General features: G+C 40.5%; 2 protein-coding genes across 2 annotated transcripts; both read right to left on the bottom strand.

The window, feature by feature from the left end:
• Positions 1-5,768: 5,768 nt before the first annotated feature.
• On the bottom strand, positions 5,769-50,760 carry LOC119859715 (putative ferric-chelate reductase 1). The gene is given in 22 exon segments (XM_043491307.1): positions 5,769-7,065; positions 12,685-12,710; positions 12,809-12,946; positions 16,481-16,541; positions 18,719-18,745; positions 18,748-18,822; positions 20,207-20,293; positions 23,533-23,645; positions 27,420-27,533; positions 30,243-30,384; positions 31,914-32,015; positions 34,536-34,721; positions 39,752-39,836; positions 40,281-40,352; positions 40,354-40,370; positions 41,789-41,887; positions 41,889-41,926; positions 42,886-43,052; positions 43,054-43,083; positions 49,845-49,924; positions 49,926-49,968; positions 50,729-50,760. Coding segments are annotated over 22 exon segments (1,824 nt in total). The 3' UTR covers positions 5,769-6,975.
• A 4,650-nt stretch (positions 50,761-55,410) lies between these two features.
• Positions 55,411-115,858, bottom strand: AGL (amylo-alpha-1, 6-glucosidase, 4-alpha-glucanotransferase). The gene is given in 35 exon segments (XM_038412187.2): positions 55,411-59,207; positions 61,942-62,075; positions 62,172-62,259; positions 62,885-62,982; positions 63,495-63,706; positions 69,241-69,353; positions 74,289-74,424; positions 74,744-74,855; positions 75,425-75,650; positions 77,560-77,662; positions 79,926-80,101; positions 81,325-81,458; positions 84,745-84,881; positions 86,338-86,468; positions 87,298-87,444; positions 87,602-87,714; positions 87,812-87,876; positions 87,879-87,935; positions 90,421-90,571; positions 90,653-90,808; positions 91,105-91,206; positions 91,747-91,910; positions 92,508-92,631; positions 95,430-95,617; positions 98,142-98,281; positions 99,826-99,923; positions 100,023-100,125; positions 100,356-100,476; positions 102,218-102,329; positions 102,567-102,748; positions 107,149-107,352; positions 107,841-108,007; positions 111,181-111,391; positions 115,179-115,328; positions 115,727-115,858. Coding segments are annotated over 34 exon segments (4,605 nt in total). The 5' UTR covers positions 115,261-115,328; positions 115,727-115,858; the 3' UTR covers positions 55,411-59,089.
• Between the last annotated feature and the right edge of the window lie 19,595 nt (positions 115,859-135,453).

The following is a 135,453-nucleotide window of genomic DNA, read 5'->3' on the forward strand; positions in this document are numbered from 1 at the left end:
GAAGACCCCACCCAACCACACCTACTGCACATTCTCACCATAGAGGCACAGTTCAAAAGGGAATGGCTCAGTCCAGCCAGGGTGTGTAGAGCAAGTGAGCAGTCTTATGCTGGTAGCTCCTGCAGAGAGGCCGCAGGAGCGCCAGGCCATCTGGAGCAGATCCTACTGCAGAGCAACCAAAGGTTCCCAGCCAATGGGAGCTTCGGAGCTGGTGCGTGGGGTGGGAGCAGAGTGCAGAGCCCCTTTGCATAGGAGCCGGAGAGGATACATGCGGCTTCTTCTGGGAGCCTCTTGGAGCCTGCCTTAGCCCTGCTAACCAGACTTTTAATGGCCCGGTCAGCCATTGACCAATGACCAGAGCCGCCAGGTCCCTTTTCATCTAGGCATTCCAGTCACAAACCGGACATCTGGCAGTCCTATGCCCAAGACACTTATCGTTCCTACAAGAAATCCACCAGAAAATGTTGGAGAGACTTGTGTGTGGGATGCACATGTACACATGTTATATAAACATGAACAGTTCTTCATAGTTGCTATGAGGGCTATGAGATTCTGGAACAAACTACCTCCCTTGTTCTGAAATAGGCCAAATTTGGGCATACTCCAAAAGACACCCAACTGATAGGGTTTTTGGAGAGAGCTGAGGGTGTGCTCCCCACCAGGATGAATGGGCAGAAGGGAATTTCTGTAGGTGTCTGGCTGGCAGGGTTCCTGTTGGCATTATTATTTGAACAACACTAGGATTAATTGCATCATATAATTAATGAATGTGTTTGGGTGCCTTGAGTCTTAGATAGGTGTCTTTTTATCATTTAAAATCTAAATAAATACAATATGACTTTTGTCTTCTCAGATTGTAAGCTCTTTGGGCAAAGGCCTTATCTACCTGCGTTTTTGTACAATGTCTAACACAACAGGACTCCAATCCTGCGTGGGGCTTTTGGGCACTATTCGAATACATTAATAATAATGCAGAGAAAGGGGAAAGTACTGCAGAAGATTCAGGAGGGTGGTGCCCTGTTTCAAGCAGTACTACAGCAACGCACACTAGGGAACTTTTATTGCTAACCTCCTTAGCATGCAGCAATTATCACCAAACCAGTAGTTTTGATCTGCTGCATTCCACAGGTAAAAATCTCTCTCCTTCCTCCACTGTTTAGCCAGAGGAGAGGGAGGAGGAGATGGCTGGGTGCTGTTACTGTCCTCAGCACAGGACTGAACAGTCAGCCCAGCTGCAGATTCCTATTGGAAAAGTGAAGACAGAGGCAGCCAGATGTTGCTAACCTTTGAGTGGGGGAGTGAAAAGCTCTCCATAGGGGAGGGAAGAGAAAGCAGCAGGGCGAGATCTGAAAACTAGGTTACAGCATCCTCATGCTGTAGGAGTTGTACATACAGCCCTCACACGATGTTTGTAAGAGCTATACATAATGAGATAATAAAGACAGAAACTGGCACAAGTTAATTGCGTCCCATGACACACTTGACATCCTGTGTTCTAGAGTGAACTCCAGCATTCTCAGAAGAATTGCTCAAGCGACAATTTCCTTCCATTTTATAATTAATATTTGTAGATTAGTCCATTAATCCATCAAGGCTGGATGCTACACACCCCAATGATAATTATTTGTTGCTTCCCTCCCCATAAGAAAATGTTGTTTTTCTAAAGCTATGTAATGGTACCTCCATACATTGATATAGGTGTGACAGATATTGCAATCCTGTGCAATACCTTTGGGGATTGTATTGCATTTACTTTATGAATGGTTTATATATCATTGTGGGCCAGGGTTTGTATACAGTTCCAATGGGGAGGGTTACCACAGCTCCTCTAGGAATCAAAAACAGTGGGGGATGATTAAGGTGAATCGCTTAGGTTGTAATCCTCTCTAGAGAGGTATCGTCCCTGGGAAAGCTTGCATAAACTGTTTTTAAATTGAGTCTTCCAGAGACCCACAGAAAAAGAAAAGGATTTTGATATAAAAAAGCCGGAGTTAAATTGACTCAGGACCTTCTTTCTGATCCAGCAAATGGACAGGACCGTCTGTAGAAGGGGGACCACAACTCTTGTGGAAGGGTTGCAAAGACTTTGATCTACTCGGGCCCCATAAGACTGATGGTCCACTCTTGCTATGTTGAGTTGAAATGCATCCGATGAAGTGAGCTGTAGCTCACGAAAGCTTATGCGCTAATAAATTTGTTAGTCTCTAAGGTGCCACAAGTACTTCTTTTCTTTATGTTGAGTGTGTGTTTAAATCTGTTTATTGTTTTTCTTATGTTTTCTGTGTAATGCTTTTACCTTAAGAATAAATGTGCTTGCTTAGTAACTCCTGACTGCTGGCAATACACTGGTCATAGCCCTTAGAGATAGAAAGCAATGCACAGGCACTAGCTGTTAGGCAGACTGGCTTTCTGTGGACATCACAGTGTAAGGTCCCTGCCCAGAGACAGGTGATGGCTGGATGACAGGCATTTGTGGAATGGACTATGGAAGAGGGGGGGATACACATGCAGTTATCCTGAGTAAGCATCTTAGAAATGCTAATAATACAAATAAAATAATCACTATCTCATTTTCAAGGATAGAAGGTGGAACTTTACAAAGGGTCTGTTATTTAGGGTAGTGATCGATAAGTGATGCCCAGACACAGGATATTTCCTCTTATTTGAAACAAAACAAAACAACAGTATGAACACACATTCTGTTCACCCTGCACAAAGATGGCAAATAGCAGCAAATCTGCACACCAGCTGTTCTACTTACTAATCCAGCCAAAAACCCTATATCCCAGCCCTTCAGCAGAAGCTTCACAATTTGATTCTGGGTCTGGGTCCTGCTTCCAACATTTTTGATCCTGTGTCTTACTTGTCTTGTCTCAGTCACCACCAAATACACACACGCTAGGGAAACCATCTGGCCTAGCACTTAATTTTCACATAGGGCCATGGATGCGTTGTGTGAGTTGGTTTGCCCAGTTCTCCTGGGTCAGTGCTGGTTCACCTAGGTCCTCTTGCTGACAAAGAAGGACCCATGTCAGTCTTGAAGGCACTGCCTGCACTAACCTTTTCCTCCTGAATTTCCTACTGTTGCTATGACTAGTGGACTTGAACTAGTGTAAATAAGGAACTGCCATTATATCACCATATCATCTAATGCAGGGGTGAGCGAATGTTTTGGCCTGAGGGCCACATCAGGGTTGCAAAACTGTATGGAGGGCCAGGTAGGGAAGACTGTGCCTCCCCAAACAGCCTGCCCCCTGCCCCCTATCCGCCCCCTCCCACTTCCCGCCCCCTGACTACCCCCTCAGACCCCGACCCGTGCAACCCCCCCTGCTCCTTGTCCCTGACTGCCCCATCCCGGGACCCTCCGCCCCTAACCACCCCAGGACCCCATCCATCCAACTTTCCGATCCCTGTCCCTGACTGCCCCGACCCTTAGCCACACTCCTGCCCCCTGACAGGCCCCCCAAGACTCCCACACCTGTCCAACTGCCCCTGCTCCCTGTCCCTTGACTGCCCCCCGAACCCATGCCCCATCCAACCGTCCCCTGCTCCCTGTCCCGACTGTCCCCTGGGACCTCTTGCCCCTTATCTACCCCCCCAACTCCTTGCCCCTTTACCATGCCGCTCAGAGTGGCAGGACTGGCTTATCGGAAAGCCTGGGAAGTGGGTGGGCAGAAGCCATGCTACCCGCATGGCGGCACAACTACAGGGGAGGGGAGACAGCAGGGGAAGGGCCAGGATCTAGCCTCCCTGGCCGGGAGCTCAAGGGCTGGGCAGGATGGTCCTGTGGGCCAGATGTGGCCCGTGGGCTGTAGTTTGCCAACCTCTGATCTAATGCCATTCAAAGCAGGTCTAGATAACATGTTTGTAACAGGGCAATCATTAAGGGAGCCCAAATGGTGGTAGCAAAAGGGGGGATTGGTTTGGCAAGAAATGTAGCATAGTCAAAGCCGTACAACATAAAGGCCTTTGTACATATTTTTGCCAATAGATTTGGCTATTAATACAAGTAACAAGCACTCCACCCAGTACCCTGAATGAGCCTCTTGATGACTGCTGTGGCCAGGTCATCTTGATTCTGAGGTAAGCTTGTGAAACCCTTTTATGGAGAACTTCATACCAACTATTCATCTAATACACCAAGTCAATGGCTCAAACTCAGGTGTGAGCTGCACTATGAAAGAAAGATTGTTTGTGGACACCTCCCCTCCCATTCATGACTATATAATGTAACCACAGCAATAGCTTATACTGAAAAACAGTATTAGGAAAATAACAAATGAATCTTTTATTTAGAGTTAGCAGCTGGAAACAAGTTGTAGAGCTAATGCCAAAGTGACCAGCTCTCAACCACCAAGTATGCTGTTGACCCTCCATGGTTCACAGACCAGGGATTTGGGAACCATTGCAATAACTCCAGAAAATACATTTCATTACCACATTGGCTATAACAATATAATTAGTAGTGTTTGCACAGCCTACATCTAAGTATGTGTCGACACTTTTATTATATTTCCCTTTATTTTCAAAGGATCAAACAATGGTGACATACACAGTCTGGACCATGAGTAGGTGTGACTCAGCATGGGTTATTGCAACCATTCATTCAAATAAAGTACCACAACTGGATGGGAAAAAAACAGTAACGGCAACTATAACGGTAGCCATAAGTCTGAGATGAGAGGCATGACCAATACATCTATACCGTGTAAATGTAGGCCAGATTACTGGATATGTAGAAAAATCATGATCTGTACTTTTCCCAAAACAGTAACAGAGTTCTCAAAGGAAAAAAACTGAATATAATTCTGTGTTTCATGTAAGAAAGAAGTGGGTGAGAATGTGCACATCACATAATTTAGCATTCCTGAGAACTCAGGTTTGGGATCAACTGCGTTCAATTCAGCTTTGGGTTAGTGGAAAGAGGCCTAAAATCCAAGTAGTAAGATGCCTGTCACCTTCATAATTCTATTCCTTTCCCGTGATTGTAGGCATAAAGCAACATCATTTGGGATTATTTAAAAATTCATGTATCCTTGGCATGGAAATTAGAAGTAGGATGTTTTTGTTTTTAAAGAACTACACGTTATAAACTTGTTCTTTTAGCTATTTGGATAACACCACAAACCTACTGTTTGGCTAAAAAAGTAATACCGTGGTAGAGACACAAGATGAGAGAGGTAATTTCTTTTATTGGACCAACTTCTGTTGGTGAGAGACAAGCTTTCGATCTTACACAGAGCTCTTCTTCAGGTACTTACCCAGAGCTCTGTGTAAACTCAAAAGCTTGTCTCTTTCATCAACAGAAGTTGGTCCAATAAAGGATAATATCTCACCCACCTTGTGTCTCTAATATCCTGGGACCAACATGGCTTCAACAACACTGCATAAAACAGTTGTATGCAGCGATATGGCTTTATTATCTCAGCAGTGACAAAAGGGATAATATATTATTGCATAAAAGCTGCAGTCCTATAAATCCCATAAAGCCATTTTTCATCCAAAGGTCTATTGCACCATAATCAATGGGTTCTTCTAAGTTTAGGGTACATTGTGCCATTCTTTTGATAACTGTTTTTAATATCTTAAGTGTTATAAATATATTTCAAAAAAAATTCAAAAGTATCCATCATGGGCTAAATCCCACTGAAGTTCAGAGGGACCATTCATAGGAGACAGGTGAGCAGAATTTGAGCCCTACATACATCCTATCCAGTAGATGACTACATAATATGGCTGTACACAACTGAAGGTTATGGACTAGTTAGCCTGTTTTGGAGACCTGCTTTATTATTTGTCATATGTACATTGCATTATAAACACTACAATAAAATATAATTGATAAAAAAAGAAGCTTATATAGAGAACACCATGGGTTCTGGGACCTTTAAGATTTTCAAAACATAGCTGAATTTTAAAGTTTTATTGTGTTCCTGTTTTCAGACTAAAAAAGAAAGTTATCAGCATTTAAAAACAGGGAATTATATTAGAAATACCCATTAGATCTGAACAAGCATGAACATGGCCAGGCACTGACTGTAGGTCGGATCCTGCACCATGTAGGTCAGATGGAGTTTTTTGGTTGACATCAGTGGGAACAGAAGCCTACAGTAGTCTGGGAATATGTCTGCACAGGAGCTGAAAGGTATAAATTCCAGGTCAAGAAGACATAGCTAAACTAACTCTGATTAAGCTAGCATGCTCAAAAAAGAAGTATGGCCACTGTGGCAGGAGAGTGGCATGGGCTAGCTGCCCTGAGTACGATCCTGTCGAAGATCATATGTAGTACTCTGTGTGGCTAGCTTGTCCTGCTGCTTGTGCTGCCATGATGATGCTTCTGTTTTTTTGAGTACTAGCTCAATCAGAGACAGCATAGGTATATTTTCTTGAGCTGCAATTACATCTTCCAGCTCCTGTGTAGACATACTCTGTGGCCCTGACCTTGCACTGAGAACCTTGCAGATGGACCCCTGAACCTGCACTGAGCCTCACTGAAATCCTGAAGTCAACAGGACTCCCAGTGAGCACAGAGATTTGCCTGTGCAGTTCTCAGTCTAAATTAGTCATATGAAAATCAGGTCCTCAACTTTCTTTTCTCTACGCAAACCAATACTCCTTTGTTAAAGATGGAAACATCAACAAAGTTTAGAAAGCAGTATAATATGAAACAACTGAACACCTAGCATTTATATGTTGCCTTTTTACCTTTCATATGTCAGAAATAATTATCTGCATCATACTACACCGTGTAGAACATCTCCAATAAGTAGCTGATGGAATCTCACTTATAAAAATTATTCTCAATTATTGTGTAGAAAATGATAATGTGTCAATTAAAAAACCCAAAATATTTATAAAATAAAATTAAAAACTTGCAAAAACATCTATTCAGTGTTCATTGTTTCTTTGTATTTATTCTAGAAGCATCTCAAGATAGGAATAATCTTCATTCCTCCAAGATAAATTCCGTCCATTTTAGGATTTTCCAATTCCAACAAGCAGTGCTATTAAAAATGCCTGGTTTCCACATGTATATATTAAAAATAGAACCATTTCATTTTTTATCTAGAAAGGATAAACACATTAAAAAAGAGCTATTAAAAGAAAATATAAAATTAAATTCTATTTGTACATCAGTTTTAGTAACAGCCCAAGTACATACTAAGCAGCTGTATCAGTTTTCTATCTGTTGATAATTAAATAGAATTGATATAAGTGCAATACACATTTGGCAACACTAGAAGGAATTTAGAGAAGGAGTCACTCTGAAGAAGACTGGAAAAAGAGAAAAGAGCAGAAGCCGTGTGTCTAAATGAAAATGCTTGAGGGTTTTAAATACAGGTAATGAGATTGTAATTATCCAAATTAGAATTTGACCAGGGTACTGGAGTTAGGAACTCTACACTTGCAAAAAGTTTCAGGGGATGTTTTGGGATCACATCAGTTTGCCTCTCATCTGAAAGAGAGAACATCCAGTAACAGTGTCCCCATCTCTCATCACTGTCACTTATTCAGTGCCACTTCACTGCCACCAATTGAAAACTCAACCCAAAGAGAAAGTTAAGAGGCGAACTGACCACAGTCTAGAAGTACCTACATGGAGAAGATTTCCAATAGTAGAGTGCTCTTTAGTCTAGCAGACAAAATATAACAAGATCCAGTGTTTGAAATGTAAAGCTAGACACATTAAGACTGAAAATAAGGTGTAAATTTGTAACAGTGATTGTACTTAACCAATGGAACAATTTACCAAGTGACGTGAAGGATTCTACATCACTTGAAGTCTTTAAGGGTATGTCTACACTATGAAATTAGGTCGAATTTATAGAAGTCGGTTTTGTAGAAAGCGTTTTTATACAGTCAAGTGTGTGTCCCCCCACACAAATGCTCTAAGTGCATATAGTCGGCAGACTGTGTCCACAGTACCGAGGCAACAGTCGACTTCCGGAGCTTTGCACTGTGGGTAGCTATCCCACAGTTCCCGCAGTCTCCACTGCCCATTTGAATTCTGGGTAGAAATCCCAGTGCCTGATGGGGCTAAAACATTGTCACGGGTGGTTCTGGGTACATATCGTCAGGCCCCCGTTCCCTCCCTCCGTAAAAGCAAGGGCAGACAATCGTTTTGCACCTTTTTTCTTGAGTTACCTGTGCAGATGCCATACCACAGCAAGCATGGAGCCCGCTCAGTTAACTGTCACCGTATGTCTCCTGGGTGCTGGCGGACATGGTACTGCATTGCTATACAGCAGCAGTTTATTGCAGTGCAGTATGATTGGTAGCCGTCGTCGACGTAGTCCTGGGCGCTCTTTTAACCGGGCGCCTGAGCAAACATGGGAATGACTCAGCCAGGTCATTTCCCTGGTTTTGTCTCATGGCGATTGAGTCCTACCGGCAGTGCACTGTCTTTTAATCTGCAGCCAGCAGAAGACGATGGCCAGTAGTCATACTGCACCGTCTTCTGCCGAGCACCCAGGAGGTGACGATGGCTAGCGGTCATACTGCACAGTCTGCTGCCAGCATGATGTATAAAGATAGATGAAGTGGCTCAAAACAAGAAATAGACCAGATTTGTTTTGTATTCATTTTCTCCTCCCTCCCTCTGTGAAATCGATGGCCTGCTAAACCCAGTTTTGAGTTCTATCCTTGAAGTTTTGAGTTCTAGCCTTGAGGCGGCCATTCAGTTTCTCACAAAGCCACCCCCTTTGTTGATTTTAATTCCCTGTAAGCCAACCCTATAAGCCATGTCGTCAGTCGCCCCTCCCTCCGTCAGGGCAACAGCAGACAATCGTTCCACGCCTTTTTTCTGTGCAGACGCCATACCATGGCAAACATGGAGCCTAGTCAGATCACTTTGGCAATTAGGAGCACATTAAACACCACACGCATTATCCAGCAGTATATGCAGCACCAGAACCTGGCAAAGCGAAACCGGGCGAGTAGGCGACATCAGCGCGGTGACGAGAGCGATGAGGAAATGGACACAGACTTCTCTCAAAGCATGGGCCCTGCCAATGTGGGCATCATGGTGCTAATGGGGCAGGCTCATGCAGTGGAACGCTGATTCTGGGCCCGGGAAACAAGCACAGACTGGTGGGACCGCATAGTGTTGCGGGTCTGGGACGATTCCCAGGGGCTGCGAAACTTTCGCATGAGTAAGGGCACTTTCATGGAACTTTGTGACTTGCTTTCCCCTGCCCTGAGGTGCAAAAATACTAAGATGAGAGCAGTCCTCACAGCTGAGAAGCAAGTGGCAATAGCCCTGTGGAAGCTTGCAACGCCAGACAACTACTGGTCAGTCGGGAATCAATTTGGAGTGGGCAAATCTACTGTGGGGGCTGCTGTGATGCAAGTAGCCAATGAAATCAAAGATCTGCTGATATCAAGGGTAGTGACCCTGGGAAACGTGCAGGTCATAGTGGATGGCTTTGCTGCAATGGGATTCCCTAACTATGGTGGGGCCATAGACGGAACCCATATCCCTATCTTGGCACTGGAGCACCAAGCCAGCGAGTACATAAACCGCAAGGGGTACTTTTCAATAGTGCTGCAAGCATTGGTGGATCACAAGGGACATTTCACCAACATCAATGTGGGATGGCCAGGAAAGGTACATGACACTCGCATCTTCAGGAACTCTGGTCTGTTTCAAAACCTGAAGGAAGGGACTTTCTTCCCAGACCAGAAAATAACTGTTGGGGATGTTGAAATGCCTATAGTTATCCTTGGGGACCCAGCCTACCCCTTAATGCCATGGCTCATGAAGCCATACATAGGCAGCCTGGAGAGTAGTCAGGAGCTGTTCAACTACAGGCTGAGCAAGTGCAGAATGGTAGTAGAATGTGCATTTGGACGTTTAAAAGCACGCTGGTGCAGTTTACTGACTCGGTTAGACCTCAGCGAAACCAATATTCCCACTGTTATTACTGCTTGCTGTGCGCTCCACAATATCTGTGAGAGTAAGGGGGAGATGTTTATGGTGGGGTGCGAGGTTGAGGCAAATCGCCTGAAGGCTGATTACACACAGCCAGACACCAGGGCGGTTAGAAGAGCACAGGAGGGTGCGGTGCGCATCAGAGAAGCTTTGAAAACCAGTTTCATGACTGGCCAGGCTACGGTGTGAAAGTTCTGTTTGTTTCCCCTTGATGAAATCCCCCGCCCCTTGGTTCACTCTACTTCCCTGTAAGCTAACCACCCTCTCCACCTCCCTTCGATCACGGCTTGCAGAGGCAATAAAGTCATTGTTGCTTCACATTCATGCATTCTTTATTAATTCATCACACAAATAGGGGGATAATTACCAAGGTAGCCCAGGAGGGGTGGTGGAGGAGGGAAGGAGAAGGCCACACAGCACTTTAAAAGTTTAAAACTTATTGAATGCCAGCCTCCTGTTACTTGGGCAATCCTCTGGGGTGGAGTGGCTGGGTGGCCGAAGGCCCCCCCACCGCGTTCTTGGGCGTCTGGGTGAGGAGGCTATGGAACTTGGGGAGGAGGGTGGTTGGTTACACAGGGGCTGTAGTGGGGTGTGTGCTCCTGCTGCCTTTCCTGCAGCTCAACCATACGCTGGAGCATATTTGTTTGATCCTCCAGCAGCCTCAGCATTGCATCCTGCCTCCTTTCATCACACTGCTGCCACCTTTCAGCTTCAGCCCTCTCTTCAGCCTGCCACTTACTCTCTTCAGCCCGCCACCTCTCCTCCCGGTCATTTTGTGCTTTCCTGCACTCTGACATTGTCTGCCTCCATGCATTCGTCTGTGCTCTGTCAGTGTGGGAGGACTGCATGAGCTCAGAGAACATTTCATCGCGAGTGCGTTTTTTCACCTTCTAATCTTTGCTAGCCTCTGGGAAGGAGAAGATCCTGTGATCCTTGAAACACATGCAGCTGGTGGAGAAAAAAAAAGGGACAGTGGTATTTAAAAAGATATTTTATAGAACAATGGGTACACTCTCTTTCACGGTAAACCTTGCTGTTAACATTACATACATAGCACATGTGCTTTCGTTACAAGGTCGCATTTTGCCTCCCCCCACCGCGTGGCTAACAGCGGGGAACATTTTTGTTCAGCCATAGGCAAACAGACCAGCAGGAACGGGCACCTCTGAATGTCCCCTTAAGAAATGCACCCTATTTCAACCAGGTGACCATGAATGATATCACTCTCCTGAGGATAACAGAGAGAGATAAAGAATGGATATTGTTTGAACGTCAGCAAACACACTGCTATGTTTTGTTCTACAATGATTCCCGAGTACATGCTACTGGCCTGGAGTGGTAAAGTGTCCTACCAGGGTGGATGGAATAAGGCTGCCCTCCCCAGAAACATTTTGCAAAGGCTTTGGGAGTATATCCAGGAGAGCCACGAATGCCAGGGCAAATTAATCATTAAACATGCTGGCTTTTAAACCTTTTATGGTATTTTAAAAGGTACACTCACCAGAGGTCCCTTCTCCACCTGGTGGGTCCGGGAGGCAGCCTTGGGAGGGTTCAGGGGGTACTGGCTCCAGGTCCAGGGTGAGAAACAGTTCTTGGCTGTTGGGAAAACCGGTTTCTCCACTTGTTTGCTGTGAGCTATCTTCCTCGTCCCCAAAACCTGCTTCCGTGTTGCCTCCATCTCCATTGACGGAGTCAAACAACACAGCTGGGGTAGTGGTGGCTGAGCCCCCTAAAATGGCATGCAGCTCATCATAGAAGCGGCATGTTTGGGGCTCTGACCCGGAGTGGCTGTTCGCCTCTCTGGTTTTCTGGTAGGCTTGCCTCAGCTCCTTAAGTTTCACGCGGCACTGCTTCGGGTTCCTGTTATGGCCTCTGTGCTTCATGCCCTTGGAGATTTTCACAAATGTTTTGGCATTTCGAAAACTGGAACGTAGTTCTGATAGCATGGATTCCTCTCCCCATACAGCAATCAGATCCCGTACCTCCCGTTCAGTCCATGCTGGAGCTCTTTTGCGATTCTGGGACTCCATCATGGTCACCTCTGCTGATGAGCTCTGCATAGTCACCTCTGCTGATGAGCTCTGCATGGTCAGCTGCAGCTTACCACACTGGCCAAACAGGAAATTGAAATTCAAAAGTTCGCGGGCCTTTTCCTGTCTACCTGGTCAGTGCATCTGAGTTGAGGGTGCTGTCCAGAGCGGTCACAATGGAGCACTCTGGGATAGCTCCCAGAGGCCAATACCATCTAATTGCGTCCACAGTACCTCAAATTCGACCCAGCAAAACCCATTTCAGTGCTAATCCCCTTGTCGGGGGTGGAGTAAGGAAATCCATTTTAAGAGCCCTTTAAGTCGAAAAAAAGAGCTTCGTCATGTGGACGGGTGCAGGGTTACATTAATTTAACGCTGCTAAATTTGACCTCAACGCCTAGTGTAGGTCAGGGCTAGATCAAAATTTAAGGTCTTTTGAAAATATGCACTAAGAGCCTGACGTAGGAGGCTAAACTAGATGATCGTAATTCAGGCCTTAAAAAAAAAAAAATAAAATAAAAATCTATGAATGCATGTTCCTGCAGCACCTTGGGTTTTGTGTGGTGGTTTCCCATTTGAGTATTGACTCAGCTTTACTCCAGTTAACTCAAGAGATCTGACAAAATCACATCCCAAAGTGATGCAAAACGTATTTTCAGCGGTATGAAAACTAAAACATTTTACATCTTATTAATGTTTTAAAATATGTGATATCAACATTACCTTCCTATGTGGATCTTCATATTTCGCTGAAAAATATAACCAAGAAAATTATGAGTCTTCATTTTACTTCTTGCCTTTGCTAAAAGAAAAACATTTCTTCATATGAACTGTGGCTGACCTTTACCTTGCTTTTTCAACCAAGCATTTGCATCAAGCATTATGTACACTAATGCCGCCCATCCCACAAATCCTCCCATAGTTTTGACCATCAATCGGCTGGGAGAGGGGTCAAGCATCTGCAGTCCGAGAAATACGACAGCAACTAAAGAACAACAACACAAAGCAACACACACTTGATATAAAACCATTGATCATTCTGAATTTCATTCACAATTTCAATAGACATTTTCATTTTTTAAAGTGTGATTGTTTGATCTGTAAATACTATTCAGAAGCTCGGAAAGCAGCGTTAATAATGATGATGTAACCCACTAGTAGGTGTGTTTTACAGATCCTCTGTGCCCAATCTACAGAGGATATGAATCAGGTACAGCTCAAGCTGTAGAAACTCCTTCCCCTGCCCCTGCCCCTGCCCCCGATTTAATTCCCTGTGTGACCGCCAAGATGATATGCCATGAAAGCAGATAGTTAGCTCCTGACCTCAGTGCTTTGATCCTATGGAGATTGGTGAGGGCTTGGTAAATGAATGCCACAAGTGGGGTCTCAGTGGCAGGGCACTGCACTTGGAAGAAAGAGAGAAGAGCTGATGGGAGTCTCTTCTTTATTCAGGAAAGCACTTAAGCGCTTGCTAAAGACCATCCCTATTCAGGATTTGTACTTAACTTTAAATGCTTGATTGGAACTTAAACATGTGCTTAAGCGCTTTCCTGAATCAGGGCCGGACAACAAAGGGGTTGGGGATTCTGTTCTCTTCCTCACCACCCTTCTTCCTTAGTAGGGCAAAAGTAGCAGCACCAGCAGTGGAAGCAGCGGTACCTGGAATCCCCACCAGGGGACATCAGCAGTAGAGAGGACTCCTCTCTTAGACTGCGTCTGCTGGGCCAACTTGGCACTTTTGGCTTGACAGTTTGGATATGGTGCCAGCAGCATTGCTGATATCAGCAGAAAATAAATGCTGAATGGCTTGGGAATCAGAACCAGAGCGATGAGGAGAAGAACAAAAATGGAAACTGACCAAAAATAAATGCTGTCTCAGCAAGCCTGCACTCACCACCCTAGTCCATGTGTTTGGATGCCTAAAGCACTTGAAGTCATGCTCAAGCCCCCTAAGTGCTCTGGGTGCAGCAAGTAGAGCCAAGGCATGGGGAGAAGGATGGGTGTTTATTCAGCATTTCAGAAATGCCCAAAGGCCCCCCTGCAACACACAGATAATAATGACTCTTCTATTTCCAAAAAGAAAAGGAGTACTTGTGGCACCTTAGAGACTAACAAATTTATTAGAGCATAAGCTTTCGTGAGCTACAGCTCACTTCATCGGATGCATTTGGTGGAAAAAACAGAGGAGAGATTTATATACACACACAGAGAACATGAAACAATGGGTTTATCATACACACTGTAAGGAGAGTGATCTCTTAAGATAAGCCATCACCAGCAGCAGGGGGGGAAAGGAGGAAAACCTTTCATGGTGACAAGCAAGGTAAGCTATTTCCAGCAGTTAACAAGAATATCTGAGGAACAGTGGGGGGTGGGGTGGGGGGGAGAAATCTGTCCACATATCTATTCAGGGGACACCATCATAGGGCCTAATCACATCAGCCACACTATCAGAGGCTTGTTCACCTGTGCATCTACCAATGTGATATATGCCATCATGTGCCAGCAATGCCCCTCTGCCATGTACATTGGTCAAACTGGACAGTCTCTACGTAAAAGAATGAATGGACACAAATCAGACGTCAAGAATTATAACATTCAAAAACCAGTTGGAGAACACTTCAATCTCTCTGGTCACTCGATTACAGACCTAAGAGTGGCTATCCTTCAACAAAAAAGCTTCAAAAACAGACTCCAATGAGAGACTGCTGAATTGGAATTAATTTGCAAACTGGATACAATTAACTTAGGCTTGAATAGAGACTGGGAATGGATGAGTCATTACACAAAGTAAAACTATTTCCCCATGTTATTTCTCCCCCCCACCCCAGCCCCCACTGTTCCTCAGATATTCTTGTTAACTGCTGGAAATAGCCTACCTTGCTTGTCACCATGAAAGGTTTTCCTCCTTTCCCCCCCCCGCTGCTGGTGATGGCTTATCTTAAGTGATCACTCTCCTTAGTGTGTATGATAAACCCATTGTTTCATGTTCTCTATGTGTGTATATCAATCTCCCCTCTGTATTTTCCACCAAATGCATCCAATGAAGTGAGCTGTAGCTCACGAAAGCTTATGCTCTAATAAATTTGTTAATCTCTAAGGTGCCACAAGTACTCCTTTTCTTTTTGCGAATACAGACTAACACGGCTGCTACTCTGAAACCTTCTATTTCCAGTTCATGGCACTCCCTACCATTCCTGACTCCCAGTAATGGCCTTGTGAGGATGACGTGTACTGGTTATTGTTACAAAAGTAACCCTTCCATATTTAAAAGTATCCATGTGCTCCAGTTTCATATCAATGCAATATTTGGTAAAACACGAATTCAATTAATGTTCTAAAAACATTCAAGGTGTTATAGTTTTTTTTACTTTTGCTGTATTTTTTGTGCTTAAAAATTCATGACAAGTTGAATCAGTGCATTGTTACCTGTATTTTCAAAATATAATTAAGGCAAATAAAATAGAAAATATTAAGAATTAATTTAGAACCCACATTAAATTATAAGTCATAATTATCATCATTATCATCATCATATTTTTCACTATTATTGCACTTTACATCAGAAGACCTTTCAATGCCAATTAAGTTTAAATACTTGTGAAGTAAGGGCTTGATACAGCACCCATTGTCTTTCAATTGACCTCAGTGGACTCTGAATCAGGCTCCTTGTAATATTTTAAGCAATTTGCAATGGGGCAACTGAGAACAGAGAAATTAAGACACTTGCACAAGGTAACACAGCAAATTGGTGGGAGAGCTGGGAATACAATGCAGGAATCCCAACAAATGGACATTTCCCCCCCCCCCTCCTGTGGAAAATGTAAATGTAAATGACAAAAATTGTTTTCGTTGAAATTTTCCTCTAATAGTTTTGACCCACTGGTGAAAAACTGAAAACTGGCTGAAAACCACAATAGTTTAATTTGGAAATGCATACCTCATTGAAGTTGTAGTTTAAGTTCTTCATGTCCCCATTCTCCTCTCCAGACAGGATTCTTTGGTCAGACTGCATCTCCTATGATGCACCAAAATCTCTCGTCTTGATGTATCAGTGAAGTGCCATGTCTCTTGTGTACCATGGGAGACGTAGTCAAGTTTGGGAGCTTGGCTGAAAGAGGAAAATAGGGATATCAGGTAACTGAACTACAACTCCGATGAGAACTGTGGTAGCATTTCTCAATTGAGTTATTTCATATTTTAGGCAAAACTAACAACTGAAAACTTTCAAAGTTTTTAAATGAAAAATTTTCAGTAGAAAGCAGATACTTTTCACAAAAAAGTAGTTTAATCAAAAAACAATTTTTTGTCAAACACAGTTTTGATTAAATTTTTTCAGTCAGTCCTTATCCCAACTCCCAGATCTGCCTCCTCTGAAAAATTGATCAATAAGATTAATAATATTAAAAATGGAATTGTAAACTCAGTTTAATAGTTCTAGTCTGAATATATGGGCATGCCAAATGGGACTCTGTAGTAGTTATAAGCACATTATTTAAAAATTAAAACAACAACTCACCAGCCAGGACCTTTATGATGAAAGCATTTAGAGCATGAAACCAGTTAAAAATAAATCTCCTGTTGGTACAATAGAAATGATGTGTTAAATATTGTTCTTTTATGTGACAGCAGCGTGATGTACTAAAATTTTACTTCACAATGAAAAACACAGACAATGAATAATATACCAGACAAGAGTTTTGAAAAACTGAAGAGATAATAAATCCCTCAGGGAAATACTGTAGGTCCTTAAGGGTGTTAGATATCTTTAGATCATTTTTCAACTGAACCCCAGGAAAGAAATGGCAGATGGGTCACATAGGAGGAATTTCCCTGTAGAGAACTGCAAAAGGCACTTCTCTTTTTTTTTTTTAAAAATTGTTTTTGCAGTCTGTTACTGAATGCTTGTTATGCTGTTCACAAGAAGTAGCCTTTTCAAGATCCTCTCACCTCCCACTTTTTGCAGTTTCCTCCTGCTGCCCTCCTCATCCTCCAAGACACACTCATGCTCTTTCTCTTTACCTCCCAAAGATTGCGCACTTGCCTTTTATAATTGGATTCCAAATTAGAATTCTTATCTGCTCGGTATTGGTAGAGAATGTCCAGGGTCTGATAAATCCATCACAAATTACTTGTTGTGACCCTTAAACTTCCCAGGACTCATTGTTCTCTCAAGTGGATGAAAAAAAATTAACACTCCCCAAATTTCAAGGATTTCTGACTCATCTGTATAGAAACATGTATTAGCAGGTGTGGACTGAAAGAGACCTAATGCAATGAAGTGAGATGTCAATTTTTTGTAAGTGAAAGTACAAGACGTGATGAATCTGAGCTATCATTCCAACTTGTGGTTTGAAGTGAATGAGCCAATCAACACACTTGTCAAAATCTTTTATGAACAACAAATAAGTTGTTTCAGATCCTAAAACTGAGAAGGCTCACAGAGCTCTTTGGTCTAAATGAAAACTAATATGACCTTGTATCCAAAGGTAGGTACACTGATGACTACTTCAGCTACCACCCATTAGCATTGCTTAAAACAGTGACTTCAAAATCTTGGGTAAGCTGCTTTCCTAACATCTAGAAGCAATCATCAGTCATGCAATAGCTTGTTAATTCTGCTGGGTTGGATTTGTCAGAAGGTGGCCATGGGCAAATCACGTGCACCACTTGTTCTAGGGAGAGGCCACTGTAGTAGCAATCTGAGTTTAGGGGTTAGGTTGCCATAGCTCTTACCTGGTCAGTAGAAGGGTAAGGGAGAGTCAGACCCACCTTAATCTCCTGCTCATATTGAGACGCTGGCCACATTGGAAGGGGTTGGGAACAGGGAGGGGCTTCTGATTTGATCAGCAAGCTGGCATGGAGGAGCAAAAAGGTACACAGAATGGGACAAGCCGCACTCACCAGACAGTGTGGCGGAGAGGAAGATCATCCTCAAATAGGGGGAAGTATCTTATTGCCACCACACAGACCATGGGTGGAGCAGAGGAGGATTTTTTTTAATTCGACTGATTTCCTTTCCCTTCTTTTTAATATAGAAAGAAGGCTGGTAAAACTTAGTTGTTTCTGCTGCTTGGCTTTTAGGGTTATTTTGTTTGTTTACCATGTGCTAAGTCTAGCTTGCCCCCCTTGTTTGCTGGAGGACCTCCAGCTGCATACAAAAAAGGTTGGGTTGTTACATCTTTAACACAGTCTCTTTTTCTCCAGAATAGTGAATTAGTCGTTGAGTTCTATAGGTCTTCACAAAATCAAACAATAAGAGTTTTGAACAGTCTCAGTGAAAATCCCTTCCCCTTCCCTCATTGACTCTTGTGATAGCAGCATTCCACTAGTTCTCCATTCAGTCTTCCAGCATAGACTGGATCTGAATTTCTAATAGCAAAAAAGTAGCAGAAAACACCCACAAAACCCCAAGCATACAAAACCCTTATGTAGGTCACCTTTAAAAGTGAGTGGAAGCCATAGTGACTACACGCCATAGTGACTACACTTATTTCTATTTTGTTGCAAAGAAGCCCTGTGTAAATCCCAGAAATAAGCAGGTGGATTCAAAGGACTGTCTCGTCATGCTGTGGCACACTTCTTTGCTTCAACTAACTTCCAGCAAATCATCCCCTCATGATTTGGCTTTAAAAATCCTACACACAATATGTGCTCCAACATGATAGACCTACAGAACAACCACCTTGTAAGTCTTTTTTATAAATGACCCAGGTTTAAAAGTCCATTCTGTTGAATCACTTAGATGTACATATCTTTTACTTTGAGGAGAAGGCCAAAAAAAAAAAAAAAAGCTATCACTGGTTGAAAGAAAGAAAGAATCATGACAATGCAGCTGATGACAGCATGGGCTTCTGCATCCTGTGGAAGAGAACAGCACATAGCATTGATGTCTGGGATTTGGTTTCTTCATCGCTGCTTTTAAAGATGTTTCTTGACAGTTTAGGGCTGAATCATGCTCTCCATTATACCAGAACGAAGTCAAAGAAGTCACTCCACTGAAGTCAAAGAAGTCACTCCACTGAAGTCAAAGAAGTCACTCCAGATTTATTCTGGTCCAACTGGAAGTAGAATCTGGCCCTTAAATTTTACTATAAATCCATCAAAGGGCAAGCATATAGTACTGAATCTTTAAATTTATTTTTCCTTGCAGAAATCTATAATTTTAGCTCCACATTATGTAAAGTATTGAAAAAAAATTCCACTCTCCCCCACAAAGATGGGGAAACAAAGTAGACTGATAATGTATGTAAGAACAATAATATTCAGAATAACAATCAGAACGTCTTATCCTAACCCTTTCCCTTCAAACTTTAGGTAATACTGATTATGCTGAGCAGCATTTTTTGTTAAAGGAAAACTGTGTTTTGATAGAAAAAGTAAAAATAGGGTCATGTGTTACAGTATATTACATGGCGAGATAAAAAAAAACATTACAGACAGGAAGTTAGGTAAGTAGCTATATGGCCCTGATCCTGTAAAGTGATCTGCATGTGCACACCCTTACTCCCACAGCAGTCCCATTGCCATCAGTCGCACTCTGCTCAGAAGTAAGGAGTGACGTAATCCCTTTGCAGGATCAGGACCTGTAATTGCAACATGAATTACACAACTTGGATTCCAGATCTGAAGCTTCTCAAGGTTGTGAGAAGTTCTGATTCAGGGTAATTACGTAGCTAGCCCCATCATAGATGTGACATTTGGACACAAACTTTCTGAGAGTTTCAGGGATTCAGACGGTTTGGCTCTAGGCCTCTGATTCAGGCTGATCTCTGACAAGAATAAGGTAAGCAGCTTTCCATAATAGGGAAAGATGGCACGTATATAGCTGAGATGTGAAACGAACAAAGAGAGATGAGAGGTGAAATATTGAAGACAGAACAGGTAGAGAAATTACTTCATCAGCTACTCAGTACATCATTATGGCAAGAAATAAATAAAGGGGATCATAGAATCATAAGGTTAGAAGGTACTACAAGGGTCATCTGTCTAACCTCCTGCCAAAATGCAGGATATGTTGTGTCTAGAATATGAATGAAATGACAAGAGAGATTATATTGCATATGAACAATTTTCTTAAACTAGCAAAAGGACATAATCTAATAGCAGTGGGTTATACACTGGAAGGTCTTTAGTGAAACACTCCGTTCTGTATGTGCATTTGAAGGCACCAAAATGAGAAGGAAATGTTTTCTATAATGTGTTAACCAAGAAAGTTGGTGGGGAGAAACTGGGTAAAACTTACACTAGTCCATCCCATTGCTGCTACAAAGGCCAGAATGAAAGCAGTTATTGTTTCTGCAACCGTTATCAGCATCAGAGACAAATGAATCTAAGTAAAAACAGATTACAGGTTATTAAACTCATCCACAGTATATATTAATGTGTTTGTTGTTTTGTTGCAATAGTACAAGTTGAAGTATACAACTGAAGTTAGTATACAAATGAAAAAGTGCAAAGTTTGTTAGATATTGGAAATTTGTAAGCTCTTAATATGTATGGTTAGAGACAAAGTTGGTTAAGGTTCACTTAAAGTGGTGAAAAATATTATTCTATTTTTGCCTTTGATTATTCATTGATTCATGCAGCTTCACATATTATGTGGGTCTTATCTGAACATAGAATCTCTTTCATTTTTTAATGGCACCACTAGAAGACAGCATATTGGTTAGTGTTTGACAAGTAGCTACTTTATAAACAGTTTGCAAAATGTCTATCTGCAGATCAATGAATTAACTCTTTATTATCAATATTTGAATTTCTAGAAAACTCTACCATACAGCAGGTCACATGATTAAGTAGCAGAAATGGAATTCTTGCGTTCACCCGCCTATCCCAAAATAGCTGCAACTAAAATACTTCTTATCAAACCAAGGGCTTACATTTAGTTAATTAATAATTTCAGAAATCTATATAAAGCAACAGGAGAGAATTTTGCCTCTGAGGAGGAAGTAAAGATACCAAAAATGGTCAGCCCACTTTCCATTACAAGCAAAGGGGAAAGGAGAAAATAAAATGCTATGCCGTGCAGTATGTTACATTCAAAACTAAGGTCAACATTTTCCCATCAATGGGAGTTGTGGAAGATCAATTCTGAACCTCTGAAAATTGGGTCAGTAATTACACGGTAGATCCATAGCTGGTGTAAATTGTCGCAGCTCGTTTGATTTCAGTGGAGCTCTGATAATTTTCACCAGCTGAAGAACTGCCCCAAGATGTCTAACTTTAGGTACCAAGGGCCTCACGGATTGTACACTCTCATGCTGAAGTCACTGGGACCATCTGGGTTGGAGCTTTCCTGGGTTAGTAAGGGTTGTACCATCTAGCCCCTAATTAGAACATTTTGCTTTAAGTGAGCTCTGTGAAACTGAAAACTGTAGTGTGAGAAACCAAACAGCTTAGTCCACCTAGTGAGAAGATGCTCCCCAGCTGCCGGGAAACAGGGAGGAATGGGGTACAGTTCAGCTGCTATGGTACTCTTTGTAAATTTTATATATTCTCCATCTCCATCTGCTGATAGCACTATGTAACAAGAACGTCCTTGGTTAGCATATCAGCTTCTGAGGCAATTCAGTCTACTCAGCAAAAAACATAGCTAATGATGCTTCTATACAATGTTCAAATTATCATCCTCATCTTCCTGTTCACACCATGTCATACATATATACGCCAAGCAATGCACTGGGCACCTTTATGGTTTCAAGATGTGTATGATTTTCTAATCAGAGAAATACTTTTTGACTGATATGTCAATTGCATGAAAATAAGCATATTTCTGTCCACACCATTTTCCAAAAAAGGGAAAAATTTGCCTCCAATACACAGTAGTATCACATAGAATGGGAGTGTCAAATTCATTATACAAAGAAGGCTGAATTATGTTTAACTGTGCTCCACAGCAAGAGCCTACAAATTTAGGGTGATATGATTCACGGCAGATCTCCCACTGATGACAACTGACCACTTGGGTATGCAATCACTAAATTTCTATGACAATCATAGTAACTACATGTGCAAATTAGGCATGAGATGGCATGACTAAATTTGAAAAATATGGTCTTAAGTGCCATTGTTAAGCTTCAGAATCAACATAAGTTAAATAAATAGGGCAGTTCATACCTGTCTTAGCTGCCATTTCAGGCTGACTAGAACAGTACTACATTGTTCTGCATTGGGAAGGCTATCTTCTCAACCACATGGACTTGGGCTGGGAGTTCCATAGACTCCTTTGAAAAATCCCAGGTTATGAACTTATTTTTTTAATGAAAGCTTCCATTCTCAAGAATCTGAATCTACCATGAACATCAGATAAATACAGTCAATGGTCAAGCGTCTGACCAACACCCCTGGTATTAAGAGATCCTCCAGGTTAACAGCTTCTTGTGAATCATGTCAAGTAAGTGCATCAATCTGAACACTCCAGACAGCACAGTCATTGTGTACTAATTTTACTGCACCAAGGAGGATACTTTCAATGAGACTTCCCATAGAACTGCATGACAATCTTTTGATAGCAATACCCTCCATTGAACAGTTGTGAATAGCCATAACTTAGACACATGAAATACAAAAGAACTTGTAACAATTCAGCTAATAGCTGTGGTCAAGCCACCAAATTAAGGCAATAAATTCAGAGCTTGTTCTTAACTTCCATGTTTGTGATGAGGCATTACAAGTCATGTGGTGTCTAAGATGACCCTTTTAAATTTCTTTAGCAATAGTGTGGAAATTCAAACAAAGTTTTCGTTAACAATGATTATTTTACAACTTCTTAGATCCAAGTTTGACACCACTGCAGGAAGGGGAGGCAAAGGTGCTTCTAAGCTACCCCGTTATACCTTCTCTGACCCTGAGAGCATATGGGTGCAGAAATGGTTCCCCAGCAAAAAAAATTAGAGCAGCCAGAGAGCTGCTAGAGTGCACTGTCATCCAGCTCTATCCCCTCACACTATTGACGACATGCCTTTTCCTTATCCTGGAATAAACCCTACAAAAAGAGGAGAGGTGTAAACTGGCATTCTTTACATCATGCAAGAACTTCCCTGTGTTGGCCTTTTATTTCCTAAAGCATATTGATCTCATTTTTTCCTTCTTGTTGTTAACCAAAATAATGTCATGCATATGATTGTGATGTTCTGTAGTATTCAACATTGTTTAAATATTCTCTTCAAACATTAGAGCTGGTCAAACTATTCATAATGAATAATATTTGCTACACATTTAGTCTCTTTGTAGGGTAGTGAATCATTCTACTTTGTTTTGAGTGCTACAAACCCTGATTTTTGTTAATATAGTCATTTTTCATAACCATTTACTGGATATAAAAGTTCCAAATGTTTTTTCTAATAAATGGGATGACCTATGCATTTTGTGAGTGTGTGTGTACACATACTTCCCTTTGATCAGTTATTGTTTAGAAACAGTTTCTCCATTTTCACTGCAAAATCATAGAAGAAATAGAGAAAACAATCTTAGAGTTTTTCTTTTCACTTGTTTGCCCATTGTATCATTTCATTTTGCCAGTGATGCTGTTATAGTCATTGATAGTTTTTGTTCCATTTATTTACATACCTGAAACCAAACATCGTTGCCAAGAAGACTTTTTCTGATGGCATTCTTCAAATACCTAACAAATATCATTCCTATACTTCCTGTGGTCATCCAGGCTATCAGCATCAGGGCCCCTTATGAAAAACCAAGACAATGAATAGATGATATGTTCAAATTCTGAACAGTAATTCTAATCCACTCCTAATTAAAAACAATCAAAATCACCTTCAGGGAGTACTAAGCAAGCAGAAAACAAAGGCAAGTGTATTTGGGTTAGCACAATAATGCTGCACTTCAAGCCTGATCCTACGAGGTGCTGAGCACTCTGGCCACAATCCAGCAAAACACTCAAGAACGTGCTTAACTAGAAGCATGTAGATAATTCCATTGACTTCAATGAGACTGCCCAAGCGTTTAAAAGTATTTTGTTGGATAGAGGCCAGACTACTCAGGTCTTTTCAGGATAGAATCCTTTAGGGATCATTCTTTTAGTGTAATTAAGCTAGTGTGCTAACATTCTCTCTCTCTCTCCCTCTCTTTCTTTCAAATTAAATAATAAACACTTGTTTTTAATTGCTAAGAGGGAAGTCCCACATTTCTGTTTCTTCAAGCAATAACATAACAGTACTATTAAGGCTGTTAGAGAGAGGTGTGTAACAGAACAAACTTTATGTTAAATGTTAATAATATTCCTTTAACACTGAAACTCATACTAGGGATTGCTACACAAACAATTAGACTGCAGAAAGCTGTGGCTTGACTCTAGCCCTCACTAACCTGCTACAGTGTAACTTTGTGTACCCTGGGGATGCATGTTAAAAATTCATTAGAGCACTTTGATCTAGTATTCTTTGAAACAGGACTAAATCACAGCACATAGGCAGACTGTTAGTTCACATCAACAGCGTGCACACAAACAGTTACACTGCAGCAGGCTAGTGCAGCCAGTGTCTCACCCCAGCTTGGAGTGGATGAAATGTTTGCATAGACAAGCCCTAGGTCAGATGCAGACAAAAATGAGGCTTTACAAATTGTCAAAAACTCTAGTTCCTTCAGGCTGCATTTGTAGCCAAATGGCTTATTTTGAAAAGGTGGAAACATAGTTCATCTCTAGAAGTCAGAAACTGATATAAAACTTATCAGAAATTGCAGCCCTTGAAAAACTCATACAAATAATGGCAAGAACTCAAAAAGTTGCAGGATTGATGCACTTTCTTTTAGTTACAAACATCGCTATGCAATTGTATTTTATATACAAGTCGTTACTCCTGGGGGAATTCTGTGCCACTGTGCAATGCAGAATTTTGCAGAAATTAACGTGCATGCAGAATTTCCTTTCCCCCACAGAAATGGGCTGCAGTGCTGCTGGCTGCCACTAGGGGCCACTGGACCCAGCTGAGCCCAGCTCACACATAGAAGACACTGCTGGGGGGGAAGGAGAGCAAGCTAGAGCAGTGGTTCCCAAACTTTAACAACCTATGAACCCCTTTCACGAAAATGTCAATTCTCGTGAACCCCCTAGTAAAAATGAATATTTCCCGGGATTTTCTCCTTTACCTGAGTATAAATTATAAAAGCAATGATCTTGGAAATATGACATGTTTATGACACACTATTTATTATTAATGATTTATCATTATAGTATTTTTATTACATTATGAAAATGGCAACACTCTTCCAAGATCTCAAGTTCGTAGTTTGTATCACTTTGAATAAGCCTGTTATAAGAAAAAGCTTCTATGTTTCATCAAGGAGTATCAGGTGTGAAACAGCACGAAGGTATTTAAGAAGCCAACTCAAAGAGTTCCTCCTACACAAGCATTCAGGTCTTGAGCAGTCCAGGCAAACAATGCACATTACAAAAAGCTTAAACTTGTTCTTCATAATAATTTTAAAAACAAAACTAGCTGCCTATTTAATTTTAAAAACAGCAAAAAATATCCACCTCCCTTTCAATTTCTTATGAGGAGTTTTGTGTGTCTGTTAAAGACATACTTGTTGACAGGTATTTTGAAATAAATTACCAAGATAAATATTATGTAGCATTAGTTTGACAAATAAAATTTGCAGAATTTTTAATTTTTTTGGCACAGAATGTCCCCAGGAGTAACAAGTGTAGTTGATAAATGAGTCACCTACTGAGTCATTATACATTTCTTCTATCTCTCTCTCTCCCTGAGCCCTGAATTCTGGTCTGAACAATGGGAGGATCGATCTAAGTTACGCAACTTCAGCTATGTGAATAATGTAGCTGAAGTCGACGTACTTAGATTGACTTACCATGGTGTCTTCATCGCAGTGAGTTGACTACTGCCGCTCCCCCATCGACTCCGCCTGCGCCTCTTCCGGTGGTGGAGTACAGGAGTTGACGGGAGAGCGCTTGGGGTCGATTTATTGCGTCTAGACTAGATGTGATAAATCAACCCCTGCTGGATCGATCGCTGCCAGCCAATCCGATGGATAGCGTAGACATACCCTGAGTCTCTGTAGGGGGATCTCTCTCCTCTCCCTGGTACTCTCTTCTTTTCTAAGCCTCTCTCTTTATAGCCATCTTCTTTCCTACACTAGACACACACACAGCAGTGATTTTTACCTGACAATGTCACAAAACGTGTGTCTTTGTTACTCTGTAAAAATGAAGAAAGATTTAACAACAAAAATCTAGGTGATTAATATGACCAGGTAAATTATCATGCAAGAACCATATAATTTTCCTGAGTTTTAACCCAGCTGTATAGTTAATGTCTAGAACTGTGCCATTCCTAGGAAACAGTTAGGTATCCTTTGTTGTAAATCTGTTATTGTCATATTTTGTAATATATTGAAGATATTCAGTACAGAGAAATCCCAGTTGTCAAGATCAAAGCTCTCTGTGGAGCATAAACCAGAGAAAGCAAATGTTCAAATATATGGATTTTAGATTTTCCAAAATCTATTTCTATTCTGTATCTTTTAGTTGAAGATTAATCTTTTTTAGCCTTAATGATTGCACTTGATCTTCCTTGAAACATACTGGGAGTGTATTATATACACCCTTTAAAAATTACTATGCTCTATATTACAAAATACTTCTCCTGGAAGTAAAACTATCATGTTATTTTTGAAAGCTCACACAAGAAAGATCAGATTATGAATGAGATTTGGAAAATTAAAGGTAATCTGTTGTGGGGTGGAAAATCAATTTTCAAATTTTCTAGATCACTGTAAAATAACTCATAACTGATACAGAGAATTATCAAATGTATAATATGAATTTTCATCTAAGTTTCCTGCTCAAATTTATTTTGTTATTATTTAGCCTTTTTTATTGTGTCAGCTGCAGAAGATAATTACTTCACATAATATAGAAACAGACCTTCAATAAAGCCATGTTAATTTACACCTGCTGAGGATCTGGTTCACTACGTGTGTGTGCGTGCAGTGTATATACACCCCCCCCCAAACATGTGGAAATAAATACCCAGGTGATAAATTAGAGAATCATATGCTCAATTGCAGAACAATAGAATAAATAAATGCATTGTGCACCTTTGGCTTCCTCTCCTACTCTTCCCCCCAACTCAGTAATCCATCTACTCTAGGACTTATTCTAGCAGTCCAATCCACTGAGCAACTTTAAAAAATGGCAGCTGGTTGATGTCCTCCTTCTCCCAAATGTGCAATTCTCCCCTCTCCATCCCTCTAAGATGGGTAAAATTCAGTCCAGCACCAGTGACCGATTTTCTACACATAAAAAAAAAATACTTTAAAGTCCAATATGATTTGAATCTGCAGGACTAGAAATAGGAGCCTTATTTCATAGGAAAGGATGTGAGTGTGAGCATATCTATAAAAACATACACTTTCCCCCTTACAAGGAAGGGATGGACAGTTGATTCATCCAGTTACTTTCTTTAAAATATTCTTACCGTGAACCTTAATAATAGAAGGTGTAGAACTGGTGCCACCTACTGCTTCATAGCTTGAAATGTTCACTTTCTGAGGAGTGATAAAAGGTGTCCTAAGATGCTTCCGTATCTGTCCTGCAAACATTAAGCAACTGCTATTCAAGCTACTGGGGCTCTTTAAAACAAATGAAGAAATAAAAAGATTATTCACGGGCCAAGAGCAAGCAGTAAGTATTGAATTTGCCACGATACATACTGGCACATCCTAGGAACCAAGAATGTGTGTCACAACAGCAGCTTAATATTTTTATTTTGGCATGTCTCCTCCAACAGATCCCTCAAGATGAGGCTTTTTTGTTTCAGGTTTAGATTCTCTTTTGAATGTTTGTCCACAGAATGCGGGGAGAGCCAGAAATCAGTTCCATGTCTATGGGTTCACCTCAGATTTGCTACTTCCAAATAATAAATATTATTCATACACTTATCATCATCTCTGGCATTTGCAGAACAGGTAGCCCATGCTATCAGAATTGTTAACCATTTTATCATTTGTTCTTTGCATATAGAATGCCTAGACCAACATTTACAAACTTGGATGCTTAAAGTTAGGCTTCTAAATCCATATTTATGGAATTAAACAAATAGCTTAATTTTCAGAGGTGCTAAACCCCTGAAAATACCATTGTAGACTAGGGCACTGGCCACACTGCAGGATCAGACCCTAACTTCATATTCAAACTAAAGTACTTTGGACTGGATTTAATGTTGATTGAGGGTGGCCAAATAAATGTCTGTAGTGATCTTTTGGAGTCACAGTTTCTTCCGCAAATGCAATGTCATTTGTTATAATTTGTCACTGTTTCTTGGGGTTTAACTACAAAATTACTTTTTATTTTAATAAAAAAATTAGAGATTTAATAGAACTACAGGAAGGCAAAAGGATCCATGTTGGCTGATGCACTTGCAGAGTTGGAATCTTAGGGCGTGTCTAAATGGTGGGGTAATGTGCACTACAGGGGGGTGATTACTGAAGCACACTAATTTGTTGGGTATTAATTTGTCCATGTAGTCCCTGCTGTTGTGCACTAAATGTTCCCTAGGGCACTTTGATGTAGTAGTGTTTCAAACTGTACTATGTTAAAGTGCATTAGGAAACTTTTAGTGCACACCAGCAGGGTCTACACAGACAAGTGAGTGTGCAACACGTTAGTATGCTTTAGAAATCACATCCCCTGAAGTGCACATCACTGCATCAAACAGATAAGTGCACAGTGGCAAAGCTTACACAGACTGCAACAAACCTTTCCCCAATCCTCAGCACAAATATTTTAATAGGCTGCATTAATCATGAGGGGAACAGAATGAGCCAAATCCTGAACCATGCCAGTATTTAGCACAGCTCAGGAAGGTGGGCACAAAAGGTGCCTTAAAGCCTCCTTTACACCCCCTATTTCTGTCCTGTCCTAGTGCCATTATACCCTCAACATGGCAGCCTCTGAGCCCTTTTTAAGCTACACCTACCTGTGCATGGTCTAAATACGTTCTAATAGCTGGGATAATAGAAGTGTAGGGCTCCTTTCCCCAGCCATGACCCCTACATGCCAAGGGGTAAAGAGGAAGGAAGCATAGAGTCACTATGGGAGCTCTAACCCACCCATGGATTTTCCTGTACCCAAGAGGATTGCTGAGTGGAGCCACCTAAGCCAGCCTTCCAATTGCTTTGCATTGCCTGAGTGCCACAAAGTCGCTGGAGTGTAGGAAAGGGTTGGGCCAATATTTCTTTATATTTTTGTACATATTTTAACCCAGTATGTACACTCCTGGAATGGGACTCAAGAGTCCTGGGTTCTATTCCTAGCTGTGCCACTGATTTCCTGTGTGACCTTGGAAAAGGAACGAGGAGTACTTGTGGCACCTTAGAGACTAACAAATTTATTTGAGCATAAGCTTTTGTGGGCTAAAACCCACTTCATCGGATGCATGCAATGGGATGCATGCAAGTACTCCTCGTTCTTTTTGCTGATACAGACTAACACGCCTATTACTCTGAAACCTGTGTGACCTTGGGTAAGCTACCAATTCTACTTCCTCTCCTATCCTTTGTCTTGTTTATTTAGACCATAGGTAGGCAACCTATGGCACGTGTGCCAAAGGCGGCACATGAGCTGATTTTCAGTGGTACTCATACTACCCGGGTCCTGGCCACCAGTCCGGGAGGCTCTGCATTTTAATTTAATTTTAAATGAAGCTTCTTAAACATTTTAAAAACCTTATTTACTTTACATACAACAATAGTTTAGTTATATATTATAGACATATAGAAAGAGACCTTCTAAAAATGTTAAAATGTATTACTGGCAGGCAAAACTTTAAATTAGAGTGAATAAATGAAGACTCAGCACTTCTGAAAGATTGCGGACTCCTGATTTAGAAGAAGACCACTTCTGAAAGATTGCTGACCCCTCATTTAGACCATAAGCTCTTTGATGCAGAGACCGTCTGTACAATGCCTATTGCCATGGGGCCCTGATCTTGGAGGGAGCCTCTTTGTGCTGCTCTTTTACAAGCAATAATAAAAAAAACCCAAATACTCTGAGAATATATTTCTTTCCAATAGCGTAAGCTTCACATGTATCAAGCTACTGCCATCACGTCAGCATGTTATCTTCTCAGACCATAAAAGATCTGTTATCCTGCTCACATTTCAAACCTCTCATTCTCCGTACCTCCTCTCCTCCACAAAATATATATGTGTAAGTGTGTATGCATATGTATGTACATGTGTGCACACCTCCGCAATTGTTACTCTTCCATTTGGACCTTGCATGATAAGGTAACACTCACCAGCTGATGATGGTCCCTGGGCCAGAAATATGAAGTACAAATTGCTGGCAGCTTTTGACTGAGTCGATATGGGATTTCTTGTAATGAAAGAGCAGTTGATGATTCCATTGTTAAAGGAAGTCATTATGCTCTGAACATCACCCTAAAACCAGAATATCTGTAATTATCATTACATAGAATATTCATCATACAGCAATAAACAAATGATAGAATTTGTAAATTGTTCAGCAGAAATAGCATTACAAAATTATTATGGGCTATTAGTAAAGAGTCATTTATGGATTTGCACCACGTTACAACTTTAAGTAAACAGTGATTCAGCAATGCCAGGTTTTTAGTTTTTCTTTACTAGTACTTAATAAGGGCCTGATTCTGAAAACATGCATCTGAGAAATTTTAGTCAAGGGAAAAATCCCATTCTCTTCATTGGAAATACCCATGTGAATATGGAATTCCTCATGTGAGCAAGTATTCACATGCATAAATGTGTGCAGGATTAGACTCAAAACTATATGATCATTTAGTTAAAATCTGTCATTTCTTTAACTTGACACAAATAAAATATGTATATTGCTCTTCCCCAGTGTGTTAACTATGACATCAGAGCTTAGGGCAATGGTGGGCAACCTGTGGTCCGCACGTGGACCATCGGGTAATCCACTGTGGGCAGCAAGACACTTTGTTGACATTGACCGTCCGCAGGCACGGCCACCTGCAGCTCCCAGTGGCCGTGGTTCACCAGTCCCGGCCAACGGGAGCTGTGGGAAGTGACGTGGGCTGCAGGGACATGCTGGCTACTGCTTCCTGCAGCTCCCAGTGGCTGGGTCTGGCAAACCATGGCCACTGGGAGCTGTGGGCGGCCATGCCTGCGGACAGTCAATATAAACAAACTGTCTCGTGGCCTGCTAGCGGATTACCCTGATGGGCCACATGCGGCCTGCCCACCACTGGCTTAGGGTCTCATTCCCCTGGACACTCATATCAATGTAAATTAGGAGTAACTAGAATGAGATCAGTGGGGTCAACTAGAGTATAGGTAATAGTAGATATTCATAACTGATATACAAAAGAAGGAAAACTCTGATGTAGCATATTCCAGAAAATCTATTGATTATTCCTTTGCTAATAATTTTTTTTCTGGTATAAGTACTTAAAAAATAAAACCAACATTTATATACCTGTCTTAATTTTTTTTAAACTGTATTTTTTCCCATACTGCTGCAGGAGGCATAAACAACATGATTCTTTTTACGAGGCTTACATTTTTGAGTGGTTAAATGTTTAGCAGCATATTACTTGATTTAAGTTTTACTGCATAAATCAATGGCTGAAAAAAATCCACTTTTTTCCCTTCTCCTGTCTATCTTGGTCTCTGTCTAGCTATTAGTCTTTGCTAATACCAAATCAGAGCAGAGCCAGAAGAAAAGCTAATGTGAATGAAAATATAGATGGTCCAAATCAATTTTAAGGGATAAACTCTATTCAGAGCAAAGTTATACTGCTAGCTTTCAATACTATAGTTCACAGTTTGGTGATTTTATCATCCTGTCTGAAATTCAGCACTGATACTGTAGCTCAGCAACAACTCTGGAATAAAAAGCATGCAACAGTAAAAAATCTGAAACAGCGTTATTCTACACATACATACAACATAATCTGGAATTAAATTACCAGAGGCAAAACGTTGGGAATAGTTCGTCCAGTTGAAAAGGCACGTTGAACTTCTATTTGTCCTGTTGCATTCTTGCCACAGATATAATTGTCGTCATTCCCCTGGAAAAGCAGAGTTTTGCCCATGTCAGTGGTGACTGAGTAAAGCTGCATGCAGATCTTACACAGGGAAATCTCACACAAACTTTGATGGGAGTTTCAGGTGCACCAAGACTACAGAACTGAGCACCATAATAATAATAAAATCAAAACCCTACTGATATTTGAGGGTATCTCTACATTAGAGACAATTGGCATAATGTCCAGTAGCTTTACACCTTAAATATAATCTTCTATTCAGTTTCTTGCAAAGGAGCAATAGTTGGAGCATGCGTATAACATGGGCCACTCTCGTCACACAAGCCTTTTTTCCACTCTGGCTCTAAAGAAGCCACTGCAACAATGATCTCCTTTTACAAATAACTTTTCATCCCAATCTAAGGCACCTGTGCTTTAAAAGTTCTCTGTAACTAAAGTCAGTCAGTGTACCTGGAGGATCTACGGCATCAGCTTTTCATTTGGGGGAAAAATGCCTAAAAGATGTTTTTAGATTTTTTTTCTACCACTTTTCACATGTCTGTATTAAAAATGCAATGCATTGATCAAGGCCAGATTTTAAACCGTGAGAGCATAAAGTTAGGTTCCTAAATCCATATGTTGCTACTTATATAAATGACCAAGCACCCAATGAATTCAATGGGAGACAGCTCAGAACTTCTGAAAATTTGTCTATTCAGAACATGATTTAGCAAAACACTTAAGCATGTTAACTTATGCTCTTTGCTAAATTGGAGTCTTATTTAGGAGCAAAACTTTAGATTCCTATTTTTGAAAATCTTGTCCTGCAGCGGTTTGAGTTGCACATGTCCATAACACTATACTTTAACAAAAAAAAAAAGAGAAAAAAAAGATTATTGGGATGTATTACTTAAAGGATGTTGTGCCATATCAGCACACAACAAGCACCGTGGCAATCAAGTTCCCTAATAGTCAGATACCAGTTACGTATAAAGGCCAAATTCTGTATTGACTCAGACTGAAACCCCATTCAAATTGACTTCAGAGTGTAAGTGCTGAATTGGGTGACAGAAATATAACTATGGAGCTGAAAAAATATCAAGAAAAACAAAATCTCATAAACAATGCCAATTAACTGGTATTTGTCTCTGTGGTGCACAGAACTGTAATATTATAACAGTGTTTGTTATTCAGATAATGTGCTACGGTTCTTCATGATTTCTTAGAATTTTGAAATAGATAATTTCCTAACTCAAAAAAAAGCGATGCATCCAACATGGGGGAATTCTATATTAGACCTTACAATGACACAAAGAGGAACTGATCACAGAATTAAAAATGAATGGTAGCATTGGTACAAGTGATTATAAGTTGATTACATTAATAATATGCAAAAAGAATAAAGTAGAGACCAATAATATGAATACTTGGTACTTTAAAAAGGCCAATTTCACAAAGTTGAAAGCAATTATTTGCCAAATCAGCTAGGAGGAAGAATGTTAACAGAAAAAGGTAAATGATAATTGGAAATTATCTTGTTTAGAGGTGAAGTGAAGGCAGCTATAAGATCTATAACAAATGGAAGAAAGGGGAATTTGATAGTAATGAATATAAATCAGAAGCAAGGAATTATATAACACTGAAAAGGGAAAAAGGGACACAGAGAAATATGTAGCCAGTAGAATGAAGGATAATAAGGTGTTTCGTAAGTGAATTAGGAACAAAAAGAATCCTAACAATGATATTTGCCATTGCTAGATGGAAATGGTAGAGTTATCATTAATAATGCAGAAAAGGCAAAAGTGTTCAATAAACATTTCTGTTGTGTATTTGGGGAAAGAATAGATCATGTAGTTATATTAGATGATGATGATAACAATAACTCTTTCCATTCCATTGGTATCTAAGGAGGATGCTAAACAGCAGCTACTAAAGTTAAACATTTTAAAATCAGCATGCCCAGATAACTCACACCCAAGAGTTTTAAAAGAGTTGGACGAGAACCTTGCTGGACCATTAATGTTGATTTTCAGTAAGTCTTGGTTCACTGGGAAGTTCCAGAAGACTGGAAGAAATCTGCTGTTGTGCCAATATTTAAAACGGTAAATAGTATAACCCCAGTAATTATAGGTCTATCAGTCTGACACAATCCAATGGCTGGAATTTGAAGCTAGACAAATTGAGACTGGAAATAAAGTGTAAATTTTAGGTTAACTAACCACTGGAACAATTTATCAAGTGTCATGGTGGATCCTTCATCATTCTTTTAAATCAAGATGTGATGTTTTTCTAAATGATATGCTCTAGGAATTAATTTAAGGAAGTTCTATAGCCTGTGTTATACAGGAGGTCAGAAGAGATGATCAGATAGGTCCATTCTGTCCTTTGAATCTGTGAATAATCAACACTCTTACTAGGTTTGCTAAAAATAATGGAACTGTCCTGCTCTACAGGTCTCCCTGTCTCTCTACTGTAATCACTGAATAATTTGTTGTCAAATTTCCGCAGTTTGCAAAACAGAACTTTGTTCTTGTTCCAATAATGTATTCAGTGATAGTATCTTATCATTTGTGTATCATCAGAAAACCCAATGGCTATATAGCCATCAGAAAAGCCGCTCATTTCAAATTTAAAAGCATCACCACCTAGTGACTCAGAAGACATGAAATAACAGTTTGGATCATCCAGATTACACCCAGTGGGACTGCTGAAACAGAACTTCTGTGTGCCACAGTCTTCACATCCAGAGGTCTGTAATTTACAACAGCATGAAAAACTATTAAATTGTAAGTTAAATTTATCAATATTAATTAGGCAATATTATCTAAATAAAGCTACGTCTCCTATTTACCAAAACAAAAACCTCACTTTCAACTCTTCACCTGTTAGAAGAAATAAAATAGGTGGATCTATATGTAGAACTGTTGCCACCTTAAAGAACATTAAATACCACCATATCTCCCTATGCTTAGAATAGGGAGTAACTATGTATCTCAGATATTTTGTTGTTGTAACTCTGGGGAGATGCTGGCTTTTGGATGGCCAGCAACTCTGCAGCTGTTTGGAACATTTTCCCCGTTTTTATCCTCTTCTTCTTCTTCCTTGCCACTTCTTTATTGAGGGTTGGTGTGACCATGTCTATGGGACAAGTTTTCTACGTTGGCTGTTCAAGCCTGACACGCTTGGTTTGAAACTGGAGTTTCCCTGCTCCTAGATGAGCTGCCTACCGAACTCCACTTGCCCCAGCAAGACTTGTTTTCAGGCAGTCTTTATTTGCCTTGATGTCTTCATCATAGGGCCTCTGTGGCATTTTATAGAGGTAGCCATGGCACCAGCTACCCCACCACACCCTGTTCAGAGATGCTGCCAGTTGGTCTGCCACTGCTTATTGGATATTTGCAGCTGCCCTGGATCTACAGGATGTTCCCTTAACTGCTACCTGGGGACATGCCTGATGGGAGATGATTGCTCCTTCACAGGTTCCTACATTCTATCCGTAACCCAACAGCACCTCCAGGCCCAATGCCTGCAGGATGGAAGGGGTTCCTGAAATAGAAGGCAGAGCCTACAGATTGGCTGCTAAGCCAAGCTCCATCCTGTGGAACCCATCTATTCCTGTCCTATTAGAAGGGGATGGTTCTAGTCCTTCTTTAAAAGAGGAAGGCTAATGGATCCAGGAGGGATGGTTCTCCCCTCCCTTAACTTTTATTTCTTATTTTAAAAAGTATAAACATAAAAAGTTGTTAAATGTTAATGTGAATATTCACGTTAGTTCTATTTGTCTGTTCTTTGGGGCCTACAGTATTGCCAAACCCAAATATCCAAAAATCATGAATCAGGCTCACCAAAAGTCATGAGATTGGCTTTAAAATCATGAGATTACATAAACAATGAGATTCTGAGTTCTTTATTTTCCTTCTGCTTTTTGAGTCTTTAGGGTGCACTGGGATCACATTTCTCCAGAGCCAAGAACTAGAAGCTTACTTTTTCCAATGAAGGCTGAAATCATTAGAACTGGGGATTTAAAGAAAACAATTATCATGAGACTCATGACAAAATCATGAGAGTTGGCAACACTGGGCCTAGAACACCTTCTCCAACATAATTGCCCTACATTACCAGAGCATAAAAATGGCTCTTAGCCACACACATTACAGCTCTGTGTGGCTTCCATGCATAAACACTGCTGCCACATGGCTCATTTAGCCCCCTGCAGGGGCCTCCTTCCTGCTCCCTAACACTGTGTGATGCTGCTGCTGACTCCTGACTGTATATAGTATTCACTTGCATTGCGTGTGTGATATTACTGACACCCACAACTGCTACACTTTGCTTAGAATCTTTTCCTCCTGCTTTGGAGCGTGGGGGTGGGTGTTCCCAATCCCTAATCACCACTCCTTCATTATGCTCCTAAAAACAACTTAATGAAACAATTCTGAAGCCAACCTCTCATTTTAAACACATTTTTGTTTTATTTAGGAAATTGATTTCTAAAACAACAAATGGGAAATTTCAACCATAAATTCTACTATTGATCATGGCCTCATTCAGGTGATCCAAAATCCTCCAAGTACACTTCACCCACCTACTCTGGGGTTTCTACACTGAAACCAGTGCCAGAGCAGATGTGAGAGAAATTAAAAAGGGCTGACTTGTTCACTCACTGACTAATTAACAAATCTAATCTAGTGGGACCCAACCCATGTGTGGTTTTCACATTCACTTTGTTTTTTAAATAATGTAAAGTGGAGGAAAAGGAGTTTGCGCTCACACACCACCCCAGCCCCCCAAAAAGATATTTTTTAAATTTCCTAACTATATAACAAAGGAAGACGATCAGAGAGGTACAGCAGGCATAGGTGCAGGAAGTAAGGGTGCGTGGGGGGGTGCTGAAGCACCTCCAGGTTTTGCGCCCAGTGTCCTAGCTACTGGCCCTGCACCCCTGCCCCTCAGGGTCCCACTTGCCAGCTCCGCTGCTGCTCGGGGGCTCCGCCGCAGACCCTGGGGTCCCTCTTGGCCACAGGTCCTGCACCCAGGGACTCTGCTGCTGGACCCAGGGTCCCGGCCGCTGGCCCCATGCCTGGGGTCCCGGCTGCAGTCCCGGGGTCCCGGCCGCTGGCCCCATGCCTAGAGCTCCGCACCCTGCCCCCAGCTGTGGCCCCAGCCTCCACCACCTTATCTCTGTCCGCATCTCTGCTCCCGGCCCCAGCACTAGGGGGCGGTAAGGGGCACAGACTGGGGTAAGAGGGGTGCAGCTCAGCACCCCTACTCCAAAAACTGTTCCAGCACCACTGACAGCAGGTGCTCTGCAAGCACACTTCCCCAAGGCTCTTGATACAATCAGTCTCTCATTCCTATATATGTACAGCTGGCAGGCTGGTCCCTTTCTCTTTCTGTGTGAGGGTGCAGTATATAAAATAAATAACATTCCACATGATGGTGCCGGGACTGGTGTCTGACTCTGTTGTTATGTGCCCATTCTGCAAGTCCCAAAATGGACACTGAGGTAAGTCCCTCCACTTGCATCATTTCACAAGGGCAGGGTTTGGGTCTGGATAGCAATAAGAGGGTAGGCTATCAGCAGTGTCCTCCTCCTCTCCTGCTGTGGCCTCAGGGTCTTCCCATCAGGGTGTGCTTCTGGGGCAGCCAGTTTCTATTCACTTGGATGAATGATAGCCTCTCCTCATTCCCCGTGGAGAGACGTGTACCTGTCAGAAACTGTACTGCCCGGTGCACTAAAGAGGCGCTCCAAATGCCAGCGTGATGGTGGATAAGAGAGGTGGGCAACAGCCAGCTGATGCAATTCTGGTCTCACATCCCTCTTCACTGCTGGCAGTGAAGAGTGTCTGAGCCTCCTGGTGGGGATGATGCTGTGGCCCATGTTTTAGAGAGCCACAAGCAATGACTTCAGCCACCGTGCTTCCCAGGTGATTTTTAAAGTAGGGTATGGCTGCTTCAGCCTCCCTTTTATCTGAGATGGAGGAAGCCATGGTGCTTTCAATCAGGGGTTGAGACATGTTGCCATCAAATAGTGCTTCTTCTCCCTGATGGGTTGGAGATGGCAATTACCCAGAAGAGAAGACAGCACAACTCCCGTCTCTCTGTTGATGGAAGAGGTTCTCCATGAGTCAGTTTTCTCTCCAGCAGGCACAGCTAGGAAATTTCTTGGCTCATTCCCACATCACTCCATCTGACCAGCTTTATAGCCTCACCAAAATGCCATTGGATGTTGATTAGCTTCTAGAGCAGTCAGTGGAAGGGTGACAAGTGGAAGCTGATGTCTGTCTGTGCTTGTGTAGGCTCATGGATGTACAACACTTGCACAGCTTCTCAGTGCTTAAAGGTCAGGTAGGTCACCAGGGGCCAAAAATAAATAAGTAAATACAAATTGAGCCAGGCCACTTGAAGCACTGTCTTACCAAAACAGCTGCTCCCAGATTGTGATGACTCCCCACCTTTAGCACAGCTTTTCTCTCTGCCCATACAGACATTCCAGCAGGTAAAAGATGAAATTCCATCTGGTCACCACCACCTACTTCATCTGGTGGCCTGGCAGAAAGAGTGAGTCTGCGGCTGTGTAAGGCTGTGGCACACTGCTCAGAATCGGCTGATGTGGCTGCAGATCTTCCCGGTTGTTGAGAGCAATACCTGGACTGGGCATCCCCTTTCAGAAATTCCCTTACAAACCAGCCTGAGGCAGACAGCAAGGCACGAAACATGCTGGAAACCACAATCATGCACTGCCTTTGTGATATTTAATTCACTGTTTGCTGCCACAACTTCAGCAAAGAGAGCAAAGGGTCTTAGCCACGCCTCTGAGAGACCACACAGGTTCTCCATGTCCCTGCAAGGGTGGGGCTGTCCAAACTCATGCCCCTACAATGAGGTATGCTGCTGACTGAGGGCATACCTGTTGCCTGTGTTGCTGGTCCACATATCAATGGTGAGATGCAAAGCCCTACCTTCAAAATTACCCAGGACATGCAGCACTAAAAAGAAAGCAATGGAGACAAATAACTTGAAGCTTTAAAATTCCAAGAGTGTGACTATATGCTCACACTAGGTCCTATATGTTTGATTGCCTTCTGAGGATTAGAGAGAGAGTAGAGACAGAAGAGTCTTTAGCAGGGCCCACTAATCTAGTTCCATATTGAATGGATGGAACTGGTAGAAATGGATTGGAGGTTCCACACATCAGATCTGAGTATTAAGGCAGCAGTTTAAAGAACAGACCATCTAGGGTACTTTCCCTATACTTTCATCTGTGCCACTCCTAGGCAGGTGTACTGGGACAGCAACAGAAATCTGAAGGAATGCCATGAGGGTAGACAGGAGGGTTTCTGTACATGAAAAGCTAATTGCATCGGTTTAAGACAGGTCTGGTTCAGGCAGAGGCTATACAATCTTTCCCCGTGTAGTTCTATCAAATCACCTCAATCCTGGCGTACATCTTTTCTATTCCCCTTCTTTGCTATTTTAAGACCAACTATTGCAGATTTTGCCCAAGAGGCAACAGCTATAATAGCTATATTTACAATTAAGTGAAATCACCATCACTATCATAAAGGTATTTAAAATGGACTAAAAGAAAATTAAACATCTAAGTTTAAATTTAGTTCATTTGATTAGAAAACATAATAATCTTAGGAGTTTAGCTCTAATAAACCTCTCACCAAAAGTTTCCTGGAAAAATTGCCCCAGATTCATTCATTTGACTCACTATTATGTATATTTGTGAAACAATATATTCACAATCATACCAAAATGAAACAACTTACAACTGAGTCAACGGGGCAGCTAGAAGACACAAGAGTTTGACTTCTGACATCAGCCCAGAAAACATTCAAATTCTGAACAACAGTTGTTCTGGAAACAAAACAAACACCACACACATCGTTTTGAAGCATTATTTTGGGAAATGTTCTGATAAGGCACCAGTAACATTTCTAGATATATCAGACATCTTGCTGGCAGTAATCAATCCTGACTTTTTCAAATAGATAGAGGCATTTACCTTTAGAGATGGAAGTGGGATTTAATCTTAAGGGTGTCCATTGTTTGGGAAAACATTGTTCAGTAACTACTTATGATAAGACAAAACTAAACATGAAACCTCATCTTGCCAGCATATCTTAAAAGTATTAGAAATGAAACAAAGGCCAGGAGGTACTAAAAATTATGGGCAAATCTCAAATCACTGTCATTACAATATTGCTAAGGATAAGTCCTTTGCAAAATCTAACAGATTCTATTCCTTCTGCAAATTAATTTCTTTATGAAATGTTAGTATATTAGGAACCAAAAACATACCTGAATTGTACATTTCCTGTGCCTGATGGTGCTACCCAAATTGCTGTTACATTTTGCTTGCTGTTGCGATTTGTGACTCATTGCAGAATTCTGCAATTAAAAACCAAGCCAAATACTTGAATGAAAGAAAGTAATGTACTTTTCCCCCTGAAATATCATGAGGTCCTCCTCTCATTGAAGCAGTGATCCAGGATATTAACTGGTTCAAGATAACTGACTTTTAGAGCTTCCACTCATACTTTCATTCTGAGCTAACTATTCCCTTTGAATAGTACAATGTTCTTGCATCAACAGCAGCAAAGATAATTTAAATCACCCTGAAAATGAGAGGGCAGGCAGTTTCCTCTGATACCAATATATGGCTGAGTGACCAGCAGCTATTGGTCTGGAAAGTAAAATACAAAGTCCCCTGTCCAGTGGCCAGAGAGGCAAGAATCCTACAGTGGCTTCCAAACATTTATCTCCTCCCTTGACAGTAAAAATATCTAACCCAAACTGCCTTCTCCGTGAAGATAATCTTTAAATGCTTTCAATTGCAATTGCCTGAAATCAAAGATTAGCAGGTGGAATCACAGGGGTATATTTTCCATTAATGATGTAAGACCTAGGCCTGGTAGCTAAGGTCAAAGAAGTACTTTGAATCTGAACAGAGGCCACAGTGCTAGAAAACAAGACTAGCTACATACCTAGTAATTTTGCTTTTTCACAGAAATAGGAAAAAACACACATGATTTTAATATGCACTTGTTTATACTCACTCTGAAACATGACATAAAAAACCCACTCCGCTTGGCTCTCTGGGCCCAGATGATTTGCAAAGCTGGCCATTAGAAAAAACTAGGCACATTTGATGCAGAAATCACTGACACACAAATCTGGATGCCCAAGATGCAGTTCTCAGGGCTTGTCTACACATGGAGTAATTATTCCTGAGAAACTCCATGGGTCAAGTTTTTTCAACAATGACAAAAGGCTTTTCAAAGGCAAATTCCAAAAGAATTTGATGAAAAAAAATTAGTTGTGTTTTAAATCAAATAATTTTTTACTTTGGTTTCATTTCCAACCCCCCCCAATCAGTTTTTTTCGTTAGTTTGTTTTCTCCCGTGTCCCCTTTTTTCCTCTTATAGGGGAAACAAAAAGGGGGTTCGGGGAGCACTCAAACCCAGAAACTTTTCTGCTTTTCAAAAACTGAAATTTCTGTTTTAAAATTTTGAAATATTTTGAAAACAATCAAAAAGTATTTCCCACAAAAACTGTTACCTTTTCCAACCAGTCCTATTTGTTACTACTCTCACAGGCTTTAGTCTACATCACAGAAAAACTAGCATACATCTTTTATTTTTAAAATGATTTAGCAGAATTAAACACTTTAAAAAGCATGAAGCTGCCTCCAGATCACATTTAGTGTCATCTGTAATGCAAAAAGACAATATTTATAATGTTTTTTACACAATGCAAGGAAAATAACTTATGAGTTCAACAAACTAGTTTAAAATGTGACCACATACCTGAATTTGATTACACAAAATACCTTGCGTGTTTGGATCTATGATTTGAAAAGTACCAACAATACCATTTCCTCTGACTGCTCGGGCCTGCAGTAAAATTTCCTTTAAAACTGAAATTGTCAATTGCTTGTAGAGTCAGAGGGAAAAAGATATGGAAGTTACTTAAAATAATCAATTTAAATATTAGCTACTGTCACTCACTCTCTTTCATGAGATTGTCTAGTAAGAATGATGACCTGAAGACGACTTTGGTGTAAACTCAAAAGCTTCTCTCTCTCACCAATAGAAATTGGTTCAAAGATATTACCTCACCAACCTTGTCTCTCTAATATCCTGGGATTGACATGGCTACAACAGCACTGCATACAACACAAGACAGTGAAAGTAATAACCAGTTATAGCATCATTCAGCTTCGTATCACTAAGAATAACCTAAGAAATAGTATGGCTTGCTTCAACACCTCTTACCAGAGAGAGGGATGGTTTGATGCTAGCTGAATTGGGTATTGTTTGTGAAAATGTGTATTGCATTCTGAACATATGAACCTTGATAATGAAGAAAATAAGAATTGCAGACTGAGGATTCGACCCGTTAATTCTGTATTATCAGTTACATACAACAGCAAATTTCCTGCAAGCGGAATGTTTGTAATTTTGTGATCTATAAATACAAAGAACCATATCTAAAGGCAGAGAGAGAGCTATGTGTATTTACATAGCTAAAGTAAAAACACCTAAAGACCATGAAAGGTCTTTTTTAAACATTTTAAACATATCTAAAACCAAAGCAATAAAATAGGACACATGGCTAAATCAAACAGAGATGAACCAGAGGCTTGTAGGAGGTTTCTCCCCTGTGAACAGGGCTCAGTCTTGTCCCATGTTGTTGGAATTCTGAAGGCTAGACTGCTGGGGGAGAGCACAAGACATTGTAAAAACTACAATGGTATTCTGGTTCTGCACAGTGCAATGTAATATAACTGAAATGGCCACAATCAGTGAGCTAAAATAATGAGCCTCTTTGATATTTCTTTAAAAATTTTACATTCATTTACATCCCATCCAGACACTCCAAATTATTCAAAGTTCTAATTTACCTGTGATCTTGTTTCCTGGGTCAAATGAAGTGCTGGATATGGAGATCCTGTAAGGTGCTGAGGCAGTTTGTGAAACAGAGTTACCATGACTAGGTAACATGGAATCACAAGCTGAGCTGATTTTTCCATCTGAAAAACCAAGGACCCTTGCAGAAAACACCACACACAAAAGAAAGACAGTAAATCCAGTCTTCCATCTGTAGGGAAGAAGCAAACAATTAAAAAAAAACCCAAAAACATAGGTACTTGCTGAAAATCTACTTGCACACCAATAGTTGCACTGAAATCCATAGGAATTTTGCATGTGCACGACATGTAAGGTCTGGTCCACTTGCTTTTATTGGAAGTCGTTAAGAGTTTCATATTAAGCAAAAAACCCAACATAACAACATTTTATCAATTGTTCACTCCTAGGTGGGTTCAGACTTCTGATCATACCTAAATAGGAAAAACCTGGAAACACTTCCAACTCACAAGATGTGATTTATATAGGACAATATTTTTAAAAGATGAAAATCATCATTCTAGGAAGGAATATAATTACAATAATAATATGAATATAAACTTGTTGAAGCAAGACCTTTACACCAGCTAGATATCTCATTTCTAAAGTAGGCTTGGTAACACTCTTCAGTCTATATTCACTTTCTCAAACAACCACTGAATACTATAATTGGTCCATCAGTTTGATCAGAGACATATTCTACAGAAAAAACAAACCAACCAATATTCTGTAAGCAGTCCTAAGTGAAGCAGTTTTAAAGAAAAAAGGACACACTTGTAGTTAAATCAGACCCACCAGGGGAGCAGATAACAAAACATCAAGTAGTGTAACAGCTTAATTCCAACGCAGACCACAGTGTCTTTGAAAAAACTGCTTCCTTCCCTTTTCAATTTTGGGAAGATATTATCTAAAGAGAAGTTTGAATTAAAAAATAAAATCGTCTCACAGTGCTAAGTAATGTGAACTGTATGTGCATATATTCTCTGCAAAACAAACATTGGCTGCAGTATTTTATTAATGGAAACAAATTTTAAAATAAAGGTATAACGATTCTATTGAGCATGTTGTTGTGCACTAAAACAACAGATAGCATGACCCGTTACTGAAGAGTAATATAGGATTACTCTTCAACTTTCCCTTCACAGAACTTCATATTGTTACCACAGTCCTGAAACTCCCGATCCAATTATTGTCTCAGTGTCTAAAATTATTAGGGAATTTAAGAATTTAAATGTTTGTACTTAATTTAAAAATATAAATGATTTATTAATGCTCTTTTCTGTAAGGCTCCATTTCTCTAGAATACTGTGCACCACAATTTAAATGGGCCTATTTAGCTTATGATGGCAGCTGTATAAGAACACAGTTTGTCAAATTTTGGCTCCCTTGCTTTTCTTCCCACTATGTCTCTCCTGCCAGCCTAAGATCTTCATTCTCAAATGTATTTCACTAGCTCTAGATTGCCTTATACTTCCTCTTCCCAGAAAATTAGAAGAACATATGCTGATGTTCCTCCCAGGTTCCCAAATACCAGAGTCCTGCTCAATTTCACCTCTGTTCTAGATTCAACCTGCAAATTTTAACTCTCTCTCAGGTGCCAGTAATGCTTCTCCAGACTACAATGTCTTACCCGCTCTTCAGAACTGCTTTTCATTAGAAAACGTGAATTCTTGTCACAGGGTCTGCACAGGTTTCCTCCTTCTCTCCCCTGTGCCCAGGCTGGCAAAATAAGTTTCCTCACACCTTCTTCCAGTGTTTCACCCTTGTGTTTTTATTTACAGCGCCACAGTGTAGTCCCCTTTATCCCTCAACAGTTATCCCCTTTCTAACCTGTTCCAGGGTCTCCTGTCCCGTGAGGTTCCCTTCCTGTGGTCAGGGCTGGTGCAAGGATATTTTGCGTCCTAGGTGAAACTTCCACCTTGTGCCCCCCAGAGCATTGCTTATTATAAACTTTCAAAAATGAATACTGCATAATGTGGCATTGTTCATTAGAATTAATACATGTTCAGCTTGAACATTTATTAATTTCATTATTTAGTCTATATATTTAATTAAAATAAATGGCCTTGGGTCTCCTGCACATGGCTAGAGTCCCTCCCCCCGCCTCCCAATGGATCTGGAAAGGGCTGTTTTGGGGATCAGAGCACAGAGCTGGGAGTTGGGATCTGGCTTCTATTCTCCACCATGGCACCAACTCACTGGATGACTTCAGGCAAGTTACTTCCCCGTTCTGGGCTTCAGCTCCCCGCAGCGCTAAGGTGTGAAATGGTTCCTTGCTCCTGGGCTGGAAAGTGCAATGCAGGCGGAAGGAGTGTCTGAAGGCGTGTCTTCCCACAGGTGTGAGGTGAGGACAGAGTTCCAGCCTCCATCATGACCGTCCTGGTTGCTTTACTCTGCCCCACACCAATCGCTGCTGAAGCCCCTTACTCAGAGAGCTCTGGCCCAGGGCAGAGGCGTCATTGCTATTCTGGGCCTGATTTTCAGAGATGCTGAGCACTTCAGGTCTTATTCAGGCAAAACTCTCGCAGAGTACAAGGAAACCAATGAGCTAATCTCCAGTCCCATCACAGCAAATGCTGCTTGCCTTTTGTCTATCGCTAGGCTGCCGTGCAATCCTGTTTGCTCCTCCAGCCCCTTTGGGCAGGAAGAGGTGGTGTCAGGGGTTTAATGGATAAATGTCAGCCCCTGGTGATTATGCTCTCAGTGCATCATGCCCTGATTTGGTTGCCTTCTCTAAGGAAGTAGGAGACTAAAGGACTTCACTGGGAAACTGTTGCAAAGAAGTTGGCACCCAGTTCCCCAAGCCTGGCATACAGCACGAGCACAGGGGAAGGAGGGCACTGAACCAAGCGATTCTCCCACGTGACTGTTCTCAAAGCTGCACGTGTGCTCGGGCATTTCCCTGCGGCCACTTGCAGGGGCTCTAGCCTGCGGGACAGCTGGGTACACCACACTGCTCTTGCAAAGCCCCCTCGTGCCAATCTGACCCCAGCCACCAGTCCCCGAAGAGAAGTGGGTGCTCATTACCTTTGGCGTCTGCCCTTCGGGTCCTGCCACCTCTAGTGTCCTCCTCACCCCCAAGAAGAAGAGGAGAGCAGTGATCCACAGGATCCCCAAGAGAGACAAAGCCAGCTGGCGACTCAGCCGTCTCATCGCTCAAAAGTCCCCCCGGCTGCAAGGCACAGGGCAGAGGGGCTGGCACCCTGTGGCAGGGGGAGCACTACCAGCGGGCTGCTTCCCCTGTGTGGGGCATGGCTGGAGCGGGGGCTGCTCTGAGCCTGGGCAGAGACACAGAGTGGTGAGTCCTGGGCTGGGCACTGCTCGGGGCAGGGGAGGAGGAGATACCGGGGGTGAAGAGGGCTGGGGAGTGGGGAGGGAGAAGTTGCTCAAAGCAGGAGCTGCAGCACCAGACTGCATCAGTCTCTCCAGGAGGCAAGAAAGTGTTGATGTGTGTCTGGCTGTGTCACCCTGGCTGGCAGCCCCCCCGGGAGCAGGGGGAGGCGCTGCTGGCTGCACTGTTTCCCCTGCCGCTGCCAGCCACGGCATCCCCTTGCCTGAAGCAATAGTGTAAAAAAAAATTGGGGGGCACCGCTTTTTGGCACCCCCAAATCTTGGGGCCCTAGGCGGCCGCCTAGGTCGCCTAGTGGTTACACCAGCCTTGCCAGCAGCAGGATGCTCCAGTACTGATGGGCAGACAGTAAATACAGGACAAGTTGCCTGTTCTTAAGAAAAAGTTGGGACACCTACAGGAGGGCTTAAATATGGGACTGTCCCTTTAAAAATGGGACATCTGGAAAAGGGGGTAAACAGTGAATTGGCAAAATGTGCAGATGATAAAAAATTACTCAAAATAGTTTAATCCAAAATTGACTGCAAAGAGTTACAATGGGATCTCACACAACTGGGTGACTGGGCAACACAAAGGCAGATGAAATTCAATGTTGATAAATGCAAAGTAATGCACATTGGAAAACATAATCCCAACTATACATATAAAAGGATGGGGTCTAAATTAACTGTTACTACTCAAGAAAGAGATCTTGGAGTCATTGTGGATAGTTCTCTGAAAACATCTGCTCAATGTGCAGTGGCAATCAAAAAAGCTAACAGAATATTGGGAATCATTAGGAAAGGGACAGATACAAGACAGAAAATATCATATATTGCCTTTATATAAATCCATGGTACGCCAACATATTGAATACTACATGCATATTTGGTCACCTCATCTCAAAAAAACAGATGTATTGGATTTGGAGAAGGTACAGAGAAGGGCAACACAAATGATGAGGAGTACGGAATGGCTTCTGTATGAGGAGAGATTAAAAAGACTGGGACTTTTCAGCTTGGAAAAAAGAGACGACTAAGGAGGGGGATATGATAGAGGTCTATAAAATCATGACTGGAATGGAAAAATTGAGTAGGAAAATGTTATTTACTCCGTCACATAACCCAAAAACCAGGGGTCACTAATGAAATTAATAGGCAGCAGATTTAAAACAAACAAAAAATATTTCTTCGCAGTCAACCTGTGGAGCTTTTTGCCAGGGGATGTTGTGAAGGCCAAAACTATAACAGGATTCCAATAAGAACTAGATAAGTTTATGGAGGATAGGTCCAACAATGGCTATTAGCCAGGGTGGGCAGGGATGCAACACCATGTTTTGCGTGTCCCTAGCCTCTGTTTGCCAGAAGCTGGATGTGGGCAACAGGGGGTGAATCATTTGATGATTACCTGTTCTGTAATTCACTAGACCCCACTTCCCTACCAGAGCTGAGATAGAGCCAAGGAGTCCTGATGGGGCCTCTCTCTCTCTGCCCCCAGAGTTATTAACAAAGTAAGAATATACATTAAAATTTTAAACCTAACCAGTGTCCCTTAAGTGACTTGCCACAAGATGTCAGAACATGGTAGTATTAGAGCTGAGTGGGTCTAATAATTAATTTTCTTTTGTTTATATAGGAATTAGCTACAGTGCTCCTTTCAGCTAACTGCTAAGTTATCTGCCAAAAAACTAGAGTTGTCAAGTGCCTAAGTATGCCCTGGAATCATGGTTAAGGTCTCCCTCCACCCAAATCTGAAATGGCATTCCTGCCACAAGCCCTCTCCATTTTCACCTTTCAAAAGAAACAGAGTATCAGAGGGTAGCCATGTTAGTCTGTATCCACAAAAACAACGAGGAGTCTGGTGGCACCTTAAAGACTAACAGGTTTATTTGGGCATAAGCTTTCGTGGGTAAAAAACCCACTTCTGCAGACGCATGGGATGAAAATTACAGAAACAGGCATAAATATATATTGGCACAGGAAGAGAAGGGGGTTAACGTACAAGTGGAGAACCCATGTTGAAGGCCAATTAGGTCAGGGTGGATGTGGTCCACTCCCAATAACTGATGAGGAGGTGTCAATACCAAGAGAGGGGAAATTGCTTTTGTAGCGAGCCAACCACTCCCAATCCCTATTCAAGCCCAAATTGATGGTGTTAAATTTGCAAATGAATTATAGCTCAGCAGTTTCTCTTTGAAGTCTGTTTTTGAAGTTTTTTTTGTTGAAGAATGGCTACTTTTAGATCTGTTATTGAGTGTTCAGGGAGATTGAAGTGTTCTCCTACTGGCTTTTGTATGTTACTATTCCTGATGTCTCATTTGTGTCCATTTATCCTTTTACATAGAGACTGTCTGGTTTGGCCAATGTACATGGCAGAGGGGCATTGCTGACACATATCATGTTAGTAGATGTGCAGGTGAATGACCCTCTTATGGTGCGGCTGGCTCCTATGATGGTTTCGCTAGAGTAGATATGGGGACAGACAAGGCAACAGGGTTTGGTTCCTGGGCTAGTGTTTCGGTGGTGTGGTGTGTAGTTGCTAATGAGTATTTGCTTCAGGTTGGGGGGCTGTCTGTAGATGAGGATTGCCCTGCCTCCCAAGGCCTGTGAGACTGGGGGATCGTTTTCCAGGATAGAAACAGAGCCATGCATAGATTTGCAAAACTGCAAGTGACCCATGAAGAGACAGTGTCAAAACAGCTCTTAGGGTCCAACAACCAAAGTTGTTCAGAAGCCCAGTTTTCCCCTCAGTATTGCTCCCACAGTGATTTTTCCATTTGCTATCAGCAAGCTTGCTTGCCTGTTCTGTTGTGTACTTGAACTTGCCTTGTTACTAAAGTGAACAATATAGAAGTTATAATTAGCCTGAAGCACCTGTACCTTACATCCAAGTAGTGTTTTAAAATTAATCTGTCTTTATCTCCATTAGAAGCAGACTTTGCCACATTGAGAAGAGTTTATTCCTTTGATGGCTAACGCACCCAACTGCACTTTGATACAAACCTCTGGAGACTCAACCAACCCACCCACGTACTTCAATTTTAACTTAGTGAGTACAGGACTGATTCTGAGGTATCGGGCACACTCAATTCCCACTAAAGTCAAGGAGTAAGGAGCACCCTCACCTTCCAAGAGCCACCTCCCAGGATAGAGCTCTCAAGTATTCAAAGGAAAAGCCCTGAAACTGGCATCACAAGACAAACCCAGCTCCCTCTCCTCGAGGTTTAAACAGGGCAAGCTTCACCTGCTTTCCTCACAGCCCTGAAAGGCAGCTCAGGTTCATTGCAGTGAAATGCGTCTCTGGCTGACAAGCACCCAGCCCGCTGCTGCTGTCCAAACACACAACGGGTGCTCAGATCTACACTGGTTCATGGGCTTGCATTCACACCGGCCGGTCTGGATGAGAAGCCAGAGGGATGGACTGGACTGCTACCCATTCAGATCTGTGCTGCTCTTTAACGCTTCAGCAAACCTCAGATACGACAGCTGTGAGAGATGGTTGGACAGACCCACCCCACTGGGTCCTTAGCAGCCCCCCAGGGTGCTGCACTAGCACTAACCTTTGGGGTTGCCACCAGCCCCTCTCCTACCCGGGGCTGTCCCCATGCACCGCATCTCTTACTTCTGCCCCAGCTGGCTGCATCTCTCCCCTCGGTTGCCGTGGCCTGCAGACTGGCACCACCCATCTGGGGAGGACAGACGAGGGGCCCCAGGGCGGCGGTAGCGCCGCGAGCGACAGGGATGGCCTGAGCCTGATAGGACAGGAGGGAGGAGGGAAGGAACCAGTCTACCACCACCGTGGGAGAAAACCCTCCTGCACTGCCCCTGCCTCCACATAGAACTACCACCAGGGGTAAGAGCTATTGGGGAAAGCACAGTACTAGTGCAGATGCCCTGTCCTCCAGCCAGACCGTGCACCTGCTGCGTTCGTTCCAGAGGGCAGGGGAGAACCCCTCCCTTTCTGCCAGGCAACCAAGCCGGGGATGTAAAGGAAGGGAAGGGATGCCAAGTACTAATGCAATACAAACAAAAGGGAAAACGCCTTAAGCTAACCTGGCACCAGAGGACAATGTGCAACCTGGAGGATCATAGAATATCAGGGTTGGAAGGGACCTCAGGAGGTCATCTAGTCCAACCCCCTGCGCAGGGCCAATCCCCAATTTTTGCCCCAGATTCCTAAATGGCCCCCTCAAGGATTGAACTCACAACCTGGGTTGAGCAGGCCTATGCTCAAACCACTGAGCTATCCCTCCTGTAAATAGCCCCCTCAAGGACTGAACTCACAACCCTGGGTTTAGGAGGCTCAAACCACCGAACTATCCCTCCAGTAGAGGATAGACAATAGGAACCAATGATGAGAAAGGTCTTTTTTTTTTTTAAACTTTGTCAAAAACACATTTGTTAGAAGAGTTATGTGCACAAAATTGCTCAATACTAAAGCCAGCAATTATTTTGATGTTCATTACAAACTTAGCAGGAGCTGGACTATACAAAAATGATCTTTGGTCTGACCCTAGGTCTCCTCTTTGCTCCATCTGAGCCATGTACTCTTATCAAATACTATTAACAGTAACAGGTAAACACTTCAAAATAGAATAGTTGATTAATAGCTATTGACTATGCCAGATTTTTCAGGCACCTATTTTCAAATTGCTAGAAGCTTGCAAAAGGTTTAGGAGTGCTGCTGTTAGTCAAGATATAGCTTACAATAACTTGATTACAAGAACTGGATAGACAGTGTTCTGATGGAAGATATTTAAAAGGGTAAGCATTCCACCAGACTGCGACAATTTTGTGAAAACCTGATAGGAACTAAGCAAGGTTTCCTTGCACACCTGTTGAGAGTCTAGGGTAACACAGGGAGACTCAAGAAAAGTTTCAGAAAGGTCAAAAAGCATCACTTTTTCAAAACAAAACTCTGAGATTTCATTCCAATTTGGAAATATTGTTTCTGAAATTTCAGAATTTCCCAAGAAAAAGGAATTAGTTTTTATCTGCTCCATTAGTGACACTTTGTACATTAGAAGGGCAAACTCAGTTTGCTTAAACCAATTGCTTCAACATAGTTAGAAAGGACTTAAAAAAATCACCTTTATTAATTCACAAGGAAGGGGAGGAGTCCAAAAAAAACCATGAGAGATTGAGGCAGGCTCTACATAAGTCAAAACTATCCACAGTATGAAATTTCCCTTATAGGACATGCAGGGGAATAAAATTCATTCCAATGTCTGTGTTTCAATGTGAAGGCCACAATTTTAGGGTATACTAACTCTCCCGCCCCCCAAATAACCCTGCAAGCATTACCATTATCTGTAAAATGTGGGTAAGGATACCTTCTTTGGAGGGGTACCTGTACTTTGAGTATATTACGTATTACATATATTTAGGTCCACTGTGCTGTTAAAATAGTCTCCATGTCAAAAAACTCATCTTCAGGGTTGGCCTTTCCCCCTCACCCCAAGGATTGAGCCCAATGCTGAGGCCAGGTCAACACTACAAAGTTTTGGTGGCTGAGCAACATCACTGGAGAAGTGGCGGGAGGGAGAAATCACACTCCGAACTCAGAGGTATGTTGGCAAAAATCCTTATATTGGCACAGCTTATAGCAGCAGGAATCTTTTTGCTGGCATAGCTTATGACAGTTGTGGAGATGGTTTAACTACACCAGTGAAACAATTCCTGCTGCTGGTATAAGCTGAATCTACTACACTAAGGGTCTTTGGCAGTATAGCTAGACTGAAAACTAGTGTTTGGTCAGACCCACTGCATTTTAGAAACAGACCAAACTATACCTTGATTATTCAAGTGGGAGAGTGGGGCAACAACCACAACAGAACAGCTGCTGCCTCCCGAGGGCATAATATACAAGAATGGGGCATGAGTAGGACCCTATCAAATTCACGGCCATGAAAATCGCATCATGGACCTCAAAATCTGGTCTTTTGGTCTAGACTATACAGATTTCACTGAGGGAGACCAGTGTTTCTCAAATTGGGGGTCCTGACCCAAAAGGGAGTTGCAGGAGGTCCACAAGGTTATTATGGCAGGGGAGCCCTCAGTCTTGCCGCCCTTACTTCTGCACTGACTTCAGAGCTGGGCAGCATACCATACCATGCTACCCTTACTTCTGCACTGCTGCTGGCAATGGCTCTGCCTTCAGAGCTGGGCTCCTGGCCAGCAGCTGCCCCTCTCCAGCAGCAGCAATGCAGAAGAGTATCAGTACCGCACCTCCCTCCACAATAACCTTGCGACCCCCCCTCCCACAATTCCTTTTTGAGTTAGGGCCCCCTAAAATTACAACACAATCACATTTCAGATTTAAATCAGTGAAATCATGAAATTTACCAACAGAGATCTTTTTTGTTTAAATATTCTGTTAGTAAGTTAGTAAGCAATGTGAAATATGCCACTCTGTTGTTCACTTTAAATCAGGGGTGGGCAAACTATGGCCTGTGGGCTGCATCCAGCCCGTCAGGGCTTTGGAGCTGGCCCACGAGATTGCCATCCCTGTGGTGCTGCGGGCCCCGTGCCGCTCCCAGAAGTGGCCAGCACAAAGTCCCAGCAGCCCCAGAGGGAAGGGGGGGCAGAGGGCTCCACTCAGCCCTCGCCTGCAGGCACTGGCCCCCGCAGCTCCCATTGGCTGGGAACAGGGAACTGCGGCCAATGGGAGCTTCGGGGGAGGTACCTGCAGACAAGGGCAGCATGCACAACCCTCTGCCCCTCCCCCAGGGGCTGCAGGGACATGGTGCTGGCCACTTCCAGGAGCAGCACCGGGCAAGGGCAGGCAGGGAGCCTGCCTTAGCCCTGCTGCCACTCTGGACCCACTCAAGGTAAGCGGTGCTGGGCCAGAGCCCAAACCCCTCCGGCACCCCACACCCCAACTCCCTACTCTGAGCCCCCTGTCACACCCCAACCCCCTGCCCTGAGTGCACTCAGCACCCTTCCTTGCACTCCTGCCGAGCCCTCTCCTGCACTCTGCATCCCCTCCTCTACCCCAATCCCTTGCCCTGAGCCCCTTCCTGCACACTGCACCCCCTCCCACACCCCACCCCATCCCCCTGCCCTACATTCATGGCCCAGCATGCAATTTCCCCACAGAGATGTGAGATTCAGGCCAAAAAGTTTGCCCACCCCGCTTTAAATGTTCATGCAATTACACACTTATACCATAAACTCAGGTTTCAGAGTAGCAGCCGTGTTAGTCTGTATTCGCAAAAAGAAAAGGAGTACTTGTGAAACCTTAGAGACTAACAAATTTGAGCATAAACTTTCGTGAGCTACAGTTCACTTCAAGTACTATGTTTTCCATGATGAAACACTTGTATATGTTTTGTGTATCTCCACACGCACTGACTACTGCAATAGGTGTAATTAGCTGTGCTTTCTCTCCCTGAGAGAACATTTAAGATCCCTCTCGTGAAAATCTTTGTTTTAATAGAAACCGATCAACTAAAATTGATATTTTATTGTGTACCTTTGCAGTGAAACAATGTTAACGGATACATTGTAAAGTCAAAATATAAACATGCTGCAAAGGCAAGAGTAATGGGGATAAGAATAAGGTTATGGCAGCCTTAATGTATTTCTATGTACTGACAGTTTCATATAATAATTTTTTTATTAATGCATTCACTACAGACCTACAGTATCTCTGTTGGAAAATGGTGTTTCATAAATATCACTCTGCAGTTTAAAACAGAGATCACATGCAAGGAATAATGTAAGAATTGGACCACTTATGAATGGATGACTGGAATCTTGAAAATACTCAGTGCTGCAAAAGTAATTCTACTCAGCCTAGCCACAGATCCTGCAAAAAGAGCAAGAAAAGAGTTTCCCACAGAACCTCTTTGCAGGCCATAATGTTCATGGTCTCCCTATTACCCCCCCCCCCCAAAATTGAGAGGTACATACTCTCGGAAGCAAATGGTCATTTGTGCTATCTTCCAGAAGAACTGAGAAGTATAGTTAAATAAACCACTGCACAGCATCCATCAGGATAGAGTTCATGGTTTGGGAAATATTCAAGAAAGCAAGTCCATGTACTGGACAATGCCTAAAGGCGATTCAATTAAGTCTGCATAGATAACTCAAAAAAAAAAAAAGTCCTCTTGATATTTAGTTTCAGTCAGGAACCAAAACCGTGAGGTTCTCATCAATCTTAAAAAGGGATTCTGGCTCCATTCCCCACTGGCCTTTGCTTCTCCACTCCTTTTAGAGCTTACTAAATGAAGATAGTGACTTTTACTTCACAAAATTTTGGAAAACCATCTTTGTGATGGGCTGAGAAATAAGGCTGAAATGCAAGCTAACAAACCAATGGCACATGTTTCATGTAGTCTTATTTCCATTTATTTGTGATTTAGGATTTGAATCCAAAGTTTCTACATATGAAAAGACTAGTTAATAATTGTGCTCTTTTGAAAAACTATCTATAACTGGACACCGATTCATACACAGTAATATGTTTTGACTATTGGTACAAGTCTATTTGTACAATACTTCCTGGATTCTCACATTCTAGCAGAAGTTATGATATAAATTATAAAGGAAACTGTCTCCCAATTTAGCTTAATTACCATGTAGTAATCTTGCTTAGTTTCAAGGAAAGACCTCAGAAGGTTCATCTGAATTAAAAATCAGAAGTGAAATTAGTTTCAACCAACTACACAATTCCTACACTTCATTTTAGCGGAAATCTTCTTTTCTTTAGCTCAAAAGCTTATGTGACTGGGTATTTTCTTCCTTGGCAAAAGAACGTGAAGTTGAACACTTCATTGACCATTTGAGACTTCACACAGCAAGTTACATGGTGAAGATGTGTCCATTAAAGAGTTTTACAACAGGGTATGTTAAAGACTGCTATCCTCATTGTTTTTTGGTAATTGTAATAGTGTTGTTTCAACTTAGATATCTGGATTCAGACTTAAGACACTTAAGTACATAGGCATCATGGGTCATCATTAGCTAGATATTTATATGTAGTTATGTGTGAAAAAAGTGAACTAGAGAATGATGCTTTATATCTTCAGCTTAAACAATGGCAATAGGCAGTTCATTTCTGTTGTTAAGTAAGAGGATTTCTGGATTTGCAAACAGCAGCAACAATTGTAAAAAAGATTGGTCATTAACAGTTTAAGATTTAAAAAACTGACTGTTGGGGAACTACAAAGTGACAAAAAGAAAAACACAACTTTGTTAAATACTTTTATTTTATGCTGTTCACAGACAAATGAAGAATTACATTTTTCTAAATTCAGTAGTTGCTATGCTAGACTCAATCTTTTCATTTTATATTACAACATGCAGTACTAGAATGATTCCTTGTTTTAAAGATTCTCAAAATTACGCATTTTTGACCAGTAAAAATCTATTAAATGAATGAAAACAGATTAGAAATAATGCACATTACTTGAATTGACAAAAAAAATATCTGGTGAAGCAATGCTATTAGTTTCTGCTCTATAGCAGACAGATCAAGAAACAGATTGGTACATGGCAGAGGTACGGAGTTCCCATTCAGTTTACCTAAATAAGTAAAATAAGAATTTTACTGACCATAAGTTTGAGTGATTAAGTTTTACAGTATATTATACCATAGTGTTAGCGTCACTATGGTTCAGGATCAGTCAACATATCTACATTACAGCCAACTATTTTTAAAGGTGTTTGTAATTTGGTTGTATACAGTTTACTTGGTGCTGAAGCTCAACATACAAAATAAAATATTAGATCAACAGTTCCTCTCTTCCCTCCACCCTCCAAAATTAAATGCAAGTCATAAACTAGCTATTTTAAATGTGTTCAGAGGAAAATTCAAGAAATGTTGCCTACGACTTCCTCACTTTGTTCTTAAATTGTCCAGTCTGACCAAAAGCATTGAAGTGTTTGAGATCAAAGCAAGAAGGAGTGAGTAGTAATTTAAAATCTAAATTTTCTTGTTTTAATGGGCAAAACCAGCCCATAATATATAACTTTATCTACTTTATTCTTAAAAGTATATATGTCACTAGAATTACATTCAGTTAATCAGTGCAGAAGTAGCATTTTAAACATGCATCTATTCACAAAATTCATAATTAGCATAATGTATATATCTGTGTACATCTCCGTAATTTCTTTTTAAATATTTTAATTAAGTTAAAAATAAACTAGCAATGAGAAATGTGTATTATGTTCACGTCAACAGTGCAATTCACAAAACTTTTTTAAGTTAGCCTTGATAAAATGGAAAGTTTTGAAGCAAAATTTCTCCCGAATATTTCTTACATTTAGAGATTGTTATTGCAGTCAATATAATCCCAATCTATTTAGAACAATCATAGCTCTTCAAACTTTTCCAATTTCAAGATAGCTTTACTGAATAAATCCCATCTCCCTCTCACCCAAGTTAACCCACTGTACACTTTCCAATTTTAACCACAGTAATGAACAGCTAAGCTAGAAATAAACCCATAATGTTATGGGAAAGCAGTAACTTCTTATGTTCCTTATGTATCATTATTAAATGTTTCAAAAATAAAACTGTCTGAATTTTCTCAAATGCACACAGAAACACGTAAAATGGCATGCTGATTTATGACTGCATATACATTTTCCTTTACTGGGCTGTTGCCGACTTTTCAACAAATACAGTTAGTCAAAAAACTGTACTCAAGAACCAAAATAATCTGGATCCTAATTTTGAAATCCTGATTACTAAAGGTATAAAGAATTAGATATTCTTTAAACAAAAGAAAAATGAATCATTTTCCTTTCAACTTATGTTTTTGTCTCATCTCTTATGCAATCTGTCAGGCTAGATGACAAAGTTTCCTAAAGAATCCATTTCAAACAGCTCACAACCGAAGCACAAAAGAAAATCTGAACGAGATAAATTTCCTTTAAGCATCACTTCCAATTAATTGAACCCATATTAAGGAAAGTCAATTATATAAAAATTTAAGAACACACTAATAATACAGAGCGACGTATATTACTAAATTATGAGTTCTATTCAACTAAAAACTCTATATGGGGAAAGCATGATATTGCCTCATGTATTCAAAGTACCACATCACACAAACAAACAGTGGTTAGATTAAAAAAAAGTGAATATGACCAAGTGATCTGAGTAGTGCAACTGTAACCAATGAAGTACCATAAATTTAAATGATAACCTGAACAAAACTAAACTGGCTTCTATAAAATAAATCTCTGAAATTCATCACAAATAAAACTGCACTGGACTTTTATCTTTAGTTTGCTTGCCTAAATGCTTCTCTCAGCAGTTTGTTCTTAAATATACCTATAACTGTATATTCTCATGAAGTAGGTAGGTATGTGCCAACAACAAATTTTAAATGCGCTGGGCAAATTTTAAAACATGAATGTAAAATATATGTGAATGACAGAATAATAATAAGTAGGGCAGGTTTGTATTTTCAATCTGTATTGTCAGTCCATTTCTTCTACAATGCAATGCTGTACTTCCTTCTGTGATGTTGAGGATATTACCGGTCAAACTGTTGTCTATTCATTACTTTAAGGACCAGCAGAAGATTCAAATGGATACATTTCCCAGCCCACCCACCCCAATTTTTGAAAAGCTTGGGTTGTGATCAGGTAAAGGTATGTGTGTGTCTATATATTAGAGAACAAATACTCTGATGGAAGTAACATTCAAGGGAAGAAAAGCAACAGGCAGCTGTCAGTACCCTTGCTCTTATTAGCAAGGCATCGAAAGACTTTGGAATCAGACTGCCCCCTTTCTGCAACTAGAGTGAAACCCTGACCCCGCTGAAATCAAAAGGAGTTTTTCAATCGACCTCAGTAGAGCCAGAATTTCACCCCCAGTGAAGAAGATTACTTGAAGCAAAGGCTGAAATAAATTTACAATTATTTCAAATTCATCATTAAGTCAGCACCCAACTCTGTAGGCTCCTGGATCCTGATATACGTACAGGACATTGCATGATAAAGTGTTTCTTCTGGTTTCCTACTGGTAGAACACATTTGTTGACAGATGTATGTTATTTTAAGCCAAGTTAAATTAAAGAAATAGAATTTCGCCATATGGTCCACAACACAAAAAAATAACCTATAAAGTATCACACACAGGATACATCCACGTCATTGCTCAGAATTACTGTCCTCAAATTTCATTTAAAAGTTTGTGAAGATATTAATTTACTACCATTATCTGTAAAGAGTGAAAACTATTTTTTTGAGGGAGTGTTTAATTGAACATGGAAGAGAAGAAATTGTTAGGAAAAGCCACATAGTTCAGCACAGAGGGACAAAACACTAATGAAAGTGCAATCTATGAAATGCACAACTGTAACAGAAAACACATCATGCTACCTATAGTACAATCTATTCTCCCCCACGATGAGAGTGCATAGCATCTATTGACTAACAGAAAATATGGAAAAGAGAACCCCATGAGTTTAAACTCAGATTTTTGGAACCACTTGGCATTCATATTCTAATTTGGAACCAGACTATTCTTCTAACATCTTGCTATACGGGATATAGTTTAATTTAGTATGTGTACAAATCAAAAGCTATTTTAAATGCATTTTTGTACATTCTCCAAGTTGCTGCTTTATAAGTTTTTCTGTATCGTGTGTGTGTGTGTGTGTGTATATATATATATATATATATATATTTTCTCATACTAATGACTTCATTTTCAGAAGTGCTGAGCAGCACCCTTAAATACCTCTTCTGTAAATGGGAGATACAGATACTAAGCACATTTGAAAAAAATCACACCATAGTTATTTAAAATGACTGTGCAAAACATTTTCACTACAGTATGAGCAAACTTTTCATTTGTACCTTTTGAATACAAGTGCGTAGGAAGTTTTACCAAGCAATCAAAGCCAACTTTTACAAGTCATAAAGAACCTCAAGGATAACAGCAATTGACCAGGCTTGTGATTCACAGCTGAATGGACAATATTGCCCATTTTCATTGGTCAGCTCTGGAAGCCCCTTCCAGGATGACCTGGCACAAAAAAAAAAATTAAAAATCCCAGCGTAAAATATGATTAATGCTATATTTCATAACAAATTAAAAGAACATTTCTCTTTTATGAGTATACTTCTAACATGTTTTTAAAGTATGAGTCAATTAAGCCAAGTGTACAAAAGAAGAAATACCAAACAATGAAAATATTACAAAAGTATTAAAGTGGTGAAATAAAAATAAGAGAGCATTAACATATGACAAGATACATCGTAATACTAAAACACGTGTAAATTCCTGAGCTTCCTGAGACTCCAGGCAGGGGAGCCTTCAGTAACCTGAGAAGTACAGGTATCTTTGCAGTGCAACTTTATTACTTTTTAAAAGTAATAATACTGAAATAATGCAATCAGCATGATTTTGTGCATGCACATAAGGTTCTTACCAGCCTGACTGTTTTTTTTTTAATCCATGCTATTTATGAAATTGTATTTCAAGCCATTTTAAGATTTCCAAATTAAATGGTAGGTCTAGTTGTTTTAAATAAACTTGTATTTTTCACTTCTACCTTCAGTTTTTCATTAACTGAATGAAACAAAGTATCTGGGAACACAAGGGAAATGTTGAGAGCTGCTATTAGACATTAAAGATAACACAGGAAAATAAAACTACAGCTTGCCAGTCAGACATCCCAAGGCCATAAGTTTCGGAACTACCAATTTTACTTTTTGTTTGGTCGTATTTTGAGGTTGAGGATGGTGCTGTTCCTTTTGGCCTTTCATCTGCAATGGATACCAGCCGAAAACTACGATGAATTAACCATTCCTACAAATTCCTAATATTAGATTTCTCAGGTGCTATTCCTATGTAACCTAACTGCCATCATGATGCTATGAAAAAAACCTGCTAGGACTCAGCTAATTTGGTCCCAATGTGAAAAATTGCTTCCTTCTCCCTAACACAGGCAATAGGTCAGACCCACAGCGTCCTCAAACACCGTTCTTATACTACTATACAACTACAGGTAGGAAGACTGGGTTCAAATAAAATTGAGTTAGAGGCTTGAGAAATCCCATACAACGGTTTAAATTGATAATGCTGGGGACAAGGAGTCAGTTGGCTCCCATCTCCCTTTGGCTGGCCAATGGGTGGCAGAGCACACATGGGGAGGCAGAACACTCTCCCCTTTTATTCTAAAGCTGTCCAGAATGTTGCAGGTCCAATCAAGTCTTCCAGCCATTGAACTGGGTGGGTTGCATATTGAAGGATCTCGGTTTATCTAGAAATGCTTTGGGAAGGGTGAAAATGGGAATTATTCAGAATTACAGTGGAGAAGAACAAATGTATAGAGAAAAAATATTGCAGGAAGAACAGGGAAGACTAAAGAGTGGACAAGAGAACAAAAGGCGGGGGGGGACAGATTAGGGAAGACCATATGCACTGTAGGGGAGTAAATGCCTCCGTTTTCTTAATGAAGTAATATTTCCATTGTGCAGTGAAGTGATTAGTTTCTGAAATGCAGTTCTATAGTAATGATTAATTGGCACATTCATGTGACCTACCCAGTTAACTTCAGAAGTTATGTAATCCCATTTTATACAATTTAACAGTTATTTCCTTACATTATTTAACCTGTTGCGATCAGCCCTCAAACTGATTGCAAAAGACTATTGAAAAATATTGATATTTAGCAGTTTTGAAAGTACACATCCATATTTTTTCTTCTGCATCACATTTTTGTAAGTGGTCTAGCAATTTAGACCTCAAATTCTGTTTTCTCTTAATATTTTCTATTTATTCTTCTCCATGGCTGATTTTAAAATTGCTCACTCACTTTGTGATAGGGCAGATATTAAATATTTCAGAGGTTAAAAAAAGGCAGTAATGTTTAGCCTATGTTGAAGGCTGATGTAGGACTTAAATGGCACTCTGCATAGTGACAGGTTTCAGAGTAGCAGCTGCGTTAGTCTGTATTCGCAAAAAGAAAAGGAGTACTTGTGGCACCTTAGAGACTAACAAATTTATTTGAGCATAAGCTCACTTCATCGGATGCATTCAGTGGAAAATACAGTGGGGAGATTTATATATATATATACACACACACACACACACAGAGAACATGAAACAATGGGTATTACCATACACACTGTAAGGAGAGTGATCACTTAAGATGAGCTATTACCAGCAGGTAGGGAGGGTGGGGGAAAGGAAGAAAACCTTTTGTGGTGATAATCAAGGTGGGCCATTTCGGGCAGTTGACAAGAACGTATGAGGAACCGGGGGGGTAGGGAGGGGGGGAAATAACAGTTTTACATTGGGTAATGACCCATCCACTCCCAGTCTCTATTCAAGCCTAAATTAATTGTATCCAGTTTGCAAATTAATTCCAATTCAGCAGTCTCTCGTTGGAGTCTGTTTTTGAAGTATTTTTTGTTGAAGAATAGCCACTCATGTCTGTAATCGAGTGACCAGAGAGATTGAAGTGTTCTCCAACTGGTTTTTGAATGTTATAATTCTTGATGTCTGATTTGTGTCCATTTATTCTTTTACGTAGAGACTGTCCAGTTTGACCAATGTACATGGCAGAGGGGCATTGCTAGCTCATGATGGTGACTTTTACACTCAGAAAACACCAAATCACTGGTGCTTTTTTGTAGGTCTTAAACGTTTAAACACATTTTTTGAAGAAAGTTTGTGTGTCATATATTTTATATGCAACTGTACATTGGACACCACTAGTTTGGATTAATATTTTAATTGTATGATGACCTACCTCTCAAGATGAACATAATGGCGAGAGAGAACGTTCTTAATCAAAAACACAGTCTTTGCGTACATCTCTGGACCAATTAACCTGGAAAAGTACAACTTTGCACGAAGGAAATATCCAATAGGCCAGAGCCATTCCTAAACAAAAAGATGTAAGAGATAGTATGTTAGCTATCAATTTGAGATATCAACACATTTTAATTTAATGTGAAACTCAGGAATTTTAGAGCTTACAGGTCCTTGATGGTAATTAAAACCTTTGGCAACATTGTAGTTGTCACTGTCCAGGGCGTTATCGTATACTCCACAGTAAACCATATCACTGTAAGAAAGTACAGGATTTAGACAAAGCAACAAGTTAAATAAAATGTGTTCAATGCATTAGAGAAATAACTCAAAATAATATGAATTCACATGGTTAGATTGTACTCAGCACAGCACAAGGGCACAGTAGGAAGGACCATTATATCTTGGCCTTAACAAGATAATTATAGCATTAATTTTCTTCAGTGGTTAGTTTATGCAAGACCTATTGTATTAATACAATGAACTACAGAGCTATAAGTATAGAACTTTATGTTCAGTCCATAACTAAAGTATTTTGCTCACAATTCTGTCACAACTTATGCTCAAAATTCTATGTGCTGCTTTTTTTCAAACTAATATTAGCCAGTTTTATTAGAAGTTTTTGAAAATTTAATGACCAACTTCTAATGGGAGCAAGATAGTGAATAAAATGGTACTTTTGTAAATAACTAAATGAATCTGAACTGGATTTAGAACAGCTAAATAATCTTGACTAAAATAAATATATTATATACTGTAATTAGCTACTGCAGTACTTGAGGTATTCTTAACGAAACAAAATGCATCAAAGTGAACTTCTTACTGTTAGTCTTGTTGCATGATTAAAACTATGTATACTACACAATCTCTAATATGCTTACTCTGGATCCAGTGTTTTCATGCCCAGTGGACCAAGCAGCTTTTCCTCTGCTATCTCAAGAGCTTTCCAAGCTTTGTCAGGACTGAATATCTCAGGGGCCTGGAACAAAAACAGATTTAATCAATGAACTTTGCATTTAAAAAATAGTATTTTTTTATGAAATCAACAAACTGCATAGTTCACTTCAAACATTTCTATTACTTTTCAATATGCTCATAGAGAGAGCTACAGCCCTTTATAATACATTTAAAATGTACCAGGACTCCTCACAAATTCCATAAATAGATTAAACAAAAAACAAACAAAAAAGGGCAATTTTCAATTAGCATCCTGCAAACATCTTCAACATAGGAAGTGCCTTTTTAGATTTATCTTAATGACACATTGTTTAACAGGCCCAAACATAATTAAGTTAATCCTTTGGAAGAGGTTCTAGATGGGCCGATGCTGAAAGTTTATTAAAGAAAAATCCACTACTCTATTAAAGATACAAGTGTATTCCAAGTAATTCCTGGTTTACCCCATGCAAATGAACCCCCTCATGCAAGTTTAGTTCAATTCAATCAAAATAGTTAAAGGAGCTGTGACTTTGAACATGTTTTTCCACTCACCACAACCATTGCTATAGTAAAATTTGGCCTGAGCTGGTAGTCGCACCATGGACTTGAAGCTCCATAACTATCCTTGTATATGCCACGCTTGTGAACCAGATTTGGATGTTTTTCACTAGGATCTGCTGGGTTCTCAGAAACAAAGAACAGCTTTTCAAAGTGCCCTTCAATCTTCCTGTTCCACTCATCATATGTGATGGTTTCCTTTTTTCCTGAAAAATGTTAATATACAGGATTTGTTTTCTGGCAATAAATCTACTCCTCTCCTTAGTTTTGTAAATATTATTGACTATTGCATACTTGAAGTCTTAGACTTCTACAGCTGCTAATAAAATAAGGAATGGCCATTATAACAATGTGTAGATTACTGTAAACGTGAAAACTGAAGGTTATGCCAATGGTCCCCAAATGCTTTCAAGGACACACAGGCTATCTAGATTCAAGAGCTGGCGTGGGAAATTCTTTTCCCTTTTCCCAAGATAGTGTGGACTGAAATCTCATCAATATTGGGAATAAAACAGTATTAGGGGAGTAGATTTTAAACATGGCTTAATACTGGTTCAGGCCCAAAGGGTTTGCCTGGTTAGTCTGGATGGGGAGTAGCCATTTTAAGAAATGGTGTAGTTAAACTGAGCTCTACTAGTTAGGTTGCAGTCTAGCACATATTATGCCTCATCCAGATTAACCAGAAAATAGTGTTTAAACTGTTATGAACTAGTTTTTAAACAGAATTAAAAAAAACAGTTCTGGTTTTTTTTTTGTTTTTTTTTTTTTTTTTAAAATGTTTCATCAAGATGGACAAGAGCTAAGTGAATCCAAGGCCAGGGGTTGGGAGGGAGTAAATGATGTATTTTTTGCTGAAAAAAAGAGATGTAGAAGATCTTGTTTTATATCTGTTTATGCCTAGTCTGTCTTTCTCTGGGGTGTGATTTAAACATAGACCAACTATGAATGCATCAGATCTGCTTGTTTTTTAGGTTGGGTTTTCTCCTTAGGTGAAAACTAATAGTAGTAGCCTCTGTTATATATAACAATTGTTAAACTGCTCTGTAAATATATCTGTAGTTTTTCAGGACACATTTTGACAGGGCAACAGACTACTTCTTTTACAACAACTAGCATAGATACTTATTATTTGAGAGACTCCTTAAGGTTAAGTATTTATCATTTTCCCACCCTTATCCCTCTAAAAAGCTCAGTTCAATGAAGCTAAAAGGTGTTCCTATTCTCCACAAATATCCCTTTTAAAGCCTTTCAGTGCTGACTGGTACCCACCACAAACTGACTTAACAGTAGATTAGCAGAGTACATTTGATTTAAATCATGATTTAAATCATTAGTCAGGAAGACTATTTAAATCATGGATTTCTACATAAAAGTGCGTTCTTGTTGGTTATTATAACCAAGGTTGTTATAACCTTAATACATGTTCTTCAAAACTCAAGAGAGATATAGGTTCCATTTTTAGAAGGTAAACACTATACATTAAGTGATTTATTTCGAAAACTTTTCAGATTAATTTTACAGGTATATCAGAAAATGAATGATTGCTTGGTTATTTCATTTAACAAAGTTAATTGAAGCAGATATTTATGAAGTCATTGGGAAGTGAACTAATTCCAATTCAACAGGTTAATCATTAATATTTGGAGGATTTTCTTGCCATGCTGTATTAGGAGGAGACATCACCAGACAGACATTTAAATTGTTTTATTTAATTAAAACAACGTTATGTAGGTCTAGATTTTTTTCTTCAACAGCAAACAATATTTTAACAAAAGCAGCATGTGAATTTTTGAATTTAGTTAAACGTTCAAGTTTTTTAAAATCAGGTTTGATTTTGTTAAAATTGTTTAACTAAAAACAAGTTTAAAATGTTTAAAAAAACCCCAAAACACAAAAATTAAATTGACTGTCAGCCAGGTCAACATGAGAAATTTAAAATATTGGCTTCTGCAGGTAACTTGGTCGTCTTCACCTTCATTTTCCTGTTTGTTCATAATCTGGAAGAGAAAAAACAAGCTTTCCTGCTTTTTCAGGTCCCAAACGCTTTCTCAATTTGTAATGAAGTAGTCCAAAGGAAGAAAATATTCTTTCTACACTGGCAGAAGAAGCTACTGCTATTAAAAGTGAGATCACCACTTCAACAGTCTCTGAATCCAAGTGCTTAAGTGATTTCCACCAGTTCACTGGTGTGCCTTTCTTTAAAACATTAGCAGCAAAGTTATTTCTTGAATGGTTCACCCTTAGCTCTGAAGTTTATTATAGTTGGCATTATGGAGGGATGATTGCTGGATGTCCAAGTCATTGCCAACTCCTCTTCTTCAGCAGTTAAGGTTTGACCCTGGTACCAAGTACTGAGAATGTTTGCAAGAAAATGAGCTGGAGATAGTACTTGTCCCATTCGTTTTTTTAATGCCTGTAATTTAACTCTATCATGGTATATTTCTCTTTTTAAGATCTCACTCGGTTCCTTCCAAATTTCAACAGTGTCAGCAATAAAACAGCTATTTTCCTGCATTGTGTTCAAGGCTACAGAAATAGGCTTCAGGGTACTCAGCATGCGTTTTTCTCTTAAGCCCAATGTTGAGAACTTTGGCTGTGACAGTGCCATCTATTTTTTTCATGATTTTGTTCTCAAACTGTCATCAGATTAGGCCAGTTCTTGATATAGTGCTCAAAACGGTCCACTACTGAGTTCCATCACACATCTTGCGGGACAGTTAGCTTGGTTCCTCCCTTGGTTTTTCAGAGTAGCTGCTGCAAAGTATTTTGCAATTTCAACAACATTAGCCTTCATTTCTGGATCACTGAAGACTTTGGCTAGGAGGTGCATCAAATGAGCACTGCAACTGTATGTTATTAGCTTGGGACTCTTCACTCTCTTCTAAATAATTTTTTCTCATCTTGGATACATTTGCAGCATTTTCTGTGACCAAGCGCATACTAGACATTTGATTCCCCTCTCCCCCCACAGTTTGTTATAGCTTTTACTGCTACTTCTTTTAAGTATTCTGCTGTTTGTGCATTTCCTAATGTATCAATTGTTTCTGTAAGGAAGACATTCCTTTATTCTGTTGTCATACAAGCACATACAAAAGGATCATTGTGGACATTGCTCCACCCATCAAGACTCAGGTTAACAAATTTTACCCTCTAGACCTTTTGCACACTGCTCAAATTTCTCTTTCATACACTTCATCCAGCAATTTGCCTGCGACATCTGCTCTGTTGGGTGGACTGTATCCTGGTCAATTACTGAACCATGTTAAAAAAGTGTGGGTTCTCAATCATACAAAAAGGAGAGTTTGTTGCATAAACAAACTGGGCAATTTTTCATAAATTACCTCTTTTTGTAATCTGCTGGTTCTTATCACAAAACTTATCTATGGTTGTTTCTGGATGATGGAGATTTTTTTTTTCCTTTTGCTACAGGTGATATACTGTGGCTATGTGACGTACATAATGTGACTGAAACATCATCATTGGCAGATAACTGAAATTATAGAAAATTTTCAAACAAGTATTTTTATGCCTTCTCCCATGCTGCCCTTTATGCTTGGGAAGAGCTCCCTGTAATCATTTGTAAAGCCATTTCACTGTTCTTCAAATATCTTTTCTTTATCCTCCTGCTCTCTTAGGTGCATAGGGCATCCACCAGTTTCCGCCATTTAATTTAATCTTCATTGGTCTAACCAGGCTTCTGAGAGTCATGCTGATGAATTTGGCTTCTCTCTCCATTGTTCCATGTAACGTTTCTCTAAGTTGCCCTCTTTTCTCTTTCCAGATAGTGTCCATATTATCACTTGATACGGAAGTTGTGTTGGTGATATCCTTAAAGCGTTTCCTAAATATGCCCATCATTGTCTTCTGACCACGTTTGATACTTTACATTAGAAATTCTAAGGAGAACAAATTCAGTGTTGTAAGGAACTCTTTTCACTGAACTCTGAAGATATACCGAAGTAAATGTCTGCGAAAGGAGTTGATCTTATCAATTTCTATTGTAGATTTCCATGACTCTGCTCCATAGAGAAGGACAGACATGAAGCCAGCATTAAACATTGTATTTTTCTGTTAGTGGCAATCATACTACTTTTCCAAATCTTTTCAAAAGTTTATTAAAGTTGCCTTCTGCTCTTAATAGTCAGTGCTTGACATCTAGCATGGTGCCACCATTACTGGACTTCTTACTCCCTAGACATGTAAAATGACTTACTTCTAGCGTTACCCTATCTACTCTGGTTGCTTTGGGGACATCGATAGCCATTTATTTTCCGTTTCCCTTGTTGCTGAACAAACCAACTTGCTTTTTGCTGCATCTGCCAAAAGCTAGGACTTTTCTTCCTTTAAGCAATGTAATGAACAAATATCTAATTGCGCTATCATTGTGCCACAAGTACTCCTTTTCTTTTTATCATTTTTAGAGTCTCTTAAAAAAAAAAGAGTATATAAAACACTAACATTAGAAATCAAATGTTATGATTTAAATTCTGTACTGACTTAACCTGTACAATCCCACTTAACAGCTGATCTTCTTCTACATGTACTACATATAATCATTTGCAAAAACACTGCTTATCTAAGAGCCATTCCAAAAATAAATACAAAATGGAGGCACAAGTCTTTGAGTGGACATAGGAATTTAACCAGTGTTTTTTCTAATTTTTCTTACGCATGTGTGGAATGACTTGTTATTTGCACCAATATGGAGGTGATCGGTGACACATAACCTCCATATTGGTGCACATAACAAAATTCATGTGGCGGGAGCGGAGCTGAGGGGTTTGGAGTGTAGGAGGGGGCTCGGGGCTGGAACAGAGAATTGGGGTATGGGGGTGAGGGCTGTGGTTGCAGGCTCTGAAGTGGTGCCAGAGATGAGGGGCTTGGCATGCAGGCTGTCCCAGGGCTACAGCGGGGAGAGAGGATTTCCCCTAACTCTCTCTCCCCACAGCAGCAACTAGGCTGATGGGGGAGAGGTGCCTCTCCCTTGCCCGTGGCAGGTCTGGGCCATCTCTCCCCTGGCCATGGCAGGGGCGCCTCTCCTGCTGCTACAGCAGGTCCGGGGCCGGAAGAGGGACGCCTCTCCCCCGGCCATGGCAGGTCTGGGACTGGGTTTGGGGCTGGGGTAAGTACTGCATAAAGGAACAGTTAACATAGTTGCTTCCCAAGGTTAATCATTATTTTGTTAAGAGATTTAAACAGCTTATATATTCAGTCTCGATGAAGTGAACTGTAGCTCACAAATGATGCTCAAATAAATGTGATAGTCTCTGAGTACTCCTTTTCTTTTTGCGAATTCAGACTAAACACGGTTGCTACTCTGAAACCTGTAATATGTACTGAATTCTCCCCAGAAATCATCCTAAGAAGAGCATACAGTACAAAACTAAAAATTAATTTTACACTTAAGGGTTAAGAGGTCTTATAACTCCTGTCATAATCAGCTCAAACGAACAAGTGAATTCATAGCCATATTGATACCCCACAGAAGCGCAAAGCTGGGCTAGTGAGGTTTAGTTAGATTACAAAAAAGTGTGTTTTGTGGGCTTTGCACAGATTTTGCTATTTAGATGCAGAACAATTAGCCTTATCCTGAATTTTATGAACACCCATTCCCCAAACATAATATTTATTAAAATGTTCACAAGGTAGACAGATTGCAAGACAATACTGATTCCTGGTCCACTGATTCAATTATGATGGTTCTACACTGATCACACATTTATGAGATAAACCTGCTTACCATGCCTTTTTATGGTGACTCCCTGATAAGGAAATACTTTTTTCTTTGACAACTCCAGCAGCCAACGAATAGCTGACTTACATAGGCCAACAATTTCCACAGCAGATCCATCTCTAAGACGAAAAAAAAAAAAAAACCAGCTGCTGCTTTTAAGAAGAAACTTAAAGGAAAATATTAGGTCACAGACTTTTATGCAGATACTAACATTTGAGGATTTTTCCCCATGAATGTATTCAAACCTCTAAAAAAAAAGAACCACTCATTACTGTCAGTTTAAAAATCACATCTGATGCTCTACGAAGTGAAACTTCTTGACAAATCCATATACATAGGCAGACACCATTCCTGATGCCCTCCTCAAACACTTTCAATTACCTCCCAGCATCTGATGAGCCAAACCCAACTTGCTCTAATTGAATACTTCAATTTTCAAATTTCCTGCGAAGAAACTAGAAACACAAGTGACTATTGTGGGCAAAAAGGAGATTTAGTTGCCAGTCATTCAAATAGTGACAGCATCATATCACTACGGTTCTCTCCTAGTGGCTTCATGTACATATTAAAATAAGGTGGGATGGGAAGGGCAATAGTCTCATCAGACAGACCTGAAGAAAAAAACAAAAATGTCCAACATGATTCTCTGGGAAGAAGAGAGCTACTCAAAAAGCATCCTCTTACTCAGCAGGGTCGATCTGCGGAAGAGTTTGATGTGCTCCAGGTAGAAAGCCAGGGTGCGCCAGACATCTAGAGCGGTGCAGTCCGCCTCTTCTCATTGGTCCTATGAGGCTCTGGATAGAAGACGGGAAGGAAAATATCCTGGTTGACATGGAAGTGACACACCACCTTTGGCAGCAAGGCCGGATGGGGCTGCAGTTGGACCTTGTCCTTGTAGGATACCGTGAACGGGGGCTCCAAGCGAGAGCTTTTATTTCAGAGACATGTCTCGCCGAGGTAATAGCTACAAGAAATGCAACCTTCCACAAACAAATGAGAAAGGGAACAAGAAGCCATAGGCTCAAAGGGTGGACCTGTGAGCCTGGAGAGGAGCAGGTCAAGGTCCCATTGGGGAACTGGGTCCCGAATCAGCAGAAAGAGTCTTCCAAGACCTTTCAGGAACCTGATTGGTGTTCTTTCATGAGATGCCTATCTACCATGGATGCGATGATGGAAGGCTGATAAGGCTGCCAGGTGCACCTTGATCAAAGAGAAGATGAGAGACCCTGATGCTTTATGTGAAGCATGTAATCCAGGATGGACGGCAGAGATGACTGGGTTGGGGAGATATTCCACTCCAATACCCAGCAGGAGAAATGCTTCCACTTCGCCAGGTAAGTTGCTCTGGTGGAAGGCTTTCTACTCTCCAAGAAAACCTGCTGTACCTGACTAGAGCAAGCTTGTTCCTCTGGATTCAGCCACGCAGCATCCAAGGCTGTAAGGTAGCAAGAGGCGAGGTTTGGGTGCAGGAGTCTACAGTGATCCTGCAAGAGTAGGTCTGGGCGGCTGGAAGCGGCCACTGGGCTGCAACGGACAGGTCCATGAACACACCGAACCAACGCTGGTGAAGTCATGCTGGGCGATCATATGACCCGTGCCTGGTCCATTTTGAATTTCAAGAGAACTTTGCTGATGATTGGAATTGGCAGGAAGATGAACATCAGATCTTCTGACCAAGACAGGAAAAAGGCATAGTGAGCCTCTGCTGAGGCCTGGAGAGCAAACTCATGACACTTTGGTCTGTCTGATGGCAAAGAGATCCACTTGGGGAGCTCCCCACTTCTGAAAGAGCATTCTGACAAATTCTGAGTGAAGGGACCACTCATGGCGATTGAAGAAGGACCTGCTGAGGTGATCTGCCAGTATGTTCTGGATGCTGGGAAGGTGCGAGGCTTCCAGGTGGATTGCCCACTGGATACAGAAGTCCCACAGATGGAGGGCCTCCTGGCACAGCCGACGATCGAGCTCCCTCCGCCTGTTGACATAGAACTTAGATGCCGTGTTGTCCATCAACACCTGCACCACTCAACTGGACAACTAGGGAAGGAAGACACCGCAAGTCAGGCAAATGGCTCTGAGCTCCCATAACCCTTGAATCCACAGTGTACCGAGATGCGCTCCCCAAATGAGGTTGGATGCATCCGAAATCAGGGAGACCACGGGTCGTGGGGTCACGAACAGCACACCTTCCAACAGAAGAATTGGGTTGGATCACCTGAGAGACAAGTCCCCCCAGGGGGATGGTGATGTCTGGCTGGGGAGTAGACCAATGCCAGCCACAACTGGATGGGATGCAGCCTGAGTCTCGCATGTCGGACAACGTATGTGCATGTTGCCATGTACCCCAATAGTATAAGCCACACCCTGACCGTGGTGAGTGGATGGGCGGTGACACTGGCAAATCAGATCTGACACTGCCTTGAACCTGGTGTCTGGCAGGAATGCTCTGGTTCACAAAGAGTCAAACACCACTCTGATAAAATCTATCCGTTGGACCAGGATCAATGTTGATTTTTGTTTATCAACAGGCCGAGAGCCTGAAAAGCAACGTCTTGATGCTGCTCTGGACCCGGACCCTGGAGCAGCCCCTGATGAGCCAGTCGTCGAGGTACAGGTAAATATGGATACCCCGACGTCAAAGGTAGGTCTCCACCACTGACATGCATTTCATAATCATCCTTGGCACCACTGCTAGGCCAAAAGGGAGGAGTGCAAATTGGTAGTGGACAGTCCCAACTACGAAACATAGGAACCATCTGTGTCTGTGAAATATTGGTGTGTGAAAGTAAGAGTTCCAGGTCCAGGGCAGCATATCAGTCTCCCAGATCCAGGGAAGGAATGATAGAGACCAAGGAAACTATGTGGAACTTCAGTTTCTTAAGATACTTGTTGAGGCTCCGCAGGTCAACGATGGGGTGTAGATCCCCCCCTTGGCTTTTGGGATAAGAAAATAGCGGGACTAAAACCGTTTCCCCCTCAAATGCACAGACTTCCTCCATGGCTCCCACCTGCAGAAGGCCCTGAACCTCTTGAGCGAGCAGATGCTCATGAGAAGGGTCCCTGAAGGAGAACAGGGAGGAAGAGTAGGATAGAAATAAACCGGAGGGTATTCCCCTGCCACTGTGGAGGACCCACTGGTCCGACATTATAGAGGCTCAGGCAAAGAGGAAGGGTGATAAACGGAAAATTACAGGGGAGCAGAATCCAGGACACAGGCTGGAAGGTCACTCTCGAACACATCCTCAAAATGCCTGCTTGTTATGCAGGTGAGCCGACCCATGTCTGGGGCTGGTGGCACTGTTCAGGCGAGTGCTGATGGGGTACCCCCTGCAGTGAGGAATGGTGCTGCAGTGATGGAGACAACTGGAAGGGTCCCAAGACAGGTTTACCCCTTGAATGGGGCACCTCAGTGGCTGGCGTGCCCAGCACCGGAAGGAACAGATGTCCTTAGTGGCCTGAAAGGCCTCTAGTGAGACAGCACTGCCAGGTGCCAAGTGCCTCTGCTGCTTCCTGGGGTGAGGGGGCGGGTCTTGAAGTGGGCTTGACAGGTCTGTGGGAGTCAGAGCCTGGTCATTGTCCGGAGGGGAAGAGCTGCCCCGCACAGGTCTTTGCTCTCTTCCATCTCTCTTTCCCTTTACGGGACATAGGAGAACACCCTCTCCTGACCTTTCTTTGCTTTTTAGCTGGTACCGAGGATGGGGATTGGTGCCAGTCAGAGGTCGGTGCCGGTAGCGCGTTCTGCACAGAGGCTGCACTGCTTGGAGCAGAGTCCAATCTCATCAGCTCTGAGGACAGTGCGAGGGCCGACTCCGTAAGGAGCACTCAGACGAATTCCCGCTCCTTTTTGGTCCGTGGCCTGAAGATCTAGCAAATGCAACACTTGTCGCTCACGTGGGTTTCCCCTAAACACTTTAGGCAGCTTCTATGAGGATCACTGACTGGCATGGGCTTTTTGCAACAGTCACTAGATTTGAAGCCTAGGGACCGGGGCATGCCCCGTCCCTAGGCCGAGTCCCTCATGCAACTAATTTCTAACTTAACACTAAGGGAATTATTAAACTATACAACTTTAAACGACTATATACAACAAATTCATTACTAGACACAGTAGAGACAGGAAATCTTGCCAAAGCAAGGAGACATTCCAGTACGGTTACTGGCAGTAAGAAGGAACTGAGGGAGAGTGGGGAGCCAGTGGCACTCCTTATACCGACGCATACGCATGCCACTCCAGAGGGCGCCAGAGCTGGTCCCCTACGGATCCTACTGAGGGAAAAATTTCTGGCACCGGTGCATGTGGCGAGCACACACAACGACAATGTAATGGACATGAGCAAGCACTCAAAGAACCACCAAACAGACATGGTATTCAATTTTGTAGAAAGACACTGAAAGCTTTGCAATAATAGTTCAAATGCCTTTCCTTTGGATTCACTCTCAACTGAAACTGATCTGAGCAACCTCATTTCTCCTGTCCTGGGTCAAAGCCAGAGAGCCTGCACCAGTTTACAAGCATACAGTAACATTTTTTTAAAAAATGTTTCATCTATCTAAAATCGAATAGATGTCAGCAGAATACAGAGCTTTCACTGACATTTTAATGTTAGCATTAGGGAAGGAGGATAAGAAAGAAACCTTTGCAAATATTTCAAGTTTTACATATGGTAGTACCCAAATCCACAATACACATCAACAGAGAATATTACTGGGTATTTTCTCAACATCTAATCGGTTAACTTTTTAAATTATTTAGTGCTACAGCAGTGTAATTTACATCAGACATGAAGAGTTAACATTATATTTGAATAGCATATTGAACTGAGTATGTCAACAGAAAATATGTTTTGCAATGATCATTTCCTCTGAATTTGCATTGTACACAGAAGGTTTCTGTTAATGTTTTATAATAGTCAAACAGAATTTGGAAAAGTCCAGAATATTTCACATCACTCATGTTTTATTACTGGTGGCATAGAAACCAAGAGCAAGGATCTCACTATGCAAGAGGCTAAACTTTGACTTATTCTAAAGTTATATAATACACGAGTTTGTACCTTGGAGTAGCTGGAATTCCTTTGTTGCGAGCTCTATCACTTTCTCCCATTTTATCCATCCACGTACCACAATTAAAGCGGTTCCCTCCAAAGACAAAACCAGTTTCATGGTCGACACCTGCAGTCACATTAAAACCTACCCAGCAAGAAAATCAGAATGAAATCAGCTTGTTTCTAAAGAAACATAGAAAGAAAAAGGTGAAGGTCTTCCTAGAACCACCACGAATGCTTTTGTTATGGATGTGATTATTTACAGAGTACTCATGTCAGAATAGCTGAAATTAAAGTGTTAACATATGTTATTTATAACACTACATTGTTAGAGGCACTAAATGTAAAAATAGTTTTGCAGAAAATAGTTTAACTAAAAAAATCTGTACAACAATTTTACTCACATTTAAACTTCACTATAAGTGATCTATATATAAGCAAGATAAGTAACTCATGTTATTTACCTTCATCCCTCATATTTCGATCCAACTGTGGACCAGCATTCCTTTCTCGGAATTCTATGCCTTGCATGTGTTGTTGCATAGCTTCCTGTATTACTTCATACAGTGGTTGATCCTGGTTTGTTTGTTTGTGTGACAAGTGAAAAAGACAAAGGCTGTATGAAATATCCAGATACCGAGTACTTCAACTTTTCAGATTACTATACTTTATATGAAATCCAACAGGAATCCAGTCAATTAGAGTTAAAAAAAAAATTGGCCAAATCTGAAATTTCAAATGTTGAAAAAAATGGAGAAAGCTAGAAATAAAACTGGTGACATTTTCTGCCCTTGTTTCAAAAAGTTTTATTCTCCACCATCCAACGTGTGCTTGATAGGAGTCAAACTGTTTGGCAAACAACCAAAAAGTGGAACATACCTGTTTTACTGCACATTCCACCATAAATGACAGCTAGAAGATTTTATAGCTATAAAATCTTCCATGAAGCCCTCCATTAATAAGCAAACACTGTCCCTCAAAATACTGCAAATGCTGTCCCCAGTAAAAGCTGACCTCTGCAAAAACATTTCTTTAAGTAGGAGAAAACATGCCGAACAGGGATTCTTTTGGTTTTTTAGGATTTCATTTACTTACAATTATGTTTGTAGTATATAAACAAACAGTTTATTAGAAATTATCTTTACCAGAGTGCCTGCAGGTTGAGCGGGAGAGTCATCTGTAGTATACATTCTGGAAACGGGACACTTGAGAATGTCTGTGCCATTTGGAACAATTTTACAGTAATCCTGTATACATTGAAGCCACCACCACACAGCATCACGACAATTGAATCTGGCATGGGTCCCTTGGCCAAGCAGATTGGGAATAAGACCATGTCTCAGGGTACTAGCAAATGCTAAAATTATGTTCCTTTAAAAAAAAATTAAAAAATCCAATATACACTGAATTGGATTTCAAGGTACTGAAGTTCCAAGTAGTAAACTAAAAAATATAACATTTTTATACCAAGATATGTTGGGGAACAAATTAAGATTGAATGGTAAATGTCAACATCCTGGTGTTTCATGGTACAAAGGTGACTACACATAATACAAGCTTTTTAAAAAATAACCCCCCACATACTCAGTAATGCCGACCAATGCAAATATGGAAGGATATATTTAAAATATATGCTCAATTTTTTTTTTTTGGCAGAAAAGGTAATGTGACATTTGTGCCAATATAGAAAAGTTGTTTTTACTTCACAACATGTTGTGAAAGTAATGTCCTGATCCAAAGTCCATTGAAATCAATGGAGACACTCCCAGCAACTTCAATAGGTTTGGATCAGGCCCTAGTAGCCAGACAATAGGCTTCAAGAGTGACATATGCATGTTCATTCTTCATGCATTCCTTATTTGATAATTTACAAAAATATGAATTACAACAATGAATTATAATATGCATATTATCTAAGGACCTGAAGTCTTACCCAGTTTTTACACTATTGTTATTGTAGTCAGTCAGTCAACAGGTATTTAATGGAGTAAAAACTGAGTATAGACCTCAAGGTCTGGTTCTCAATGTTCAACCACATTCCTTTAAAAAAAAAAAAAAGATACTAGCAGAACTCAATACCTCCATTATATAGCAAAGAGTTCTAAACAGAACTGTGTTTTGGAATGCTTAACAGTTCAGCCGCATTTTAGATCTACTTTAAAGTTAATACTGAGTGCTTGATCCTAAACATTTTTCCTGTATTTGAAAAAAAAAACAATAGATTAGGAATCTCATAACTGAATAAAACCAAATTCCTTTGCAAAGTTCAAAAAGAATGCCTGATCCTGTGAGTGACACTCAAGTGGTATTGTCTTCTGATCCTTTCAAAAAGGGAAAGGAGGCAATGGGCGTAGAGAATTTCATACATATGAGAGAATTTCTCATTATAGGTATCAGTCTCAGGCTCCTTACATCAGGCAAAACCTCCACTGACTTTAATGGGAGTTTTACCTAAAAGGCATAATCCAGTAATGTAAGGGTCTGTAGTACTGAATGCCATTACAGGATCCTATTGTCTTTAAGAGGAACTACAAGCTGCTATAAGGGACCATACTAGCAGATTGTGGATCCCTTTGTAAGATAGTTACTTGACCCTTTCATTGGTTTTTGGTTATGCAAATATAAAGTAAATACATACACAAGTTTTCACTAAGTATGAGTTAAATTTGAGAAATCCATACTTTCATTTTCAGCTCACTTCAGTACCAACATTTCATGGCAAAAAAATAAAATTGACTAGTGGAAAGGGCATACCCGCAAATCTTGCACAAACTTCCTATGTTTATTTGTTAGGTTTTAGACTTATCACACATACAAAATTTAGTTTGCAATGATCCACAAAACACTGACTTCCAGCTTTGATAGTTATATTAGTGATCACCACAAAACACAAGAGACACCTTCCCACACCTCAAATGTGATTGCAAAGAGATTCTCAAACCTACTGCTCTCCAATACTGATAATAAGTATTTTATATTGAAATAAAAACCTATAGCAGACACATTTCATTCAAACTTAGCATGAGCACTATAATGTGCTGGAGAAAAAAGTATGCATATAAAAATAATGGAATAGGTGCTTCACACCAACATTTAAAACAACTGAGATACATAAGTAATTTTGTAGTTCTATCTGAAAAGAATTCAAAAATGGCCTGGGGCCACAGTAAATAAGAGAGCATTTCAATTGTTTTGGAAAAAAAGTAACTCTTTCTTCCAGTTATACACAGAAAGGGAGAAACCTTTCAAGATGCATTAATACTTATACATTGTTTCTTACCTTGCTTCTAAATAACGCCCAGTAAGCAACATTAGACCTCTCAGTGCAATAAAGGTATCCCTTCCCCAGCAGCGGAAAATGCCTGATGAAAAATGTGGTAAACCTAAAGAATAAACGTGATGAACTAAGTCATTAGACTGTTTAATATGAAAATTCTACACACACACACACACCCCCACCCACCCACCCAAACTGCTGTGCTGGCCCAGGGTTTGGGGGAGAGGGTCAAGACTAGGGGATGCATGGTGGGTGCTTACCTCGGGGAGGAGGGGGGGCTCCCCAGCTCCCACTGGCATGATCCTGCCGCTCCAAGCGGAGGGATCAAGGGGCTCCAGGTGCTCCCTGCGCCCACAGGCCCAGGCTGCGGTTCCTGGCCAGTGGGAACTGCGCAGCCAGTGTTTGTGGCGGGAGCAGCGTGTGGATTCCCCGGCCCCTCTGCCACCATGGAGCTGCAGAGACACACGGGGTAGGGAGCCCCTGCCAGCCTCGCATCGCCCCCGGACCACCCCTCCCAGAGAGCACCCGCAGCCCTCCATCCAAGTTTTAGTTAGAAGTATACAAGAAAAGTCATGGACAGGTCATGGGCCATAAATTTTTGTTTACTGCCCATGACTTTTACTAAAAATATCTGTGACTAAAACGTAGCCTTATTTATGACACACAGTATACACTGTACAGCATGTGCTCACTTTCTAAAAAATGCACTTTAAATGCGTGTGTAAACCACTCAGGATCAAAAATTCTTTAAGGAAAGTTCACCTGTAGAACATTACAAAAATATACGCTATGTATAATTTAATTACATGCAGAGTCCCATGCTTTCTACAACTGTCCTACTAGATGCTGAGGGGGGAAAAATGTTCCCTTTGCTGCATGCACCTAGAGCCCCCTCATTTCAAAAGCGAATGGAAGAATACTTGGGTAGAATCATGCTGACATGGAATTTTCAGTTCACCTAACAATTCAGGGATCGTTTGCCAAAGAATCGTGGGAGCTTGCTACAGAATTAAGGTCAGCATGAAGCAGGATACAAAGTTCTGAATATATCTTTGCTAGAAACAAAGCATTAAGTCTTAAAAGTATAATGTTCATACTTTTGTTTACTGAATTAGAAAAAAATCTTTCATTAATTGTCTTTCTAGAAGGAAGAAAACCCCATTTCAATAGGAATTAAAACCTATAAAATGCAGTGATGTAAAAAAATAATCCAAAACACTTTTATAACAGAGGTGAAACTTTTGTTGAAAGAAACAAAGGCAAACATTTTTCCCAGAAGAACTGTCTTTATATTTAGAAATGATCAGATTTTAGACAGATTCTAAAATATACTAGACAGACAAATATCTGGAAATATGCAAGTTAAGTTCATTCAATAAAAACCCTCTCACATTACTACTCTATGCTTTATTCTTCCGAACACATATTTTTAAAGACTGCTTATAACTGCAGCAAAGAGTGATCCAAAACCAGAAACAGTTAATTTCAATTTAGGAGAAATTGCACTAAACAATCTGCCTCTGCCATTCAACCCAGGCCCTCTCTCTCAATTACTTTCTAGGCAGTTAACTAACCTAATTAGTTGGACACCACATAATTACTATCTCCTCCTAAAACAAGGGTTACTGTCTTGTTGAATGAGTTTTCTGGAGCTGAATGCTGAATTCTACCATGTTCAAGTTCTAATTTATTTTTGTCACAGACCTGCAATTTCTGCATGACAATTTAAGAAGCTATTTTACCAAGAGTTTCCATTTTTATTTCATGTTCAGCTGGGGAAAGTTCTCTAGATATTTGGTGGAATTAGTGACCATTTGAAGTCAAGATCAAGTATGGCAATTTTTTTAGTAACAAAAGCGAATAAATTGGCGAGAATGTTTTTAGTTCAAAGAGGTTAAAAAAAGTTCAAGAGGTGATAGTTGAGGAAAAAACAAAACAGTTAAAGTGATAAAGCAAAAGTCTTCCGGGAAGAGTTCCACAATGTATTTCAATTACTGAAGAGTTACAGGGAAAGAGATAACATAATTCTGGTGCTCAAAAGGTCTCAAAATATGACAGAGTAGCTCAGATTGCTTATAGTTCAAGATACAGCAAAAGTGAAGTTCTTCACAAGTCTTCCTCCTACAGCAATAGCAGCGAAACATTGCCTGGTTATGCTTCTCTCAGACACAAACAAAACCTTCACATTAAATAGAGCAGAAGGACAGTGGAAGGGTGAAGTAAACAGCTACTCTCAGAAAGAAACAGTATTTTTTATTTGGTCTCTAAACATTACAGTCCCGGCACATTGATCTTGCTGTCTACACATTTCTAAGTAGTTGCACTTTGTAAGACAACCTGCTTCAACAATCAAAGGAGCCCTTACTTACCAGCTGCTAAGGAAACACAGCACTGTTCTGTCTCTTTTGTGATTTCATTCATCCTATAGGGGACATCATGTAAAGCAGGAGACAGATTTGGCAGAGAAGGATATTTTCCTATCCCACACATCTGAACTGAACCCAAGGAAAGGTGTTTAACAAATGTTGATCCATTCTGAACAAAGCTGTAATCAAAGTAGTTGAATTGAAAAAACAAAACAAAAAAGCCACTTTTCAAATTCAACAACTTCATTGTTTAAAGTTCACCCATTTCCCCCCTTGCCATAGTTTAAAAATCAGCTCCATAAGGGTGCTCCAGTTGCAAAATACTGTAATGATTTTCAAAAGTGAGTTTCTAAGATTAAGTCAAATTATTAATGCCAATGGGAGCTGCTGAGTTCATAGCACTTAAAAATCAGGCCATTATTTAGGTGCCTAAAGATAAATTTGAGCACCTAATTTCAGGTACCCTCCTCCCCCTTTTTTTCTTCCCTTCCAAATCATGGCCTTTACTTTTATATTAATTTTTTTAAAATGATTTATATTGAAAGGAGACTATAAAACATTCAGGCATTTTATTACCTAGTTGATCTCCAAGCAAAGAAAAATTTCAACTCTGAACAAGCATTTTAAAATTCAATTACTGTATTTAAAAAGATGCTGCATTAAATGATTTTTATTAATTTGTGCCTGGGTCTACATGCTGGACTAGTACAACAAACTACCTCCTCCCCCAACCGAAAAAACACCAGTATCAGATACCTGGTCCATGTTGGCACAGTTTTGATATCTATTTTTAAAGGAAAGTAATATTAGCCATGTTTAAAACAAGAACAGAAAACGAGAAAAGGGACAATTACAAAAATGAAGAAAAGGCAGCCTTCGAAGACGGACCCTGGTTTAATGTCTCATTCCCTATTACTGCACTGCCAGCATTAGCTGTAAATACAAATCCTGGAGCAACAATAAATTACTGACCTTCTAGTCCAATGTTTATAATTTCCCTTAGTGAAAACTATATGCACCTTCTATCAGCTTTATGCTTTTCCACTGGTCAACATGAATATTTATTTTTGCCTTATGTCAATGTATCTTTTTGTACATCAGTACTGTTATGCAGGCGGCCATATAGTTTAGGAATTGTGTTAGGCAGCTGAGATACACCTAACAGAAGACACTGTATTTGTGCATTTAACATTTGCAATGAATTGGAAGATTAGAATTCAAAAAAAGGTGCTCTCCTTATTAATCAGATTGTTGCAGTTTCAAGGAATACAAAATTTTGGCCAGAAAACTTTTAGTGCCTTTTAAGTACATGTAAAGTGTATAAATGACTATCCTAATGCACAAATGAATACAACACAATGTAAACATACACATAAATTTCTTTCAACACTATTAGACATACCTAGACATTTGACTCCATGCCAGATCTAGAAGAGTTGTGTATGCACCCACTAATATGGCATCAAAGTAACATGGAATAAGGTAACGTGGAATCTGCTTTAGGTAGACAAATATGGCCTTCAACCATTTACCGACCTATTAGAATATTTTTGTAAGTTAAAACTCCTAAACACAGCAAAGGCTACTTTCAGGGAATTAATACTTTGGCAATCACATTTTGCACTGGAAAACAGGTAGAATTCCTGTTACAGTTTGCCTACACTTTTATGCCCCTATTATATTTTTTGTATTATAGGAAGGACTGGTAGCACCACCTATTCCAGTTGGCAGAAACTTCCCATTATACATCCTACTTTCAGTTGCTTGTAATTTTGCCACACTTTAACCATTCACACTGAAGTTTTCCATTCCACATCTTCCTCAAATAATTTTTTTTTTAAAGTTTCAGCCAAAATGGTTCAGCTGTTTCAGAGACTGAGGCTAGGAAAAAATGTGGTTTTGCAATGATTTTTAAAAAAAATAAAAATTTGGACACCTTTTATTTGAGATGCTTTAGAGACTCTGTGCTTTGGAGCAGGGACTTGAAATTTGGCAGGGAGTGGCCTTTCTGTCAGGGATGTGCCCTTTGCTGTTCCTGTGAAAAACTGCCCAAAATTTGGCGAAGTTATAAGCCTCTGAAAAAAAAAAAAATCTCTGTTTGCACATGCTCACTATAAGAATTTAGCAGTGCATCCTCAATGAAACATGCTCAAGCCCTTTACAGGTCCTAGTGCTGACCAAACTGCGCATTCATCAGCTCAGAGTGACTGAGAATGTTCTACAGCAGGTATAAAGAGGTTCACTTTCCTTGTAATTGCTGCTCTGTTTCAGGTCAGGGCACTAGAACCAAAGAAGGAAGTCTCTCTCTCCAGTGCTCTCAATGAAATCAGTTTAACTTCAGTATCCAGAAAGATTATAAAGCAAATCAACCAATTTGTAAACACCTAGAAGATAATAAGGTGATAAGTAAGTTAACATGGAGTTGTCAAGAACAAATCATGTCATACCAACCCAATGACTTTCTTTGGTAGAGTAACAAGCCATATGTATGGGGGGGAAGCGACAGATGTGGCATATCTCGACTTTCGTAAGGCTTTTGATATTATCTTGCATGATCTGCTCATAAAGAAACTAGAAAAATATAACCTAGATGGAGCTACTATAAGGTGGGCACATAACTGGTTAGAAAACCATTTCCAGAGAGCAGTCATCAGTGTTTCACAGTCAAGCTGGAAGGGCATATTGAGTGGGGTTTTGCAGGGATCAGTCCTGGTTATGGTTCTGTTCAATATCTTCATAAATTTAGATAATGTCAGAGAGTACACTTAAAAAGTTTGTGGATGATACCAAGCTGGGAGGAGTTGCAAGTGCTTTGAAAGACAGGATTAAAATCAAAATGACCAGGAGAAACTGGAGAAATGGTCTGAAGTAAACTGGATGAAATTCAGTCAGGCTAAATGCAAAGGAAAGAACTTAGGAAGAAACAATCCATTGCACACATACACAATGGGAATTTCCTGGGAGTCATGAGTACTGTGGAAAGGGACCTGGAGGTCATAGTGGATCACAAGCTAAATATGAGTCAACAGAATAACTGTCGCAAAAAAAGTGATCATCATTCTGGAATGTATTAGCAGGAGTGTTGAAAGCAAGACATGAAAAGTAATTCTTCCACTCTACTCTGTGCTGATAAGGCCTCAGATCGAGTATTGTGTCCAGTTCTGGACACCACATTTCAGGAAAGATGTGGACAAACTGTAGAAAGTCCAGAGAAGAGCAACAAAAGTGATTAAAGGTCTAGAAAATATGACCTATGAGCATAGGCGCCGATCCCAGCCCTGGAGCACCCACAAGGAAAATTAATGGGTGCTTTGCACCCACCGGCAGCTCCCCACCCTGCCCCCGCCACTCTGCCTCCTCCCCTGAGCATGCCACGTCCCTGCTTCTCCCCCAGCTGTTTTGCAGCAATATGCACTGGGAGGAAGGAGGGGGAACAAGGCGCACTCAGGGAAGAGGCGGGGCCGTGGTGGGGATTTGGGGAAGGAGTCCAATGGGGCAGGGAGTGGGCGGAGTTGGGGCAGGGACTTTGGGGAAGGGTTGGAATGGGGGCGGGGCAGGGACAAGCACCCACCGGCACCAGGACAAGTTGGCGCCTATGCGAAAAGATTGAAAAAGTTGGGTTTAGTCTAGAGAAGAGAAGACCGAGGGGGAGGGGGGGATAACATTTTTCAAGTACATAAAAGGTTGTTACAAGGAAAACAGTGAGAAATTATTCTCGTTAACCTCTAAGGAGAAGACAAGAAGCAATGGATTTAAATTGCAGCAAGGGAGGGTTAGGTTTGGACATTAGGAAAAAGCTTCCCGTCTGTATACTTAAGCACCAATTGCCGAGGGAGGTTGTGGAATCTCCATCATTTGAGGTTTTTTTAAGAACAGGTCAGACAAATAACTGTCAGGAATTGTCTTGTTATTACGTAGTCCTGCCTCGAGTGCAGGGGACTGGACTAGATGACCTACTGAGGTCTTTTCCCGGTCCTTCACTTCTATGACCCCCTGCTGGTGCCCAGGCAACATGGCAGAGGAAGACGCTGAATCAAATGCAGAGGGGACAAGAAACGAACTGGGGGAAGAGCCAAAGGGAGTAGATTGAGACAAGCAGCCTGGTGGAACTGGGACTGAAGACTGGGAGGGAGGAGAGAAACTGACCTGGGGGTGGGGGCTGACTGGGCAAGGACACCAACGGAGCCAGTCAGGGAAATAGTGTTCGGGAGAGGAAACTCAGATTGGTGAATGAGCTGCGAGAAGGATCAAGGTCAGAGGGAAACAAATCTGACATGGAGCTGGGGTTTGAGGAGCGAACTGGACTGACTGAGCAAAGAGACTGGGCCTAATTGGGTGAGAAGCCTGGGATTGGGAGTCAGTGTGGTGGGGCAGAGGAGAGACACATTGGATGAAGGGCCAGGAATGCAGGGGGAAATAGATTGGCACAAGAAACCTGAGAGTTGGAGACTAGGATTGGGCACGCAAAGAGAGACTAAGACTAGGATGGGGAAAGATTGGAGAGAGATGGGTCAGAAGGGGGAGGGATCGGGACGAGTCTATCTTGTAGTGGTGCAGAAGGGGCTGTCACCACAAGAGCATGCTCTTTTTCCTAGAGCCTGGACTGGAACCCAAGATTCTTGGGGCTCATCATTCCTTTGCGGTCAAGTATCTGCGAAACCCACTGGCAGAGTGTGTTTCTCACTCCCCTTCAGTGCTGGTCAATAAAGAGGATGACAACCTACTACTGCTATTAATTACTCCATGTGCTCAAGCAGCAGAGGTTTGTGAAAAAAACCAAAAAGTTCCATCCTTGTAGATAACACTTAATAGATTTACTTACTTCTGCACAGGCTCCTGAACGTGAAATTAGACGGTCACTGACGTAGTCAATCATCCAATCCCCAGATCTCAAATTACCACAAAAAGGATGACCCAAATCATTCTTTGGTCTAATGTCTGCCATCACTGACATTAATCCTGAAAATAAAACAAACAGCACACTATATTACTGGCCACATGATTATCACAACCTGCAATTCCAGTTTCCAGGAGTAAATCCAACACTGCAGATCTGAAAAATTATGAACCAGAGCTGGATCAGTAATACATTTTTTAACTTGATGTTATTTTTCTTCATATGTTCTAAAGGCTAGAGAGCCTTTAGAAAGGCTAAAGCTCTAGCCCGATTGTACAATGAGAAGGGACCCAACCCACCTGCTATGGCTCAGCGGACCTACAGTAAGCTTGAGACAAAATACTGTGTAATCACAGAGCCCATGCTTCTTTATGGTTTAAAATCTAACTCAGATAATTATAAAATACGTCACACAATGGCATTCAGATGTTAAAATGACAACTATTACTGACACTTCATGTAACAGGTAATATTTGTGGGTTTTTAGGTAAGGTCATTTGTGACTGGAGCTGTACTTATTTAAACATGTTTTAAAATATTCCCAAAGATCAGATTACCACAGTTTTAATGTAGAATTAAATATTTAAACTCATCCTCTACTCCAATATTAAGAGATGTTTCTTGATTCAGTATCTTGCCTCCATTTGCTTGCTACTCCCTTTTGAGCACATACTATATAGACTAAGCAGAAGCAACTTGAAAAGCAAACAGTACACAAATCTAATACTATTTGAGATCGGGGGGGGAACTTTTTGGCCTGAGGGCCACATCGGGTTTCCAAAATTGTATGGAGGGCCGGTTAGGAGAGGCTATGTCTCCCCAAATAGCCAGGTGTGGCCCAGCTCCTGCCTCCTATCCGACCCCACCACTTCTTGCCCCTCAATGGCTTCTCCGGGACTCCTGCCCCCATCCAACCCCCCGTCCCCTGACGGCCCCCCCCAGAACTCCTACCCAATCTACCACCCCTTGCTCCCAGTCCCCTGACCACCCCTGGACTCCCCACCCCTGACTACCTCCTGCTGCTCCATCCAACCCCCCCCCCCATTCCTGACTTGCCCCCTGGGACCCTTGTCCCATCCAACCTCCCTGTACCCCACCCTGCCCTGACCCTTATCCATACCCCCATCCCCTGACCACTCCCCTTCCGCCTCCCAACTCCCTTGCCCTCTGTCCAACACCCCCTGCTCCCTGCCCCCTTACTGTACTGCCTGAAGCACTGGCGTTTGGTGGTGCTACCGCTGCACCGGGTCAGGCCGCAGCTCTGCAACTACACTGCCCGGCTGCCCAGAGCATTGCGCCGGTGGCACTGTGTGCTGAAGCTGCAGGGGAGGGGGAAACAGCAGGGCAGGGGCCGGGGTCTAGCCTCCCAGGCCAGGAGATCAGGGGCTGGGCAGGAGGGTGCCATGGGCCACATCTGGCCCGCGGGCCATAGTTTGCACACCTCTATTTTAGATCTAGATTGAGATGATCCATTCTCCTTTTTTTCCTCCACCCAAGAAAGCACGCATGAATCGTTACCTTGCAAGCCCGCATATTTAAGGGGTGACCAGTTTGGTATGTTGTAACATCCTCCACCATCCTCTTGTTCCTCAGCATCACACCGATACAGTATTTGATTCAAATCAGCCAAGGTTAATTTAGACGCAATACTGGGAAAGGGAAAAAAAAAAAACCAACATTGATAACTAACTATATAACGGACATCAATTTCATGAAGAATTCTGGTTTTGGTCTAGGCCAAGCTATTTTTTAAAAAGGGATGCTTACAGTTAAACTCCATGTTTAGGCTCCTGAAAACAGGGCCTGATTTTCAAGGGTGCCACGAACCTTACAGCTCACTGACTTAAAAAATCTGGCCATTTATTTAGGAACCATAGAATAGATTTAAGAGTAACTATGGGCTCCTTTTAAAAAACCGAAAACAAAAACAAAAAACCTCCTTTTTGTCCTTATTCTTTTACAAGATTTAAAATTAGCTTATTTCTTTCCACAAGGTTAACTATACAAGAGATCTCTTTTTATCATTGCAGATAAGTACAGAAAATACTAAGTAAATGATCATAGATTTCAATATTATTCAACTCAAATGATGCATCTTTTCTCCACAAAAGCATAATGTAGTATCCACTGGTTTTTGCATTGCTATGTGAATTTCTTTTAAGAAAGCCATTTAGATGGAACTGGTAACCTACATAGTATGTTGACAACAAAGTCATCTGAACACCTTGCTGCAGGATGTAAATTTCCTGGCATAAAATCTACTGTCAGCAGCAAACCCACAGAACTACTCATGTGAAAGAGGTGAGGACTTTTTAAAGTCTGAATCACTATTTTCTGTATAAAGCAATAAGATGGCTAAACATAGTTGTTCATACATTAACCAAGACAGACCCAAAATTTGGCAAAGGATTGTCACTCATTAGCATTTGCAGGCTGATCTCTGCCTCTAATCCAGCTCTCTACTGTATGTATTCTAACAAGGCATACTTACGAAGAAAAAGATTTTTTAATATAGGTGCTGAATGGTCATCAGAAAGACTTCCAGATTTAAAATGAGGACTGAACTGGATCAGGTGATTACGGAGTACGCCGACAGCCTCTCGTGCCTTTGGGTCGAGACTAACTCTGTAAATATCAATGCACAAATTGTAGAAGTTAGCACCTCCACCTACTATTTTTTGAAGTAACAGAATTAACAGACTGAAAAAACCCACCCCTCCATTGCATTTAATCTAGTGCAGCCAACTGACACACATTTAGTAAGTTGATCATCATCATATACCTGAATATTATCACACTTCCCGGTGTTAAGTTTTCAAATTCTATTTCTTGAACAAATTCATTGGGACCTTTTATGGCAGTTCCAGCTTGCTTTATAATTTTACTTTCCCTGATCTTAGAAAAGAAGAAATAGTTGAAACTATAATGAATTCAGTTTTCCTTCTCTGATAAATTGTTGCATCTGCTAGTATAGAGAAAAGATTGTAGTTACCTGGATGTGTTCTCTGATCTCTACTGTGTAATTAGGTAATCCGTTGATAAAATGCTCATCTTTTTATAAGGACTAACATTTCTCTCAATAGTTCTAGCCTCAAGCACTACCTCTTCAATTTTGCCTATAAACAGTTAATTGCATATTATAACTCAAAATACGTACACAAAAATATTGATAGTATATATATATATATATATATATATATATATATATATATATATATATATATATATATATATATATATATATATACACACACATATACACATATACACATATACACATACACACACACACACCCTATATTTTATATATATATATATATATATATATATGGCATTCTTGGTTTTAAAATAAGTTTAAATCTTGCTTGAAACACAAAACAAAATTTTTTTTAACTATAGAGTTTAACTATAGAAAATGCATGTCTCAATTGCACAGTTAAATTACTAAATACATTTGACAGATCTGAAAGGGAATTTTACTGTTCTGTACATTACAGTCACTCAATCTTGATTGATTACACATGTTCACTACACACTTATTGGCCATGGTGTAACCTAAGACAGAATCTTCCTAACTCACAATGAGTTACGGGGATATCAGTCATGGATTACAAGTAAGGGCTTGACTATGCACCATTAAACCCAACAGGTGACTTGCTAGATATGACTATTTGGGGGTTCTGAATTAGGCAAAGCTCTGCACCACTTCCCAAACAGCAATCACAGATCTTATTTTAAACAGAGCACATCAGTTTTTTAAATACCAGAGCAACCGCATTGACATTCAAGACCTTATTTGCTCTATCTATCCAATGATCAAAAAACTAAGCCCTCAATGCTGCAACCACTTACACACGTGCTTAATTTTAAGCATTTTAGCAGTTCCATTGACTTCAGTGGGACTACCATGTGAGAAAGTCAAGCAAGTGAAGAAATGTTTGCAGGTTTGGGTCCTTACTAAAGGTTAATACAAAAAATTCAAATGGCTTCTTCAGAAACGTTACAGCCATCTCAGATCAAATATTGACTTCAATGCAGAATGCTCAATTATCTAATGATGTCTACACTGTCAGTCTTCTGGACCTGCAAAAATACATATGTACAATTGTGCCAGTTTTCTCACTTTGATGCGCCTTTTTAAACTACCACTCTCAACCAACGTAAACCCACACATCTGAAAATTCTTTACCTATAACTACTAGCAACACTTAAGAATACCGTAAAATAAGATACTAAGACTGCTGTATACGGACAAAAGAGAAAAATAGACACTTTCCATATAGTCACTTCCAGTGGTCTTCTACTAGAGTTAATTAGTTTCCCATTTATGTGGCTCATTCGCAAACAGCAAGAAAGGAAATGAAACCACAATATTTCCATGGGGATATTGGGGCAGATGACATACAGTAACTCCTCACTTAAAGTCATCCCGGTTAACGTTGTTTCGTTGCTGATCAATTAAGGAACATGCTCGTTTAAAGTTGTGCAATGCTCCCTTATAAAGATGTTTGGCAGCTGCCTGCTTTGTCCACTGCTTGCAGGAAGAGCAGCCCGTTGCAGCTAGCTGGGGGGTGGTTGGAACCAGGGTGGACTGGCAGCTATCAGCTCCCTGCTCCTCTAAGTTCCCTGTGCAGCAGCTGCCCAGCAGGCTATCAGTTGCTGGCAGTTCAGCTGTCCCTCCCCCCCACTGCCATGTGCTGCTCCTGCCCTCTGCCTTGTAGCTGCTCCCCGGAGTCTCCTGCTTGCTGTGCAGGGGAGGGGGGTGAGGAGGGGGCTAATGTCAGGTTATCCCCCTCCCCCCTACTCCTGCTCCCTGCTTACCCCTTCTCAATATAGAGCAGGGTATAGACAGGACAGGGCTCAGGACGGAGAGAGCTTGCTGGCCCAAGCTCTCCGCAGCTGCTATCTCAACTTCCTGATCTTTTTAAAGGCAATGTAGTTAGAATGGTGTCAGCATACTTAAAGGGGCAATGGACGTCTCTCTCTTTGCCATGCTGTCTCCTCTTCCCCCATTCGTGCTGCCTGGTAGAGTGAGGCTACATTAACAACGTGTAACCCTTGAGGGCTCAGCCAAATGCTAGTTCATCATTTAACAGTAAGGCATTCCCTAGAAAATATCCCACCCTCTTACTCACCCCCGCAACCAAACTTCACAATCATCATTGCTGTGTACAGTATTAAATTGTTTGTTTAAAACTTATACTGTGCGTACGTGCGTGTATATATTAGTTTTTTGTCTGGTGAAAAAAATTTCCCTGGAACCTAACCTCCCTATTTACATTAATTCTTATGGGGAAACTGGATTCGCTTAACATCTTTTCACTTAAAGTCGCATTTTTCAGGAACAACTACAACGTTAAGTGAGGAGTTACTGTATTTTTGTTTTAAATTCAAAAGTGATTTTAAGTTGGTGTCCCTTTAACTATTTGTGATGCATAGATATTAAAACATATAAAAGGTACCTAATATTGCATACTAATCACATAACCTTCAAGAAATTAGAATCAACATGGCGAGTACGGAGTCTCTCAATCACTCAGTTTCAGCTTTAAGCTTTAATTTCCTTGATATGGTCAACTCTTTAAAAACAGGTTTGAATACCTGGGATGCACATTTGAGGCACTTCTTTGCTGTAGGAGGAAGTTTTAGGATCTCTGAAAGCAGTACGAGACACAGCCACTACAGACTGGTGTGTGTTAGGACAATGCCTAGTCACTGCTACTATATCCTCATCAACTTGATCCACATACACCTACAAAATACATAAATTAACACACATTCTTATTTTGATAATAAATTTAAACGAGTGAAACATTTTACTTCAATTTCTTGCCTGAATGAAGCCTTTGGCTCCCAGCTCTTGATGCAGCCTGTTCATGGCCAGCCTTCCTGCTATAATTCCAGTTTGGAAATTAACTTCACCAGGAGTGGAGGGTGTTGCTGCTGGATTCCATTTGGCATAAAACCTCTCTTCAGAGACTACAGAAATCTGCAAATAAATTAAACTTTAGCCATACATGAACTATTCTGAAAAATAATTGGAAATGCCATATTTTACTTACACACACACACACGTACGTATATATACATACACTCAGATACATTTATCTGATATTACAAATTTATTATTTACTGATATAGTAAAATAGCTAATAAGCTATCTACTTGGAATTTTAAATGAGTAAATCACCCATTGTTATTGTATATGCTTTAATGTGTGTTCCAGTATTATAGTAGTGATTTTTTTTTAACTGAGTCAACTGAAGTTTTAAAGAGGAGACAGACCTGGTGTGGTACTAGCTCATCATAGCCTTTGGTGCTTCCAGTAGCACAGCATGCCATGGAGACAATCATTGAGCTGGGAAGAGCATCATACTCAGATCGGTGCTATTGATAAGAATAAAACAATCATCTTATTTCCTTCCAAACACTTAGATACATAGAAATACGTATTCTACAGAAGAACTCATTTATTGATGTGCTTATCACACGGTAATCAGATTAAAACTTCTACTTTTATTTAAAATAAACAAGCAAACAAAATCACCACAAGGCTAAAAAAGCAGAGCTCCTAACAATGTCATCCCAACCTCCAGCAATCTTCCTCTGATCCTCCCACTATTATCCTGGGAAGGTAGAGTGGGTAAGTTTGAGAGAACAGGCAAACGTTACTAGGTTCATAATAGCTGGACATGCAAGAGTAAAAACAGGACATATTTAGTAACTTTTATGCTTCTCTCCCAAAAGGGACAGAGGGTTGAAAGGCAGTGGGAACTACTGTACAACTCCACTTATTTCATGCAACCTTTTAACTACCATCATGTCTTTCCGAAACACCATTCAAAAGTAATTCCATTTTACATATCCGATTCACAGTACAAAAAATATGTATTTAACATGAAAATCTAACATAATTTAAGTGCTCACCTGAATAGGACATTCATTATCATGTGTAACATCCATAAACAGTGCATGTGCAATAGCTGGCATTAAAGGTCTCAAACGTGGCTGAACAAAAGACCCAACTGGTTCTCCTCCAAAGCGGTAAACTAATCTTCCCTCTTCATGACTGTTATATGCACTCATTGCCTCTACAGAACAAAACTTGCATGAGTGTTTACAGGAGAATTACCACCATAACTAAAGATTATCCAATAGGGAGACTAATAAATGGTTTTACATTTGGCACATTAAATAATCAAAGATATTAATGAATAATATTAATAGAACATTAAACTTTAAATTATAGGCAGTGTGTCCATAATTTGAGGGCATTCACTATGTAGTTTATCATCATGTGTTAGGGTGGAAGAGGGGAAAAACATTTAAAATGTTAGGATCCCCTTTTCAAGGTCCACCAGGCTTCAGAGGAGGTGATCAACTAATTAAAAAAACCAAAACCAATAGGCAGGAAGTATGGGGAAGCTATGCCACAAATACTCCCACCCCTCCAGACTGACTTATAACTATTCTTTTTAGACACCTTACACCTAGGATGCACCTCTCAGTCTATGATGCAATAACATACTTAAATAGATAAATATAAAACAAACCATACTATTAAATGCATCTTTGAGCACTTGTTAAATATATGAAATATGATCAATTGTGACATTTTCTTCATAAATGGCACACCATACATGCAGTGTCAGAGAGGTGATGGGGAACCACACACTTAGCAAGCCTACCTCTTATTAAGGAGCTAAGGCCCAATCTAGTCACAAAGATATTGTCCAACTCCTCATTTCCTGTGAACAGCTCAGCCACTACATACAAATCAGCACGCAATTTTCTAGCTGTGTCCAGCATGTACTACAAAAAGCACAGCCAAGGAAGCCACAGAAAAGGAAAAGGCAGAACAGAAAAAAAGAAAGGATACAAGGCTAGGCACAGATTGGGCAGCAGGGAAATGCCATGCAGCAGAGACAAAATGGAAAGCCAAAATACGAAGAAACCAAACAAGTTCAATTATACAAAAGTTAACAAATTGAAAAAGCCGAATCAGGAACAGAAGGATACAACAGATGGAGGAGTTAAGAGAAAAAGGAAGCAGGAAAGATGTTTGAATTTGCAAAGGACAAAGATACAAGAAGAATAAAAAACAAACCAATGTTAGTTTCACATTAAAAAACTTTGAACCATATATAGCAATCCTATATGGCTTTCAGGTGTCTATTGTACCTCTAATAAGACTGGTAATTCCCAGGCGGTTGACAAAGACATTGTCAATATGCTCACTCCCCGTGAAGAGTTCAGCTATCACATAAAGATTAGGTCTGACTGACCTGGCTGCTGCTAGCATCTCCTATAGAGATCATAATTTTTTTTAAATTATCTTCATCAAAAACCCCTTGAAACCTAGGCATATACCATAATATATTATTATGCATGCTAACCAAATAATTGGGTTATTAAACAATTTTGTTCAAGAAAACAAAAATATACTGAATTCAATAAATATACAGAACTTATTGCAAAAAAGCTAGACCCTTGTGCTTGTGAACATTTACAAGATCTGGTATGGTTTTGATAAAGATTATTTGGAAAGCCTCCTGAATAATTTGAAAACTCACAGGATTTTTAGTCAAATTACTTCAAACTTTGGGGGTTTTTTGCTTGTTTTTGTCAATACCTTTTAAACTCAATTGCATGAACGAACAGTTGGGAAGAAAGATCTCTGTTTAAGACACAACACCAATACTTAAATTAAGGGCGAGATAGTTCCCATTCTAGTCCTCTGCACCTTCAAGGACCAAAAGCAGAGAAAATGAGACTTCATACTTCTAAGGCCCAGTCTACAGCTAGAAACTGTACTGATTAATTAAAATAATTTCTAAACTGATTTAAATCTGTGCAACACCCGTCTTTGGATACTCTGAAATCAGTTTAAGAGGGCCTCATATTAGTTTTGCTTAATTTAATAAGAAACTGCATTAAGATCTAAGCACGTCACACAAAGGGGTTGCATCTGCTTAACTAAATTGATTTAGAAACTAATTTTGTTATATTGATGCAGCTGTTTGTGTAGAAAAGTCCTAAGGTAAAAAAGAAAAAACAAGCAGAACACTTAAAAATAACCCTTTCAAACTATATTGTTGTAGGTTATACTTTACCAATTGTGAAAGGCTATGATGAAACACAGTTTAGGTTGGCAACAAGAGTTGCCATTATAGGAAACACTAGCATTTTCAATAACATAGTAGCTATGAAAAGCTGCTGAAAACAAATTCATGGTCATTTGCACCCACTGTTGCCGGTGATGTTGATGAAAAATGACATTTATGACACTCAGTACTGGTCTTGATATATCCATGTCTACTCTGGGGAAATGTGCAAAAAAAAAAAACCCAAAACCCCCCAAACATTCTCATCAGTTCTACTGCCATTTCAGCTAAACCAGAGTTAGGCGCGGTCTATGCTAGAAAACTAGTTCAGTGTAACTATGTTGCTCAGGGGTGTGAAAAATTTCACATCCCTGAGAGGTGCTGTTAACTCAACCTATGACTCTGACTAGATAGCACTAGGTGACGACAGACTCCTTCTCTTGACCTAGCTACTGTCTCTTGGAGGTGCCTTTACTACACTGATGGGAGAACCCCTTCTGTTGGTGTAGGCAGTGTCTACAGAGGAATGCTACAGTGGCGCAGCTATGCCATTGTAGTATTTTAAGTGTAGACATATCCTTAGACACAAGTCTCACGGCTATGCCCTCTTTTATGAGCAGCTCAGTTAAACCTGCTGAAAAGCGGATCTAATTAAAATGGTAGTAACAGCAGGTCTAGCTGTGGGAGGCTTGTCTGCACTATGGCTCCCAGGCGGTTTAGAACTGGTTTAAGTGAATCAATATTTTGTTTCCCCAAATGCAGAACACACTTCTAGATCTGCAATTAGTTTCAATCCTGCTTTGATACAGTCATCAGAAAAATAAACTATTGTGTAAATATTCATTAACTGGACTTACATTTTTTTTTTTCCAATTTATCTTGGAGAGCTAGTTGGAAAGTCACTCATACTATGCTTGATCAGACAGAGCTTTGAAAAAAATATTTTCCATAGTAATCTAAAACAAATTAGATGCAAATGCCCAAAATATTAATTCACGAAGGATGACACCATTTGCAATGAGTTAGATATGACTAGCCTATATTGTTTAAGAGTGATTTTGTCTTGAGGAGAAGGCGGCACTCATCAGAAAGAAAAAAAATAGACTTAACATTCAAGGAATTTCATACCACACCTAAAACAATATTCTGACATAAAGCTCTGTGACAGGAGATACACAGGGTATGGCTCTAAAACACTTGAACCCAGCTAGCACAACAAACAACAACAGTGAAGACAATACAAGCATAGGCTTCAGCACAGGTAGTTCAAGCCTGGCACTCAGTTCACTAGATATGCACTCAGCTCACTAGCCTGTTGTGAATCCTGTGCTGGCCTTTACTGCTATTGTTATCTGCATTACTTGGGTTCAAGCTAGCTCGGATAGGCTAATGCGTGAGTAACTTTTGCTATGCAGACATACACAGGTTTCCATCACAAATAGCATTGTAAATCTTATTTCACTGACAAAAACAACTTTATCATAAAAATGCCTATTCTTTCCACACCTCAGCTACATGAAGAGGAGTTGAGTGACAGTTGTCAAGACGTACTCCATGGAAATATTTGGCAATAATTTCAGTGTATTTTTTCATATGTGCCCACAGGTAAGGGCAGTCTTCTGGTTTATTTCCATAGCGCAGTTTGGCGCTGTCTCCCCAGCAAATAAGTTCTCTTCTTAGGTAAACATTTGAACCTGCAAAGAAAAGAAATTCATTTAGCTATAATACGCCACTGGGAGCAAGTGCATGTGACACATTGAGTTTAGGGCTAAAGAAGTTAAAAAAAAAAGATTAAAACAAGATTCCTAACTATACCATATCAACTGCCAAATTACATACTGTATGCTAAATTACAGTTCCCCATATCAGATTATTCTAAAGGTGCATTTAAGATCTCTGTTCATAGAACTATATTAATATCAGTAAACCAATTTGTATTTTAAATCTCAAATAAGGTACAACAATGGTTGAATGAAAGAATGGAATAAAAGAAAACAGTGTACTATGCATTAAAATTAACAGCACTTCAAACTCAATGAAAAGTCTCCCTTTCTCTACAATCTTTTCCATATTTTCAGTTATCTACAAAACAATAATTAAAATACCAACAGAAAATATTCATAGTGAACAGGTTTGTACTGGCATCTGTGTGTATAATATAAACAGTCTCAATTTTAAAATTTAATCAATTTTAGCAGCAGTTTCTATTCCTATTAATCTAGGGTTACATTTTGAAAAAGCACCTACGTCACTGAGATGACTTGGAAAATTGTACTCCTAATCTGTTTCATTTATTCACTTATTGCAGTCTTTTAGATGTGATCCGTATAAATTTTAAAATCACAATTTATCTGCAAATGATGCTCCACTCCACTGCACCACAAAACATGAGATTTTCTACTATTTTAACAAGGCACAGCCCTGGAAGATTTTATTAAAAGTATTTTGTCAGAGTCAGACCAGGAAAAAGGTGTTTATGATCAGTTGAAGACATCCAAGAAGGCTGCAGAAGCTACTTTGATTTTCAGCATCAGCTGTCAAGCCACAGTTGATAATTGCTTACAATCATGCATAAGGAACATATTGCTCATTAAATGCAGTCATTTGAAATAAGGCTTTCTGATGGTCTGATTGCTTTGATTCGACAATGACCTCTTCTTATTCTACTCAGTTAGCGAAGTAAAAAATGTTGAGTCATGAAACACAAGGAAAGCTTTCTGCACACATTTGAGAAACTAATCCTGCATGACTTCAAACTTCTCCTTCTGCTATTTTTGAGAATTTTTTCACTCCAAACATTTGGGCCCTGGCAAGTTGTGAACATCTGTTAACTGCGATCACAGAAAAAGGAGAGCTATGACACGCTGATAGCCTGCACCACAGTTACCTGTGCATCACCACACAATGTTTGATCAATGGAAGTGTGCAAGTCATGGGGTTAGTGCCCCTTAAGGCAAACTGATTTAAATGGATTGTCAGATATTGAGATACAAGTGTCTTCAAACACCCGCGTGAAATCCTGGCACCAAATTCAATTGTAAAACTCCTACTGATTTCAAATGGGGCCAAGATTTCACTCATTCAGTGAAAACTAGACAATGGGAGACAACTGCACTAGCCAAATACATGTATATTTGCCAACATGAAAGGTCAGCCAACTGAAGGATGAATAAAAAATAATTAATTCCACACTGGGCAAACATGTATTATCTTCAGCTACGCCTTGACTTTTACTTATTTATTTTAAAGAGAATATATACAGAAAAAAAAGGAAGTCAATTATTCTGCAACAATTAAGAGCCACATACTGAAAGTACCTATTGGCAGAGCTCTGACAGGTTTTCAGTAAATTTATGAGTCTCACTTTAAGAGCGAACAGTTGCTGTGATGTTGTCCACAGGCTAGATTTACGGAGCTTCCCCTCTCCTTCCTTTACGAATGACATGAATGTTCTCAGTTTAGTCATTAGCAAAACTTCCAGTCTAGAAGGGGTATGGAATAAGAGAATCCAAGACCAGAGACCAGGCTGTGCAGGTGAAGATACAGTTTGGTTCCTGAATTGGAATTAAAACTCCAACGCACTGGACAAAAACTTCCACTGCTCTGTATTTTCCCCAAATAAAATAAAAGTTATAGGTGATCTGAGAATTTAAGACTATTGTGGGGTGGGGGTACCTTAAAGGCAAAATTGAGGATCTGGCCCTCAAAGTTCAGATGTATTTGAGCTATCTATATAGAAAATGCAGTCAGAATAAAAAAGCAGGGAAAAATATTATGTTCAATTCTCCTAACTCAAACGCCAGGAAAGGTATGTTTAAACTTAAATTGCATCCCTTCAAGTAGAGAGATTAAGCATAGAAAATTTAATTTAAAAAAAGTGAATGTCTCAGAAAATCAGGATCATAACATAAGTCCATTCTTACTTATTCAGAAAGCAAATGTTTTACAGCTTAAAACTATAGTAGGTACTACCAGTGGTTGCTATAAACATGGAAAGATGATAGTCAACAGCACCCAGAGAATGAAAAGTTATCTACATTGAAAGACACTCTCTCTAAATCCTCAAGTATTTTTAGTGTCACTAGCATGCTGAATTGGAACACAAATACTATATACTGGCACAATTTTCAATTAAAATTTGGAACTGTGTTGAGATAGACTCAGAAAAATGCCATTTTTGCTTTGTTTATAAAGTGATTTGAAGTTCAGTTCACAAACCTGGTTCAGCAAAGTTTCTCAGAGGATCGTCTCCCATTACCCAACCGTTATGAGCCAAGAAATGACAAGCTTTATCAGGCTGATGCATCAGAGATTCTTCCTCTTCCAAGGTCATCTCTTTAAATGGGTAAGTAAAGTATCTAGAGATTGCACAAATACTTAATTTTAAAGTGCATTTTAGTTTGTCTTAATTTTTGAAGACAATTGAAATACCTCCTGCCTTATATCAACCAATAAGTTGCATGAAGACCTAGTTTTTATTCATTGTAAAAAGTATCTGCTATTGTTAGAACATAAATGAAGGGCTGTTTTCTGTTTTGCAACATAGCCGGATAACTTGGGATGACAAGATAAGCTGCTGAAATGTGATATTTCACCGATATTTTGAAGACTAAGGCCCACATTTTTAAAAGTATGGCTGTAAACACTTACAATGGAATTTAGGCTCCTAAATGCCTAGCTCTCTTTTGAAAATTAGATTTAGACACCTAAATCAGTTATGGATTGCACCACTGAGCACAGCAATGCCTAAATACCTTTCAAAAATCTGGGTTTAAGGTCCCAATCCTGCAAACACTCATGCATATCCTTAATTTTAATGCATGTAAATAGTTCCATTTAAGTTTTATTCCATATTCCAAATTATGCTCAGTAAGTAGGGATTTTGGGTCATCTTATCCTCTTTACTAAGTAGTTCACTGCTTCCACACTAGTAGAGATTCTAACAGCTTCACACAAAGGATCCCCTGCGCATCCGATTTCCCTCAGACTGCACTTCACACCCTTGCAAAACTCCACTATGCAGCTGACCCGGCAAGTGCAGCATGGTATAATTTTCCCTGCTCCCCCAAGATGAGCACTATATGAACACCATGCAAAATCCTTTGGATTTCAATAGAGTCCTAAACACTATACTGTGTTCTATAGAGTCATCTGATGTTCACTTTTTTGGGGGTAGGATTTTATCCAAAATTCTTATCAAGTTCAGTCATTGCTAAGTTGCTAACAAAGCATCATCAGTGTTTAGTCTTACTAAGTGACCATTCCATCTGTGTGCATAAGGGAGGAGGAGAAAGATGGGGAAAGAGCTGCAAAGGCTTACACTGTAGCTCAGAATATGAAAATGAAATTTTGCAGGCCAGTAGTTCAAAACAGAAGATTTTAGTCTTAAAATTAGAGTAGCCATGAAGCCAACTACTATAAGGAAGGCATCCCATGTTATTATGATGAAAAGGTGGAGCTTTATACTGAAGTTTAGTTTTACTGAATTTTGCATTCACCTCACCAGAGATGTTTCTCCTCCACAGGCATAAATGCAACTTATACTAACCCTCGCTGAAGTAAAGCTGAAGTTCCAAATTCATACTTCCTCAATTAAAATAAGTTCCACATAGTTTGGTTTCTAAGATAAGGCCTGATTCTTCTCTTCTTACACAGTTGTTACTCCACTGACTTAAGAAGGAGTTACTCCTAACTTATATCAGTGTAAAGGTCCAATCTTGCAAGGTGATCAGCAGGACTGCTGAAGTTCATGACAATGATCGTTCCTTATAGGACGTGACCTTAAAGATGATAAGAATCAGGCCGATAATATTGTATGTAACATCAAATCTGGAAGTTCTAGTCAATTCAAGAAAGAAAAATTTTTAAATGGGTTTTTGAGAGGAAGACAAAGACACAATACCTGGTAACTAAAGGGTATTTTCTACTAACAGGACCATGTTTAGGACCATGGTCAGCCAGTCTCTCATAAACCACAGTCTCCAGAAGACAAGTGACTGCCTGGAAGTACATTAAATTTAAATGTTAGTTCAATAAAATAGAATTATGATTTATAACAGAAAGCAAGAATTCAACATTTAAATGCAGCATTAATAAGACCTGCTCTTGATGGTAGTTAATTTGCCGGAACTGCTCAGCATTTAATTCTTCAATTCTCTTTTGGAACCAGTTACAGCATTCTTGTATTGCAGCTGGCCCATTGCTAAACAAGAGAAAAACAGCAATTAAAAGCCATTAGGTTCAGATATCATTATACACCTGTCTAAAGCTCCCACATTTTAAAAAGATATATATTTATAAATCAAAGGTAACTCAAATATTGAGGAATGAAAATTCTAATTCCCTCCCCCACCCAGAACATACCACCATGCTAGATTTTTCAGTTTAAAGTTAAGATTCAGTTTCTCTTGTACAAACCCAATATTACAGTACCTATGTGGTATGAATGTTGCCAATGCAATATTCATGTCTACAGTACAGCCAAGTCGCTTATATTCAGGATCCTGAATTATTTGAAGATGTTGGTTTGGATCAGATTTAGTTTTCCTGTTATCTGAAGAAAAACATTTAACACAAAATGTTGTAGAGTAGAAGTTTAAAACCACAGAATAAAAAACAGAATAAATCTTAAAAACAAAGAATACAATTTTTGCTGTTACTGTCTATATTTCATTTTGTAGGTAAACTGGAAGGGAGAAAAACCAGGTGTACTCAACGTTAGGGAGGTTATTCCTTCACCCACTTACTTCCCTGGTCCTTCTCGCATGAACAGAGAGCAACACCACCCAAAGTCTAAAGGTGCAAACAATTTGATGTTTATTGCGGTGAACTTCCAGCAAGCATGTTTCCAGTTTCCTTCCTTAGTGTCCCCCTTCCCAGCTCTGACACCACAGAGCCTTACACTTGTGTCCCTGTTCCCATTCCTGCCCTTAGCCAAACATGATTCCAATTTCCCCACCCCCATTCCCTCTTCCCATTTCCCCCCCCCCCCACACACACCCACCCACCCACTTCCTGATTGGCCGCAGACTATATAGTAAAACTTGAGTTCTGCTTAGCTATACCTTAACCAATCATTTTCCTGAAATTTACCTAACCAATCCTAACATATTGTAACATGATTATTAAACCAATTATATCCCACCACCTTGATTAGTTTACACCCAGCAAAATTAATTATACAGCAGACAGGAACAGTCACAGAACCAGACAGAGATTATACAGACAAACAATAGCAAAGTGAGAACTATAAGGACAACACAATACAGAAGTGAGGATTTCACATCCCAGCTATTGATAAGTGAGTTCTTGACAGACAGGATGCTATCTAACTAAGTTTCCTTTTACATCTTCTAGGCACTTCCCTTTCTCTGGAGGCGACAGGCATTATCAGGACAGGACTGTATTCCTAACAGCCCAATAGCACCTTATTTCAATGTGACTAGTTTGAAATGTGAGGAGGTGACTGGTCGCTTCCCAGCTTATGGCTGCCTCTGCTGCTTAGCCAAAGGCCTTAGCCTAAGAACAGGGCCTCAGACTGTCACAGTAAGAGAAGGCCCTTACACCCGCAGACAATAATTTTGGATTCTCTTTCTTTTATACCTCTAGAACTAGCCAAGTGATAAGAATACACCTAAATTCTTAGAGTACAGGTCTTTACAGACAGGCCTGAATATCTATATCCTAACACTCAAGTTAATTGCAAAAACACCCATTGACTTCAGCCGGGTCAGGATTTTAGCTCAATTCTCAGACAAAGTAGTTTTTAAAGTACTTGTCAATTGTGCATATTGATGAAAGATACAAAAATAAAGTTTGTCAGAATTGATAGTGTTCAAGATGAATGCATGCTCAGAGGCAAACCAAAACAGAACACCAAAAAACCTCCCCCACACACCAACCAAAAAAAAACCCCACTATACCCTGTGGGTTTCTTGCAATACCGTCCACTAACTACTAGTAACCTGTCTCATCTGTTATACTATTTTAAATAATAAAAATATTTCAGAAGAATTATATATCTAATTTACCATAGTCTAGCATGAATTAATTTGTGGTGTGCACACACACCCCCACACGCAAGCGCACATTTTCAATTGATACTTTCTTCTACCAAAACTTTTTTGTAGATGAGTGAGCTGGGCAAACTACTGCCTTCAACACACTTAAGACTTCCCACATTGTTTTTTCCTCCCCACCCCACTGTGTTTATCATTTACATACAAGGTTTGCCCAACAGCAGATAAACAAACTGAAGTATAAGGATTATTTATGTGTAACAGGCATGTTTTTACCTTGAGTCAGAAGGATTTTAAATTGCTGAACAGCTTTGTTAACATCTACTTGGAAAAATTCCCATAGTTTTATCTTGGGATACATATCCTCCCAAATTATTTTACGGATACACTGTAAAAAAGAAAAAAAGTTACTTTTACAATACACAAGTCCTATAAAACTATTAAATGTTGCTATTAAAAAATAAGCTCTTCAGGGCAGGAATTGTCTTCCTATATGTTTGAAAAAATGAGCACATTTTAGGCACTACCACAGTATAGATAACTAAACATTTCTTCATCCAGTTTCACTGATTATTATTATTATTATTATTACAAAAGTGAAATGCTATATTTCTCATTTACTTACATTCAGATGATGGTCATTTTCAATTGAAGGAAGCAGTCCCTTATCTCTGTATTTCCCTTCAGCCACACTACAGCTTAAATGCCAGAGAGCCCTGTCTAAGATCCAGGCTGGTTTCAGATGCGGAGAATTTACAAGATTATAACCACATTCTGGATGCACCCTAATCCATTCGCTGTTAGCAGCTTATTTAAGGAGAGGAGGGGAAAAAAAAAACCCAGAACAATTAAACAAGTTGAATTATTTAACTTTTATACAAACATCTTGGGACCAAAACATTAGGATAGCACAGGAGGTAAAATCAGTTCCTTTTCCAATGGAAGTGTTGACTTCAGCCAATGCAGAATCAGGCCATGTGAAAGCTTGCATTCCACTAGCGTCTTTGATATGACTATAGAAAGTCAGTAAACAAACAGGTATCACTTCTAATATAGCAGAGAGAATTTTACATTTTTTGTTGCAAAAACACCACACACTGGTTGCTGGGCATTATTTCTCTCAGAATAGCCCCTTGATATGTTTACAGTCAAGAATATCATTTCTCACCAAGTATGGTGCTAAAATGGCCTAAAGATACAAGATGTTCCAAAGAAACAGAACCTTTCAGAGTAGTGATTTGGATGCCTGGGAGAGTAGAGGAGAGGTGAACCCAGAGTGGAGGATTTATATATGACCCTATGCTGTAAATAAACTTATCAGGCCACTGTACCAGATGTAGTGATGGGAAGGGAGGCAAATCATAGATCTTCATTACAAAGCCCTGATACAGAGTAATAAGCACATCCTTCCCTCTGATGCATGCAGCAAGCTGAATGACAGTTCACATAAGACCCCTTTATCATCACTCCTGTTTTCTAAGACAAAGCTCTGTGGTAACATTCTGTGGCAGCATAGAGAAAAATACTGGTTTGTTTTAAATAAAATTAAAAATGAACACAATACAGAAATCAATGAGCCCTTATCTCAGAAACTGAGTGCAACCCACTGCACTATACACAAGGCTATGCCTGTAATAATAGTGGGTACCCCTGAAGGGTGGAAGAGATTATAAATCACTGGGGGAATATGAAAGAGAAGAAAAGCAAGCATCTAACTCCCATTACTTCATTTCTCTTTCCTCATGGAAAAGTCCTACACAGAGTTTAATAATAAATTTCTCTTTTCATGGGATCTTTTGAACTAGTCTACGTAATATAATAGAGCATTAGAACTGCTATTGAATGGCTCAACAACCAAACAAAAATTATTAAATTCCACAGGGTTTTTCTGGGAGCAATTTCATTCAACACTATTGGTTTCACCTCTGTATAATTCTTACATGACTTTTAGATGTGCGTTTTCTTAGCACTGAATTGTTTTAGCGGAGTCATGAGAGACTGAAGTAAAGCAAATGTGGTACCTAACAAGGAAAAAAGGATTGTCTGTTACTAGCCACAAGTAATTTCTAACCTTGGTAAAACAGCAGAATAAATATTAAGAAAAAGTCAAAATCCCCTACATCACAATGGAACCACAAACAACATGGGCTGATTAATAAAAACTACCAACTGTTTTTGAGGGTTTGTTGGGGTTTTTTGCGGGGGAGAGGCAGGGGATCTTTTTATATCAAAGAAAAAGAAACAGTACTGCTGCTCACCCTATAGTATGTATAGGTCTCTCTTGTTCAAAGTGACCATTACCATTGCAGCTCAATATCATTTAGAATTTGGCTTTGACTGTTCGACCTTTATAAATATGGAACTCTGCCATCCACAACTAAAAGTAGGTAGCCTGCTCATTTGAAAGTAACAAAGCAACATTACCTTGGGCTTTTAAAAGATTCACTTGTAAATATTTTGTATGGGGTATTATTCAACATGCATATGCTACCTCAGACATCTGTATGAAAAATATTTTTTTCTTTAAAAAGCAAAGTTATCCTATTCTGCGTAGATGAGCAAAAAGCATGATAGATGCTTCTAAGAAAGACTTCTCCTTCGGCCTCAGAAATGGTTGATTGATTCTTTCCAACAAAATATAAGGCAGCAAAATGACAACTTTTCACTTGATTCTGAGAAACGGCCTTTCTAGCCTACAGAGAGGAGATGAAAATATTTCTAATCATTGTGATAAAGGAATTGCTTTGAAGATTAATCCTCTCAATAATTGGAATTTAGAGAGAGAAACTTATTTCTAGAGAAACACTAGACACACAGCATTATGCTTGACAAACTATTCTTGTTTTGTGAAATGCAATAGACCGGAAAATATATGTATATCTGATTAGAGAAATTCACAGATGTAGGGATTTTCAGTAAATAATATATTCACCATAATATTAGCTTCATTTTAAAAAAGGAAGAAAGAAGTTTACTAGCCCATTCTGTTGTGAAGATTAGTTTCAGAACTGAAATTAATGCAATGTTGTCTTTTTGAGCGTGCAGCCAGATGCACAAACAATAGCACTCAGACTTTTTCCCTTTCATCTCAAATAAGTGTTGACTTTGATGACTAGTTTGATTTACCACATAAATTTAAGTGCTACTGAAGACTGATTAAAATAGTTCTGGCTGTAGGGAAATGGGAGAAATCTCCCTAAACTGCAATGCACATACACGCTGGGCAGAGAGAGACGACAGAAGAGATAAAGCAGGGCTGGTAGCTAGAGAATAGTGCAGGAACTGTGGTTACAGATGTTAAAATATAGCAAATTCTCATCCAGTCTTGTGGGGACATTATAAGGCCCAGCCCTCCAAACACACAAGTGAATAACTTTATTCATGTGAGTAAAGTTACACACATGCATGAGAATTTGTAGACTCAGAGCCCAAGTTTTTAATCTATATTTGTAAAAAGGCTTATTGTAGCAAGAATACCAGACGAGGCCAGGAGTGTTTGTTGTTTGCAAGGCTAGCTAGCTCAAAAGAAATAAACTGCAAGTTTTGTTTGCTTTACACACAGCTACATTTCATTTAAAAGAAATGATTGTGACACTAACATGTTTAATCATTTTATTGCTGATCCTTTTATCAGACATTCAGTTGTTTGAGAGTACTGCATAAAACTAAGCCTGCTTTTTTTTGAATATGAAAACGGCCAAATATTCTATCTAATTATTTTGATTAGTCAAATAATGATTAAGACACTTCCCAGAAGCGGCTTAGAATTAAAATATTCCAACTGAAATCTTTTTCACCAACTTAAATAAAAAAAGAACCACCACCTATATTAGTTTATCAGCAGCAAACAAAATAAAATCCTGGAACCTTTTAAAATGCATGTATATCTAACCAAGCAAAGTTTTTAATGGCTGTCCTCACTTGCCTCTTCTTGGCCTACCACTCCTACACTTCTTGCTGTTATGACTTATGTTATGTCCAAACTTGGGTCCTTGTTTTCCAAACACGTGTTCATGTGAATAGCTCTTGCTCATGTGACTAAGAGTTTGCAGGCTTCAGCTCTTCCATTTTACAGCCATTGGAGTATGGACCATCTATTTAGCTATAAAAATACCATAGGCCACACTAATGGTACCATAGAAATATTACATACTGAACTGTATTTAGATATTAAACTCCTACAAAAAATAAAATATACAGAGTTGGTACCAAGGACACACATGACTTTTGGAAATGGGCACAGGAGTGGGTATGTGGGAAAAGGGTTTTCCTTGGTACATCGTGGAAATGTACAGTCTTTCATGGGATCTGGGAGAATGTATATGCTAGAATTCATCTTACTCTTTTAAATAATCATCTTATTCCTAATCTGTTTTTGTTAGGAGAAATCCCCAAATCATTGCTCAATGAGTCAAAGAAATGGATTTTAAAAGCGTCTTTGATGTCTAAGTAAATAGCACTCCAACACCTGAAAGCATCAAAAGTTCCAAAAATAGAGGGGTGCAATGAGCTATGAGTAGCAGCTCTACAGAGTATGTTATAAAAGAAACTGGAAGACTGAAAACATATGATCTATTTTTGCACTATTATGTGGAATAATTATACTTCATAATTATTGGGATAAAAAATTGATCCTGTTACTAATGTCGAGAACATATTCCTTGAACCTCTCTTCTTTTAAAAGTATTATATGGACCTGTTCCATACCTTCTCTTACCATCAGCCCCATTCATCCCCACTACCACTTTCCTTTCTTCCTCCCTCTAATAGTATCCTTAAGTTGGTGTGGTTTTTTTAAACAGGGAAGAACATCACACTTGTTACACAGTGTAATCCAGTGAATTTATGCCTGAGCAATGCCCTGTGGTATATATAATTACACTTAGTATGAAAATATAGACATGCTTATTTGTGTTCGATAGATACATTGTTTCTATGAGGATGTCCTTAGATTTTTGGTGCTTTAAGCACAGATAAAGAATTCTCATTTTGCCATCTTAATAGACAACTCTCCCTGACAGACACAAGAGATGCCCTAAACTTAAGGGGTTCAGAAGGCAGATAAAGAAGAATAAGTTCCTTAAAAAAATCTTTTAAAAGGTCTATTCAAGAAAAAAAAAATGGACTAGTGGAATAACCAGATTAGCTTTGACAGCGTTACTGAGTTGGCAACAAAAAACATCAAGATAGTGTAACAAAAATCATACCAGTATGATTGTAGACTACGTCTGTTATACAAAGCATATTCCATTCATTTTTCATTTTTTCCACTAGGTTTCCTACACTGCTCCAAGTACACTTTTTGTTTGGGCTTGAAAAGTCAGGATTTACTTCTAACTGATCAGCCAGAGAGTAGCATGATCTAGATAATCCAAGTTTTTGCAACGGTGTAAAATGAATCATGTTGTAACCTACAAAAATGACAAGGAAACCATTTGTTAATACAAGAAAAATGTTACAATGAAGATGAGGAAATTCTATGATTATACCATTTATCATAGTATGTACTGAAAACAAAACTTTTCAAATAACTAAGAGAAGTTTTAGGGTAAGATTTAAACCATTCTCTATCCCTATCTCCTGTCCACCATTCCAATCAAGTCTACAAAGCTTCATAACTATGTGAAACAAAAAACAAACAAACAATCTAAAAATTTATATCACATTTTTAAAGGTGATTCCCAAATACTTGTCTTTCAAAGCAAATATTTTAGTAATCAGACTGGTTTGCTCTATTATATGTTTAACATTGAATTCAGTTTCATAACTATTTTCGTATTTAAATTGCAAACTACAAAAAGATATATGAACTGTCTAACACATACTAGTAGAACTTAACCAGTATAAAATGTAAGCTGTGTCCCTTAAAAATTACCTTTACAGAGTATGTGGTTATTACCTGATTCTTTTGCAACTTTAAGACGATCTTCCCATTCCTCAAATGGTCCCAGACACTTAGCTAGGAATGTCTGGAGCGTAACACAGTCCAAATGCAATACATGATTATCAGCTCCAACACGCAAAATAGGGTCCACAACTATGTAACCTCCACCACTTTTCTCATTTCTAGAATAAATTGAGTCTATTAACCACTGGAAAAGCAAATGCCCATTGCACCAACCATTTCTAACACCAGAAGCCAATCCACAATCTGGTAGTTTAAAATCATTCCATTTTAGCCACAAAAACAGTTATTGATCTTTCAAACTCAGGGTAGTTCCCACCATTTCCCCAATTTATGGATGCATTTAGACTCAAATTTACTTCATGTTCTACCTGTGAAATTTACAACAAGGCCTTTTTCTGGAGGAAGAACATACAAAAGACCTCAGTCGGATCCATGCGAGTAGACCTTTAGGACTTTTTGAAGTCCCATGGATTTCAACTGGGCTTTGTGCAGATATGAGAATCAGCCTGCATGGATTGAAGTGAAGAACTGGGGTCAAAAAACAGTGACTGAACCTATGAGTTGCCGAGTATTCTTAACCCCCACATTGATTTAATTCAGCACCTTGAAGAACTCTGCCTGAGTCTTAGTCTTATGTAACACCAAGGCTAATGATTAAATGGGAAAAAAGTAAGAATGCAAGTTTTATTATAAAACTTGCAAAATCATGTATCAGAACAACAGCCATTGTTTTTGAAGGTACTCTGACTATAATCGACAAGAAATTCCTCTACAAAGCAATTTTTTAATAGAAAAAACACGAGTATTCTCAAAACATGATCCTTAGAGGAAGCATTGCTGATGGTGAAAATTATAAACTGGGATCAAAATTTTTCCTCTAATCACTGGTCCAGACTGAGAACCCGGAGGATTTTTATGGTCCTGATCAGCCACAATGGTCCCAAAACTATCAACTCTTAAACAATGGTACTAGGTGAGGTACAATACACTACAGATTAATTGATTGCATTAGACTTTATAAAAAAACTGAATTCTTATTACCATCTTACTTTTATTCTTACACTGTCTCAAGACCTCAAAAAAAAAAATTACTGAAGTTAGAGATGAATGGGTTAACGTTACATAGGTTTTGAACATAATGGTTTCTAGCTCTGGTAGCAGCTATATGTCAGAACTCAGTGGAACAAATAATGAAGATATGTAAGAAAGACTACTTATTTTAATGTCTGATCTCTCACAACCTTCCAAGTCCATTAATTAATTACCATTAGAATGCTGATGACTTTGAAACCTTGCAGGCATGGATTGCTTTTCTAAAATTCATAAACAAATAGAAGATTAAATTTGTTCCGAGTACTCCCCAAAACACTGCAGCATCAAAAACCACATCTTGCATCCTTTGTGGGCAGTCCTCTGCAGAAGCCAATGACTGCACTGATATGGAAACTGAATTATCGTCTTACACCTCATAGGTTTCAGAGTAGCAGCTGTGTTAGTCTGTATTCGCAAAAAGAAAAAGGAGGACTTGTGGCACCTTAGAGACTAACAAATTTCTTTCAGCATAAGCTTTCGTGAGCTACAGCTCACTTCATCGGATGCATTCGGTGGAAAATACAGAGGGGAGATTTACACACACACACACACACACACACACAGAACATGAAACAAGGGGTTTTATCATACATACTGTAAGGAGAGTGATCACTTAAGATGAGCTATTACCAGCAGGAAGGGGGTGGGGGCGGGAAGGAGGAAAACCTTTTATGGTGATAATCAAGGTGGGCCATTTCCAGCAGTTAACAAGAACGTATGAGGAACAGTGGGGGGAAGGGTGGGGGGAGAAATAATATGGGGAAATAGTTTTACTTTGTGTAATGACTCATCCACTCCCAGTCTCTATTCAAGCCTATGTTAATTGTATCCAGTTTGCAAATTAATTCCAATTCAGCAATCTCTCGTTCGAGTCTGTTTTTGAAGTTTTTTTGTTGAAGGATAGCCACCCTCAGGTCTGTAATCAAGTGACTGGAGAGACTGAAGTGTTCAACTGGTTTTTGAATGTTATAATTCTTGATATCTGATTTGTGTCCATTTATTCTTTTACGTAGAGACTGTCCAGTTTGACCAATGTACATGGCAGAGGGGCATTGCTGGCACATGATGGCATATATCACATTGGTAGATGCGCAGGTGAACGAGCCTCTGATAGTGTGGCTGATGTGATTAGGCCCTATGATGGTGTCTCCTGAATAGATATGTGGACACAGTTGGCAACGGGCTTTGTTGCAAGGATAGGTACCTGGGTTAGTGGTTCTGTTGTGTGGTGTGGGGTTGCTGGTGAGTATTTGCTTCAGATTGGGGGGCTGTCTGTAAGCAAGGACTGGCCTGTCTCCCAAGATCTGTGAGAGTGATGGGTTGTCCTTCAGGACAGGTTGTAGATCCTTGATGATGCGTTGGAGAGGTTTTAGTTGGAGGCTGAAGGTGATGGCTAGTGGCGTTCTGTTCTTTGTTGGGCCTGTCCTGTAGTAGGCGACTTCTGGGTACTCTTCTGGCTCTGTCAATCTGTTTCTTCACCTCAGCAGGTGGGTATTGTAGTTGTAAGAATGCGTGATAGTGAGAGTGGCTATCATTCAACAAAAAAACTTCAAAAACAGACTCGAACGAGAAATTGCTGAATTGGAATTAATTTGCAAACTGGATACAATTAACTTGGGCTTGAATCGAGACTCCGAGTGGATGGGTCATTACACAAAGTAAAACTATTTCCCCATGTTATTTCTGCCTCCAACCCACCTCCCACTGTTCCTCAGACGTTCTTGTTAACTGCTGGAAATGGCCCACCTTGATCATCACCATAAAAGGTTTTCCTCCCCCCCTCCCCTGCTGTAATAGCTCATCTAAAGTGATCATTCTCCTTACAGTGTGTATGATAAAACCCATTGTTTCATGTTCTCTCTCTCTCTGTGTGTGTGTGTGTGTGTGTGTGTGTGTGTGTGTGTGTGTGTGTGTGTGTGTGTGTGTGTGTGTGTGTGTGTGTGTGTGTGTGTGTGTGTGTGTGTGTGTGTGTGTGTGTGTGTGTGTGTGTGTGTGTGTGTGTGTGTGTGTGTGTGTGTGTGTGAGAAAGTCTCCCCACTGTATTTTCCACCGAATGCATCCGATGAAGTGAGCTGTAACTCATGAAAGCTTATGCTCAAATAAATTTGTTAGTCTCTAAGGTGCCACAAGTACTCCTTTTCTTTTTACATCTCATAGTTAATCTTCTAGGTCAAGACTGAGATACATGGAGTAGTGAGGGGAAAATTGCAGTTTTTCATATGTAAAAAGTTCCACTTACTCATGACTGAAATAATACTGGTATGATCCAGAAATTTGGAGATCCAGTTTACAATATTTGTCAGAATCATCTTCTCTTCCTGTTGGGTTGTGCCATGATAGTGCCCTGAACTTGCGGCGATTGAATAATTCTCCAGAAGCTGGGTAATTAGTGTACACTGTGACATGCTTGCCTTGTAATGTTGGGCCCAGTCGGAATTGCAGTTCAAAACCTCAACAGAAAAGAGAATGGGTTTAAAAAAAATCTCATTTATTAAAATTAAAGACTAAATCTTTGATTTATTATTGTGATTCATAATATGAAGATTTTAAGTTAACAGATGGATACTGTAATTCTAAATAGGTGTATTGGGTGTAAAGTTAAGACAATGTTTTTATTTTACTGGCATGTCTTATCAACAGATAATGATGCAATAATAATTGTTTCTGCATCTCTGCTAGTGTTACCATTCAAAAACAACCAGAACCCTGAAATAGGAAATGGGAAACTAATTATGTATCCCTCTTCAGAGCACTTTATTTCTATTTCTGTTCAAATACAATTCAGTAACTAAAAATGCCTGGAAAAAGTTATTTATTGCAGTTTAGAAGAATTGTGAGGTGACAGGAGTATTACTATCTAAACAGTCACCTCATTTTTAATACATAATATATAGAGATGGTACACACATTTTTTATTTAATTTAAATGTCAACTTAAAACCCATATTTACCTATTTTTGTTACGTGTAACATCCAACGTTACTATAATTAACGCATGGGGGGAAAAGACATAAATGACACTATAGTTGAAACAGTGGGGAAGAATGCTATTTTTCTCTAGTCTGTTTCTCTTTGTGCACTTGGAAACATGTTCTGTCTAGTTAGTTCTCATATTTATGTGAATCTTTCACATAGCCCTGGTCTACATGGGGTGGAGGGGGAGGGGGGAAAATCGATCTAAGTTGCACAACTTCAGCTAAGTTAAAAATGTAGCTGAAGTTGACGTACTTAGATTGACTTACCGTGGTGTCTTCACCGCGGCGAGTCGACAGCTGCCATTCTCCCATTGACTCTGCCTACGCCTCTCGCGGCGCTGGAGTACAGGAGTAGATGGGAGAGCACTCGCGGATCGATTTATCTCGTGATGATAAACTAGACGTGATAAATCGATCCCCGCTGGATCAATCGCTGCCCACCGATCCGGTGGGTAGTGAAGACATACCCATAGCAACAGAGAAAGAAAATAATTCTCAAATATAAAAGCACAACAGGAAAATATGACTCTCAAACCACATACACTGGCATAGGAACTTGGGAATATGTAGCACCTCAATTTACTTTCTATCGTTTTTTTTCTTTTTAAACTGACAAGGTTCTAAGTTGACACTCATTTTTTAAATTTAATTGAATTGGGAAGATAGGTATTTGTGAAAAATAGAAGACCAAACTTGAAAATGAAAATATATTAGGTATTTTTACATTTCACGGAATGTAAAATTAAACAAATCCAAAAACCTTTACATTTTTTGAAAATATAAATGAAGTTATAGACTGAGGCCCCACTCCTGCAATTTACAGCTTGGACAGCTAGATTTGCATGGACTCCACTGACTTCCATGGGACTCTGCCTGGGTGCAGCAGCTCATCCACAAATTGTAAACTGCAAGATTGAAGCCTTAATACCCTAAAATGGAAACATTTGTCCCCCAATCCTAAAATCTAATCCACTCAGGTGAACATTTGTCAACATGGAATTTCATTTAAGCCAACAGGTCTCAGTGCAAGTATGTGCCTGAATGAATCGAATTTTAGTATCAGTGCCTTAAAAGCCTGGTCTGCTCACATGAGTAAAACTGGACAGATGCTTTGCAAGGGCTTAAGTAACAACTATTACTGACTGAGGCCTCAATCTTGCAACTGCCTACACCCACACACAGCCATGCACCCCTGCAGGGCCACAGTGACTTCAGTGGACAGTCAATTGCAGGATCAGAATCTTAGAATCCATGACTTTTTTTAAAAAGTGATTTTTTTATCCATTCTTCAGTTAAAAAGCAAAATACTCTTGGCTGTCTTGTCTTCCTGGTAAGAAAGTTCTACATGTAGTTTAAAGAATAGATAAACCAATCATGTATTAGAAAAAGAGTTTAAAATTGTGCTGTAACATGTAAAAAAGTTAAACAGCTGAATCACACTATCCTGATTGAATAAAAAAGTTGCTCAACGAATGGAATTGTGCTAGCATGACCAAATATCAGATTCCAGCTATACAAGGACATTTAAATAGCCCATGCCAATGAAGTTTATAGTATGTTACTTACCCTATCCATTAAACATAAAAGGAAAAAAAAACCACCCTCCAAGCGCATAATAGTGCAAAGGCTTAATAATAGTTTCAGGATTTGGGTACCTATCAATTAAAAAACTGGCTAACTCGGCTGCAAAAATTGCACACAAAAAAAAAATCACTCTTAGGGCTTGTCTACACTGGCATTTTACAGTGCTGCAACTTTCTTGCTCAGGGGGGTGAAAAAACACCCCCCTGAGCGCTGTAAGTTTCAGTGCAGTAAAGTGCCACTATAGAAAGTGCACCTGCACTAGAAGTCGCGCTCCCAGCACTGGTAGCTATTCCCCTCATAGAGGGGAGGCTTTTTTTTTTTTTTATAGCGCTGGCAGAGCTGCCGTGGCAGTGCTTTAACATTGCTAGTGAAGACACATGCTCAAGAAGTTCAAGCAATTTCTCCCCACTATAGTCTTGACATTTCCTTATTGAGTCTGCTAAAATTAGATCAGGCTACAGGGTTATATGCCTTAGATATCTTATTCCCTATAGTAACAGTACTGATACCAGGAATGCTTTGCCTAAATTAGCTAATTGAGGGAGAGTAGCAGCTATCAATTTAGGCGATTTGAAAAGTATGGTTTTCAAATATTCAGCAGCCTCCAAACAAACTGTACATAGCTTGAAGAAAAGTTAATAAGGAGGTCAGAACTAACTCTGCACTTTGTTCATTAATGATAAAAGTTTCTGGTAAATTCACATACTAATCATTCAGCAAATTCTGAAATCAAACTATTTAAGCAGACTTCTACTTTTAGAGAAGGGTAAAAAAAAGGTTGTGCTGTTCTGAAAGTATTTTGAAGGTACTGTAAATTCATAAATCAACCATTCTTGGACAATATTTTTGAAATCTTCCTGGTGAAAGTTAAAACTTTTACTGTTGCCCCTTAAAAAAAAAGTATGCAAGAAAGAATAAAGACATCAGATAACATTTGCATCTTAAAACAGTTTATGGGCTGAGACTGCGGACCAAGAGGATACTGGTCCAAATATATCTTTCACTAACAGGTTGATGGGTATACTTAAAAATAAAAATAGTTCCAAGTATTTACTAACATGAGAAATAACTGCAAGTTACAGCATTGCTGAAATACATTTAGCACACAAACGTCTTTCCAAATCTTACCTGTAACCCAAAAAAAGTATTGACAACATCAATATAGTTCATATCCCCACGACTAAGACATGGAATTTGTACATAACAGATTTAGTACTACACAAAAAAGTTGGATTGTAAAGGCTTTTATAAATAGCAAAGACAGGGACTGAAGCAGCAATGGATATGGGCTTGCTATAGTTATACCATCCTTCAGTTACTGTCTTAAACTAGGCTCCTATTTAATTGGAATAGTGATTTTGCTTTTTTTTAATACAATTTGCCTTTTGGCCTGAAAGTGTTTTACAACCCACACTGATCCACGATTGTGGTCCCTAAAGCTATCACCATACCATCAGTCAACACCATAGGAAGAGCACTACAATAGCAGAGGACAGAAACTAACCTGAACACACTGTGAGTCTGAGAGAGAGATGATGGGTGAGGGAAAAAACTACAGCTCTCCACGATCGTTTTCATGAATGAATGTCAGTGGTCTCTTACCTGCGAGCTGCCTAGAATCTCGGCTCAGTTACGAGCCAGCGCTGCGCAGAGCAGCCCCGTTACATGTCAGCACTGACCTTGCTCAAGCCTGAAGAGGGTCTTCTCCAGCTTTTCCATGGCGTTGAGAAGCAGAACTCGAATCTGGTTAGCGGGGGCCATTTTTGCTGCCTGGCGACTTGCCCTCTTTCAAGGGGGAGCACTTAATGTCGGAAATACAGCAGCGACCCCTACAAAAACAGACACACACCCCCCCCCCCCCCACGAGTCAAGAGCCACGAAAGCAGGAAGGAGTCCCAGCCCCGCGGGAGCCAGACTTACATTGCCCCAGCCTGCAGAGCGCCCGGGGGGAGGCCGCCCGCCCCCGGGCGGCGGCGGGGGGGGGGGGGGAGGCGGTGAGGGAGGCAGCCCCGGGAGCTGGGAGTCCAGTCCCGCCGCGCAGAGCAGAGCCGCAGGCAGACGGCGGCGGCCGAGGGACGGGACGCGCCGCCCGCGCAGGCGGAGGGGCGGCTGCGCCTGTCAGTCTCCCCGAACGACGCGCCCTGGGCCCAGGGCCCGCGGGCGTAGCCTGGCAGCGCGGCCCACCCCAGGGGCTATATAAATAGCTGCCGGGCGCGGGGCTACTCACGGCGGCTGCTCTACGCCAAGAGCCTGGCGAGGCGGAGGCACCGGGGGCTTCTCCGCCCGCTACGGGCCGGGCGGACACGACACGACACGACACTCGCCTCGCCTCCCCGGCGCCGCCCGCCTCGCAACAACTTTATTGGTTCCGCCGCGGCTTGACGCGGACAGGGCGAGGGCGCGGCGGAGCTCCCGCGAGAGGCCCGGAGGAGAGGGGGTTGCACGGGGCAGGGGTGGCTGGAGCGCTGCTGGCATTTGCAAGGGAGAATTCTCAGCTGCTGTGCACTCGGCTACTGTAGTTACTTAAAAGCAAAGGCCTGGGGCGGTCCTGACACCGCCCCGGGGTTCGGCGGGGAGAAGATCTCACAGGTCAAGCCAGGGGCCCTCAGCTTCCACTCTCCGCTTTAGGAGAAGTTACCCCAACCCTACGGTTCTAGTCATCGGTCTGCCCTAACCGCTGTACCCATTCCACGTTTCTGTCTTCTTCCACCCTGTGCAATTCCCTCTAAGCCCACTGTACCCTAAAAGCTTTCAGAGATCGGGGGTAGGTAGTTTTACTGTTGTTCAGTTTTTCGACGGGATACTTTGCAATGAACAACTGCTACAGGGGCAATGCATTTAACATACTGTTCTAGGTATAAGCATAATATACTAATTAATGCACTCACCACAGATTATGGAGGAGATTGATTAAAGAAGTGTTACTGGTAATATAATAAAAAGAAAAGGAGTACTTGTGGCACCTTAGAGACTAACAAATTTACTACAGCATAAGCTTTCGTGAGCTACAGCTCACACTTTGAAGTGAGCTGTAGCTCACGAAAGCTTATGCTCTAATAAATTTGTTAGTCTCTAAGGTGCCACAAGTACTCCTTTTCTTTTTGCGAATACAGACTAACAGGGCTGCTACTGTGAAACCTGGTAATATAATCTGTCCGTTGTAATAGCAAAAGGGACACATTTAAATTGACAGTTTTTTTCAAATCTGTTTCAAAACCACATGACACAGAGTTGTCTCTTACCAAGGGCTTAATCATTCAAGGGTCTGTGCACCACCAATTCTCCACAAGCTCTTGCAGCAAAAAAAAAAAAAAAAGGGGGGGGGCATTATACAATTCTATTGTCATCTTATCTGTGTGTAAGAAGCTGTGGTGAATAGTCACACTCCTCCATGCTTCCAGTGGACAAAAACATCCATAGGTTCCAATTCTTCTGCTATACTCTACTGTAAAAAAGTGATGGGGCAGCTGGTGTATATATCATCAATGAATAAGTATAAGGATCAATATTGAGCCAAAAAAGGAAGGAAAGAAGCCTTAAAATGTCTATACATGTACAATACATAATCTTTCCTTTAGAAACTGCACAACTCTTCTTCTGGGAAGGCAATTACAGTATTATGATCTGTATATATCTTCAGTTTCTTGGTTTTCTTAAGAATACTGCAATCTGAAATATGGTCACCTAGCCTCTCTGACCACTGCCTTAGCAGCCTAATATTGCAACAAAAGTCAGAACAGTTGCTACAAGCATCTCACCACTGATCCATCATTAACTGACACCACCGAAAAGGTCAATCTTGCAACTGGGGAAGGTCAGTCTATTTTCATTGCCTAGTACTATAAAAAAATCCTACTTCTCAATTTACAGTCCCTGTCTGACTGTTTATTGCTTTTTATGTTTGCACAGGCAGCATATTGGTGAGTGAAGTGAGTAATAAGTAAAAAGCTAGTGAGAATAGAAAATTTAGATATTTGTTGAAAGGTTTCTTCCTCTTCTACAGTCACTGTGTACCTCACAGACACACACAGCTGCAGAACAATCAACTGTTCTTGTAGTAATTAAAGCAGTTAGAGTGGTGTGTGCATGCTTTCAGCACTACAGGAAAGTAAAGGTTTCTCTGCTGGGAGAGTGTAAATAAGCATATTCTTAGAATTCATTCACATTTTTAATTCCATTATTCAAGTGTTTATTTTTGTAACAAACTAAAAACTGGTATCCTATTAGTTAATATATTTATCCTTTTAACTTTTCTCCTAAAGTTCACAAAGACTCCTAAATTTATACACCATGTTTATTTTTTCCTTTTTTTTTAAAAAAGAGTCTTTAAAAGCTTTTAAATTATGAATGTATTTTAAAGATTTTATTAATTTATAAAACCACCATTAGAACAACTTTTTTTCCCCATACATAAGCACCCCTAAAAGAGCAGAAGGAAATCATGCAAGATAGGAGAAACATTTTGAATCCTAAAAAAGATTAGGACATAAGCAGATAACATTTGTGGTAGAATCTCCTTCCTTAGAGGTTTTTTAAGGTCAGGATTGACAAAGCCCTGGCTGGGGTGATTTAGTTGAGGATTGGTCCTTCTTTGAGCAGGACGTTGGACTAGATACCTCCTGAGATCCCTTCCAACCCTGATATTCTATGGTTTCAACACATTTTTCAAACTGAAAAAAAAACTTAGTAATACAGCCTCTGGAAAGATATACTGATGGAGAAACTACCCTGTTCATCTAGCACATTTTCAGTGCATGAGAGAAGGCAAAGCAGCTAGCCATTACTGGACATACAGCAAAAGTCATTGTGGGTCTGATTCTGCAGAGTGACAAGCATCTTCTGAAAGTGATGACCATCCTCAAATTCCATTTCGCAAGATTGGCCCCCATATAGTCCACATCTGTAATACATTTAAAATAAAATCCAAATATAAAGTGGGAGTTACTTAATGCAAGATTCAAGTGATTGTAATCTTACATGAATAATACAGAACCAGATTCTTCCCTTGGGTACACCTTTTGGCACATTAGAAGACAACAGGAATTGCTGGGGAAGATTTTTCCAAGCCTGCACAGGGTTTAGGGCTATAAATCTTGACCTCCGACATCTCCCAGTGCATGTCTAATAGCCAGTTGAAGTTCAATGTGGCTAAAACAGCACTCTCACCAAATAATATCCCCCCCCCCCAACCTCCCCTCTACCTCAACATGAGCATAATGACTGTCACTCAGGCCCATAACCTGGGTGTCTTCTTTGGCACGCACCTGTCTGCAAGTTCATATCCAGACTATGTCTAAATCTTGCAGATCCATAGGTGCTGACTCTGTGGGTGCTCTGGGGCTGGAGCACCCACAGGGAAAAATTAGTGAGTGCTCTGCACCCACCAGCAGCCAACCTCCCTGCCCCACTCCACCTCATCTCCTCCTCCCCTGAGTATGCCGCGTCCCTGCTCCTCAGCCTACCTCCCAGTGCTTGCCACCACTAAACAGATGTAGCAAGCTCTGGGAGGGAGGGGGGAGGAGCAGGAACATGGCACACTCAGTGAAAGAGGCAGGGCCGGGCTGGGAGTCGAGCACCCACCGGCGCCAGAGGAAATCGGTGCCTATGTGCAGAGATTCTTTTTGCATTCCAGCTGTAAGAGAAGATTTCCTATCCATCATCGACACAGCTAAAAAACTCTTGTCCAGGCTCTCAGCTTGTGTCTTGATTACTGCAACATCTTTCCCTCTGGCCTTGATAAATATAAACTTGCCCTGCTCATACACATTCAGAATGCTTCTGCAAAGATCATTCTTATGGTCAAAGTGATTGCTCAGATCACACCCCTATCTGCATCTGTCCACTGGCTCCCTCTTCTCTACCATATCAAAAACATAAGCTAGTTAATTCATTTTTGACCTATCCCCACCCTACCGATCATCAGTCCTTCAATATAGAGAGGAAGACTTATGTTTCTGATTGGCTCATGATGCCATTCTCCATCACCTACTTATTAAATTTTCAAACAAGCATTTGTGCTCTCTCTCTCCTGTTGTGTTTCATGTTTGGGAGGTATTCCTTGTAATCTGTAAAACCACTTTATTGTTCTCTTTCAGATCCCTCCTTAAAACTCTCCTTTACCATGATGCCCACAACTGTTATGATGCTGGAGTGTTGAGACCACAATCATGCCAACAAATACGGTCTCTTCTCTGTGTACCCCCCGTAGTCTGTTACCTCATCTTATATTTGCAATTGTCTGATCTTTAGGGAAGGAACTCTGTTTGGGTTTGTATGATATCTGGTATAGTGGGATCCTGATGCATGATTAGGGCTCTTAGATGTTGTAATACAAATTAATAAATCCATGGGATTTATTCTCCTAAATCCTTTAGGCCAGTGGCTCTCAACCTTTCCAGATTACTGTACCCTACTCAGGAGTCTAGTTTGTCTTGCATACAACACTCCTCACTTAAAAAGAGTTACAAAATCAGACAAAAATGCAAAAGTGTCTCAGCACTTGTTACTGAAAACTTGCTTATTTTCATTTATCAGATTATAAATAGGAATATAAATATTGTACTTATTTCACTGTGTAGTATATAGAGCAGTATAGACGAGTCATTGTCAACACGACATTTTAATTTTAGTGACTTCGCTAGTGCTTTTTATGTAGCCTGTTGTAAAACTATACATACTCCCAGTTGAGAGCCATTGCCTTAGGCTATCAGAAAAATCTTCCTTGCATGTTTGTATCTAAAGACATTTGGCCTTAAGTGTCCAGGTTACCATGAGAATTAGGATGAAACTAAATCCTTTTCTGGAGTCTATGTAGAGGTTGATGTAGACTCACATTGCATGCAATTTGACTTTTTGATGCATGCTACTACTTAATCTGCATTAAGACATATTCCCTTGAAACCTTTCGCAGCATCTACAGGATGTAGTCTTTCAACATATTTTGCCAACCAACATATCTAGTGTTTCTGCTGGTGTCAGCCATAGCAGCTTCTGTATGCCACCCACACTGACTGGTTTACATCATCTTTTTGGGGGCAAGGGTCTCAAAGTTTCCTTTGCCTTTATTGAGCACCTAGAACATAGTACCTTCACTGTTAATCTCTGCTGTGATTATCCCTTAGCATTGCAGTAAACTCTTCCAATCTTAAAGAAATCAAGCTTATTTAGCATACAAAATAAAGGGAAATAAAATTAAGCTTTATATTAATGTAGGGTAGTCTAAAATGGTGAAAAATTTAGCTAACTAGGCTCGATCTTTTAATTACAGCACATTGATATGGTAGCTTTTGTATTGCATAAGCTAAATCCCATTGCTCTCTCTCTGTCCCCCTCATATATACCTGTGTGCATATATGCGAGTCAGAGGGTTTTATGCTATGGCAGATTTTGTCTTGTGCGTGTAAGACAAATAAAGTCTCCTGAACTACATTTGCTATGTCAGTTTCATTCTTCTGATCAGCCTCCTGTCTCATGGCTTCCTCTCAGATGAAGACTAATGTCTTGGTCCTCTGGCCAGATCACTAAATTCCTCCATTCCAGAGAAACCACAGTCCTTCCAGAGCAGCTGCCTGCCTGACGTCTCCAATGCCCTGTGCCATTACCCAGGGGCTGGTAGGGGGAACACAGACCCATCCTTTACACTGGGTTCCTACCCTGGATTCTAAGGCCTGTATTATCTTAGCATTTGCTGATATTCACCTGGGTATCTTCCTACATAACTAACTCCCCTTCCTTTTTAGGTTTGCTAGTCCACTCACCTACCTCTTAAGAAAAAGCTACAGACTCCTCCCCTAAAACTCCCTAAAGCACTTGGGCTTTATACAGGCACTGCGTTCCTGTACAGCTGAGCCTGTTTTTAATTAGTGGCCTCCTTGTAGCCTCTCTCCCCCAGCTGGCTGCTTAATTAGGCCTGCCTGACCTCATGTACCCTTTCAGGGCCAAGTGTGAGGAATACACCATCACACTTACTCACATTTAATATGGGATTTACTATTTCAAGAAATAGGCATTTGATTTACGTATTTGAAACTAGTTTCAAAAGAATTTCAGTATTAATCTAGAGTACAGTGAAACAGAAGCGGTGTCTCAGGGCACTCTCCATAGAGCAGGACCTTCATACTTGAGTTGCTTCAAAATCACTTTACAAAATAATGAGTTAGATTCCAGCAGTGCAGTGGCTGAAAGAAAACACTGTCATCATTAGACAGTCATTATATGTTCAGTGAAAGTTCAAACAGCCTTTGGACAGAACCTACAATTGAGAAAGACATCATTGGCCCGAAGAAAGGAAGACTTGTGGCACCTTAGACACTAACAAATTTATTTGAGCATAAGCTTTCGTGAGCTACAGCTGTAGCTCACGAAAGCTTATGCTCAAATAAATTTGTTAGTGTCTAAGGTGCCACAAGTCTTCCTTTTCTTTGTGGATACAGACCAACACGGCTGCTACTCTGAAACCTATCATTGTCCAGGACACCAGAGTTACCCCCTCTAGCCTATATTGTTCTAAAAGGCTCACAAAGATCTACAGCTTCCTTCTTAAACAGCTAGGTAGATTGAAACAGCCAGGTAGGCACAATTAATAATGCAGGCAAGGAGTCATGATTTGATAGAGTTAAAAAGCCATATAGGTGAGCTACAAAAACACTGCATACATTTAGGTGAGTTATCAGAGGATACGTAGAGATCTGGATCCTGGCTGACGGTATGCTAATACAAATAAGGGCCTTTTACTCTGGGCACCTGACAATAGCTGTTTGACCTTTGAAATCTGAACCTTGCATGTTGTTAGAAACATTTAGATCAAAGAGGCTTTTTCTAATCCCAACTCTACCATTGTTTGTGTGGCTTTGGGCAAGTCATGCTACCTGTTTGCTTCAGTTTCTCTATATAAAATCTGGATGAGAATAATTACTTCAAGAAATTTGGGAGTTTAATTAGGCTATGGTTGTTCAGCTTTGGTCAAGTAATGAGTAAATACTAAGTATAATTATTATAGTTTTCAGCACATTTGTTTGAGCTTCAGCTAACAGCATCAGTTTGACTAATTTTGCTATGATATTCTTAGGGGAATGTGGTGGGATGGCAAACAGTTTTAAAAAGTGTGGGTTGATACCTGCACAATTTAACTTAATGAAAAAAGTGTAAAAATGCCAAAAAAAATCCTGCTTTCTTATTTACATATGATACAGCACCAGTTTTCATGTACAAAGTGAAATATGGTATTTTGATGTAATATGTTCAGGGCCTTTCCCAAATTTCTGCTCTTTTGGTTCCTTTGCATACTTGTCAGATAATCTCAAGGATTGGCATTTTTTTAAAAGCCCTGTTTTGGAAGGAATTCAGGTATTATTTCACTACAGTGAACTGTGCTTTAACCATATGAACTTCTTCCTCCAAAAGAAATGTTGAAAATATGCCAGTGATTCTTGTAGCTTTGCCATCCCATTTCTACAAGAGCCTTAGGATCACTGAGCCAATTTATGGTAAAAACAGTGAAAAAAATGGCCAATAAAAATAAAAAGATCCTTTAATTTAATCTGTGAGGCTCTTAATGGAATTCACAAGCTAAATAATTAAATAGTCCTGCTACTATTCTATCCTATGGACACATGATTGTTCACCAGAAAGTACATGTGCAGGCAGGGGCAAAATCTGCCCCGATATATGACATTCTGCCCTACTGAAGTTAATGGGGTTGTACAGGGTGTCAATGCAGGCAGAATTCAGACCATAACATTTTGAACAGTATCTACAGGGTGCCAAAAATGGGACATTGCACGTGTTGTAGTGGGAGAGTAGGCTGTACATTGTTAAAGAATGTAACTAGCTTTAAATTATAAACTTTTGGGGTGCAGGGATCGCTGTAGGTGAAGGCTGCATTGCCAGGTACTGAGCACTGATGTGTGTGCTGCAGTAAACTGAGTACATGGGTGTGATCAGTCAGTCTCCCCTGAAGCACCGCTTAAGTGGGTTTCAGGAAGCTAGGATACGATGTCGTATGAATTGCCCCAGAATGCGTCAATTCCCTCTGCGGGAGGGGGACTGGTTGTTGTGCCCCAGGGTGCACCAATGATGCCCTCTACGGGAGGGAGGCTCGTTGATTTTATAAAAGGGAAACATGAGAAGGTTCAAAAAACGATGGCAAAAGATGGATAGAATAAGAGTATGAGTACAATGGACAGTGTGTTGTGGTGGTCTGGTAAGACAAAAGGAAGATTAGAGAAGGGGATTGTAATAATGTATTGCGAATATGAAAGGAAATTACAAGAGTTGGAAATACTCCAAAAGTCTTGCATCAAAGCTGAATCAAAAGGCAGATTGCTTCAAGCTCATGCAGCTTGCAGTTTCAGAAAACAAGGCTCTAAAAGCAAAACTAAAAGAACAACTCCTCTGCATGCTGTATTGTTGCTAGCATACAACAAAAGGATAATTTCACTGACTTTGGTTTAGGCAGCAATACGAATAAAGACCAAAATGAAATTGGAAACACCTTAAGAAAAATTCAGAATTGGAACCTGGCACACATGGGGGAAGATAGAGATAATTGGCCCCCTCCTCCACCTACCTGCCCTTTTAACCCAGAATTAAGGGCCAGTGCTCCCTTGGCCCCTCTCCAAGTGAGCACTCAGTGGTCAGGGACAGGTGAAAACAGAGTGGTTCATAATCCTTATAAGTACACTCCTCTCAGCACAGAGGAAATGAGGGATTTACTGAAAGATCTCCCTGATCTAAAGCCCAAAAGACCAAAATTTGATATTCTGGAAAAGAATAAGCCAGATGGTTACCACCTATACGTTACATCCCAGGGATCTTTATATCTTAACAAAAGGCTAAATGCCCCGATCTGTCATGGGCCAAGATCCCTACAGAAGGGCACTGAAACATCGTTTGAGCTCTGTTAAATTTGAATCTGAAAATGATATGACCTGTGTCTGTACCGAGTTTAAGGAAGTCATTAAGAAGCCTTGGGGAATAGAGCTGGTAACTGGGGACTGATTGTGGGCTGAGTACAAGGCAAGGACAAGCCTGCGGTTCAGTATTGTTAGAAAAGGGGGAGATGTATTCCAGCAATGCAGACATTGCAGACCCAAAGAAAATTGATCAGTCGTTTCTAAAAATGTTAGAGGAAGGTTTTAACTCCCACCTGCAAACAGCCCTTAATTTGGGACTGAACCCAGGCTCTGATTATGAATCCATCTGTATGTGGGCCTCTGAATGTGAAGCCAGACAAGCTAAAGAAATAAAAAGCAAGGCTACTCATGTTTTGTGGTAACAGCAAAAAGTAATGTAGCCTGCTATAACTGTGGGTGCCTTGGGCATTCCCAAAAGAACTGCAGGCACAAGGCCCAAAAGCCTAGACAGGGACAGAATCATGGCCAGTTGAATCCCTGCAGCACCTCACTGCCCTTTCAATCTGATCCTAGTGCTGTCCCCATCTCCCCTCCTGCCTCAGTGTTTTGTATGCAAGAAAACTGAACATCGGGCAGCTGGATGCCCAACCCAAATAGCCCTGGGCAACTAGCCCAAACCAGTATCTCAACCAGCTGCCAACCCTTATTCACACCTAAGCAAAGAGGAAATGGCCAGGCTTTTAAATTCTATGACCCGCTAGGATCCAGTGGCTCCACCTTGCTCGTCAGTACTGCTAATGTAGATATAAATCCCTCAATGCCACACTTACAAACATGAATAAGGGGCCGGCCATGCACAATTCTTGTGGACACGAAAGCGTCTGTTCCCATTACTGACCTCCCTACTACTAAACAGTATACTACTATTTCAGGAGTAGGAAGTGCATAACTCTTGGCTCATAAAAGCTACCCTGTTCTTGTAAAATCTAATCTATTCTTCTGGACTCAGTCTTTTATGTAGCTCCAAATGCAGAGGAAACTATTTTGGGCATGGACATCCTCTGTGACCTTGCAGCAACTCTTAACTTTGCTCAGAGTACAGTTACATTTACTAATAAATGTATGTGTACTCATACCATTCCTCTGTAATAACACATTTCTCTCTTCTGTTGCAACTGCAAAATCTGTGGCTTTCACTTGGGACACCTCTAACCCTTTTCAGGTATTATGTTCCAGGTTCGCCTCTGTTTGGGGGGGGGGAGGGGGGAAAGCTGTCTTGCAGTTTGGTGCCTGCTCATCTCTGCCCACCCAGCCAGGTTACCCGTCAACTCCCTCCACCTAAGAAGCAATACCCTCTCAAGCCTGAGGCCGTGAATGCAGTAGGTAACACTATTCATTCTTTAGTTCAGCAAGGAACCAGTATGCCTTGTGGAAATGCACCCTCTTAAGACCACACTTTGCAATTGCACACTTTAATCTTCTTAATCCTTCTACCTTGATGCTCACTACAGGGGAATCTTAGTGCCCCCTTTCTGAGGATACTATTGTTAAGGAATTAACTGGGTAGCACAACTACCTGCTGCCCTTCTTTCCATGAGGGCAACCCCTAATGCTAATATAGGGGTTCCACCCTTTCAAACTCATTATTGGAATAACTATGTTATTGCAGGAAGAATGTGTAGTCCTGGCTCCCCTCCCCCGATTTCAGACCCTGTACAGGAATATATCAGAGGCCTAAATAAAGTCTTGCACCCCCTGAAACTAACTGTCCAAGACTGACAAGAAGCCCAGGACCCTCCAGAAACCCCCAGGGGTGGACAAACAGGAGGGAAATCAGGTCATGGTAAGACCATACAACCCCATGGTACTTCAGCCAAAATGCTCCGGCCCGCACTTGGTATTGACCCATATAGATACCTCTGTAAGAGTGCAAGGAATCCCAAGATGGGCCCATAAAACCAAAATTAAAATGTATAAATGAATTCATTTTGTTTATATTGTATCCTTTTAGGTAAAAAATGTAACTCCCCATATTAATCCTCCTGGCAAACATACCTGATGCAGCCTCCTGGGAACCGCCCTTGGTACATGTTACTGACTAGGTTTGAAATAGGCATTTTGTGCATGTGCAACTCCCTGCAGGAGGCAGTGGCACATGGCTAAAGAAACCAGACACTTGTCTTACCCCAGACCTGACCACCTGGAACTTATTGTGGTTACAGCTTGCCCCCAGAAGAATCCTGGCCCCAAGGTCCCAATCCAACTACAACAGCCCAGGAGCAGCCTCCAGCTCCCTCTCTGCATCTCACCGGATCTGGACTGTAACTAGGTATTTAGCTTTAGGGGATGTGGGCACACACATATAGGACCCCCAATTTGGGATACAAGATCAAAAAATTTTGGGAAAAGCCAAAAAACAGGAACATAGCATGTTAAGCGACATTGGAGGATTTTTTGAAAGCTCCAATTCTGCACTAAATATGCTTAATTTTAATTCTGAAAGGTCATACAATTCTTGGGTCAAAGGCCAAACCACCCAAGCCTTTAAGCATACTAACACTGGGTTATCTTATGCTCTAACTGCAATTAGTGTAGCCATAAAAGGATTTTTACAAAATCATTAAGAAAACCTCAAATGCTATAGTCAACCTGGCCAAGTCACAAGCTAAAGGTTGTGCTTGTAATATGCTGGCTCTTGATCTGTTTAACACTGGAAAAAAAAAAGTATGCCTGGGTTCCCCCCCATCCCATACTCTTTCCTCCTCCACCCTTGCCTACACTACAGGCATTTCTACTCCACTAATAGTAGCCTCTTTACTTCCTCCAAACTTACTCTTCTCCTTTAATTTCCTTCTTGTGTACCCTTCTGTTATCCCTACCAATGCGTTTCCTTTGTTTCAAGTCTATTCAATACTTAACAATATAGTGTACAAAGTAGGGCTGTCTGGATATCTGGCACCATCCCCCAGTAACGCCACACTGATGACAACCTCAGACTGTTTTACAGAAACAGTCAATTACATCATATGTTCCTGTTCTACCCTTCGTCCTTTAACCTCGTCCTCTTCTGTTGAGCCTCTTCCTCTTGCAGATGGTAAAGTTGCTGTACAAGTATCCACTACTCAGTGGTGTTTCATCACCGCTGCATCTTATTACATGTATGGACTGTTACAGTGCCAGGCAAATGCTTCCATGTGCCTGCAAATTACTGATTCATTTACCCTAGGTGATGTGCACCTCCCTGGCCATGTGTTCACTGGAATGACAATGCTCCTCAATAGTATAACAACCTGTTCATAACCATGTACCAAAGGTCACTTTTGAGTCCAGCTCTCCAACCAAAACCATCACCAGACTGGAAGATCCTGTTCATAATGCATCCTACGGCCCCATCTCCTGGTGGGCCACTGTCCAAACAGCTGCTGCTGCTTCTATATTGTGTTACTAACCTCTCTGGTCATGTGTGGGTACTTTAGACACATGCTTTAAAAAAAAATTACTATGTTTCCTACCTTTACCCCTTCCCCCAATTACCCTCTCCCTCCCCTGTCCCCCTTACCTTGGGTAACCCTAAAACAAATCATGTATATCAAAGCATTTGAAGTATTGACTTTATCTCACCTAAAAGTTTGATATGTCAACACGAGGGCATTGTCAGGCAAGAGTTAAAATTTAGCTAACAGCCAAGATGGAAACCTCAGATCAAGCAGGAATGCTTCAGCCAAGGGCACTGACAACTGTAAACAATTAATAAGACGTATATGGTCAATACCTGCCCAGTAACTCAGCTCTTAGAACAGAACAAACCCTCCCTTCACAGCCCACTGGATATCTGTAAGCATTCATCCCACCCACCCCCACTTCCCCTTCCCCCCTCCCCCCACAAGGTAGCCATGGATGCTTAATGCACTCAGGATGACCTCTATAGTTATGTACTGTTCCTATTTTTATCTTTGTTCAGGTTCTCTTAACTTGAAAGAATGTCTATGTACAAATAAATGCAAATGAATTAATAAAAGAATGTATATAACTGGCCACTGTGGCACCATATTTTTGAAGCTGTTTATCAGTCTGGTACTGTGAATAAACCCCCTTCAGTATTGTCCGTGCTTGCCTGATTCTTGGGGGAAAAGAATCTTTTTGCCTAACATTAGGGACACATGATTGTTCACCAAAAAGTACATGTGCAGATAGGGCAAAATCTGCCCCGATATGACTTCAGTTGGGCAGAATGTCAATGAGGGCGTCAATGCAGGCAGAATTCAGACCATAATATTTTGAACAGTCTATCTACAGGGTGCCAAAAATGGCACATTGCATATGTTGCAGTGGGAGAGTATGCTGTATATTGTTAAGAATGTAACTAACTTTAAATTACGAACTCAATTTTGACCTCTTCCTCATCTGAGTTCCTCAAAACAAATCCCTTGTGGTATCATGCCTTTAAAGAACTGACATTGTGAAATTTTCAGTGAGTTGGGTGAGGTGCTTTATAGAGTTTCAGACATTTGAAAAATGGAAGGTTTTTGTTACTGTGGTAACATTTGTTAGAACTTCACATCCCAGGAATGGCTTGGTGTAGAAACTCCATTTTTTTTAAATGCACTTATCTTCAATAATTTGCCCTTATGAGTATTTTTGAGAAACTGGTTCTCAATTGTTGATTGCCAGCTGATCTTAGTTGTGTGTTAACTCTCTCTTCTCCAACTTTACTGGGCATTTCAAATGCAAAGATACAACAGTGATGGCACATATTATAGGCTGGTCTAGTAGCACCATCTATTAAGGTTGCCCAACGCTTCCCATTATAAGACCCTGTTTCTCAGTTGCTCATAACTTTGCCAAATTTTAACTGCTTGGATTGAAATTTCTTGTGCTGCGTGTCTGCCTCAGGCTAATTACCCCCCGCTCCTCCCCACCTCTCCAGCCAAACATATTCAGCTATTTCCAAGAACAAGATTGGGGGAAAAATATATTGTTTCACTCATGTTAAAAAATTCTTGAGACTTGTTTTTGAAATGCTTTAGTGCCCCATATTTTGGGGGTAAGGGCTTGGAAATTTGGCAGTTGGGTGGTCTGTGTGTCCAGGATGTGCCTTTTTGCTGACTTGGGAAAATCCACCAAATTTGGCCAACTTATAAGCCTTTGAAATTTCTCAGTTCACATGCTCAACGGAGACTTGGTTTTAACAGTTAATCACGGAAGGTATTATCCTCAGTGAGCATGCTTGAGCCTTTTACAGCTCCTAGTGCTGACCAGACTGTGCAACCAACATCTGCAGAGTGACCAAGAATGCTTGAGCCTCTCACAGCTCTTAGTGCTGACCTGACTGACATGCATCATCCTCAGAGCACCTATTGAATCTTGGGAAGGGGGCGGGCACAAGCTAAGGGCCCCTCCCCCAGCCTAAGAAGAGGAGCCACTGAACCTGGGGTTCAACTGTATGTGAGGGACAACAAATGAACAAACAGGAGCAGGCATGGAGGTCATAATAAGGGATCTTGAGGGGGACACTGAGCAGAGAACCCTGGACAGCGCCCACTGCTCCTGAAAGGTGTCTAGGGAGCCAGCGGATGCTGCCCAGAGGAACTCTGCCTGGATACATGATCTGTAGAGAGCAACCGAGCATGCTGCCATCACAGCTGCCACATGTGACAGGACTGCATATGTACCATGTCTGCAGAGCAACTGAGCATACTTCAACCTAGGCCTACATGGGCAAAGCTGGACTTTCTCTCTAATGACCACTCCAGGCGGGAGTGGGGTTGGGCACCAGAACTGAAAGCAGGAGCTGGTCTCTCCTGTGCTTTCAATGAACCTCCCCTCTCCCTGCAGATACCTATAAGAAGGAGGAAGCCACCTGAGATAAAAGCTGGATGGGGGGGGAGGGGAGGAAAAGAGATTGAGACAAAGGAGTCTGGTAAGACTGGGAGGGCCAAAGAAACTGCATTTAGGAGTTGAAGGGGAGAATGGTTTTGGTTGGACAAGGAGCCTGGGACTGGGAGCCTGGAGGGAAGGGAGGCTGGGACTGGTTGAGCAAGGAGACTGGGTATGGGAGTCACAAAAGGGAAATCTGGGGCTGGGAGGACCTAGATTGGATGTGGAGCTCAAGGGAGTGGGGAGGCTGGGACAGGCTGGATAAGAAGGCTGGAACTAGGATTTAGTGGGAAGGGAATGAGGATGGGGAGAGGAGAGAGACAGATCTCACAAGGAACTGAGGTTTGGGGGCAAGGAGCCAGGGAGAGGGATGGAGAAGGAGGCGGAGATTGGATGAGGAACCTAGGGAGGAAGACTGGGAGCCAGTGAAGGGAAAGAGACAAATTGGATGAGGATCTGGGAGGGAGAAATTGGGACTGGCAGGGCAAGGAGACTGTTATTAGGTGTAGGGAGGAAGAGACACTGGGATACAGGGAGGTGGAGAGATTGGGACTTGGACAGCAAGCCTAGAGTGGGAGATTAGGCCTAATTGTGTAAGGAGAATGAACCTAGGATGATATGCCTGAGGAGTGGAGACTGAGACTCAAGTAGGCAAGGAGAATGGGACGGGAATAAGGAGCCAGATGCGAGTAAGGGATGGGACTGGGACAGAAACAGGATGGGAAGAAGGGGTCAAGGTTGGGGAAAGGGGCAAGAGCATCTGTGCACACAAAAGCACGCTATTCTTGAGCCCGTAACAGAACTCCTGAGTCTCACCATTCCTCTGCTGTCAACAATTCTCTGTTAAACCCTGTCACAGCATAGGTCTCACCCCCTTCTTGTGTTGGTACACCTGGAGGATGACAACCTACTATTGCCATCAGCTAAAGCAGCAGAGGTCTGTGCAGTGAATCTCAAAGTTCTAACCCTGCTGATGAACCATGTGGGTGTCAATATAATGCCACATGATGGAATTTCTGGTTTTTCAGTTTTCTTTTTTAAAGACATAAGAACAGAAAAACTATAGAAAACTAAAGAACATCAAAGTCAAGCACTGAAAAGTCAGGAAATGCTAGAATTAAGCTTGTGCCTCATTGTGCATATGCATTATGGTACAGTCTAATTATGTGATCACAGAGGTTTTTCCCCCCCACAGGATCCCTGCCTCATTCAGTATACAGGCTAGACCTCTTTTGAATGAATCAGGCTTCTATAGTGAAGGAGGCTGCTCTCTGTAGGACCCTTACTTCATTTGTTGCAGAAGTTGGAGTGGGTAGGGAAGGAGGCAGGGGATTATAGGAAGAGAAAGGAGGGTCTTATGGTTAAGACAGTAGAAGTTGCCCTGGAGAATCCAATTCTATCTCTGCTTCTGCCACAGAGTTCCTATGTGATGCTGGGCAAGTCACTTAACTAAACTTTTCATAGGTGGTCACTAATTTGTGTTCATCATTGTCTAGGTGCCCAACTTGAGACCCTAGGATCTGATTTGCAGGAGTGCTGAGCACTCCTAGCTGCAACTGAAGTGAATGGAAAGAGTGCTTGATATCTATAAAGTGCTATATAATGCTAAGTAATCTGGAAAAATCAGGTCCTTGACATCCTAAACTGGGTAACCCAAATTAATGGTTAAATGTTTGTGAATAATTCAGATACTATAATGATGAATGCCATACAAAAGCACACGAGGAAAATAATTGTTTTCAGAGCAGGGTTTGAATAGTATGCAGTAAATAAGGCATGGGGTCACACACTGAACATTGAATAGCTGCTCATTATGTGAGCATTGGCCATCCTGTGCACTGAATGGGGCAGAGGTTCTATGAAAGAAATAGCATGTGATTAATGATTGTATCATAATGCATGTGCACAAGGGGCAGAATTAAGGTTAAGCAAGCAACTCTAATTTTTGCATTTCCTAATTTTTAAGTGCTTGACTTTACAATGTTATTCATATTATTTTAATGGGTATTCCATGGCCATTTTAGATTTTATTTTGGTGAGTAGCGAGGACCTCATAGAAGAAATGGTTGTAGGGGATAATCTTGGCTCAAGTGTCATGAGCTAATTCAGTTCAAACTGAACGGAAGGATTAACAAAAATAAATCTGCAACTAGAGTTTTTGATTTCAAAAGGGCTGACTTTCAAAAATCAAGGAAATTAGTTAGGGAAGTGGATTGGACTGAAGAATTTATGGATCTAAAGGTAGAGGAGGCCTGGGATTACTTTAAATCAAAGCTGCAGAAGCTATCAGAAGCCTGTATCCCAAGAAAGGGGAAAAAATTCATAGGCAGGAGTTGTAGACCAAACATCTTAGAGAGGTGATTAAGAAGCAGAAAGTATCCAGGGAGCGGAAGATGGGAGGGATCAGCAAGGAAAGCTACCTTATTGAGGTCAGAACATGTAGGGATAAAGTGAGACAGGCTAAAAGTTGAGTAGAGTTGGACCTTGCAAAGGGAATTAAAACCAATAGTAAAACCAAATATGAACCAATATTCATATAAATAAGAAGAAAACTAAGAAAGAAGAAGTGGGGCTGCTAAACACTGAGGATGGAGTGGAGGTTAAAGATAATCTAGGCATGGCCCAATATCTAAACAAATACTTTGCCTCAGTCTTTAATAAGGCTAAAGAGGATCTTAGGGATAATGATAGCATGACAAATGGGAATGAGGATATGGAGGTAGATATTACCATATCTGAGGTAGAAGCGAAACTCAAACAGCTTAATGGGACTAAACTGGGGGGGGCCCAGATAATCTTCATCCAAGAATATTAAAGGAATTGGCACCTGAAATTGCAAGCCCATTAGCAAGAATTTTTAATGAATCTGTAAACTCAGGAGTTGTACCGAATGGTTGGAGAATTGCTAATATGGTTGCTATTTTTAAGTAAGGGAAAAAATGTGATCCAGGTAACTACAGGCCAGTTAGTTTGACATCTGAAGTATGCAAGGTCCTGGAAAAAATTTTGAAGGAGAAATTAGTTAAGGACTTTGAAGTCAATGGTAAATGGGACAAAATACAACATGGTTTTACAAAAGGTAGATTGTGCCAAACCAACCTGATCTCCTTTTTTGAGAAAGTAACAGATTTTTTAGATAAAGGAAACACAGTGGATCTAATTTACCTAGATTTCAGTAAGGCGTTTGATACCATGCCACATGGGGAATTAGTTAAATTGGAAAAGATGGGGATCAATATGAACATCGAAAGGTGGATAAGGAATTAGTTAAAGGGGAGACTGCAACGGGTCCTACTGAAAGGCGACCTGTCAGGCTGGAGGGAGGTTACCCGTGGAGTTCCTCAGGGATCAATCTTTTTATTACTGACCTTGGCACAAAAAGTGGGAGTGTGCTAATAAAGTTTGCAGATGATACAAAGCTGGGAGGTATTGCCAATTCAGAGAAGGATCGGGATGACCTTGTAAACCGGAGTAATAGTAATAGGATGAAATTTAATAGTGAGAAGTGTAAGGTTATGCATTTAGGGATTAATAACAAGAATTTTAGTTAGAAGCTGGGGACGCATCAATTAGAAGTAAAGGACCTTGGAGTATTGGTTGATCATAGGATGACTATGATCTGCCAATGTGATATGGCTGTGAAAAAAGCTAATGCGGTTTTGGGATGCATCAGGAGAGGCATTTCCAGTAGGAATAAAGAGGTTTTAGTACCATTATACAAGGCACTGGTGAGACCTCACCTGGAATACTGTGTGCAGTTCTGGTCTCCCATGTTTAAAAAGGATGAATTCAAACTGGAGCAGGTACGGAGAAGGGCTACTAGGATGATCCGAGGAATGGAAAACTTGTCTTATGAAAGGAGACTTAAGGAGCTTGGCTTGTTTAGCCTAACTAAAAGAAGGTTGAGGGGAGATATGATTGCTCTCTATAAATATATCAGAGGGATACATACAGGAGAGGGAGAGGAATTATTTCAGCTCAGCACCAATGTGGACACAAGAACAAATGGGTATAAACTGGCCACCAGGAAGTTTAGACTTGAAATTAGACAAAGGTTTCTAACAATCAGAGGAATGAAGTTTTGGAATAGCCTTCCAAGGGAAGCAGTGGGGGCAGTGGGAATCTATCTGGCTTTAAGATTCTACTGGATAAGTTTATGGAGGAGATGGTATGATGGGATAATGTGTTTTTGGTAATTAATTGATCTTTAAATATTCAGGATAAAATAAGCCTAATCCCCTGACATGGGATATTAGGTTTTTCACCTTCCTCTGTAGCATGGGGCACGGGTCACTTGAGGGAGGATTCTCTGCTCCTTGAAGTCTTTAAACCACGATTTGAGGACTTCAATAGCTCAGACATAGGTGAGGTTTTTTCGTAGGAGTGGGTGAGTGAGATTCTGTGGCCTGCGTTGTGCAGGAGGTCGGACTAGATGATCAGAATGGTCCCTTCTGACCTTAGTATCTATGAATCTATGTGTAATTGTCTAGCTAGAAAGAAGTCTCTAAAGATATAGGTCTCTTTTAATCTATGTGCCAGGGTCCATAATGTCTATGCTAATACTTGGCAACAGTGAAAGTATTACAGAATATGCAGATTATGTCTGGGTCATGTAACACAGTTGGAATATGAGTGGAAAATTAACTTCTGTGTGTATATATATATATATCTATGTTTGAATATACTGTATACAATCTCTCACTGTATCTAGCAGACTTGGCAGAGGTAATACTGAGGAGGGAAGCTAAGATATAAAACTTGTTAAGCAATTTGTGAACATCTTGCTAAGAAGCTATTGTGTGTGTTCCTTAGCTGTTGTCTTTCAATACTGGTGATACAAAAAGAAAATATGTTCATATTCAGCCATTATGAAGTGAAGAAGCTTATCCTGTTTTCCTAAAAAGAAAAGGAGGACTTGTGGCACCTTAGAGACTAACAAATTTATTAGAGCATAAGCTTTTGTGAGCTACAGCTCACTTCATCGGATGCATTTGGTGGAAAAAACAGAGGGGAGATTGATATACACACACAGAGAACATGAAACAATGGGTTTTATCATACACACTGTAAGGAGAGTGATGATAAACCCATTGTTTCATGTTCTCTGTGTGTGTATATCAATCTCCCCTCTGTTTTTTCCACCAAATGCATCCGATGAAGTGAGCTGTAGCTCACGAAAGCTTATGCTCTAATAAATTTGTTAGTCTCTAAGGTGCCACAAGTA

Source organism: Dermochelys coriacea, chromosome 8, assembly GCF_009764565.3.
Source record: "Dermochelys coriacea isolate rDerCor1 chromosome 8, rDerCor1.pri.v4, whole genome shotgun sequence".
NCBI lineage: Eukaryota > Metazoa > Chordata > Testudines > Dermochelyidae > Dermochelys > Dermochelys coriacea.